The 141959-nt window shown below is 46.5% G+C and overlaps 1 protein-coding gene and 1 long non-coding RNA gene across 5 annotated transcripts; both read left to right on the top strand.

Moving 5' to 3' along the window:
• Positions 1-27977: 27977 nt before the first annotated feature.
• Positions 27978-129947, top strand: TP63 (tumor protein p63). 4 transcript variants are annotated; one of them, XM_066193356.1, is made up of 14 exons: positions 27978-28044; positions 47057-47185; positions 47930-48062; positions 80082-80336; positions 107617-107803; positions 109520-109635; positions 109976-110085; positions 110339-110475; positions 111474-111556; positions 112515-112651; positions 123574-123731; positions 124628-124772; positions 125591-125684; positions 126930-129947. In XM_066193356.1, exons 1-14 carry the CDS (start codon positions 27983-27985, stop codon positions 127224-127226), a joined length of 2043 nt encoding a protein of 680 aa, XP_066049453.1. In that variant the 5' UTR covers positions 27978-27982; the 3' UTR covers positions 127227-129947. The 4 variants fall into 4 exon arrangements, with proteins under 4 accessions (XP_066049453.1, XP_066049454.1, XP_066049455.1 ...); XM_066193357.1 differs by lacking the exon at positions 27978-28044 and adding an exon at positions 42423-42480; XM_066193358.1 differs by lacking the exon at positions 27978-28044 and adding an exon at positions 43417-43465.
• A 5146-nt stretch (positions 129948-135093) lies between these two features.
• LOC136295349 (uncharacterized) lies at positions 135094-137410 on the top strand. Its single transcript, XR_010722646.1, has 3 exons — positions 135094-135338; positions 135438-135520; positions 135620-137410. It is a non-coding gene; the product is annotated as an uncharacterized lncRNA (long non-coding RNA).
• Positions 137411-141959: the final 4549 nt, after the last annotated feature.

The raw sequence follows: 141959 nt of genomic DNA, 5'->3' as shown, positions 1-141959 counted from the left end.
GCTGGTTGAGTGCCATCCACACAGGAGTGAGGGCACTGCCTTCACTGAGTGCCACCAGCACAGGAGTGAGGGCACTGCCTTCACTGAGTGCCACCAGCACAGGAGTGAGTGCACTGCCTTCACTGAGTGCCACCAGCACAGGAGTGAGGGCACTGCCTTCACTGAGTGCCATCAGCACAGGAGTGAGTGCACTGCCTTCACTGAGTGCCATCAGCACAGGAGTGAGTGCACTGCCTTCACTGAGTGCCATCAGCACAGGAGTGAGGGCACTGCCTTCACTGAGTGCCACCAGCACAGGAGTGAGGGCACTGCCTTCACTGAGTGCCACCAGCACAGGAGTGAGGGCACTGCCTTCACTAAATGCCACCAGCACAGGAGTGAGTGCACTGCCTTCACTGAGTGCCATCAGCACAGGAGTGAATGCACTGCCTTCACTGAGTGCCACCAGCACAGGAGTGAGTGCACTGCCTTCACTAAATGCCACCAGCACAGGAGTGAGGGCACTGCCTTCACTGAGTGCCATCAGCACAGGAGTGAGTGCACTGCCTTCACTGAGTGCCATCAGCACAGGAGTGAGTGCACTGCCTTCACTGAGTGCCATCAGCACAGGAGTGAGTGCACTGCTTTCGCAGGTCATGTCAACCCAAGGCTGGCACATGCAGAGCCTGCTTGGGCATCTCTGCACCTACTGCACTGACACATCTGTGTCTGTTGTGTTTTGGGAGGAGTGACGGCCTCACTGCAGCCTGGATGCCTGTAGGTATCATGGAGAATCAACCAATCTTCTTCCCTTTTTCATTTCTAGCGCTGTCTCAAATGCAATGCCAGAATCTTCTTCTTTTTGTTGCTGGAAGAGCACGTGTCACTGCTGATGTTGAGGTGTTCTCAGCCTGTAGTACAGAATAGGATGAAATGACAAAAGTCTCTTATCAAGGGCACAAAAGGGAAAGAGACAGAGGTCAGTGCTGGTGAGTGTCAAGCACACTGAGGACTAGGAAAACTTCCAAGCCCTTTCCTGCAGTTTGTCAAATCCCTGGTTGACTTTTCCACAACTCATCCTTGTACCTTATAAATAATACTTAAGTTAACGCAGACAATTGTGGCTACTGGTGAAAACCACAGAGAGCAGCTAAACACAATGGAAATTACTTATTCCACCATTTGGTTTTACTTTGGAGCAAGCAAAAAACTTATGAAAAGAAATGAGTCATTTCTTTTTTTCATCCATCTTGGCTTTTGTCTGCTCAACATGTCCTTTTTGTGTGTCGTTGTGGTCTTAATGGGTTTTTTTGTTTGTTTTTTATTTATTTACTTTTTCCTGCTTTGCTTTCTTGGTTTATGATTGTCTTCCAGTGACAACTGCTAGCAGCACAGGGCTAGAACCTGGTGAAAGACAAAGCAAAACCACCATGCCTTTGGGGAAATGACTCTGCTACCTTGCCAAGAAACATGTTTGGCAGGTTTATAAGCCAAGGTGGAGTTGGAGTTCTCTGAGCCCTTCTGCCCTCCTTCAAAGATGTCAGGTGGGAACCTCAGCAAAGCTAGTATCTTGAGTAGCATCTCCAGGGTTGGGCAAACTGGTTCAGGTAGAAGAAATTGCAGCTCAGACTGAACCTTTGCCCATTTCTTGATGGGCTGAGCCTAAATTTTTTCTTCTTCCATCTCAGACTAAACCTGGATAATGTCTGTCCTCAGAGCTGAACCTTCATAGACATTGAGAAATATATAGCTGGTATCTTAAAATCTTTCTACTGCATGTCTGCCCCTCTTCCCTACCTTAAGGTTGATTACTTGAACAGCAGCCAGCATTTACTGCATGCACACCTATCCCAGAGTGGTGTGGGCTTCAGGCCTCCGGTAGAGATTTACTCCCCACAGGACCACAAACAGATGTGTCCCTTTGGCTTTGCCAAGAGGGTGTTAGAAAGTAGGGGATGTGGGGATGCATGTGGTTAGCCCAAGCAGCCACTTGTCATTGTTGGAGAGTCTGTGTGGTTTTTATGAGGAAAGGGATTGAATAGTCTTCCCCTGAGCTGACTCGAGAAAAATAGAGCAAGGGGCTACAGGAAGAGGTTTCTTATTGCCCTTAGGGCAATCCTGGTGATTACACCTCCATAAAGAATTGGTCTTTGCATAATAAAGTTGTTTTTCAGTTGTATTAGCCCAAATATATTCCTGAGAGGGTTACAGACTGCTCACCTAGCCTTTGTCCCAGCTGCTCTAAGAGGAAGAATAATTAGCCAGATTTTGTAAAAGAATACTTGGCCGTTTAGGGAAAGATCTTCTGCCAGTTACTTCCACAGAAGTACCTGTTAAAACATTGGTCCCTCCCAGGTCATGTAGAATGGGAAATACAGAATGGCCCAGGGATAAAGAGGTGCCCAGGGAAAGGAGCCTGCAGGGATGTGGCTGCAAGAGGACATCTAGTATACAGATGGAAAGGAGGGCTACAGGACACAGAGCAGTGGGAGAAGGCACAGAAAAGGGAACAGCTTCAGACAGGGGAATCAGAAGCATTTGCTGGCTCAACATCTTCTGACATTTACCAGCCATGGGAGAAAATGGTGAGTGATGAAGAGCAGGGCTATGTACTGTATCCCTGAAATCTGGGATGGGCTCTGGACTGAGGATGTCTGTGTACATTTTGTCAGTAAGCCATAATGAGTAGGACAACACCAAGATTTGTTTGAAATTGAATTAAGAATTTTGGTTTAAAATGGCTCAAAATCCAGACTGGTCCAGTTCTGTTGTGTTATTTTGCAACTGCAGCTGAATCTGTAAACTCCTGATGCCTCTGCCAAAGGGATGGAGGCACTTCTTTCTAGCTGATGAAGTCTATATCAGCAACTCTTCTGAGCAGAAACCAAAGTCCTTGAGTTAGTAAAATAATGCTGCTCTGGCCCGAAACTCAGAATATGCGTCCTGGGCTCCTTATGCAGCTGCTGTCCTACTGCAAATCTTCATAGAGCAGAGATCCTTCTGTTTATATTTTTGCTTGCAGTTGGCAGGGGTTGACAGGTTATCTGAATACTCTATCTCTGCCTATATTTGCCTACTTCTGATCTGTTGACAGTATAAGAGTGTCAATATTTTTTTCCTTGTAAGGTGATATAAGCAACTGCCTAACTGTTGACTCAACTGAGGATTACTAATTCCAATAGCTAGTTAACAAATCAGCCTACACTCCAGGGAGAAGGTAAGTGCCTGCCATTTCTGAAAGAGCCCTGGGAAGCTAGTAGTGATCAGTTGCTTGGAGCCCAGGGCTAAGCCAGGGTGGAGCACAATGATGCTCCCTTTGGGAGGTGGCTCACCTGGCCAAGAGATAACCTGGGTGGGGCAGCAGCAGGAATGGTGCTCCATGGGAAACTTATTTCTTCTTCCAGTTCTTTGGATGGTAGTTTCCAGTTACTTTGCAATTAAATTGTGGCAGGTAACTGTTGGATTTCCTTTCCTTCCCTTCTCTTAGCAAGCTTTTATAAAACTTATCCATCTTGCTTGAATCTCCTCAGAGAGAGAATAGAAGGGCAGGCCGAGGTGAAGGTTTGTAAAAATGTTTGCAGGGAGATTGCCAGCCCAAATCCCACCTGGCTGAGTCATAGTGAGGGTTTTTTTGCCATGTGGCAGCTGTGGAGTGCTTTTAAGAAATAGGCTGGTTCCATGTTGTGCTGAGCTATGTCTTCCTCCAAGCATACAGACATTGAATGTGCATAGTGTGTGCAACACCTGTGCCTGCTTAGTAGTGCTTCTACTGTAATTTTTATTTTTACTAATCTTTGGGATACCAGAAAAAGTCTCTGTAGAAATCTCCTGTTCCGTTTGTCTTTGTTTTAAAATGCTGTTGAGACAGCCATGAGAACGTGGCACAGGCTGGTTGTGTTTATCTGGCTCTGCTTTCTATTTGTTCTGCAATTATCTTGTGAAACACTGTGTATGCTTTTAGGCATGTTTTGTTGGGGTTTCTTTCCCAGCTCTGCTCATCCCTTTCTTTTGCACATATGCACTTACAGTTAATGTTTTCTAATGGAAATAAATCCTGCAAAGGTCTTGGGTTGAGGGAGAGGGAGGAGCTGTGTGTGAGCTCTTTTCATTACACTGAAAATGAGTGTTGATCAAGTTCCACTGGAGTATTTTCATGTAACAATAGCCTGGAGATGAGTTTTTTGTCTTTTTTTTTTACAGTTCTGCCATGAGTATATGCAGAATGAGCTCAAAATCTGGGTAAAAGATGTGGCGGTGGTGGTGGAAGATGTTCATCCTGGCAGTTTGGACACATATCCATATTGCTCTGTTAATATTCAATCTGGTGTCCCTAGTTTTGATAAATGTTTTTGTCAGCTTCTGTAAAAAACACCCCCATATTATCAAACCTATTTTTATTTTCCGTCCATGCTGAGGGACATCCATTCTGCCTACCAAGCTTTCACTTGATCATCCAATTACCCACCCGAATGCCCAGTGACACATGAAAAGCAGCTGGCAGCTCTGGGGGACCAAAGCCATAGTTTAGTTACAGGTACTTGTTCATTGCCACAAATTCTGGCTGCCTTGCTGCTTCCCACCACCTTTTACATGTAAAAGGACTTATCACATAGATTGACAAGACAAAGAGTGGGAGAAAGGAAATATTGTCACTGTTTCTCTGGGCGGGAACTATTGCCCAGACAATTCCATCAATGCCTCTGAGGTTGTATGAGGAGTCTGTAGCAAGCTCTGAACTGCAGTGGAGTGAGTGTGGGAACATCACCCCTCTCCTCTCCCCACAGCTGGGACAGTCATGGTGCTGATGTGACAGAGAGAGTTGTGCTCAGCCCTTGAACAGAGAAGTTTCTCAAGGCCCTCTGGGTCTGTCCAGAGACACAAACCTGCACCTTCTGGTGCCTCACTCTGTGGCAATTCCGAGCACTGAAACCTTCAATTTACAGACTAAACTGCAAAATAATCCAAGAACTGGATTTTGAACCACTTCAAGTCAAATCCCTAATTTGGATTAAAAAAAAACTTGATAGTTTGGATCTATTATTTCTGTTTCAGTGATTAAAAGGTTCTTATCCAAGCTGGTTGGGAAAACTATTTATTCCTTACCTTCTTGATGAGAACAAGTATTTCCCTGCTTATCTCACTCAAAATCATCTATTTCACATTCATCATCTGAATTCAATTAAAAATAACCTGCAGCTGTAAGTGTTAAGGGCTGTTTTTAACTGAACTCCCTTCATCCCAGAGCATGTGGGATTTCCCCCTACAGTTTTAAGAGCAGGTGGTCAGTGGGAAATTCCTATAAGCTCCTCAGTGTAGGGTTGCTCTTGGGGGCTGTTCTCAGAGTATCAGATGTGATTTAGCATTCATCCCTCCAAAGCAGAAGACTGATGACTTCCCCCCTCCCCTCTCTATCAACACTTGACACAAGCTGTGTGGAAAGGGGAGCTAATGGGATGCAAACCCATCCTTGAGTTTTCCAGAGCACGTGTGGGCCATTTGCAATAGCCAGCCAGAGCATCCTCCTGCAAATAAGTTTGTGCAGCCTGCAATACAGAGTAGGGGCAAGATGTGCCACAGAACCACTTTGGTTCATTTTGAACATACAGGATAGAAGTTCCCTGAAAACCTTGTGTGACTTGCATGGTTTATATCATGAAACAAAAGTGAATGGGTTTGGAGAGTATGTGAGCATTCATTCGTCATCCATCTCTTATTGTTAATGGGAAGCTTCCTGTTAAGAACTGGGTGAGGCACTGCCTTGCAGAAATGTGCACAAGCAGCGTGAGAGATTCTTGCTTTTGTTTCTACTTTGCGGGAACTGTGCAGAGTCTGCAGCTCTGACTGAACTTCTGCAACATCCACAGTGGAGACAGAACCTACTGTAGATGAGAAGACCATGATTTGGCTTGAGTTGTCTTAGCTTTTCTATCCCCTGTCACTTTTTCAGGAATCTTGGTAAAATGTCCTATGCAATTTTTTTTCTGTTTAATTAGAGTGATTTTTAAACTTTTTTTTTTTTTTTTTTTTTTTTTTTTTTTTTTTTTTTTTGTGGAAACTCAAGGCTCAGTGGTTTAACTCTCCTCTCTGACTAATAGCAGAGAAAAATGTTAAAACTTGTTACTCTTTCTTTTTATTCAACTTGGCATGTGAGGAGAAATAGTTTACTCAGAGGAAGTTTGGCAAGGGAGTTATCTTGATTTCATTCAAGGTCTTTGAGTGTTGCAGTGAAAATGGGTTTTGATTAGACAAAGTCAAAAGCCCTTGAAATTCTAGTATGTACAATGTAAGAAGGGGAATCCTTCTCTTGCAACTTGTCATCACTGTGTAAATTTGAGCTCTTGGTACCTCTTTCGCTGGCTTTGAATCCAAGAGCTGCTCTTAGAGAAAAAGGCTGTCTGCTGGTTTGCTTGGCAACATGGTCCTTCACCTGTGGTCCTGTGGACACTGTGCATGTCCCAGCCCACTCAAATAGGAGCATTCAGTGTGGAGCAATGCACCCCCCAACCTACTCTGAATTTGGGATCTGCGTGCACATTCTGTCATTTTTCATATAGCTTGAGAAACTCTATTTCTGCTCTAGCTAGGGAACTTGGTCTTCCCCTCCCCTGCTTCCTCTTCCCTTAATGCAACACGAAAAATGATACTAACTTAGAAAGGTACTTGGCATCCAAAATAACACATCCATATTGGAGCTTCTCCAAATTTACATCTCCAAAGCACCTAATCCTGTGCCCACTGATGACTGTGTTCAGCGACAGGGTGGGTGTTCCTGAGGTCCAGGGATGCACCTTTGCAGCCATTTCCTGGAGCACAGTGCAATGTTTGGCTCCCATTCCCATGTGTCCCTCCCAAAGCCCGGCTCAGGTAGGTTGTTTCATTGCAGTGATGCACAAGTGGTCACAATCAGAGTTACAATCACAAAACCCACCTTGTGTCATTTGTATTTTGCAGGGCTTTCCTTGCATGTGCACAACTGCTTCATGCGTCCCCAGGCCAGCTCTATCCCTGCAGCATAGGCTCTAGGACAGGAGCCCAGAGCTGCTTCCTTCTGCAGCAAAACCACCACCAGTTCCCTCTCACCCCAGTGGGAAAGCAAAACTTGTAAAATGAGTGCTTTTCCAGGCTCTCTTTCTTCCATGCTGAGACAGACTGTGACATTTTCAATTTTAACAACAGGCAACTGGGTTTGGTGATTGGCAGACAATGAAGTCAGATTTGCTACGGCTTTGTCTGGTGGATAATGAAAGGATGGTTTGTTGGGTTGGTTTGGTCTTGTTTGGGTTTTTTTCCATAACTTTCCCCTACTGCATTATCTTGAGGCTGCAATGTAATAATAAGCATTATATATGCAGAGCAGAGAGATCCCCTGATGGACAAAGGGATCCTCTGGTGTTTAATAAAATAGTCTCCCCTGTGGCCACTTCTCCTACATCCTAGTTTTATAGACGTTCTCATTAAGATTAATTTAAATCTGATGAAGTCTGAACCATTTCTTTCATCCTTCCCTTTAAAGAAAACAGAGCACTTGTGTTTTCTACCTACCTGATCACCAGGCAGCATAAAATTTGTAAGAACGGGGAATTTTCCTGAGCATCTATCAGCAGCAGTGGGAACTAGCCAGTTCCAAAAGGGAAGTAGGGAAGTTGTAAAGGCGGAGGGAGGAAAAGTGTGTTATTACAATGTTCTTTAAAGCTTTCTTGCAAAGACAGTACCACCTTCTGCTGTAACCTTTGTAAGAAGAAATGGAAACAAAGCACTCACACTGTCACACTGCACCAGACCCCGAAGAAAGACACCTTAACTGTTCTCTGGAGGTTTCTGCATGTGTGCTGTAGGGATGCAAACTGGAACTCATACTCCTTTTTAACTATGCTTGAGAAAATGGCTCAGTTCTTGCAAGTCTGTCCCTCTCTAGAGGCTTACATTTCCTGTCCTGTTCTCCAGCACCATAACATATCTCTCCTGTACAGAATGGTTTTATCCACTGATTCCTAGAAGGTCTTATCAGGTAAGAAGAACCGCAGCATCTGGATGTGGTTGGCACACAGATCTTGTCTGAGCCAAGGCCCCACTACAGCTATTCTTTGTCCCTTTCCATCTCTGCCTGATACCTCTTAAGGGATGTGTGTGCATCTCCTAGTGCTGTTTGAATCCCAAGCTCCAAGGCTTTACAGAACCATCCAAAGCAGTCCAGTAATGTCCCTTTAGTCTGTGCTGATCACATGGCAATTTCAAATGACTGGAGCACTTCACATTTTTGTGTAATCTCCTTAATGTGGGGGCACTTTGGGAGCTCTTGGATTGCAGGGAGTTCAGGGTAACTTGAACTTGTTGGAACACTGCAAGTTTCCACAGATCTGAACATGGATGTTTGGTGGGGTAAGGAGCAGCAATACTTGCCTGGGAAATGAGGAGGGGAATCAGTAGGTCCATTTGCCTTTCTTCTGGAGCAGGCATTTACTGAATGAGTAAGGACACTGGCTGTCCTAATAGCCACCTCATAGCTACCTTGGAGTGATGAAGGCACAGTGAGGTCTGCATGTGGTCTTTTTCAGAGGTGATATTTCAGATTGGAGTGGATAATGATGCTGCCTGAGAAAGTTAATGTAGGTGTTTGCTGAAGAATTGGACTTCATTTTACAAGGTTACTATTCAGTCAGGTTTTATTGACAGCCCATTGACACAGATTATTATGCAAATCCTCAGAAATGCTTATCTGTGGTTTGTCACTGTTGATCTATTCACCGTTATAATCTCCTTGCCTCTATAAATTTTCCTGCTTTTGGGAGATGTAAAATGTTACAGGAGTAAAAGTTATTTAGGTGTGGCAGTTACCCTTAGTTTCTTGCTCATTATATTTCCCAGTGATTTTTTTGAAAACATTTGGGTTTCTGGTAATTTAGTTAAGATTCAAAAGAATCAATTGATGACTAAAAACATGAAGCAGTTCTGATAAAAGAGATAGCTAAGGAGGTGATAATTCCAGCCTCAAAAAAGTGAGGGAAAGGGAAAGAGGAGTCCACTAACTAGTGAGTGACATGGAGAAAGTTATCCAGATGCTTCCTGCTCACTTTCTCTCAGGAGCATAAAAGTAAATTGCTGGCTGTGAAGTGCAGAACAATCCAAAGGAGAGAGCCTGCAATTTGCAGCTGTGCATTTCTTTCCTCTTATCAGAGTTGCTCTTGTCACACTGAGCCATAACATGGTGTAACTTGTTACTAGAGGAAGCTGTGAGTACAAAAACTCCTTCCAGTTTAAAATTAGGTAAATAATGAACGATATATGACTGGGTTATTAAATGCAACATTAACATCTCTGACTGGACTCTGACTATTCCAGTTTCCCAAAGCTAGAAAATATTAAAGAATGATAAAGTGCTGCAGGTAGGGTCCTGGTGAGTCTGGTGTGCTGTAACCCACCCCCTTCACTCAAGGATGAGCCTGGTCCCACTCCCTTAAGTTTTTCTCCAGGGTCCAACAGAATGCCAGAAAATGTGGGAGGTGAATTGCCCTGTATCAGCTGCAGGATGATGAGACTTGCAAGGCACCAGCTCAGCAGGAAAGGTATTGCTGTGGTTGAGATGCCACCATTCTCAAGTGGTGCAGAAGGAAGCCTGCACAGAAAGCTGGGTTCAGCCCTCACAGGGCAGATTTTCTGTGTCAGCATCAGTGGGGATAGGGTGATGTAATAAACTTCAGCCTCCCTCTTTTTTTTTGGAGAAACTGTATCTCCTCCTTGTCCTTCATCCTCTAGCTGAAGCCCAGAGCATGAGTCTTTGCCTTGTGTTTGTCCTTGGGAAATCACGAAGAGAATAAATGCTTAGCCCAGGCTGCAGGAGTCAGAGAAAGAGAGTTTGCAGGGTTATGTGGAACATCTGACCTGAAGTCCAAGAGGTTTCCTGTGTGCCAGCTACTCCCCAGGCCCGTGGGCATGCTGCTCCTGCTCCATGCTTGGTGGCAGGGTAGGGGCTGCAGATGAAGCCAGCGTCCCTGCCTCTGCTGACTCCTGGGAGAGATGTGAGGAAAAGGAGCTTGCTACCTTCAATAGCTAGACTGCAGCTGATTGTCAAAGGCAGACTAATTTAATTAGAGTTGAACTGGATCTTTATTTAATGAGATCTGAGACTAATTAATTTTTGGAGTCACAGTACGAAAGACGCTTTGTTCCTTTTGAATAGGTAATTAAGTGAGGCATATGCAGACAGTCAATGCTCTGCTGCATTTGCAAAGGGTTTGTTCTCCTTCTTATCTTCATCTTCTTTGTATAAGCACTTTGGAATTAGGAATTAATTGTTTTGTTGCTAATGATGCTGGGTATAATTATCTTGCTTTAGAATGATGGACTTTGTCCAAGTCATGGGTCATGGGTACAGGGCAGAAGACAAACTGCCCAGGATGATAAGTTGTCTTTGAACTTCCCAGTGCTAAAGCTACTTTTGCTCAGGAACAGAGTGGCCAGCTGGGATCCACTGCAGAGGGCAGGTGACAGCATTTTACAACACCAACTCCAGCTGGCTTTCCAGTGTGGACAGGTTGTCTTTCATGTGGTTTATCCTCACCTGGTTCTACCAGAGTAACATGGTCACACCACAATATTTAGCTGCCTGGTTCTCGGAGAAGGAGATTTTTTTGTCCTTTTTCTTTTCATTTGTAGTGGTGCTGTGTGTACCACTGCACTGGATCAGAACAGTTTGGCTGTTTTGATCCTCATGCCCATAAAAGCCTCAGGGGCTCCAATGTTTGCAAACACAAGGCAGCATCTCCTTAATTGAAGTGGCATTCATTTGCAAGCCAAGAATTAATATTTTGAGTTCTGATGTTTATGAATTAGTCTTGTGTGACTTGTTCCCCAATGGCACCAGCAAATAACCCACAATATTCAATATCTAGCAGGTCATTTCCATTAGAAAGCAAACTTGGTGTTTGAGCCCAGTATTTCTTAGCATGACCTTGATTAATCTTTTTCATTTGTGATGCTCAAGACAGAGGTTCATGGTCACTGGCAGCTGAATTAGCACATAGATGAGAACAACTTTGATTTTTCTGAGGACCATCCTTGTCCTGATTATTTTGTGGGCTCTCTTTTCTACCTCACTGCACATTTATGTAGATCATCTATACCTGGGGTATACATCTGTATGAGTCTGCAAGGAAACCAGGTGACATTCAAAAGACTTTTCATCCATGTGCACATGCTCTCTGTTGTAAAAGTTCACTCTTTGAAGGCTGTGGGTTGGTACAAGATCATGACTCTATGATCAGTTCAAGCCATTGACATAGTGTATGTACTAAAACTCCTGACCTCAGCTCGACCCATTAATCAAAAAAAAAAAAAAAAAAAAGAAAGAAAGAGAAAACTGTAACTTCTTGGTGACCCAACCTTATTGGAAAGAAAAGGAGTAGTTCATACTGACAATAGAGAGAAGCTAGGGCAATGAGAGTGTGTCCCTGTCAAGATACCATGCTGCCACATCCCTAGATTGATTTCTTACTTTTTCCTCTCATCCATATCTTTGGAGATCCATTCTCATGTTCCAATGTCTTTCCAGGATCACAGCAAAACCTCTTCCAGAAGGCTGCTCCAGAATGGCACATATTTCAGACTTGTAGCACAAACAGGGAATGCACTGCTAAAGCATTTCTGCCAACCCTTGTTTCTACACCTACATTTTCACCTTTGGACGAGACCTGTGCTCAAACACATCTTCAAAGAATCCCTACAGCCTTAACTTTGGGACTGCAGCCTATCCTCTCTGCTGGGATCTGTCTGTGCTGAATGCAATCTGCTATAATCACGCTTTTTAAACTTTCATTGCTTAAGGGCTGCTTTCCTATTCCCTGACAGAGTCATTAATTTTTTCCTACTCTTATGAACTTCTTTCTACACTTTCAGATAGTCCAAACCTCTTGGATTTTCTTCAGAAATTCCCCACAAGAGGCATCTGGTGCTCTTGCCTGTAGGGCACTCTCTAACTGCAGGCAGTCGCCTGTGTTAGCTGGCTGCCAAAATGGCAAGACAGTCCTGGCAAAGTTGCTCTCCATTTCATTGAGACTGGAGCCCAAGAAAGCCATGCTGGTGGCCACACCAGCTGTGTGCCTGCTGCAGGCAACCTTGGCCCACATGGCTCTTGCAAGGCACGGGATGTTTGGAGAAAGGAGCTGCTGTTCCTTTGATTCTTTCCATGTGGCAAACAATCAGTGACCACAGGGCTCTTTGCCCTTTCTCTTACCCTTTCCAGCTCCCTATCCCAGCTCTGCCCCTCTCCCTGCTCCTGTTCCTGCACTTCTGGGAATTCTTGAGCTGCCTTGGGCACGGAGGGGTGCATCAGATTTGCATTGATGTGGCAGTGTGGGAAGGCAAGGTGAGGGTGCCGAGAGCTGGAGCAGGAGAGCCTGAGAGCAGGTGCACTGTGGTTAGGGCATATGACTCTATCCATTTAACCACCTCTGAGCAGGTCTCCACCTATTCCTCCCTCTCCTTTTCTGGAAAGTTACTGTAACTTGCATATTTGTGATGCTTTCTGCTGCTGCAAGCAGGATGACTTGTTTGCTGCTGTCCAGTCACCTGCAAATAACTTTCTTTTGGTCAGCTGCACCATCTGCTGAATGGCTTCCCTAGCCTGCTTTGCACAGTTCTTGACCACTGTGAAGTGCAGGAGTTTCTCCTACAGTTTATTGTAAATCTGACCTGAGATGACGGGGAGTGCATCGTGAGGCAATCTCTGAGCACAGAGCTGTGCAGGATCAGACCTGGCTGGATGGAGAGGATGGCAATGCAGTGTTTGCAGACAGATGTGAGTCCCTGTCTGGCCTGGACTAAAGCCAGCACTAGACTGAGCCATGGCCATGCTGGTGCTGGGTATTTTGGTCTGGGGTCTCAGCCAGACCCAAATAACTGCACAGTTTTGGGTCCTGAGCTGAATCTTACTTGGCTGAGGCTGAGCTTGCCATGGGTCTGCTCAGAGACCAGCAAGAGAGCTCAACATAAAAATCCCACAGACATGGCAAATTTGTCTACAGAATCTAGTAGTTGATCCATCCAGAATCCTCACCATTAATCTTCATCTGCCATCACACATCTTGAGGTCAACAGTGTTGAGATCAGCCAAAATCAATATAATTCTACATTCTGAGTGTATCCTCAGTGCAGTGCAGCTGTCCTTGCTATGCAGGGAGCATAACTTAATCTCCCAGAGCGACGTGTTGAATTTATTGCTTGGGATGTACAGTGAACATAGAGGGGTGGGTGGGGAAAATCCAGGGGTTTAACTCAGAGTTTGTGCTATATCTGTGAGTAAGGACATGCATCTGACTCAAAGCAGACAGCTCCTGTTTGGGCTCCTGTCTTCCACTGTGCTGCTTTCTCCTTTCTTGGGCTTTGCAGTACAGAACTGGCTGGCTCAGGGGTGTCGTAAAGGAAGATCAGGAACATAAATCATATTGAATAAATTGATCATGTGTGGGAAGAAAAGCAAGTTTTTATCCTTTTATGCAAGGGGAGGGGGGGTTCACTCAAATGAAGAGATTGTTTCCCTTTAAACTTAGTTCTTGAAAAATTCTGCAGTGAATTATTTAATGTCCTTCAGCAGATCCCCTCATCTGGCTTCTTAGCAGGCACTTGCTCAGAGTGTCCATGTCAGCCTCAGCACAGGGAAAGTTGCTCACAGTTCTGGCTCCTGTGCTAAGAGGGATTTCTGCATACCTGTTCCCCGGGCTGCTCGCTTCCTGAGCACTCCCCAGGGCATGAAAAGTGGGAAAATACAAAAAAGGGAAAGATACAGCTGGAGCCTGTTAATTGAAGTGAAAACAATGTCCTGGTGGCAAAAACCTTACTTAAGTCAGTGAGAGTGCTTTTGTGACTAGAATAAGGACAGTTTCAGCCCAGACCTGGATCCATGTGTCCTGTTTATATTGCTTTTGGGCCATTTAAACCTCTGCTGTTTATATTTAGGTTTTGAACCTCATGTTGCACCCTCATTCTTGGCTCTGGTCACTTCTCAAATGGTTCCTGAATGCAACATCAAAGTCCAAACCAAACAGACCTCTGTGGCAGAAAGGGAAGACACCAGTTTTCAGGACCTTTGCAGAGAAAAGTAAGACTGTGCTTTGCCCAAGGGCATAACTCCACATACGGCTCTGGAAAGCTTCAGGAGGTCTTTGGAGAAAGCTAGACTTTGTTCTGCTTCTTCCTTGAGGCTGAAGCAACTGATATTATTCTGCTGTTGCTTTCCTTATGGCCTAAAGTTGAACTAGAATGACAGAGCAGGATTTTCTGGCTCTGGTACCAACTTCAAGGAAGTCATCATGGAGAGTGGCTTCTTTTCATGCATGGTGTCTCCTGCAGGGTTATTCTCAGTGTGCATGTTATCACCTTGTGTGATATATAATCACCCAGAGGCTAGGACATGCAAGCACATGGTTATGAATACCCACAGAAACACTGAGATCCCTTGCTCTGATGCCAGAGATATATACTTTGACTCTGGACTCTATTATATTCTCAGAACCAAACCACTCAGCAAACCTGCCTCGTGATTCCTCTCAGCCCTGTCATAATGATTTTAGAAGAAAACCACAAGAAACGTGGTGGTTTTGGGTTTTTGTCAAAGCACAGCAGAAGAGTGTTGGTTGATTACTTTTTTAAAATTCATTTTAACATTACATTCAGAGTGAGAGTCTGGGCGTATACCTAAATGTTAAAAATGTAAAGAGGGTCTTACATATAATTGTGGTGAGAAACCACTGGATATCATTTGAAAACTTACTGTGGATGCGGGATACGAGATAATTTAAATATAACCATGTGAAATCCCACCATGGAAACTGTAGTGCTTCTGGGTTACTCTACCCTTTCTTCGCTTTCTCTTTTGTCTAAAAAGCTCTATTTTTCTGGTACACTAACAAATACAAACATTCACATTTCAGTTCTGTGAATTTAACCTTTTCTTCTCCTATCCTCTGTGTCTGTGCTTTCCCCAGACAAGCACACAAACACAAAATAGCCCACGGCCTGTACCTGGAGAGGATGTGCCCTCCTCTCCACAACTGGGCATGGACACAGTTGCAGGCAGCTGCTGTGAAACCAAATCTTTTTGTGATGAATAACAGCTCTGGAGCTCAGCAGGCATCTGACTATGACTGGTGAAGGGATTGCTGAGGTCAGTGGCGGCGTGTGCAATTACAAAACACTGGGCAGTTGTCCAGGTGGTTGGTGGAGGCACAAGCACAACCCTACAGCTATGAGTGTGCTTCAGGCTCTGGACAGGGCAGGGTTCAGGACAGGGGAGTGTGGTGGTGGCAGCTCAGGCAACTGCAGCTGTGTCTTGTGACAGTGAGCAGAGCTGTGGGGAAGGTGACTGAGAGACTCCAGTGTCTGTAGCAAGCTTCTCCTCCTGGGCTATCCAACAGCCTATGGGCAAAGACAGCCAGCCCCAACTGTGCAGGGAGAGTTTACCATGCTCCCAGCTAGGCCAGATGTGCTGCTCTGGATGGTTGGGGCATTATCATGCCTTCATCCAACCCTTTCCTCTGCTGAGATAATTAGTGTTGCAGCAGGTATGGAACACAATGGGGACTTTGCCTTCAGATGCTGCTGACCACAGTATGATGAAAGTATGAAGAAAGGTCCTACCTTTCTTCATGTGTATCAGGAGCTGGCCCATGAAGTGATAAAGCTGAAACACTCACAAGGACTTACCCTAGTAGGATGTGTGTGGTGTGAGAACACCCAGAGCAAGAGGAGCCAGGTGGGCAGCTGGAGTTGAAGCACCTTTAGCATCCACACCAAAAAAGCCCAGAATTATGTCAGAGTCCTTTCCCAATGCTGTAACTGCTGATTCATCAGGTGTTCTGAATCGCTCATCTTTCTTTTAAGTCCTTGTGGGACAGGAACATCTGGGTTAGAAGCCACCAGCAGGTAGCACTGCTGTGGCCCTCTGTGCCCTGGCACAGTTAGAAGCCACCAGCAGGTAGCACTGCTGTGGCCCTCTGTGCCCTGGCACAGGGAAGTTTACAGTCCTTCCAAGAGGTGTGACACAGCAAAGGCCTCCTGAAGTTAATAACAGGATCTGTTTCATGTGCAGAGGATCCTGTCCTCTTCCCCAGTGCTTTAAAAAGGAGTGCAAAGGGCCCCGGTGAAGCCAACCTTGCACACCATAGATGGAGCTTTCTTAGATCTCTTTAACGGTTGGAATTGTGAAATATTTGTTGCATCTGTAATTAGGGAGTAGAACAGATGGCTAAAGCTTAGTTATAATTAAAGTCTAATGCACAGGAAAATAACCCAATGCAGCCGGTGATTCAGCAGCAACCAAAGAATTTTAATTCTTTCTTCGCTGGGCTTAAGCTTCAATTGTAGGAATTGGGACTTCAGGGAAAGTCTGTTGCATCACTTATTACATAGGGACATGGCTTTATATTAAAGGATGGTGTGGAAATATTTGATTGCTATGTATTAAGTTATATTGTGTGGTCTTGCCTACCTTAGTGACTGGAAATCATGTGTGAAAAAGGCATGTGAATTGTTTTAATAATACAGAATCTGCCTGCTGCAATCCATATTAGAAGAGACTTTCTTAAAACCTGTCTGCCTAGTCATTGATTGCCAATGCTTCAGGTTAAGGTATTTGGAAAGAGGCAATAATTAGGTGCCCTTAGACAGGAATATATTTTATTTATGAATCAGTTTTGAAAGGAGCTTTCAGAAATATCATTTAAATCACATTTAGCACCACTTTTAAGTAGAGACCTCATGGCATGAGAACTGGAAGCAATTGACCAAGCTTCTCATTTCCTGATACTCAGGGGACCAGATTAGGAGTTAGCATCAGGCAAAGAAACATGGAGTGGTGTTACTGTGAGCTTTGCAGACTCTGGAAATGGTTTATATGTTTGGGGTTGGTTTTTTGCACCCTACTCTTATTAGAGCAGAGGGAGGTCTAGAATACATCCTGCCAGAGGTATGTGAAGCCAGCTCTCCCAGAAGGAGAACATGAGCAGCTCTGGATCATTCCTGGAGACTGGAGAAAACATCAGAGAAAAGTCCTTTTGAGCATTCCCCTTCCTCATCTTCTGAGTAGACTTGCTGGAAAGATTCACCTGTATCTACTTGGGAAATGGGGACATCCATTGGTACATTAATGATGCACTTGCTGGGGCTACAGCTGCCTGAGAGGTTTGAGAGGCATCCCCTCTTCCCTTTGCAGCAGGCTGGAAAGAGCAGTATTAAGTGACAGGTTTTTCTCAAAGCTGTCATCAGCCTTGCTCTTTCAGAACCTGTCCCAGGAGGACCTGGGTGGCATCTCTTTCATAGTGAGCATGAAAGGAACAAGGAATGCCAGTTACTTGATATTTACTATGGATTATAGGCATGCAGACAGCCCATAACTGCTCAGTGGCTAATCAGCATCCCTTGCATTTTGATTGTCCCTCAGTGCTGTCTTAAGCTACTGCAGATTTTGGTGCAGGAGTTGTGTGTATTCTCTCTGGGCTCCACAGGACTTTAAAAGACGCCACATTTAGCAGAGTTAATGCTGGGACTCCCTTAGCAGGAGGCAGGTAGTGTTAAGGTTTTTGAACTGATACTGTTAGAGCAACTTGTGCCAAGCTTTGGAGCCCTACCCTTAAGGGTGACTTTGAAAAAAAAAAAAAATCAAAGAAAACCAACACCAACAAAAAAAGCAGGAATATTTCCCATCTCTGTACTTGTCTCAAATGTGGACGTAGGGGATAAAATACTCTTGCTCTTCAGAGCTAGAGCACTCCTGTAAGACAGAGCTCATCTCTGCTTTCACACCCACAGAGACCATGGTCTCTAAGTGAATCTGGAGCAATCCCCTGGAAAAAGGTATGGAAACTTAATGACCACCACAAAAAGCAGGATTTGGCTTATGCAGCCTTTTGATGGATGGCATTAGAATGGGGAATAGAGGGACCTAGCTCAGTTTCACTAAAACTCATGCCTGCAGGACTTTTCAGGTAAGCTAACATGCAGGGAGAAGAAAAAGCACCCTTATTCACCCTTATCCCTGCTCTGGAGTGTTTGTGACCTGTTACCCCCTAAGACAACAGCAGTGAGACTTGGCAGCAAGAGGGTCTGTGGAGCACCTTGGAGCCAGTCCCACGGGTACCAGGAGTTTGGGGTGCCACTGCCCAGCTGCCAATAAAGCCATGGCAGGGATCACTGGATAGTAGGGATCCTTGGTGGCAAGGATCACCAGAGGGCAGGGATCTCCAGAGGGCAGGGATCCCCATTGACAAGGATCACCAGAGGGCAGGGATCACCAGAGGGCAGGGATCCCCGGTGACAGGGATCACCAGAGGGCAGGGATCCCCGGTGACAAGGATCACCATATGGTAGGGATCCCCTGGTGACAGGGATCGCCGGTGACAAGGATCACCAGACTGCAGGGATCCCCCGGTGACAGGGATCGCCGGTGACAAGGATCACCATATGGCAGGGATCCCCCGGTGACAGGGATCGCCGGTGACAAGGATCACCATATGGCAGGGATCCCCCGGTGACAGGGATCGCCGGTGACAAGGATCACCAGATGGCAGGGATCCCCCGGTGACAGGGATCGCCGGTGACAAGGATCACCAGATGGCAGGGATCCCCCGGTGACAGGGATCGCCGGTGACAAGGATCACCAGATGGCAGGGATCCCCCGGTGACAGGGATCGCCGGTGACAAGGATCACCAGATGGCAGGGATCCCCCGGTGACAGGGATCGCCGGTGACAAGGATCACCATATGGCAGGGATCCCCTGGTGACAGGGATCGCCGGTGACAAGGATCACCAGATGGCAGGGATCCCCCGGTGACAGGGATCGCCGGTGACAAGGATCACCAGATGGCACTGTTACGCGCACTCGCAGTAACTCACTTTCCCGCACGGCGCTGCCTCGGAACAAGCAGCACTGCCGAGGTTTGAAAGAGGCTGATTGTTGGAAACTAGCTATTGGTTCTCAGTCTGCCCACAGTGTTGCTGCCTGGGGGAGATTTGATCCCCTCAGAAGGAGGGACTGGGCTCCTAAAAATGTAGCATTACCTGTGTGTTGGGTACCTCTTGTTTTAGCCGTGTTTCTGATGGTGTCACTTCTGGCAGCCTCACCTCCCTAGGATGAGCAATGCTGGCTTCTGCCATCCCGCGGCCGTGGGAAAATTACCCTGGTTTGAAAAGCTGAAGGCTGAGTTGGGAGTTTGGGACAGAGAGTTATCTTTTGCCTGCTTCAAGGGTACAATGTATGACGTGCTTAGGCTGAGTCACAGCAGAAATTGTTTCACTTTGGAAAAAGTGAGGTGCGAAGATTTGATCATATCACATGCGAGGCTTTGGTTTTTTTCAGGGATGCATGTATGGTTATTAACATCAAAGCACAAGGATGGGGGTAATGCAAGAGACTCTCTTTTAGTTGTTATCTTCTCCACAAAGACATGAAACACTGGCTCTTCAGCTTTCCTCAGCTTTGCTCTGAGACAAGAAAGAAGGTTTTATTAACTTAAGTGACACCAAACTCTCATTCTGTGCCCATGTACTGTACTGACGCTGATGAAGTGGATTTTGTGCTCCATCCTGAGGAGGATGGACCAGCTAGCAGAGTTGATCCCCATTCCTAGTGCTTTTTCAAACTGTAAGCCTGGAAAAGTACCTGTGCCCCCAACTGCAGGCATTCTTGGGCTCTATCTCCAGCACAGACAGGAGGGAAATTACTACCTATGTGAACACACCCACCTTAATGGCGAGCTGGGTACTGCTGGCTGGGGAGGTGTGGAAGTGCAGGCTTTAGCAGAGGATGTGCAGGTTTGCAACCAGGGCTTCCATCGCTAGTGGTTAATGCTTTAGGGATTTTTGTTTTAATTGCTACTGTTCTTGAACTGGCTTTAATCCCATTAGTTCAGGTATGCCTGCAGGAGCTGTGCTTGCACCTTGGATTGCAGGAGAGACATAGCCTTAATGCTGGGAACTAGAGCTCTGCCAGCCAAGCAGTGAGTTTTTGTTGTATCCTGTTTGAAAATGAGAAATTTTTTTGAGACAAATGCTTTTGCTTTGAGGATTTATTTTCTGAAGCTGCCAATAGGGCAGAGAGGTTTCTACTTTTGCAGAGCAGGCAGGAGATGGGAAAGTGCAGGAACAGCAGGGTTGATGGCAGCAACATGACATTGCTACAATTCAGCTCATCTCTGACTCACAAGGAAGAGTCAGAGGCTGTGAAAGATGAGTGATGCAGCAATAAACTCAGTTTACTACATTTCTGTGTCTTCCATCGAGGCTGACAGTAAATGCTCTCTCGTTAGGAGCTTTCTCTCGGAATCAATCTCTCCACACAGACAACTTGATTCAGCAAATCTTTTGCTTTGCTTCACGTAGAGGAAGCCTCTTCTTTCATTTGCTGCTGGGCTGGTGCTGCTGCCTGTCACCAGCACTTCAGTAGCTGATATCCCGGAATTCTGTGAACCAGCCTCTGCGGCTTCTGATGTGAACACCTGGGTGATATGAGCAGAGCGTGAGAAAACTCTGGGATGGGTCTGTGGTGAGAGGATGAGTGTGAGCCTGTGCTAGAAAACTAATGGGAAATTGCAGGGAGCTCTGGGTCCTGCCCTCCTTCACCACCCCCTCCACTGCACAGCAGGGCTGGGGCAGACCTTCACCCACAAGGGATGTGGTCACCGAGGTTCCTATCCCCAACCTGGGCTTGACCCTACAGGGTGTGACGACATTCTGTGTATTTGTGGCACGGTTCTTGCCAGAATGCCAGACGTGTCATGTGGCAGCTGAATGGGGAGACCAAGCCTTCCACCTACACAGCTCCTGCCACCCCTTTGATATGCAATCCTGACCCCATGGCAGGGGGTTGCCACCTGTCCTGGGGCGCTCTGGCCTCCAGACCCACTTTGGGCCGGGCTTGGCCCCGCTATGTCTCGGGAACGCCTGGAGACGTGGTGCAGCTGCGCTGATGTCAGGGAGGGAAATTCCCTCCTCCCCACCCCGGGTGGCAGGAGTTTCCCTGTGGGAGTTCCACAGTGGCCTGCCAGCTCTCGAGGACAGGGCAGGCTCTCCTGGGGCCAGAGCTGGGAGAGAGCCTCCTTTTGGCCTTGTTTCTGACTTATCACTATAGTCACTGCTCTGTGTCTTACCTTCTTCACATGTGCCTGAATAACCGTAAGGCTTGGCAAGGGAGATGCAGCAATATTGCAGATCTGGTCTCTCAGACCTGTTTCTTTTTGCTCCCTCTTCATAGAGAGAATTGCCCTGTTTTCCAGTAACAGTGGGAAGAAACCTCCTCAGTGCCCATATCTGCTCTTCACTGATGGCATTACCCTTACAGTTAGTTTTGTTTGGTGATTCCTCAAAGGGGAGAATGGAGACTGCATCTTCCAAAACACGTTCAGCTTCAAGTCTGCTCCTATGCCATCTCCTTCCAGCTACTCGAAAACAAGAGGCAAAAGTTCCTGCTGCCCCCACTTTTGGAGAAAGAAGACACAGTGTGGCCCTCAGTGGTGGCAATGTCTTCAGGAGAGGGGACATCCATAGCTGAACTGAGGCTTAACCAACAGACTGTGACATAGGAAACTACACCTCTGAGGATCTTGATGGGGCCATCAATGAGACAAAGAGGCTGATGGATTAGAAGTGAGGCCAGCCTCAGGCGAGCTTTTTGACTTGGCCTGATCCCATGCAAACACAAGGAGCTGGTGCTCAGGGGAAGCCCAGAGCACAGCTCAATTAACCTGCTGAGATGGATGGTCTGGTCTTCCTCCTAGAACCAGTCTCTGCCCTGGGACTTGGAAGGTGGGAAAGGCTGAAGTAAAGGATGCCACTACATGTCCCGTGGGAGCTGGAAGTCTCCATAAGCATGTGGAAGAACAGGAAAAGTGCAGAAAGCGCTTTGCTGCAAGCTGTGGGGTTGGAGTAGAAAGGGAAGCAGTGGGAAACTCCTGTTGTAGCTGTTCTGAGTTACTTGAAAGTATTAATAGTTTCAGGGTTGCTCAAGCAGAGAACTATGGCATGCCCTGAAAAAACTACCAAATAAGTGATGGTGAGAGATGAGAACATGGAAGACTCCAGCTTTTCCCCTCTGAAGCAGTCAGTCTTCCAGTCCCTGTCATCTGAGTCCCTGCTGAGACAAGATCCTGGGGACAAACACTCAAGAAGTGGTTTGTGACTCAGTGAAAACATCTGTTATCCCTGAAAAGGAAAACACCAAACTATACTGACCTTTGCTGTGAGTGGATGATGCTCTGACACTACAGATGTGACACAGGAGACACCGAAGGCAACCAGACAGCTCTGAAAGAAGCTCCCGCTGTCTTGTTGAGCAGGGCTGGAATAGCGTCCTGTCCTTTGTTTCCTCCTAACTCTGTGTAAGCTGTTGATGGCCAGCCTGAGGATTGTGGAGGGCTCCAGCTGTGTCATATTCACATGGAGATGGCAGCTTGAAGCTGGTGTGCATTTTAGAGTTCACAGTTGTTGGCACTGAGATGTTCAGGTTTAGCTGGAGCAGGATGTGGAGAGTGGTACATTAGGACACCTTTGCCATGTTCCCTCCAGATGTGCCTATAAGGTTGTGCTGGACTGCTTGCTCACTGGATTGTCATGAGTCCTGGGCCCACACTTGGCCATCAGTGACCAAGCATGACCTGCACAGATGTTGCACAGATGTGGGGAGATGCTACCTCGGGCCCCACCAGCAGGTCTGTGCTAACACAGGCAGGGCAGTGCCAGCATGGGGGGCCTGGGGTATGAGTGCCCTTCTCAACTGCTTTGTGTTTGCCCTAGGGACAAGAAGTACTGGGGGGAAGGGGCAGGATAATGTGTAGAATTGTGGTGGTTTTATTTATTAGTTTATTTTTAAACTTTGCTCTCCTCCCTGTCCCTTGTCTCTCAATATGGAAGGTGCAGGGGGGGAGGCTAGGATGAATCAAAAGCCAGAAATCTGACACTTCTGGAGCAGTGGGATCAGAAATTAGCTGGAGGCAAAATCTGAATTCTTAAGGAAGCTTTTCCCACCATCACAGCATTCAGGTGGATCTTCCAAATCCCGTGAGGGTCATAGTCCTATTTCCTCTTTCCATTCACAGGAGTTACTTAAGAGTTGTCTTTACTTACTCCTGTTCATACAGAAACTAAAACCTTAATTCCTTTGAAACCTTTAAACATCCCTAATATTTAGTTAAAATTGAAAAATGTGCTCAAAAGGCATGCTGATGTGACTTTCTGTTGCCTTGGATTGCCAAGCTAAAAACATTTTATTGCTGGTAGGAGGGAATTATTTCCTTCTTGTTAACTTTTCCTAACAAAAAAATCCCCAAATATCCCACAGACTCCTTGCTCTTAAAAGAAATTAATTTTAACTTAAAAAAACCCCAACAAACCAACAAACGACCACAACCACTCCCCTGGAAACCCCGAGCTGCGAATGAAACGTTTCATCCCCTGGCGCAAAGGGTGGGTCTGATTTCGGGCAGATCCTGAAGCCAGCAGTTGCAAAGGTGGCTCAGAGCAAAGCCGGCATCTTCCTGTCTTCTCCAGCTCCAAGTGGTTCAGAGGTGCCCGGAGCCATGGAACAGGACTGGAGGCGCAGAGATGTCACTGCCTCTCCCTTGTGCCCTTTTCAGGACTGGGGCTGCTCACAGGCATCCTGGCCCTGACCTCGGGTGCCGGAGCGGAGACCATCATAAATCCCCAGCAGTCTCCTCCCGGGGATATAAATGTTTGCCTCTGCTAAAAGATAATCTCCTGGTCGTTTCAGTGTCAGCTTAAGTCGAGAGAGGGTGCACGGAGGGGTAACGGGAGAGTTTCCCACAGCTGTTTCCTGGCTGTTTGTCTCCTGCAGACGTGGAAGCGGCGGAGCGCAGCGCAGCGCCGCATTCCTGCCCACCTACACACATGCTTCTTCCTGCGCTGCCTGCCTGCCGCCAGCACCGCGGGCTCGGCTGTAAATCCGCTGTCCAGACACGGCCCCGACACCCCGGTTTCCTGCGGGACACGTGCCTGCAGCCGCCAGATCAGCCTCACACTCTCCACCAGCAGGAAAACCTCCTGCCAAGGGCAGTGAGCACTGGGGGTTGTAACTAGCTGCTTTTCCTCTTGAGATCTGCCACTGAAAGTTTCTCCCAGGATCACAGAATCATGGGCTGGTTTGTGTTGGAAGGGACATTAAAGATCATCCAGTTCCAAGCCCCTTGCTGTGGGGAGGAGACCTTCCACTAGAACAGGTTGCTCAAAGCTCCATCCTGCCTGGCCTTGGACACTTGCAGGGATGGGCTGTCCACAACTTTTCTGGGCAACCTGTTCCACTGCCTCACCACCCTCACAGCAAAGAATTTCTTCTTAGAGTAAAGAATTTCTCCCCAAATAAAGAATTTCTTCTTAACTGAAATTTACTTGTCCTCGTGTACTCACTCAGACCCTCCTCTGAAATCCCCAACTCTTAAAAGTCTTGGCCTCCATCTCCCAGTAGGTTTCATTTAAGGCAGTGCAAGTGAACTTGGCCAAATACCACTGAGCCCCGAGACCCTCCCAGCTATGCACGGGGCACTGGCAATTCACACAGGCACACACCCTGTGCTTGTGTTTCCACTGCCCACTGTGCTATGCAACGTGCCTTGCAGCTGAGACGAGCTGGATGCAACCTCGCTGCACTGGTGAATATCTCTGCCCAATTCCTGGTCGATCAACCCATAGCTAAGTGTTGGCTGTGAACAGGAAGGAGGAAGTTTGGGTTGCAGGAGAGAAATCAGGACACTTGATGGCTTTTGCAGGGGGCTTTTGGACACTACTGCCAGTGGGTTTCCATGGCTCAGCTTTCCAGCTGGGAAAAGTAAAAGATAGATATTCTGAGCTATGTCAGAACATCTCCAGATTTTTGTGGGGGGCTGAAAATGTCCAGTTCTCTGGGAAAAGCAGGCAGCTGCTGTGTGCACTGCCAAAGCAAACCAAACCATGAGCAATTTGCATTTACCCAACCCCTGGCATGAGGGATGGTACAGGTCTTAGGCAGTCAGTGGCCCCTTTTGAAGTTTTTGTGGAAACGTCCTTGCTAGAAACATCTCTCATCAGTGCCTTGTGGGTGAGAAGAGAGCCCTGCAACAAGCCACTATTTCTCATCAGAATTACATGGTGCTTTTTGGTTTTTTGTTTTGTTTTGTTTTGTTTTGTTTTTTTTCTCAGGAGAACTTATTCTTTTGGTGTGAATTGCTAGCAGGAGACTACCACTTCTTATCTGCAGCACTACAAACAGAAACCACAGGACGGGGGGTTTGGGCTGTAACAGACTTGTATTTACTGTGCCTGGGGTACCAAGGCTGTGCAGAGCTCAGGCAGTGGCCAGGTTCACTCTCAGTCCAGCAGCAGCAACATCAGGAACTGCCAGTTTTACTTCACAAAGCCCTTGGGATGTGTAATCTGGGCATGTGCCAGGTGAGGAGGCTGGCCAAAACCAGGAGAGGGTCTGTATCCAGGTGGGAGTTATTCCCTGCTGCCAGTGCATTGGTCATTGCACCCAGGCCATTCTGGGAAAGACTCTTCTCCAGCTCCCATGACGAAGTAGGTAGAGCAGGGTTTCACAGGAATAGCACTTTTCTCATGACATTTCTTTTGCCTTTTAGGTTGAAATCTATGAGGAGAGACAAACTTTTCCAGGCTGTTTGGAGAGCACACAATGTGTGACCACTCTTCCATGAAGTCAAGCTCGAGGAGGTAACAGGGTTAGGGTTAGGGTTAGGGCATGGTAGACCAAATCCAACCAGCTTCTGGTGTTTCTCCAGGAGCAAGCATGAGGTCTCAGCAATGTGCCCAGAGCCCAGCCTGGTGCCTTTGTGTGTGGTTGGTTATCCATACCCACATCCATGGGCGCAGATTGAAACCATGTCCTGGAGCAAGAGAGCACGAACCCAAGCCCTTGCAAATGGTCTGGGCAGGGAGAGTACTTCCTTGCTGGGTCTTTGGTTAAGAGTGGATGCTCATAGCCTAGACCAGAGCCAGGCCGGCAGTGTGGACCATGAGCTGGTGTGGCCCTCCTTGCCCACTCCCTGGAGGTATTTGCCCACAGCAAATACCTTTGATTTCAGCAGCCAAAGAGGATGCAGCCGCTCTGAAGCTCTCTCTGTGCTGCTTTGTGTGTGTGCAAACCCTGCTGTGAATCTTCCCCTCTGCTCCCTAGCAGATTTGGAGATTCCCATACCTCTTCCCTAATAACACAAGCTACAAGGTTTGATGTTTACTCCAGGGTTCAGCCTAAGAGAGAAAAGGTGTTTGATGTTACTGTTCTTCCATGGGCCAGGCAGGGGAAGAAGCGTCCAGCAGTGGAGAGCCCTTAACTCCACTTAGTAAACACATCCTTCACTTCCAGCCTCTCTTCCTTGGTGAGTGCCACTTAGTGAAAGCTGCTTGGACTTGGCTGGGGATCAGCCCTGCGAGTTTACAGGATTCACAATTCACAGATGTTAGGAACTATCAGGCTGAGTGTGGGTGGAGAATGTCAAGTCTGAAATAGCTCTCCTGCCACCCTGGCACAGGCAGCAAAGAAAATGTTTCCACGTGACATTCTTCGAACCAACATTTTGTACAAGGAAAATACAGAGGGGAAAAATAAGAGGCAATTGCTGCCATCTCAGAGGGCTGCTGACTTTTGCTCAGGGGTGGCTGGAATTAGTGCTGACATTGGCACAAAATACGCACTATAGGTGAGCTATAGGGCAGTCCCTTACAGTTCTCATCCACATAAACATATAGGTCTGCCTGAAGATGCAATCCTTCTGGTGCACAGATATGTGGGTGCTATTTTTTTCCTGCTGGAATCCATTTTAATTTAGCTCCTGATTCATATTTCATTCATTCTCCAAACCCACAAAACCAGGATAGGTTTACAGCCTGTACTATTTGGATAAATCATGGAGGGGGGATAAAACAGGAGGACAAAACAGGTTGCTTTCCTGAATGATTTTTTGTGTGACTCAAAAGAGAGAAGAAAAAAAGAAAAAAGAGGTGGCAGGGAGAGAATTAAAGCCATCCTTTCTTGCTTTCACGTTACTTCAGGAAAATCAGATCTGCTTTTCATCTTTGGTAGTTTGTTTTGGTGGACTTCTCTCTTGTTTCTCTAGGTTTTAGTGTATGAAAAAGATGTGATTTCTATTTTCTTACTTTTACTTTCTTCTCAAGATAATTGAAAATACTGTGTTTTATTTAATGAAGAAAATGTATATGTTATTTTCAGAACACCAGAACAATGCAAGATTTCTGTACAAACTCAATTGTTTTGGAAAAAAATGGTGAAAAGCTATAAAGGGAAACATTAAATATATCTGATAGATTTCTTGCAGGGAGGAGGGCAGGAAGGGGAGGCAGAGGAGCAAAAGTTCAGAGTTAATTTTAATTGAGGAATTTCCCCACATTTTGTCATTCAGGTTTTGAAACTGTGACCACAACAGACTGTTTGAGCTGTGGTGTGAGAGAGACTGAAAAATTCCCCAGGCAACTATAAGCAGGTACTAACCCCAGAGTTGACAAGGAAAGATTTTAAAATACGATGAAATTCAGCACGGGCGCTGCACCCAGCAGAGGAAACTCCAGCCATCTGGAGACGAGGATGACCAGCAGTCACAGAGCTCTGTAAAATTGCAAGAGCTGCCAAAATTAAACTGTGAAGTCAGGCGGGAAGGCAACCAATGACCGGCGAGATCAGAAGTTCAGAGAAGCCCCAGATGAGCTCCCAACAACAAGTGTGGCCAGCGTACACCAAAGTTTATTAAGGATGTTGAGAGGAGGGGAAAATATCTGTGCAGAAGATGCCCAGCTGGCGAGGAGGGAGTGGTGGTGATGCTCGGGTAACTGGAGGAATCCCATTGGCCAAGTCCCCGGCAGATCCCACCCATCCGCAAGTGTAAAATAAATCTCTAAAGTTGTACCTCGTGTACCACTTGACCTTATTGCTTTTAGCCTGCTGGCTTAATATCTATTTATTTATTTTATTTCGGTTTGTCCCCGAGGAGGGGCTGGAAGGAAATGAATTTTGAAGCAGCACCTTTCACCACCTTGCCGTACTACCCTGATCCCTGCATCCAGCGGTGAGTGTGAGTGTGACGTAACCCTCCTATCTCAGGTCTGATCAGAGCCTTCTGTGTAATTGTTAACTTCCCTGCCATCGGCCGCTGGCAGCTGGGCTGCACGCGGAAAAAATGTGCCGCTCTCTTCATGCTCAGTGGAGCTTATTATTATTTTTGGCTTTCCAACAGGTTACTGTTTAATTATAGGCATCCGTTTAAGATATCCCCTTTTTCCTCTTTGGCATTAGAGGGGAAAAAAATATATGATAAATAAGACGAAAGCTGATAGTATCTTTCTCCTGGTGTTTTGGAGCAGAAGGTTACACTGTGCTTTGGGTAGCAGAGGAATGGCTTTAGCTTTCTGTTGTGTGTGTGTTCGTTTGTTTAAGTGAAGAAACTCCTGGGAATAATATGAGCTGAACTATTAAGCCCTGAGATTTTGGAATTTAAAGGACAGATAATTAATATAAAAGATTCAGAGAAGAAAAAACTGCCTTCTAAGAGAGAGCAATTTTCCAGGAATATTTTTTCCTTCTGTCTAACAGCCAGCGTCAGAGCCTGACAACCACTCTTATTTTAGCTTTGTTGTTACCCCGAGTTTTATAACTTTCCAGCAGATAAAAGAGCATGCCCACACGAGGTGTCACAGTATCACATTGTCGGTTTGTTTGTTTCTCCCAATAGAAGATACTATATTTAAGCATGCAAATGACATGTAGATGGTATTTTTCCAGTCGTAAAGTTCGGAGAGGTAAAATCCTCTGGGCACAGTCACTTGTTGAGCTCCTTTATGAGACTGGTTTCTGTCTGTGTTTTGTAAAAGCCCTGGCTGGTGTCACAGGGAGGCATTAATCCCTGGAAGAGTTAACTATTAACTCTGCATCCTCTGCAGGGTGCTGGGGAAGGCTACCCTGCTGCATAGCTCTGTGTTGGAGAAAGGGCTTGCCCACCATCACCCAGCCTGTGGCATTGCAGGCAGCTTTGTGATCTCTGGGGGTTTTTTTTTCCCCACTGTCGTGCTTTGTTACAAGGTTTGTGGGGGCTTTTAGCCCCCCTTAATTTGGGTGTTTGGTGCCCCTGCTGTGTGAAGGTCCTGGGGAGGAGAGTGGAGACCTGGCAGCGAGGAGGGGCCACGTTTGGGGCCAGCAGAGGGAAAGGAGAGAGGCTGGGAAATAGCGCACGGTCCTTGGCCGCGCTGCCGTGGCACAGGAAGGTGGAATGAAGCCCGGGGTATTGGATTCCCCAAGGAGACCTTCCACAACACGAGCCCAGGGCTGGCCAGGCACATGCAGCCACGCTCTGATCTCCTGCAAAGCCACCCAGCGCCACTGACCCTGAGTACAAGAACACTGCCTGCCCAGCAAGGTGGATTTGGGCTGGCAGCAGTGGAGTCTTTAGCACATTAGTGTTTCCACGGCTGGAAGCCCCAGCCAGGCAAATTCCAAAACTGGAAATGAAGAAAAAGGAAAAAAGAGAAAAAAACTGACATTGGAAAGCGTGAAGATGCACTGGGAAGTGTATCCTGAGCTCTGGGACAGTTTCCCAGCCAGTGAACTCCTGCCAGTTTGTATCCTATCTCATGTCAAATAACAGGTTCCATAAATTGATGCTGTGGCTTAGGCAAAAAATACAGCTGGAGCATGAATTAAAGAGAACAAGAAACCATTAGCTGTATTTGGTAGAACTTTTTAAATAAGCCTTTCACCCTTACAAATCTGCCTCATCCAGCAAGTCAGGCCTTACAATAGAAGTGCTGCTCCTCACCACATGCCTTAGCAGCATGGTGAGTTTTTAAGTGACCATTGCAGTGTGGGAAGCCTCAGGACAGATAGAATTTGTGACACCCCTCAGTCATAAAACCTGTTTGAGATGTAGCTTAGAGTAACAACATGTCTCAGCTGTTATGCATGTCTGTTTACATGAGCCAAGAGTGGCATTTGTTCAGTTATTAGTGACTGTGCTCTGCCACAGGTCAAAATCAGCTCAAAGCTGGTCCCAAAGATATTTTTCTCAGTCTGAGACATAGATGGTCTTCATCTTTAAGCTCTAATTTTTCAATATTCATGATGTGTTATGTGGCATTTCTCTGACTGCTTTAAAAAAATTCAATAGTTTCAGAATTGCATTTATTTTACACAGTTTGAAACGCTTCTGCTTTGATGTGGTCAAAATACTTTATTTAGCTAATACCAGCGTGCTTCTTTGCAACCTGAAAATTACATCTAGTAATTATCTAACCAGCAAACTGATAATGTTAAGCTGAGGTATGCTGTCAAAAACCAATAGTGGAAAGTGTTTTAAACCCTGTTAAACTGGTGGGAGGGTATGCATGCCACACGGATTTCCCTGTAGTTTAGCATGGAGGGGGAGGCAGTTATAAATCCCAGTTAACTCTAAGATTTGTGCCTTTGATTTACCCTCTGCTGTTGCTTCATCTACTCATCTCTTCAGTTTGGAGGTGTCCATCAGGCAGGACATGTGGGAGGCAGCTAAAGCATTTCCTCTGTCAAGAGGTGAACACAGAGCACATGGAGGAGCTTTAGCTAATGTGCCTTTATGATGCTCATATGCTTTATGCCCGTCATTTCACAGGCCACTGCGAAATGATATATCCAAACAACACAGTAATTCAGTGCCACAGATGAGGAAAAATAGCTGAGTGCCCAGAGTCTGTGCCATGTGTGATTGTTTAGGCCACTCCAGCCACCGTATGAACAGCCTAGCTCCCCCATTTAGGCTACTAAATTCTTTGTAAATGTGGGTATCACAAAAAATCATAGGGAGCTCAGCTGGGTCACAGGGCAGCAGCCTCCTCCCTCACAAGCCAACTCATTGCTGTGTGCTGGAGCTGCAGCCCAGCTGACAGAGGGGCAGGGGAACAGTGGGTGCTGATGGGGATGTACATCCTTTTGCAGAAGTGAAGGATGCAAATGTAACTTGACTGAAGTGACATTGTCTGGACAAGGGTCTCCTGAGTCTGCCCATTTTTCTTCTCCTTAAACAGAAAGAGCTGAGAGATGCTAAAATTCAGCAGACCTCAAAGTCTTTCTCTTACTTTCCTTATAAAGGGAAACCCTTGAAAACCAGGGATATGCACACTCAGTGCTCTGGCTCCTGGGACTTGGGAAATGCTGCCGTAATGACAGAAGCACCTGCCCTGAAGTGCCAGGCCACTGACCCCCATGAATTACTGGCTTGGATGGTACCGTGGGAGCTCATCCTGCACTGCAGAAAACCCAGGTCAGCTCTGAGTCATAAAAAGAGCTGATTATCTGAAACAGGCGGGATTTCCACCTTCCAAGAAGTGCCCACCTAGCTGCAGCTGAAAGCCACTAATGTAAGATGAAGAAGGCACTGTAATTATGATCAAAGTCCAGCTGTTGAGAGCTATGTCATTAGTATCTCTCCCCAAAGCTGCTTTTTTTCAGCTAATGCCTAGTTGAGGGAGTGATGTTTACAGATAAGTTACTTGTGTTCTTGGAAATAATGGTCATTAGGCTGTGTTTTACCCAGGATCCCTCTTCTTTGGGGGCTGTTGGGAATGCACCTGCTGGTGCACTGGACTGTAGTCCTGCTTGCTCTGCTCCTCCCTCTCCCCATGCCCAGGCTAATTGGTGGCCTCAGGATTTCACATCGTCGCTGTGTTGAAGGTCTTCACCGTGGTTCACTCCTCCCTTTTGAATGAAAGGGCTCTCACACAAGCTGCTCTTTCTCCTTTCATTTCTCACTTTGTATTCTCAGCACAATGTGATACAGTCCAGCCTCCCAATTCTCAGTAATAACAGAGGAACAACCCTGAAATCCTCTGGTCTCTGCAGCATCTGTGCTGGGAACCTGATTTCTCAGACATGGTCCTAAGTTTTGAGGAGGTTGCTAAAACCAAAAAATCAAACAAAACTCCCCAGCCAGGTATGTAGAAAAAAAAAAAATCTATTTTTAGAAAACAATGAGGAAAACTAAAGGATGGTATTAGAAATTATTTGGAAAGGAGGGGAGTGTTTGGGCCATGGAAACATCATCTATTGGGTGCTGTATCTGGATGGATTTTGGTGAGCAGGGCCTAGTTCCAGCCAGCCAGAGCTCCCGGGTTCAAAGAGATCTTTCATCAGAAGCATTGCATGTGTCACTTCACCTTCCCTCATGGGTTCCCACACGTATCAAACAGGGCTGGTGAACGGACTGCAATTATCAGATAGGAGTCTGGCCAAGGTCAGTGCTGCAATACAGCACAAAGGTGAGGACTCACTGTACCCCGTGCTCCTCGCTGCCAACAGCACTAATGAGACTGACTGCAGGCTTCTCTCCCGTGGGCTGGGAGGGGACACAACCAGACAAAACATGCTGGCTGCAGGCAGCAGAGTGCTGTGTCCCTCGTGGTTGTGAATCAGTGCTGCAGTAATCAGCTCTCCTTTCACTCGGGGATCAGCAGGGTGACATTGTGACAGAGATTTGCTTAAGCTGTCATAGGGTCGTGTTGCACAGGAGCATCTCATCCCATGTGCAGGCTCTGCAGAATCCTTGCATTTGGGCAACTGCACATATTTTCTCTTTCCTCTTGTTTTGCTGAGGAATAACTGGACTCCTGCTATGACAGAGTGGACAAATTTCGGTTGCCTTCACCTGTGCAATGGGAGACCAAATTTGCTGTGTTGGCAGAAAGACCTGAAGTCAAGTAAAGACACATGACTTGCTACAGATCTATTTGCAGAAACAGCCAGTGATAGTGCAGGTACTTTCCAGAGACTCAGAGAGGGCCCAGAAATTGTTCTGAGCAGCTGGTGATTCCTGAAGGAGCAGAATTGCCTCCATGCAGGATGGAGAGGTGGGAAGGCACTTTTGTTTCTGGCCTTTGTGAGCTCTCCTGTGGGGTGCTTGTCTCATTCACAGCTATGCTGCCTCCCCTGGTAAAAATTCCATGGGGGAAGGACCACAGCTGGAGCCAGATGCATGTGAGAGGACAGCATTCCATGTCCCAAAACAACTTTTGCAGAGCGGCCTCCTTGGCAGGAGGGCTTTGCAGAGCAGCTCTGCAGTGGACATGCTGCCAGCATGGGACCTCTCAGCTGCCTCCAGCACCTCATCAAGGATGTGTGCTGCTGGTGGTGAGGAGGGGAGGGAGGTGTGTTGTTTGGTCATTGTCCTGTTCTTGTACTGCAATCTCATCAGAAGAGATCAGGCTTTAAAAGGTAGAATCTTTGCAAAACAGTGCTCAAGAGTTGCACATTCATCCCTCTTCAGTTCTCTCTTCCTGGCAGAGCCCCTGAAGTCTGCTTGTCCCTGCTGCCCTCCTCCATTCTGTCCCTGCTGGACCTCTTTACTCCACAGTCACTGACAAGGACAGGACTTTTTCCTCTTCAAAACAGTATAGGCTTCTCAAGAAAATATTTGTCTGCTTGGAGGTCCTTTTAGTGCTGCTTAGAAGGTTAAAGTGGAAACAAACCAACCATTTCTCTACTCAGATCCCAGAGGACTGCAAGGAGAATATGTGAAATCTTTCATGGGGTCCTTTGTACTGTAAGGAGAGGATACCTGATTCACAGTGCCTTGCCCAACTTCCAAAAATCCTGAAGGAATTAAAGAAGCAAGTTCTTAAATAGTTCGTCTGTTCAGAGGTATTTAGGGTGTTCATGGTACATGTTACAAGTTATGATTCTGTGCTGATTTACTTTTTACCTTCTGCTACAAGCTAATTTGCAAAAGCTCCTCCCAACACCAGGATTTCTGGCCTGATACAAAGCAAAAGGGCTCAGCTTCGATTTGGGGGGGAAAAAAAAAAAAACAAAAACAAAAAAAAAAACAAACAAAAACAAACAAAAAACCACAACCCCCCCCCAAAAAAACTCTGCACTTCAACACATGTCCAAAACAGTATTGAAGCCTTCCTTATTAAAAAAAAAAAAAATCTATAGGAGTAATAAGTTATGGGGGAGGAAGAAGGTTCTTGGATGAGGAAGATCAAGGAAACTTGGCTTTCAGTTTGGTGCCTGGCTCTAAGCTAGTTTTGCACTTACGTGAAAACCTTCCTGGGAACATGGACATGGTGATGGGAGCCAGTGGTTATACTGCCATACAAATTTTGACTTCTTTTTACCTCAAAATTTTGTAGCCTATGATCAACACTGAAATAATCAGAAGGAAAATCCTTTGCTCTAATAGATTTCTGAGGTTTGACTAGCTCTGCTTATGATAGATAACATCTGCTCAGATAGCTTCATGAAAACATCTGTATCTGTTCTTAGCCCTTACTTGGGAGTTTTTGGTGCCTGTTTACAATCACTCCTGTGCAGATCACCTCCCCACAGGATTTTGCTGCTGAGTCATTTCCAATCAGGTGTTTAAATGCCACAGGTGGTCTGATGTGATAAATACCAGTACACACAAGCTAGGGGAATTCAGTTAGTGCATGGAGCTATAAAGAGAACAGCCACCTCCCCAAGTGAGAAGGGGGAAACCCTGCAGTAAGTGATCAGGGCTTCAGTAGGTTCTTTGCAAAATAAAAATAAGCCTGCTTACAAAACCTTGCCCTGGGAGATTCAGTGCCTGTGTGGTTTAGTAATGTTGATAGGCACAAAAGTCACTGCAGGCTGAACAAATGCATGGAAAGAAGCTTGAACTGTGCAGGTGACCTGGATGCTGCAAGCAGCAGTGGCTCAGCTGTGTATTTCCAGCAGTGTCTGGGGAGAAGGAGCTGGAGGAGAACAACAATGGGATGACTGGAATTGCTGTCAGTGGGGTTTATGAGGTGGCTGTGACAGGTGTGAAACTGTAGTTCAGCTGGCCCTGAGAGTTAACATGGGCATTAGGTGGTCAAATATTACAGGGTTAAAACTTTCCATGTAAAACAACAAAATTTCTTTACACAGTTTTCCAAGTTTGGTTGCTCATATTTATGAATTTTCATCTGTGATGAAAAGAGTGATGCTATATGTATTCGTAGCACTACAGCAGCTACAGCTTTAAGATTATCACAAGCAAAAATCATAAATCACATTAGATGTGGCAATGTATTGATAAAATTATAGGGAGCCAACCCTGTAATTTCTTAGCACCCGGCATAGTTACAAAAGCAAAGATCCTGTGAGCGCTCCAGGTTGCATTCCCTTACACACCAGCAGTGTTCCTGACAAACACTTCATTTGTTCCTGTCTTCCAGGACTATAATCTGCTCTTAATTCTTTGTCCTTCATCTACCCTGTCTTGGAGCTATTTTGTGACACACAGAAAGGTTTTTGCAAGTGCTCTTATTTTTGAGAGAAGGATTCTCTGCCCTTGGGCTTAGGAATAGCTGCCCTGCCACAGAGTTGCTACACGCTGAAAAACGCAGCCCACATGGTATTTAGCAGGAGAGCTCTTTTTCCTGTAGGAGTAACACTCGTGGCAAGGGTGAGGAGTGGGAGTTGATGTTTAGTATCCAAAACACACCAGATTTCACAGGTTGGCTGGGGGGGTAACAAGTTTGGGGAGCTTCAACTGAATTCATATTACAGGAATCTGCACCTAACATCTGCTTTGCTGGTGTTTCTGTTTTGCATTTTAATTATTTACTGAAACTCAGGATGTTGCTGTTTACAGTTTCCTGCTTCTAAAGAGTTCTGGGGACTTTCTGAATTATCATGATGATTTCTTTGATATTTTTTAAAAATTCAACCTTTGAGAGAAAGCTTGTGAGAAGGACTTTATAAGTGCCCTGAGCAGTTCATAAGGAGTATTTGTAAATAAAGACAGAAGCAGCTTTTGTAAGAGTAGGTATCTTAGGGAGCCAAGTGTCTTACCTGACTCAACACAAAATGTCACAAGCCTTTTGCAGTTGGCAGTCCGAGAACACTCCTGTTCCAGAAAAGCAGCACGTTTCATGCTCCCTGTCTCTCCCTCTCTTCTCTCACTATATTTATATGACTAACTGCCCTGCAATGCATAGTTTCCCAGGGCTGAAAATCACCGTGGGCTGCATGATTTCTCTTGCTTTTCTTCCTCTTGGTGGGGGGGACCATGCTGAGTCCATGGGGAGCCCATGTCCTCTCCCTGCTGCCTCCTCACAGTGGCCAAATTTGGGAAATGCCTGTCCTGTATGCACTGGGACAACAGCAGCTCAGCACCTGCTGCTCAGCATGCAGGGGCGTCCAGTGCCTTCCTGCAGGTTGCAGCTGCAGCACACCAAGCACCTGGGCAAAAAAAACCCAGGAGCTGTTGGGGCAACCCTGGCAGAGGCACAATCTGACTCTCAAAAAAGTTCAAATATCAGCAAGTTTAAAAGAAGCCCCAGTCTTGGCAGAATGTGTTGCTGCCCTGGGGACCATATGCCCTTAACACTACAGATAGTGATATGGTACAAGCAGGGAAAAGGTTGCAGGCAACATGCCAGGCTTTGAACAGAGCTCAAGCCATGTTGCAGGGCTAAAACCCCATCATGAGCCGTGGGGGCCACAGGCTATTGCTCTTTGCACCACATAATCTCCACTTGTGCTACCAAGCAGGGCAGCCAGGAACTCAGAGATCTCCCTTGCAGTTACCCAGCACAGAGCAGGTCCCTGGTTTGGGGACCCAGCCACACATGTAATCAACCCTTGATCAGGGAGTTTCTCTCAGGTTCTCGTGGTCAGGTACTGCCTGCAGCTGGCACTTGCCCTGAGCGTGCACAGTCCTTAGGAAGAGATGAGCTCAGGACATTCGGGGGTGGACTGTGGGAAGTTGAGCTGAGACTGTGCCTAACTTGTCTATGCTACATAAAATGAGAGGTTTGGGTTAACTGTGTTCATGGGCATTTCCTCTCCAGACAGCCCAGAGCTCAGGCCAGGGCCTTGTCTCAAAAACCTGCTTGTATGTAGGCAAGGAATAGTACACAAACCAGACCCTGAACTCTGACCAGAGCAGCAGTGTAGCTGAGGTCTTTCCTTGCCACTCTACTCCTACTGCAAGTGGAACTTTTCTATTAGGTTTGGACAACTTTTTTCCCTTGGCTCTGGCCTCTTTCAGAGCCTTGTAGAACCAGAACCAGTTTCGGACACTCTGACTGCCTTTCTGAAGCTCCGATCTGCTTGGCTGGATTATTTTACTATCTGTAATAAATAAAGTAACTTTTCATTCTGTGTTGTGGTCACTGTACTGGTGTGTTGGAGGTAGACCAATGAAAACTTAGAGATGCTGGTTGCACTCAACACTGCAAAAGTTAAGACAGTCCCATTTCCTGGGGGAAATACTGAAATCTCCTTGTGAAAAACAGCAATGAAATGAGGTAGGTATTTTTATTGGGTAAATGATGTGATAGCAGGAAAAATACTGATGACCAAATCTCCAAAGAGGGGAATTTTATTTTGTGAGCCTCAGGAAGATGAGACTTCTGGCCATTGCCTCTCCACAACTTTGCAATTTTCCTTATTAAATATCTAAAATCACTACAGAAGAGTGGTGATGAAGACCTGTAATAGCTGTATTTTTCTCATGGCTGACACCTCTTGAAAATGACCTTGCCTGCTTTTATTTCTGGGGCTATTACTTTATTTCTTTTAATATTCCCTGATGCTGCAGAGATCTGAGTATGTGAAAGGATTTGGTTAACTGGTTTAGGCTGCTTTGGGCATTTAACACTGGTCCTCCAGGAAAGATGAGGGGTTTCCCCATACTGTGCCACAGAATGCAATAGCAGAGGTGTCTGAGCTCCTACTTCCTTCTCCACGTGCCCCCAGGCACCTGCTGCAGATTATTGATGGTGGATGAGTGGGCCATGCAGCGATTTTGGGTTAGGCGCTGACCCCAGAGAGACAAAAAAATGGTCTCTGTTGTCTTCAGTCGTAGCTGCAGCTGGACAGCAGAGGTTGGCATGTGGCAGCAGGGCTGGAGGCAGCACTGACCCAACAGGAGATGCCTCAGCAGAGAGCTGTGCTTGTGCTCTCCTTTCCTGAGGGGAGGACACATCACTCCATTCATCCTGCTGTGAAACACCCAGGGCTGTCTGGCTACAAAAACTCCTGTATAAACTTCAAAAGTTAGACCCAAATTCATGTCCTCAGCTGGGTATTTGAAATAGAGCAAGTTATATCTACTACTTTGACTAAAGAGATTTATTGTTTTTTAAAGGGGCTTGCAAATGCTTTGTGGATTTTTCTTCTTACAGTTCGCCTGTAAAGTTTTTCTTACAACACTTATTTTTGGACTTGGACCAAAAATACCTCAGAATTTTGAGGGTTGGGTCTGGATTTTCCATTTGTGCTGCTTTTGAGAAGACTTTCTCACTTACTGCAGTAAAAGATCTCATCTCTGTCCATCAGCTCTGATTCTTCCTTCTCCAGATGGGCACTGCTTCTCACCACCACTACAATAGGTTTGGGAAAGGGATTGACTGGAAAAGTGAGTTACAAAATAATGCAAATGCTTTTAATTGGTTTTGGGTTCAAGGCTTTCTTAAAATTGATTGTTTCCATTTTCTTTTATTATCTAAATTTGGAAAGTATTGGCACCATGTTTCCCTGGAGATGCACTGATTGTTAACAGGTCTTTATGTGCTTTACCAATTTGGGGATACTGTTACACCTTAGGAATGGAAGAACAAAGCTGGACAGGTCACCCAGGGGCTGGGGGTTGAGCCTGGGTATCTTGAGCTCCAGGTTTGCATTCTAACTCTGGGCTTCTCCACACAGGTTGGGTGTTCTGCAGATTGTGAGTTTGTAATCCAGACTAGAAAGCACCAATTGCAGTGGGCAAGTGGAGGAATTGCTGTGGCAGTGCTTCACCTTGACCAGGGCTGAGAAAGGGAGTGGGCGTCAGGGCTGAGCAGAAAGGAGGGGATGTCCGTGGCTGAGCTTCTGAGGATGGGTAAGAAGGGGGTGTCAAAAGTTGAGTGGGAGATAAGAGACGTCTGGGAAAGTTCACAAGACGCTGAAGAAAACCTTAAAGGAAAAAAAAAAATTAGGGGTTACAATTAGGGGAGAGTGTCCCAAGTGCTGGTGGAGTGCTGAGCTGCCTCAAACCCTGAGGATGAAATCTCTGTTATGCAAAATGGTCACTGTTGCCAGGCTGACAATGTAGATAACTGATTAGATGAGCTGTTGATAGGAGATGCAGTAGGTTCCCGGGCTGTTGAGGTACTGAAATTGTTCAGCTTCAAGAGGCCATTCCCAGCAGTTTGCAGGGAGCAGGCCATGCAGTGCTTATTCTGGGTGCCCTAGTGGGAATGTGGAGGGAATCTTTTCCTCCCAGAGGAGCTGTGCAGCCAGCACTGAAACAGGGAACTGATGAAGGGCACAGGGCTGCAGTGATATAATGTGCTTTGAGGGGCTGCCACAAAGCTGCAAATGTTGCGTTCACTGCAGGCAGTCTTACTCAAGATGACTCTAACTGAAAGGACATGATGAAAGGAGAAAAATCCCCCTTGTGTTTTGCAGCATGGTGAATTAGGAGGATTGCTCTGTACAGCCAGTTTCACTTTCTTTGATATAGGTCAGTGTTGCCTGTTCACTGCAGACTTGAGTAAAGAGCAACCAGGAAGCTGAACCATCCCTTCCTATCCCTTTCTATTCATCTCACACACATATGCTTCCAAAAGACGAATCTAAGTCATAGGGAGATCAGGATGCACAGTTAGAGTAGAACCTAGCAGAACACACCATACACACACAGTTGAAACAGGGTGTGTGCAGGAGAAGCACGCTTTGCCTAGAGAACAGGAGAAGCTAACAGTCCTTCCTGGTCTGTCCTTGGCAGATGCTGTAGGACACCAGCAGTGTCACAGAGCCCTTTGCTGCTGCCACTCCCTGTTCCTTTATGTGTTCCCCACATCTCCTTGGCTGTTGGCTACTTCTGAAATCAGGGTTCACCCTTCTGGCAGTCAGCTTCTTTCATTTTCTAATGCATATCCCTGTGCGACTTGACCACTTTTCTCACTGCTGCCCCTCTCCGTAACCCATGCTGCTGTCCACTTTTTTTGTGAGAGATCAGATCTGTGAAACGTCTGACAAATGTGGGAACTAGGGAAAAAACTGAACCATAGGTGGAAGTTATATTCTGTCTCAAAAGAATCCTGTGTTGGTGTTTGTTATTCCTTACATTTGTCCTTTCTAACCCATGCATGTGTCAGTATTCTTTCGGAGTTGTTTTCTAGGATTGACACATAGGAGCAGCATTATGTGCAAAGACATTCTGAAGGGTTTAAAGACCTTGCTGGAAGTCTAAATTTTGAAATGCTAAACCTGAAAGCTTGGCTTAAAATCGAAAGGAGAGTAAACACTTGTAAGCTCAATTCAGTACAGCCTGCCTCTGCCAGGATGGCAGTCAATCTCTTTTAGGCTCATGGGAGCTAAGACCTTGGAATATGGCATCAGGCAAAGAAAGAAGCAGGAAAATTACATTCTACAGTGTAATTCATGCTGGAAAGAGAGGCTGCTTGTTGAAGTAGACACAGAAAGAGGTGTAATAGAGGTTGATGAAATTCAACTGCAATCTTCTCCGAGGGGGTGGAGAAAACCTGCCTGTCTCCCATATGGCTTTCATTTTGCCTCCCTGTTTAGGGGGTAGCAACGAACCTGTTTGATTTCCAAAGGTCTCTGACCTTTGGAAAAGGGTTACAAGGGGGTGCTCCCAGGGTGTGCTCTTCTGGCTGAGGGTGGCTGCTCCAGGCACGGGAGGACAAGAGCGCTCCGCAAGTCGGGGAATTCCAGATGACATCGCCTGCCAGGCGCACGCTTGTCCCGTGCTGCCAGACCCCGCATCCTTCTCCTCTTGCACAGCTGTGAGCTTCATTAGGTACCGATGTCTGCAAATCACTGCAGTGTTACAATGCAGAGCAGGGGGAATTCCAGCAGGACGACGGCTGCCAAGTTCCTCCAGTTTTAACGGTGCGATCTGAAAAGGAGCCCCCTCCCCACGCAAAAACTAAAAATACAACTGACAGCAAGATCCAGGCATTTAGGCGTAATGCTCGTGAACTTTAAGTCGTTTGTTTACCATGGCTTTTGATGCGCTTCAAGGTGTAACTGGAGAAGGCAGGGACGAGCATGTGGATTGGGATCGATGGAGCTGAAGCTGCCGACCCCTCTGTGATTTAAATCTCTATCCAGCTCACACCCTGTGGTGGCTGAGGACTAATTTATTAATATGGACATGAATTAAGGGATTTTAAGGGGTTAAATGCTGTATATATTCAGGAAGAAAGATTAGGTTTTAGTCTGGGTCGGAATTCTCCTTCCACCCTGAACTCTGTGTGTGTCTTAAAGCTGGCCACAGCATTTCCGCAGCCCCTTGATTTTCATTCGTGGGTATCAGCCTTTTAGTGTCTGAAGATAAAAGAAGTTTGGGAGTTTCTTCGTGTAGGGGGTACAGTGTATACTCTACCTGAAGAAATTAAGGCCTTTCTGAATTTCTCTATCTAAACACCCAAAATCATGAGTTCCTTTTAGAGCAAGCACCAGGCTGGGACTCGGGTGACCAAGGTTGTATTTATGGCTTGCTGACTAATGGTAAGTAATTCTATGACCTCCTGGTGTCTTAGTTTTCTCACAGGTAATATGGGAGTAATCACACTATCTTCCTTTGTAGAGCACTTTGAGAACTATGAATAAAATGAGGCATATTAGATGTCATTATTTAGACATTATTAATCCTTTGTTGGGTACATTCGTACAATGTGGAAGTGCTTTCTTCCTAAGAACAGATGTTCTTCTCTCTGCATCATGATTTCCTGTGTACTCCACTAGCATATTCTTTAAGGGATTATAACTTGTGAAAAAAGAGTGAAACTTGTAGTTTACAGAGAAAGACTCCTCTGGCCCCATCTGCATGTCCACTGACTGAGAACTACAGGCTCAGTGATAAGAAACTGTACACCATTGATAGACATCTCATGGGGAGTAGCAAAAAGCTATACCCCGTAGTTTTGGTAACAAGCAGAAAGAAAGCTCAGAAGCATTTTGCTCCTCCCTGCTGTGAAAGATTTTATGTTACAAAATTCTACAGTGTGGCTTTACACCAACATCAAGCCACAAAGTTCTGCACCTATAAACCATACTGAGAATTTCTGAGAACTTGCACACTGCAGGAGAAACAAACCAAACCAGAGCTCCAGTTTTTGAGGGAAGTTACGCAGAAATGGAGGAGCTTGGACCTCTTGAAACCCAACATAGCAGCTTAATTGAAATACCTTATTCATTTCTGGTTTCCTCATGAACCATGCTATTAACCCGGGAGTTGTTCATAGTGTGGAAGCACCCTAGCCCGTTTTGGATGAAAAAAACAAAGGAAACCTCCTGGCTGTGGCAGTCTTTATTTTCGGAGGGAGGCTGCTGGACTGGCACATGCGCCAGTGGCACTGGGCTGCGCCCCGTGTCAGATTTGACCCTCTCTCTATCAGGGCAAGCAGGTGGCATCTGCCTTTAAGGTTCAAAGCTACAGAGGAGGGGCTGGGCTGTGCATGCTCAGTACCAAGCCTGGCTCTTGCTTTCCTCGGGAGCTCGTGGCTTGTCCCCAGTGGTAAGTCAAACCTCGCTGTTTTGGTTTAAGCCCTTTCTAAGAAAGAGTGTTTGCAGTGAAAAGGTGGTATTTTGGGTGAGAAGTGTTGCCGTGTTGCAGTAGTTGAGTTTAATAGCTTTCCGTCATTGTTTCCTGGGGTGGAGAGTGGTTTGTTTGCTTTATCTTTAATCTCTCTGATATGCAGGTAGGAAAGGGGCTAATCAGGTGGAGAATGGAAGGATGTGCTCAGAGTGAGCAGCGGGAGCAGAAATGGCCTTGTTTTCTCTCTCTGCCACTTTTACGTCTCGCTGGGCCAAGCAGTCAGGGCTTCATCTCCTCCTGTGATGGGACCCTCAGCTCCAGGGAAGGGCAATAGCAGTGTGGCCACAGCTTATGGGAAGCAAATGCTGTGCTTTGCTCGTTGGTTTTTGGAAGGGTGGGTTGCTTTTTGGTTTGGTTGGTAGGTTGTTTTTTTGTTCGTTTTGGTTTGGGTTTTTTTTTTTGTGTGTTTTTTTTTGTTTTGTTTTGTTTTGTTTTTTGTTTTTTTTTTTTTTTTTTTTTTTGGTGGTTTTGGTTTTGGTTTTGGTTTTGTTTAGTTTAACATTCCCAGCTTTTTTTTTAGTTTAACATTCCCAGCCTTCCGTAAGACTGTGAAATGGTGTGCTGTGTGGGCACAGCTACTGGGGCACGTTGCTGTGTGTCATTGCTGTGTCCTGCAGGGATGTCACTCATCAGTGGGGTGGCAGAGGGGATCTGCTGGGACACATCCCCAGTCTCTGGCTGTAACACAGCTCTTCTGGGGAAGTGCTCGGGAGGCAGCCCAACAATCGCGGGGCCTGAGACTCCAGCCCACCTGGTGAATATGGAGAATTGCCTTCACCTGGGCTCGGGGCTGCTCTTGTTTCAGCAGGATAAATAGGACCTCAGTGGGAGGGCATGGCTGCCTGAAACCTGTCCTGGGATTTGGCGGCTCAGGAGCAGTGTTCCAGCACGGCACAAGCTCTTGGTGAGGTGCTGCTTCTGTGAGAAGACTTAACTTGCTATTAATAATCCCCGGTGGTTTTTAAAGGAGGGGCTTGTGCATGCAATGGCCTATTCAGCTTGCAGTTTGATGGGGGCTGTAAATCCCCCTGTAGTTCCTGGTGCAGTTAGTGCTCTCTGTGAAAAGCATCCTGCCAGATAGGTCAGCAGTTGGTGCAGGGACTTACCTTGTAGACTTTCAGTAGAGACAACGTGGACAAGACTTACTGCCATGCCATGTTCTGAAGTCAGTATTTTGGTATAAGAGGCTGTGTTCAGTAGTGCCATTTCCTGCAATAGCTGTTGGGATGAGCAGATGTGGGTAAAAGGGATGTTGTTTAAATGTCTGTTAATAAAAAAAGCATCTGGTTCATAGAAGCAATTTAAGCAATGCAATCTTGAGATTAATTTTAGGCACTCAGCAATTATTTAACTGAAAGTAGAGCATTTGCTGATGTGTGAAGAGACAGTTAACTAATGTAGTGAAATTCATGCACAGATTTTACTGTGGCTTTAGCTGTTATTTTCCAGTCGAAATTCAGACACTTAAGTATGCGTTTGGTAGACAGAGGCTTCTCCTCTATGTTGAAGGCTGTTACAGAAGATAGCACTAGGTTTAGATTCTACTGAGACCACAGGGGAGGAGACAGTTTATTTTGTATGCAGCTTTGGGCTGACCTGAAGTTGGTTTTCTTGCCTTTTGGCAGCTCTTTCCCACCTGGGAACAGGGTGCACTAAACTGAGTAAAAAGCAATGTTTATTGTAATGTTGGGGCCACCTCTGTAATGCTGTGGCCTTGTCACAGCTGTCCTGCCAAGGCTGACTGCCTAATCTTGCTGCCTCCTTTGAAAATAGAGCTGTACAGGTTGTAAAGGTGTTGCAGAGAGTGTTGAAGGAGTATCTGTGAAAACCTTAACCAGGAGACTCTTTGTGCTTGGTATAGGGAAATGTGCCTTTTTGGCCATCAAGTAAGATCTGGTAGTGCTTTTCCTAGAAATAGTAAGCTAGGAACTTGTCTGGCTACAGAGATAAAGATGATGCAGCTGGAAAATGTCCCTCTCTGGAGAAATTTAGAGTTGTGTTTGGTAGAGGGATGCACCAGCTGTGTCCTTAACTGGTGCAATGCTTTCCAACAGCTCTGTTAGCTGCAAAGGTGAAGAGTAACCAGCCTGGCTTTATCAGTCTGTGCAGCTGATAGCTCCTGCACCGCCTGGTTGGGGCAGGTTTGTGGAATTGCAGCTGAACAGGACCACCAGGACCAGAGCAGGCAGGGTGAACTGGGACACTTGGCCCTTTTTTGAGATTGAGAACTTTGTCCAGCAGTGAACCAAAACTGGGGCATGCCATGGCATGCAGGAACCTTGATGCACTGAGCCTTTCTGAAGGAAAGGTCTCTGAGAAGGGTCTAGTTTGTTATAACTCTTTTTTCATTGAAGTTAGTTCCTGTCTGTGTAGTAATGAAAAGCTATATTTAGTGTACAAATCAAGAGCAGTTGTGGCAAGTGGCAAATAATTGTTAAAAAAGAGCACTTTGATGTCTTGAGAGAACCCATTGTGGGGTTTCTCTGCCCGTTCCTGGTGGTCAGGACTGGGTGCAGGGTATTGAGTAATGCTTGTGGTCTGTCTGGGTTTAGCAGCAGAGGAGGTTGCAGAGCTTCCCACTGTGCTCCTCCAAGGCTCGTGGTGGCACTGACCTGCAGTTTATGTGACAGGCTTTAGGCCAGTTCTGTTCTTCTGGGTTTCAGTATGGCATTCTTGAAAATGTCTTACCTGACTGAAAGCCTGAAAGGAGTAATTTCGGGTACTTTGTGGGATAACTGCTGTTCTCAGAGGATTTGTGATTATTTCTTTCACATGTAGTGTGGGCATGTGCTCCCATCTGTGAGGCAGAGCTATTACCCATGCACTTCTGCATTTCATTTTTGTTTCTGGCTGTTCATGAACTTTTAAATTATACTGGAGGGTTTTTTTCCTAATCACAAAAAGGATGAGGAACTGAAGTGATGCTTTTTCCTTTTTCAAGGCACTGGCTCCAGGGAGCATTTAAGCCACTTTGATTTCCTTTAGCATAGAATAGCAGTCTGCTGTTTTCTAAAAGCATGCAGTTCTGTGGACAGCAGAGGTGAGGAAAGCCCAGCTTTTTGCAGACCAGAGTCATCCTCAAAATGAAAGAGGCTATTAAAAAAAATCAGTAAAGAGAGCTAGATACCTCTCTGACAGCAGCCAGAGGTAAACACTTCAGGAAAAGTGGAGTAAAAGCACTATAGTATGATCCTCCCTTTGAAGCACTTTCTTAATTTTGGCAGCTTAATAAATTAGGGTCTTCCATGCAATTTGTTTAGACCATTGTGTTAATCAGGACCAATATGTTCCAAACCAAATATTAGTTCAATTCTCTTTGGAATCCAGTTATAACTTTGGTTCCTGCCATGGTCATTCACTTGCATTGTGCTGAAATGCCTCCCATGTGGAAGTTTTGCAAGACGCCCCCAACCCTGTAGCAGGAAAGGTGGTCACCTGCCTCATGCTCTGAAGTTGAACTGAGAACTTTTGTCAACTGCAGCTATACTGGAGAAATTTCTCCCACCCTCTTTACATCCCTACAGCCGTCAAGTATTTTGACATGGGTGTAAAAGCTGCTGTGTTTGAATTTAGAAATTGGCCAGTGGGATGAGAATGTGCAGCTGTGGAAGGCACGAGTGCTCCAGCTCTGTCACTGCTCCTCTTGGGCCCACCTATTTCTGTGAGGCTTGTGGGAGCTTAAGGGGATAAAAATGGCCAAGGTAATTAGCAGATCTGGTGGAAATCAGTTGGTCTGGCTCAGAAATTGGTGGAGGTTAGAAGGCAGTAGACAAGTAGATAAAATCTGATGTGATTGAACTTATTTCCATAGAAAAGAAAACAAAAATATTGTATTATTATTATTCAAATTTTAAAAAGAAAAATCCACCCAAAACCCCCAAAACAAACAAACGAAAAAACAACCCAATACTTAGTTCAAGACCTGAGCTGCAGCGTTTGGGTGTAGAAGTCACCTAAATCATTCAAAGGTGTGCCATTTAGACAGGCAAACAGCCTGGGACAGTGGAATCCCACATTGCTTAGCTGCTTCACCCACTGCAAAGACTACCTGCTTCATATGGGAAATTGATTATTTGGGGGGAAATAGAAAGTGATTTGGGTATTTTTCCCCCCACTCTGGGATTCTTACAACACAGCATCCCAGTGGACTCTGAGAGGTATTTCATTTACTGGGAAGGGTGGCCAAATTCTCTCCCATCTAAATACAGCATCTGCAGCAGTGTGGAATGTGTGTTGTACAGCTGTGAATGTCTCAGGCATTCAGCGTGTCTCCTTTTTCACACAATAGCTTCTATTTATGGGTTTTCATCAAGCTGGACTCATGCACTCAACATGTCTTTGTGTGTGTTTTTGTTTTTTGTTTGTTTGTTTTTGTGGGGTTTTGTTTGTTTTATTTCTGTTGTTTTTGTTTTGGTTTTTTGTTGGTTTTTTTTGGTGGTGGTTTTTGTTTTTTGTTTTTGGTTTTTTTTTTTTTTTTTTGCTTTTGTTTTTTAAGGTTTGTAGAAACTCCGAGCCCCTTCTCCTGGAAGGAGAGTTACTACCGATCAGCCATGTCCCAGAGCTCTCAGCCCAGGGAATTCCTCAGCCCAGAGGTAATCCAGCATATCTGGGACTTCCTGGAACAGTAAGTAGCTCTTCTGTGGAACCTATGGAAGGTGTTTTGGGACAGGATGTCTCTATAACAAGCTGCTCAGGGGATTGGTGCTGGGGAGTTTGGAATCTTCTGTACTTGTTGATTAGATAAGGATGTGATGATTGGATGTGTCAGTCTGTGGTGACTGACGGCTCTTGAGGTCTCCAGAGGTCCTACACCAGGCTGTGGGGACCAAGTGCAGTGGTCAGCAGTGACACTGATTCTCTGCCAGGCCTCTGGTGGCTGAGCTGGCTGCTCCTAAGGCTCATGGCTGGCACTTCCCCTCAGGAAATGGGTAAAGGGCTCAACACTGTGTCCAGGCTGCATGCTTTCCCCTTGCTGATGCCAGGGAGGGAGAGGAGGTGGAGATGGCACAGAGTTCACCCTGTCAAGTCCACAGACTGAAAGAAAACTGACTCTGTTCCCATTCTTGACTTGCCATGACTGATGCTGAAACAATCACTGCTATAAATCCTTCATGAGTTCTGTCTTCCAGTGCTTTGACTCATCTGCTCCTGCCTCAGAGCAATTGAAATGTCCCTCTGGGCCCTGTCCTGTTCAGGGGCTGCTGTAGTACAGTGGTGAGGAGATAGTTGTTCCTCAGTAATTCCTTCCTCTGTCATGAGACTGGCTTGTGGTAATGCTGAGGTCCTGGGCACAGGGGAAGGGAGGGAAGGTGGGGTGGTGGAAGACAGAATTTGGCTGGTTTTAACTTTATTACTGTGTTCTTTCCAGGCCAATATGCTCGGTTCAGCCAATTGATTTAAACTTCATTGATGGCCCATCTGAAGATGGCTCCACAAACAAAATTGAGATCAGCATGGATTGTGTCCGGGTGCAGGACACTGAGCTGAATGACCCAATGTGGGTGAGTAATGACAAACTTCCTTAACCATTGGGGGGCAGAAGGGGAGTTCTTGCAGGAGCTATTCCAGCTGCATTACCCCAGAGCCGTGTTCCCACCTTGGCTAGCTTCTCACCTCTTCTTCTCCTGCAGCAGCAATGACGGGAGAGAGGGATGAGGCAGCTAAACTGACAGGAGAGCTGAGGAGCCTCTTGCACAGGCTCCTCAACCATCCCTGCACTCTCCCTGCTTAAGAGCTAATTTGACCTCAAGGTTAAAATAATCTGGATTCTGGGCACGGTTGCAATTTTGCTGCCCAAATCCAGAGGTTATTCACTGGATTGTCTTTTCTTGAGGGTCATATATGGATGAAAATTTGTTTTCAGACCGTGGTTAGGTTCTTTTCCCCTCCTGTTTCTTCAGACTAGACAGTGTTTGTAGTGAGTCTTGGCCATGGGTGTCTCAGGGATATGGCTCAAGACTGGAAGGCAGATGAGGTGCTGGTGGTTGCTGGTTCATTGCCTTTGGCACTAACAGACTGGCTCTTTCTTAGCAATAACTCTTCCAAAGAAGCCAGATGCTTTTCTTGCAGGCTGGAGCAGGAGGTATTTCAGGAGTTTGAGTTGCTCATGTCCTGTTTCTGTTCTTCCTGGATTTTGTATACTTTGGGGCAAAAATAAAGTGTAGTTTGAAATTTGTGTTGGTATCTGTAAATTTTCTTGGTGTACTATTTCCATCCTGAGAACCTGTAAAATCTCAGATTTTACATCCTGAGAACCTGTTATCATTTAATTCCCCAGCTAATCAACCACAATTTTTGATGTGCCCAGTGATGGTGTGTTGGCAGTCTGTATCCTGGGAGTGTTGGTGACCTGGAGGATTGTGTTTGCATGGAAGGAGCACCTGGGTCCTTCTGGTTGCAGTCCCTGGTGACAGGAGGTTTGGCCTGTCAGTGCTGCACTGGTGTGACTGCTGGTGAGGCTGCAGTGTTCTTCCCTTTCCCTGAAGGTTTCAAAGGGTTAAAAAGCCAGTTTGAGGTTGGGTATGTGCCTGGCTAATGTGGTGAATAATCCAAGTGCACAAGGAGAGGTGACCTACATCATGTCTGGTTATTTTTTGATTTGGCATTTTGTGGGGCATGATGTGTGGGATGCAAGCTTTCCATCAGCATCTAGATCTTGGCTTTTTTCACCATCATAGCACAGCTCCAGTGAAATGGTGTCTCTCCGATAGTCCAAAAGATTCTCCATGTTTACAGGGGATTCTGATTTTCCGTGTTGACCGTAATGGTCTGTTTGAGCTATGTCCTCCTAAAAAACAATCCCCAGCAGTTTAAAGGTCATTAGCAGTAACTTTTCTCCTTCCATGCTCAAATCTGGATTTGTGGCATTGAGCACAAGCTCACCTCCCCATCTCCTGTTGCTCCAAGCTGTCTGCAGAGCACAGTGGTGGTTGTTTGGCCCACTGAGGGCCCACTGTTGGGCTCTGAACAGTGAGTTCAGAGTCTCCCTCTCCCGTCAGTGGTACAGTGAAACATGAATGGAAAGTCCCTTCCCCTTGTTCTCTCTGAGCACTACTGAGGTGAGTGCTGCTGCCTGGGAAGGGGACAAGAGGCTTTCTCTATTTTTTTTTTTATTTTTTTTTTTTAACTTCTTGCTGATGATGGTTTGAGCCCAGCCTTGCAGGAGGCATTTCTGGAGAGGCCAGGCTGCAGGGTGACTTTTTTTTAAAGAAGTGTTTTTCACTGACGTGACAAGCTGAAGGGGGAGCGGGGAAATTCCATCCCATCCTCACCCATACCGTAAAGGCAGCAGCTTGGAGTACATTAATGTAGGTACATTAATAAATGTTCCAGTTTGTCTTCAGTGGAAGACAGCACCTTCTCTCAGTTGAATGCTGGACAAAAGCCTTCACAAAGCAAAATATGCATTGCAAACCTGTGCAAACAGCCCGTCTTTTAATATGAGGAAAGCTCTTTTTACTCCCCTTACCACCACCACCACCTCCCTATAAATTTGCAAACATCCCTGACAGGTGACAACTCCCCTTGCAGAGAAGTCTGTGTTTGCTTTGCTGTTTCTGGGGCTCGCAGCGGCTGCAGCTTTCATTGGCAGAGAATGTGTAGCCTGGGGCAAGGTGTTTGCTTTAATCTGAAATACCTTACAACTCTCTTCCCCTCCAGCTTCTCTTTTCCTTTGGATGGCTTCGGGGCACGAGCTTCCCTTGCACCTGTCTCTCCTGTAACCTCAGCCATGTCACTTCTAGACACGAGGTGCTGCACGCAGCTGATTGCAGCAAAGGGTTGAAGAGGGCAGATAAACACAAAGGAATGCAGCAGAAACAGAGGGGCCCTGGGAGAAGAGCACTGAGATCAAGGCAGAGTGCTTTATAGTATTACATTTGTCTTAGGAGAAGAGCAAGGCCAGTTTTTCTCCAAAATGCATCACCATGTGAAATTTAAATGGGTGCAGAGCAATTAAGAGTGGTTTATTTAAAGCAATTGTCCTTCTGTGGACTGAAAAGCAGTTTCAATCAGCTTTTAAAATAAGCTTTGCACCTTCTTGCAATTTATGGCTGAAAAATGAAACTTGCATTTAAAAGATGTCTTAAAAGTTGTCCATCCTTGAGCCTAAGAGTTGTGTTGGTGAAATCTGTGGGTTTTATTTTTTTAATTATTATTATTTGACTTTTGGGGGTACAAGTGTTTGTTCACAACAGAACTAGTAGTGGGAAAGGAGCTGCAGTGCCTGAAGAAACTGTCACACAAGAGGGCTGGAAAATGAGCACAAGTCCTGCCCTGCTGAACACCCGTCAGTTGTGTTCATTGCCTTGAAAATGCAACTCTTTGGGGAGAAATCTGGGGAAGAAGATTGGGTGACACAGAAACCCCTCTTGTCTGGGCTATAGGCCTGTCTCTTGCTGAGACCTTGCAGTTCTCATGCACTTGTTTTAAGGAAGAAATAATCTTCCTGTGCCTGTGTAAGAAAGGGGTGAGAGAAATGGTATCTGCACTGCCTTAGCTTGAAAAGATCGAGAGATGGTCAGGAAGAGGTTTCTGGGTCTGGTATAACATTAGACAGTCTGCAGCCTTCCCCAACCTTGTGACTGGCTCTTTCACAATGTCCTGGGTGGCCCGTCCTGGCTGGCTGCTGTGGCCCTTCCTTTCCCCTGGTGTGAACCACAGACTGGGAAACCCCGGCAAAGATCTGCCTTTTTTGCATAACCGGAGAGAAGGGCTGGTGGTCCCTGTGGGTGTGGAGAACGCTTACTGTGTGCCATGGCCCTGGTATGGGAAGGAGCTGTGGATGGCCAGGAAGGTAAGCTGCATATGTGTCCTTGTGGGCCTCCTGCCATTCATTAAGTGTGCCAAAGAAGGTGGTCCCCAGCCTCCAGTGTGGTCAAGGATGTAGCCAGCAGCTGTGGGGTGTGGTGGGGTGATGTCTAGTTCCCTGTATTCAGGATGAACAGTGATTGCAAAGCCTGTGTCCTGCAGTGCTAGAAACCAGGTAATGTTACAGCAGCTTTATATTTGTGTCTGACTGGTTAAGTGCCCTGGGGCATCAGGGAGGAGGGGTCTGGAGATCTCTCTCTAGGAGTGGGTGTGTGGCAGTGCAGTAAAACCCCTGCATTGTCCTGGAGCCCTCTTAGCACTGTCAGCCTGCTCTACCAGGTGCAAAATTGCTTTCTTTTACTGTCTCTCAAAAGTCCTGTAAACTGCTCACTGACGCTAAGAGATGCTGGTCTGGACCCAAACAAAGCTGCTTTGGGCTAAGGATCTCAGCAAGAGCATCCTGGTAAATGTGTTATTTGAGGGGGTTTGCAGAGCCTCTAAGTTTTCTGCCACCACCATCCCTCCCAGCAGTTTGGCCAGGGCCCCGGGGACCTTGTTGGCAGGAGCTGGAGTACTGTCCCCAGGGATGGAGCAGCTTCCATCCCCCTCCCCCTGTACATACCTTCCTGTCATGCCCCTGAGGGAGCCGTCCTCCCGCAGCCCCTTGCCTAACCAGTTCAGCGGAATGCCTGCTCCCCAGACACTGCCGTGGTCAGAGTTTTCTTAACCTGGATCCATCCCTCCCTATAAAAGGCAGAGAAAATGCCTTGCCTGTTTGTTTGTTTTGCTGTTTTGGTTTGGTTTTTTTAAAATTTATTTATTCTCCCTCATCTTCTGCAAATAATCATGGGGATTTGCTCTGAGTGTGCCTTGATTAGGCAGTGCTGAGCAGCCTGTGGGGTGGGTTTCTGCCCTGGGGATGGGGGAGTGTGTAGGGCTGTGTTTGGGTATACAGCTTTATGGGTTGTGGGTGTCCCAAGCCTGGTAGCTACAAAACTTTTGGAAGTGCAACATGTGTTTCATAGTTTTAAAACTGCCAGCTTCAGCTCTGTGGCTCTGCTGTTCTCCTTTATGCATAGAGGTGGAGGTAAGTAGGTTGTGGGAGAGATAGACTGGATGCATCTTGTGTAAGAAATGGAGCTGTGGAGCCTCTCAGCCTCAGTCCTTTTACCAGTGACACATCTCAGAGTTGGTATTTGATGCTTCCCAATGGAAACAAGAAACCTTTCCCATATTTAATCTGCTGCAGGCCCACGAAGGAGCCACCAAACTACCTTGTACAGGATACGCTCCCAGGCTGCAGCCCAGCAGGCTGTAGAGGAGCTGCTCTGGCCCAAGGTGGCTGCTGGCTGTCTTGTGCATGCTCTCAGCCTTAGCACCATGGAAATCAGTAATTCATATTTGATGGCCATGCACTGAACTCCTGGTCCACATCACGTGGTCAGGATCAGCTGTGCATCTGATGGACAGACACAAAAAGCTCCCTCTCTCCAGTCCTGCCCGACTGTTGCATCCTATCCAACGCTTCAATTTTAAAGCACAGGCTCTGAACTCTGTTAATTTTAATTGCTCCTTAAAAGTGTTTTTCTGGGTCAGGAGAAGAGAACTCTGCTTGTTGCCAGGAAAGGGCTGAAGAAGCAGATGAAAGCTGGTTATGGGGTGGTGGAGCTGTGGGATGGGAAGGCTGTTCCTGTGTACCCACAGCAGGGTGGGGAGCTGATGTGGTGAGCAGTGCAGGAATAGTGCCTCGGTGCAGGGACTGACTAACACGTGATGCGTGCTGCCACGGGCTCAGGCAGCTGCCACAGCCCTGCGTTTTGTTGGGAAATGGTTTTGCACCTGGAGGATGAGGCCGATTTACAAGGAGATGCAGCAAAGTGGCTTGTGTGGCCATCCGTTTCCATGCCGAAGTATTCCAGGTCTGACCATAGAAAAGAAGGAAGGAAGGACTTTGTACAGCACAGGGATGTGATCAAAGCTTTTATTACTGTCTGGTTTTTGTTTGAGAGAGTTTGAGGCTTGCCAAGTTTCTCTTCTTTGCGGTTATTTATTCGTTCCATAGCTGTGCAAAGAAAGTTGAGATTATGCAAAAACATTTCCATAATGAGCAAAGGCATTATTCTATTGGAAGCTTCCCTCCAGCACCTCTCCTGTTTGCAGTTGAACTCAGAAGCTCTCCTAATTTAGGCTTGTCTTTGTAAGCCTGCTGGGTGTTTAATCTTCTGCTGTGTAGGTCCCACCAAAAGATCTAATGATCACACTTAGGGCTGCAGATCCAGATCTAGAAATGGTCAGTTCTTTCAGATAAGAATGAATGTAAAGACTGTTTCTGTATGTTCAAATCAAAGTCTGAAGACTTGTCTTGTGTGTAGCGGGGCTCTAAAGACATATTTATGTTTCTTTAAAATAATTTTTCCTTAGCTCCCTTTCCTGTGCTCTTTGGCTCTAGTTCCAGCTGCAGATCAGGGATGGCTGCGTTCCTTGTAGGAATGCAGCCAGTTGATGAGTAGTAGTATTCTTACACCGAGTGTTTTGTTTTTAATGTCACTTCCCAGTATTCTCAATGTTGTTGAAGAAAACCAATGGGTAATCTGTCCACTGCGTGATCATTTTGGAAGCATATTTAAAATTCCTGTAAGTATTTCTTCCCTTTCAGCATCTTGCTGTACGTTCATCTTGGGAAGGAATAAACTAATTTTAAGCTGAAAAGCATAAACCTGCAGGGAGGGCAGTGAAATGGGGTGTTTCAGGAGGCGTGAATTTAACTCCATAACTCTATTGCTATGAGCACTGCTATGGAAGAGCGTGGTAATTGGAGTCCTGTCCTCTGCCTTCATGCAAATGCCTCCAAACAAAACAAACTTCAGAAAACATCTTCCTCAAGCAACTAGGCCTGCCTCCAAAGGTTTCCATGGTGCTACGCGTGCTCCTTAAGCAAGTATGGAGCAATAATGCATTAGTGCTTATTTTACATCTTTAAAAGGTCTGTACAAACACTTAATTAAAAAGCATCTTGATCTTGAAACAATAGATTGTAGACACTTTTGCCTCTGGAGCAAGCTTAAGGCTTATGCTGTCTTGATGGGAACTTCACTCATTGTTTCTATCTAGTTGATAGGATCCTCTTTTTTTCCCCAAAAATCACCTTCTTCTGGATGTTTTGTGTGGTTATTTTTTTTGTTGAGTTGTTTTTTTAATTCTAAACTAAATTGTTTGAAGAAGGAAAATAAGGTCCTTTTCTCTTGTTAGCTGGAAGGGTGTTGAATTGAGCTGTCTATATCCAGTCAAATGAAAACTTTGTGGAGCTTTATGGTACCCCTGTTTGTGGGGTGGGGTGAGTAGAAGATGGGAAGCACCTCAGAGTGCTGTTTCAAGCTGCAGAGCTGACCGTGCCAGGGAGGGGCTTCTCCTTCCAGGCTAAGACAAACCTGGAGTGCAGCCCTGGGAGTATCCTGCTCCCCTTCCTTGTCCAGCATAGCCAAAGTGTCTGTGCTGCAGCCAGCTGTGGGGTGTAGCTTTTGTTTTAAAAGTTCTCTCTTGAATTAATTTGGATTCTTGCTTTGAAGAGAGTTTTAGGCATCCAGAGTCTCACTATATATGTTGCTTTGTGGTTCTGCAGATCATGCCCACAGTTCTCTTAATGGCTATTATTTTTTTTCCTCCAATATTTCACGAGGAGACTTCTGGACTAGGTAATGTTTTCTACTGAATGTCTCTACCATCTGCTTTCCACCTCACTGTCACTGATTTGATAGCACGGAAATTAATGAGGGAGTGAATTGTCAGGCAGTCACAAAAAATTAAATCTGTCTCTGTGAAGCGTAGATTTAAGGAGTGGTTTGTGGCCTGGGTTCGTTTGCTCACTGCTGACTGAACTCTCTCTAATCAGCAGCTGAATTTGCAGAGATTAATGAAAGATCAAAGGAGTTTTCAGTAACAAATATAACTGTTGCTCTAAAAGCATGGACTTCTATCTCCAGCCTGTTTAAACAGAAGGAAAAGGTATCCTGAAGCACTTCTGTTTCTCCTTGAGAGCATGGATGGGTATGGTGGACCTCATGGTGATGTCCAGACTGGATTAAAATTACACAAGTCTGAAACAAAAGTGATCAATCTTCTGGGGAAGATCAGCACTGCAAAGTGCAGCATTTATTCGTAGGAAAAAGGGCATAAACAGACTTCCAGGCTTCCTGCCTGGGAAATATTGGATAACAGTGATGTGTTAATAGGAGAAGTGTGAATGGCCACAAGTTGCAGGGTCAGGGTGTAACCAGGCATTTGGAAGGCTCTTCTCCAATTATTGCAAGCTGGTAACTTTCTTTTAAATACTGGACTATTGTAAAAGGGCTTGGGTGGGAGGGAGTTGGCAGCAGAGCAGAGGCTGGTTGGAAAGAGGTGCTGTGATTGTGCCTTTATAAACAGTTGTGCATTTCATGAGACCAGTCTGTAGTTTATATAAGATAAGGGAAGAACAACACTTTCGCCTCAGCTGCTTGTGCAAGAACAGCCCTGGTCTGTCAACAGTTACTCCTTTCTCTAAGTGAAAACAAAAGCCCTGTAATCTGTTGCTATCTCCTTCTCCCTTTCCCTGGCTAGAGTGCTTGGTCTTGGGGGTGCAGGTTTGTGCCATGACCCTGTCCTGTCTCTAGCTGGAGGGATGGGACTGTTTATGCCAGTTAGGAGCAATTTTCCTGAATTTTATTATGTAACTTCCTCTCTCTTAACTTTCAAAAAATGATTTCCAAGTATGGGGGTTTGGGAGTGGGCAATCATGCTGTGCTGAGCATCCAAAGATCCTCATGAGGCAAAAATGGAGTTTGAATGTTGAGGGTTGTTACTCCAACCAAAGAGCTGCCCTGGTTTGAACTCCCAGAGTCCCCTGGATGTATCTACATGCCTGAGTGTCTACTGATCTGTGGGTTTGCATTCATCAGTGCGAAAGTGTCTGCTGGCTGGTCGTTTTGCAGGCTTATGTGCTTCCTTGCCAGATACCTTTGTCCAGATGGTTTTACCTCTAAGCTTTCATAGGAAAAACGATTTTCTTTAAAAAGGATCTCTAGGGTACAGTAAAAAAGGGAAAAATTAGATAAAAGGAGCACCAGGAATAAGCAGAAACACTTTTTGATAAATGATCTGTATGCTTTGTCTGCCTCCCATGTCATACGCCAACTGTGGGAGGTGAGTCACTGCTGGCACTTCGGTGGGAATGACCCTTGATGGGATTGCAGGGTTTTTGGTTGTGCAGACAGTGGGGAAGGTGTGGGGACCTTGCATCACCTTGGCTGGAGAGCTGAATCTCTCCGGAGGAGTGGAGGAGTGTCTTGCTCGCTCTCTCATTAAATGGAGCTGGCAGCCGGAGGGCAGAGGCCCCAGGGGCTGCGTGCGCCCTTCCTAAACCAATATTGCACAGCGGTTGTGAAGGGAACTGGTTTTGTTTCACAATTCCTTTCCACCTTCCCTCTCCCTGCTCCCCCACCATGTAGCGTTATCTCTTGACATGATGCCATTACCTCTCTAATTAGCCCTGGGGGTGTTCTGGGGGAGATAAGGAGACTGTAGGAGCTCAAATAAGCAGCGTGCGCAGATGTTTACCCAGGGTCGGAGGGCAGGGCTGTTGTGACAAGCGATTGCCTTGGGAAGGAGAAGTCGACCTGCACCATGGGCAGAGCTGGGAGCTGAGCTCTCCTCCTGCCTTTGGCAAGTCCAGCTATTTACCCATCACTTTCAAAATGTGGGGGAAAAACGCAGTTAGGAGTCCTTGGAAGAAGGGATTGATCCTTGGTACTAAACGCTTTTAGATGGGGCATGTTTCTAATGTGAAGGTTCATACATTTGAGTGCATTTCAAAGGAATTTCTGGGCTTCAAACCTGTCCCTGGGTCAGTGGTGAGGAAACCAGGAGGTTCAAATTTGTGCTCCCAGGTGCAGCAGAGAGGTTACTCTGAGAGCTGGGGGTGCCTGGTCCCTCTCTTGTGTCTGGATCAGCTGCAGTTCTGTGCAGTGCTGGGATGCACGCAAGGCTGTAGCCAGTCAGCAGCAAGTAGGATGCTGCCTTTTATACCTTACCTCTTTATTTGTTCTGTCTTGCCATATATGGTTGGATTAAAAACAAAAAAAAGGAAAGTCCCTGTTTCAGGGACCACAGTTCTTTTTCCCTCTCTTCCTTGTGGTTTGAGCAATGAAGATCAGCTCTGCATGAGTTTTCAAGAAGGCAGGTTGATTTTTGCTTTTTTTAAAGAAAGTATTTTCTTTTTGCTCTTTAACCTGGCTTCCTGCTATCACAGAGTACACATCTGTCCCTGTAAGATCTGCACTGGGAAGACTGTCAAAGCCAATTGGCAGAGACTTGCTTTCTGAGCATTCAGCAGTTATTCAGAGGTAACAGAAAAAAAAAAATCCACCACAAACTATGTTCTATTTTTTCCCTCCTCGTCGTGTTATCTCAGTCCTAATTTGTAAACATTTCTGAGTTGAGTGAATGTCACAGTCTGTGGTGACGCAGTCAATCCAGATGCTATTTTTATATGAGTGGAGAGGTCTGAGCAGTTTTTTCTTTAATTTGATCTGCAGGAAATTCTGCATGAACTGCCTAATGTGCAGGCAGGTGTGCATGCACACGCCCCCCTTTACAAGAAATTACGCAATCTCCAATTAACACTGCAGTTGTGGTAATGACATTTTTAATCGTCACAATTTTGTGCACTTGCCTTGTGACCAGGGAGGGTTATTGAGAACTTGCCCGTGGTACTGGTGAGAGGAGCAGGCGTGAACCACGTTAGAACATGGGGAAAGAGCATTCAAACAAAGACTCTGAATCAGCAGTTTGACTTGGCTGACAGCTCATTTTGGAAACTTAGGGGTCTTGTTTGCTTTTTATTTTGTTCTTTGGCATACCAGCAGGAGCCACAAAGCATTGCCAGAAGCTTTCTAGACTATCTGAGTCAGACCTGGGAGGGTTGCAGCTGAAACTTTCAAATCTAACTAGCAATTATTCTTTTTAGTTTCCTACAGTATTGGAGGTAAATTACTTTAAGGAGACTTCCTTTCCTGAGGCAGAGCTACATTTTTAATTTCGATCCAACTAAGCATCCAGAGCATAAATGCCAGGCTTTTCTCTTGATCCCTTGTTTTCTACTTCATTATTTTTCTATTTGGGGTGGGGGAGAGCTTGTTGGACTCCAAAAATAGTTTTAAACTTTGTTTATCTGGCCTCAGCATGAAGTAATTCTTATTAATGTGTGAAAGGAGGGCCTTTGCCTGAATCTGTTTGCTTTTTCTGATTAGGCTAATTGGTATGATAAGGCACAATCTCTGTTTACAAAGATTGTCTTGCTATGACTTTAGACCATTTCAGTTGTTGATTCCCTTGGAGACCTGTCCAGAAGGCTCAGACAAATTATAACTATCACTGTCCCACAGTGAAAAGTGAGTGTGCTGTGTGAGGAGGGTGGGGGTGTCCTTCTGCTTTTACGACTCAGCCATTTAAGCATATGATACTTCAGGAAATCAGAGAACCCCAAAGAGATGCCGCCTGGCTGGCATTAAGTTGCTGGAGGCTCGTCTATATGAAAGTTTTGGAGAGAATCAAATGAGGGTCTGGGAACTTCTCTTCTTCATGATAAGGTAGAAAAGTTCAGTCTTTACTTTTCACTTGTGCCACTGATGGCAATGTGAATGTCCAAGGCATGGCACCAGCCTGTGAGACAGGAGAGAATCTTACAAGGAGATTGCATTTAGATCTGAAGCCAGTGAAACAAAGTTTGGATCCCTGGGGTGATGAGAGGGACACACTTGTGCCTGGGCTGCAGCAGCGTTGGTGGGTGCAGTGTCTGGTGCCTGCACTGTTACCTCCTGCCACCCCTGCTGGCCTGGTGGTGTCCTCCATTGTGTCCCTTGTGGATGATGGATTTGCAAAAAGCCACTTGTCCAGCATCTGCTTCAAGGGGACTGCACAGAGTAATGCATCTGAAACTCTGAGCCAGGTCAGGTCTGTGTGTACAGAGGGCAGGGATTTGTGCTGACATGTCAATTTATTCATGCTATATACACCTCTCCTTGTGTTTGACATGCAGATCTCTTTGGATAAACTTCCACGTATCTCTCTGTATCTGGGTGTTGCTTCACCCACAGCCACCTCCAGCCACCTGTGGGGCAGAAGATGGCAGATACCTCACATAACAATGCTGCATTAATGACCTGGAAAAGAAGGATCTTCTGAGTTTCATAGCATAGCTATGAGAGAGGTTTTTGCAATGACCTGCTGAGGTTGGGAGATTAATGTATGTACCTTCTCCTGCTCTCTCCTTCCCCTCTATAGTTTTTGAACTCATGGGCCATTATCAAAAACTTGATAGTATTTAGGGATCAAAATGGTCATCTGAGCACAGCATAGCTTTTTCTCACTGTTAGACGACAGAAGATCCATGGGTGACATGAACTCTTGCTCCATGTCCAGCTCTGTGTAAGCTTTGCAGTGGTGCTGCAAAGTGCCCCGTTTGGCTAACGGTGCTGTGGCTGCTCCCTGCAAACCTTACCTGCATCTCCAGATTAGCCCTGGTGTGGCTTCTTGGCTTGTGCCCATCGCGGGTGAGATCAGATAAGTACATTGGGCACAGGCCCTGGTCTAAGGTGGTGCTGGGGAAGATGGAGAGGAGGGCCAGGGGCTGTGGCAGTGGTGTGTTGAGTTGTTCCTGTGATGTGGCAAACTGGCTGTGTGCTCGGCTGCTCTTGCTGGTAGCTCAGGAGCACTGAAGGTGTGTGTGGCCCCGACCTGAGCTGGGATATTGCTGGTGGTAGATGGGGAGGGCTCCGTGCTCCTCTCTGCAGCCTGCTCTTGGAAGTGCCTCCTTGCACTGTGTTCGGTGAGGAGGACTCGGGAAGGTGCTCTGGAAATACTTCCAGCCTGTTGCTCGCACCCCGCAGCTCTGGTGAGCTGTGCTACAGCAGACCCCTGCTTCTTGTGGCAAGAGGCTGCTGCAGGGGAAGGGGGACACTGCACTCCTCTGCTCTGTGTTTGTTCTCGTTTCGTTTCCTGCCTGAAGATGGTTTTGCCGCGTCTTATTAGTGGCAGCCTTAGGAATGTGCTGCCTGCTCCAGCCTGGAATAGGCTGGTGAGCTCGCAGTGTCCTTTAATTTGCAGAGCTGCCGTGTGCCGGGAAGGCAGCCCGGGAGCCGCCGGCCCCCTGAGCAGCACGGCCTGCCCGCTTCCATCTCCCCGTGATCCCGAGTCCCTCCCTGCGTGCCCGGAGCAGCTGGGGTTAAATGATGCCCGCGGCGAGGCGTGGCAGGGGCAGCAGCAGCTGCGGGGCAGCAGCGGGAGGTGCTGAGGCCGTGTGTGGGTGGCAGCCCTGCCCGGGACCCTGGTCCCTCCCTGCAGCGCCGCTGTGGTCGGTGGCTCGCCCCCCGCAGCGGGAGGCTCGGTGTTCCCTGGCAGCGCTGGCAGTCCGTGCGCTGCATTTCGGCAGAGCCCTCCTTGACGAGAGGTCTTCAAATAGAGTCCGGAGCGCTGTCAGTAGGCTGGGCCGCGCTCTGATATGGATGTTTGGTTTCCTCTCCCCCCCTCCCCAGCCCTTTGGAAAGGTGTTCTGTTTCTCCTGGCTCGGTGGCGCTCCGGGAGCAGCTGCCTTTTGTTCTGCCGCGCATCCCGCTGGCCCGGCGGATCCCCGCGGGGGGCTCGGGGTGCCGCCGGCGCTGCGCTGACCTCGCTCCCCCGGCACGCTCCGGCGGCTCCCTGGGGGACACCAGGACAGGACAGGGGCTTTGTCTGCCTATCCGCAGTGAAATCACAGTGGGGATCTCTCCTGCAGATCTCGGCTAAGTGCTCTTCCTATCTTTTGAAAAGTCTGCCGTGGGCATCCTGTCCAGGTGGTTTTTACTGAGCGGCACCCAAAAACTTCTCCCATATATTAGTTCAACACCGTGAGTTCCTTTGGACGAGTTGGGGTTTTTTACTTGTTTTTTAATCGTGATGAGAGTTTGAAGCAACTGCAAAGGCGGGGAAAAAAATGTAGCTGGAGTGATGCCCTGCAAACACAGGACCTGTTGCTGTGAATGTGGATGGGAGCACACAGGTGACAGAGAATGTAGCTGGATTATGGTGCATGGAACCAGTGACTGATTCTCAGAAAGCTCCTTAGGGGTTTTGTCCCAAATCTACCCGAAGCAACAGCCAAACACTTGGCTGCATTACTGCACCACTGGTGTCGAGCATTGCATCTTGATCCCTTGGTAGCAGCAAAGCCCGTGCATGAAAAAAAACCAGCCCTGAAATCTTTTTAGAAAATAAATAGAAATTTCCTGGAGCAGCTCCTTTAGACCAATTCCGTAACTCCCTTTTGAGTTCCCAAACTTGTAGAAAAGTTGACAGGGGAAAGTTATTGTTTCCTTTCTTCTCCCTGCCTGTCTCTTTTTTTTTTTTTCTTTTCTCTTTTTTTGGCCATTTCTCCCCCCCCTTCCCTTCCCTTCCCTTTGCTTTTTAGAGATTGGTGATAAGGAATTCTAACTACTTAATGAGCTGGGAGAGGCCTCTCTCCATTGGAGTGGAGGACTCCAGGTGGCACTTTGACAGATTGGACAGGTAAGGCAGGAGAGCCCCACCTCCTCCTCCTTGCCTATAGTTAGGTATATAAGGAAAACTTCAATTATGCAGAGAGGCACACTCCGAGTCCTGTTATCTCCACAGTAGCATCACATATTTTTAGGGTCTTCTAGGGGGTGGGAGGTGTTTGTCAAAATCCTGGAGCCAGAAGAAAGAACAGCAGCGTTGATCAATTTGACTGCTAACATGTTGTACCTGGAAAACAATGCCCAGTCCCAGTATAGTGAGGTAAGGACTCTAGGTTTGAGCTGTGATATCGCTAATGTGTTTTTATTTTTAGTGAGTATGTGTGATTTCTTCAGCCCTGAAGTTAGGTGTGGAGTATACACTTGTTTTTGTGAGGCTTTTGCATTTTGCAATGGGAAGCAGAGTTTGTTGGGCTAAACATCTGAATGAGAGTGAACTTCAAATCTTCATGTTTGGAACAGCGAATTTGTTTTGGGAACCCTGATCAGCCAGTGTAATTTTCTTTCATTGGAGAAGCAAGGCAAGGCAGTTGTTTATGGTGGGCAATGCACACAGATAGCTTTCCTGTAGCAGTCTGAATACTACCTGTGTTGTCTGCATTATAACTCTTTTATGAGTCTTTTATTGCCAAAATTGCTGCTTGTGGTTTAAAGTGGATGGTATCTAGGAAATAACTAAAAATGTGTTATAAATCCCATCTTAGGTTACTTTTTAAAGTAAAATAATTTGCAAACAAAGGTTCTCCGCTGCAAATGCTGCGTTAGCGTCCACACCAATACCTCTTTTACTCAGTGCTGTTAATGCCTTGCCTCATAACTTGCAGCAGCAAGGTATTTTACACAGGGTGTTTGTATAAGCATATTATATGAGGATAAATGTGTGTACAATGGATGCATTTTGCTTTCCACAGCCCTTTACACTTCATGGGCGTGAGTGGGACGCAAACTTCAGGTGCAGCTTTGATTTCATTTTTTAAAATTATTTATTTAATTGCTTTTAACCAGCTGGGTCAATGCTTTTTGTAAGGTGGCAGTGGAGAGGATTGCCACACGCTGTGCAAATCTTGGAGGAAGTTACCAGGGGTTGAGGGAGATCTAACGACAATATTGGTTTACATTCCAGCGGAGACAGCAGCTGTGTTGACACTTGCCAGAGTGGCAAAGCAGCCAAAGCTCTGTGTGTGCGAGTGTGTGTATTCCTGAAGAAAAGGCTTCAAGTGGAGGGCACGGGGTACGAGCCCCAAAGCAGACAGGAGCTCAGCCGCTTGGAAGAGAAAACAAAATAGAAATTGAAAGGCCGAGAGCATAGCTAGGAGATGAGACAGGTGGCGAGGAGAAGTCTGTTGAAGGTTTACTGGAGGCTTACACGTCTGGGATGGCGGGTCTGTGACTCGGGGAGAGCGAGAAGTGTCCTGAAACCAGTGTGCTCTCCCCGTTCCTGTCTGCAGGGAGCCCAAACCCCCGTGTGCGCGTGGCTCCTCTGCTGCCTCCACACAGGAGACAAAAATGGGCAACTTTTTTTTTTTTTTTTTCTCTAGGTTAATTATAAACTCTTAAACGTGGAGAGAGCACTTCTTGGAGTGTTTGCTTGGTGTTATTTGTATGCTGCTATCTGATCAACTTTCGCTGAATAGCAGCAGTGGGGCTGTGGAGTCCCTATGGTTGACTGGCTGGGCTCATCTGACAGAAGCGATGCGCTCAGGAGCGTTCTTGCTCCGCTTAAATGCCACTCGTCACTGTTGCTGTCAGGGGAGGTTTTTAAAAGGCTTTAGATCTGATTTCTTCCCCCCCCCTTACCTCCTTGGATTTGAACATGGTGCACTGGCTTTGTTCATCCAGCGAAGCATTGTACTCTGGGGAAGGAAAACCCGATTAGCATTGACTTGGCTTCGTTTCTGAGGAAGAGCAGCCTCGCTAATGACTTGTCTCAAAAGAGAGGGAGACTTGTTAATGCTCAATTAAAATATATTGGTGATGATGAACCTCACCCATCTTAAGTTTGCAAACAAGAAGTAGACTTTGGCATGATTTCCTTACAAAAGAAGAAAAAATAAAAAGCTCTCAGTGTGCAAATAGAAGCAGCGCTTTGTTGTCACTGGTAATTGCAGTTCAGATTTTAGAGCTGTTGCTGGGTTGGTCACAAGGCAGGCATACTGACTTGTGAAAAAGTTAGTACAGACTAGCTTCTGGGTTTAGAAATGGACCTTATTTAAGGGGGGGGAAGTCATTTAGGTAATTCAATTAAAATCAAGTTTTAGAATGAAGAGCGAGCAGGGAGTCCTCTCTTGTGGCTGCCAGCCTGGTCAGGGAGGACAACCTCTCTCATCCCATGCCCATTTCTTGGGGTGCTTTGCCCTGCCACCTGAGGATGTTGGCTGCGTGCTGGCAGATGCCGATCTCTGCCGTCCTCACAGGCTGGCTGAGTGGTGCATTCCGCCCTGGGAATGCATTCCCAGCCGGGGAATGGGCCATCGCACAAGCCCCGTGCAGGCTGTGTGGTCAGGGCGGCGAGCTCGCACCATCGCCCACAGCCCTGGGCCGCCTTGTGCCTGCCAGCTTGTTGCCGAACACCACGGCCAGATGGGCTCCTCCCAAATGGGTCAGATCTGCTTGGGAAAAGCTGAGAGAGGGGAGAAGGGTGTTAAGGTGAATCACAGCCCTGAGAAGCTGGAGGTGGAACCTGTTTCAACCACTTTTTCAGCTTAATCTATCCCAGCATTTGATCTGGGTCAGCTGTAAGAACAGTTCAGCTCTTTGTTGGTAGAGCGCTGGACTTGATGACCCTGGAGATCTGTTCTTGTGTGTTTATTAGTAGGAGATGTGAAAGGAGAGAGACTTTGGCTGGTTATTTATAGGATGATGAGATGCTGATGAACAGGAACCCTTTGAATGTCATTGTGTCTTCCTGCCTCATCTCCACATGTGGAATTTTGTGTTGTGTACAAATGTTTGTGAGGAAGCATGCACAAAATTGGGTGTGAAAGAGAGTACCTGCAAGTTTGTCTGGTCTTGTCCAAGTTTCCTGCATTTCTCCGCTCCTGTGGGGGGGAGATGAGAGCAATAGAGATTCCCTTTAGGGGCTCTGGGTTCCTCTGCAGTTTGGCTGAGTGATGATGCAAAGTTTGGACTGCTTGCTAAAATCAAATTAAGTCTTTGCCAAAAGAATAAACACATCTTGTTCAAACACTCATAAGAAATATGTGCCATGACTTTTGATTATATCCGTCATCCTAAAGATCTTCCTGCTCTTTGTGGGAGACAAATTAAAGAATCTCTTTCCGTTAAGATTTTTATCGTAGTTTTGCGAGGGGTGGGGGGGGAAACTAGTTTTATACTAAAAGAACTAGTGCACAGCTTTGTGGGTTTTTGGCAGCGTTCCTTTGTGCTGAAAATTAAGAAAAGCTGTATACATATGTCTGCAAATATCTTTGAGGGTTAGGGTAGCCCCTTCAGTAGGATGCATTTTTGGTTTTGTTTTTCTTTTTCCTCTTAGCTTTTAAATAATAATTCAGATGTGTGCGTCTGAGCTGTAGTGTGTTGGGTGTGCCTTCTTTCTTTGTAGGAGCAGGCATGTGGGGCTCTGGGGTGGCTTGGAAGGATGTCCTGAGGGAGCTGGATCTCCTCAGTGAGAGAAACATTTCCTGTACCTATCTGGTACCCACCTACTTCCTTCCTGGAGGTACCAAGAAGAAAGGATTATCTGTGCAGTATCCTCTGAACCCCATATCTTCTCCTACCCCAAGATGAAAACACTTGGATAGGTGCTATATAAAGCCCATTTTTTTTCTCAATGAAGAAGGTTTTGGCTAAACCTGACCTTTTCTCCTGCTTTCCTATTTTTGATGCTATCTTGCAGTTCTGCTGGCTCTGAGCAGGCAAACAATTCCCAATCCCCGGGGAAGGAAACCTCTCCCTGAGCTGTGCAGGATTTAGATGTGAGTTCCATGCCTTCCAGTGGCCTCTCTTTATTTAAATGGTATCAACACTGCACATGTTTGAGCACAGTCTGTCATTAGGAGCAAGAAATAGGGAGATCCATTGGAGGTTGTGTTCCTTGATGGTATCCCTGCAATTCCAGCTACGCTTCTTGTGCATTCTTCCTTCGATTTTGCTGTAATTGCACTTCTGGGACTGAAGTTTTTGTCATGTGGTGACATCTGTGCAAGCTTGAAAGGCACGTGTCTTATCCTTGGGCTGCAAAGGACTTCTCCAGAAGGCTGCAAGATTGTAGAGGCCCTAAATAACCAGGTTCTTTTTTTCCAAGAGGTTTTCAAACTGCCTTCCAGTTGCAAAGGTTTAATCTGAGGTAGGAAAGCCTAAGGTTGGAAATGCGTTGGTCTTTTGCTTGGAGAGACTAAGTGGATGCTACTACCCTGTTTGTGTTGGTCAGTGAAGAGGGTTAAGTAGACCAGAGAGATGGGTAGTGGGAAGCCGCCTCTTGCCGTGTGCCCATCTCCCTCCCGGCTGAAACAAGGGGATCATGAGGCAGGAGAAACATAGGGAAGGGCAAGAGTTGAGTAGACTTCCAGTAAAGATCCAACCCCTCACTGCAGCAGGTTTGTCATGCCATGGATGGCCTTGTGCTCTTTCGTAGGGTATCAAAATTTTTTTTATGGTTAGTACAGGTGATGTGACCCTCCCCATGTTGAGCAGTGAATTGGGGATTTTGCCTGGAGAAATCCTCTCCTTGTTTAGGTGGAGGGCCAGGACCTCAGCACTCTAAGGCTATGGGTGTAGCCCAGAAATAAGTGATTGTAACCTGCATGTGGGTGGAAAGAATGAAATGTGTGCTTTATCACACAAAAATGAAACCTGATGACGTTGGACCATCTGCCCGGCTTTAACTGTGCAGTACTTGTGCAGAAATCAGGACAGTCTGGCTCTGTGTGAAGTAGCTCTGGGTGTGAAGTACATGCTCTGGGGTTTGTGCAGTCATGTAACTACACTTGACATCAGATTGGAAATTGCAGCTCCATTTTGCAATTTTCCATGGTCAAAAGGAAGGGTAGTAAGCAGTATGAAATCAGGGACAGATGATCTTCTCAATTTCTTGTTCCATTTGGCAAAAAAACCAAAAGAAACCCACACAAAATATTTTGTAGTATGAAAATACCATTTTTGAGTGTAAGAGATGAAAAAGAGCTGCCATGCAGTGTGGTCAGGATGTTTTACATCTTGAAATAGTTGCAACTGATGATCCATTTTGTTTTCTGTAAGTTGACCTTGATTGAGACAGGATGAAATTATCTATATATATGTGTGTGTATATATATATACACATAGTCTGGAAATATTTTTCCTTTGGACACTAGAACTGCTGTTTTGACCAGTTAGTTTTATTGGTCTGATGATTTGAATCTTCAACAGTTTTACCAACATCTGATTTCTTCCAACATGAGCCGAGTGATGCTATTACCTAGCTCCCTTAGAAGCTATTTTTCTTTCTTTTTTACCTGGGTTGTTTTAAATAACAAACTAATGGCTTTAAGTTGAGTGAAATTGCTTTCTTTTTTTCTCCCTGGGCATAGAGAAACACCAGAAAGGAGCTTCTTCTGCCTTGTGTTTCAGCCCATCTGGTGGCAACCTTTTGGTTTGCGTTTGTCAAGTTGTGCCTTGTGGAAGGGTTTATTTCTGTTTAGTGTGAGACAGAGGCTTCAGTAGTTCTATGAAGAAGACATGGCATCTGCAACAGGAAAGCTGTGGATGTGAGAGGGTGTAAACCATTTGCTTTGCACTTTTTCCTCTGGAAGGCATTAGTTATAACTAGTGGAGAAACTACTTATTTCATTATCGTGAAGGGCTGAATAAAAGCGGGTGTTGCCTGGCTCAAGGCAAATTTTAAATTCTATTTACAAAATGTTCCCACTGGAAAAAAAAATCTGGAAACGCTTCAGAAAGGAGCTCTTGCACCGATGGATTTGTTCTAGACATTGTTAAACCCTGTTATTTTTCTGGCACTGCCTCCAACGCCTCTTGAGAATGTGCAGAGTAGGCAATAAAATGAATGCAACTCTTTTAAAGGAAGGTTGCATAAATCATCAGAAAGGAGAGGAGCTTCTTGTAGTCTAACAGCAGCACTCCATCCTCTCCAGCAGAGAGGTGAGCTCAAAGCTCTTTGTGCCACTTGGCCTGGATTAGTGTTAAGTCATTTTTGGTATCAAGTAGAATTAAGAGGAAAATAATTTCTCTCCAAGGGTGTTAAGGTTCAATTTTTTTTCCCCTTGCACACGTTTTCTGGATTCTCTGCTGTCTCAGTGCCATAATCCTTGCAGTCCCTTGTCAACTCTCCAAGGCCATGATCTTTAGAGTGACACATGAGCTCAGCCGTGGTCAGGCATGCGGGTGGGTCTCTCCAATGAATGAACTTGCTGTTCTTAAAAATCTCCCTGTTCTGTTTTGGCTTTGTCAGTTACAGTAGTAAATGATTTCTGAGAAATCTTCCAGTCTTCAGTCTCCCAGAGCTTCCCATCAGAACTTTTCTGTGCTGGGAGAAGAGGTAATTGTCAGATGAATTAGAAAGCTGCTTTTCAGTTGGAGCAGACCGTGGCATAAAGCTTTTTGCATAGCAGCCCAGAACATACAAGGCTTTGCCAGTGATGATTTGGCTGTGAGCTACTGACAAGAAAGGTTCACCCCTGTGTTTCTCTGCAGTATTTCTTATAAACACACTGGGTCCTGGGCAAGAATCTCAGCTCTCTTCTAAAGGAGAACCTGTGAGAGGCTTTCCAGGGTTAGCCTAGCTGCCTGAGCAAGGAACAAAGAGCAGGATGGCATTTAAGGTGATTGGGGTTTTTATTTCTGTAAGACTACTAATATAAGGAGCAAACCCAGTAAGGAACAACTGTTCAGGAAGTCTCAGATAAGACACAGGAAAGGTTTAGGTCCTTGGCACTGGCAAAGTAAACTTGGATCCTCTTCAAGAACTTGAATCTAAATTTGGTGATTTTAGTTGAAATTACTGACCATTGTTATCAGCTCCATGCACAAGCAAGCAACAAAAACATGGGAGATGTGCGGGGGAGCTTTTTGGTGGTTGCTTTTTTTTTTTCTTGGATGCCTGTTGGGTTTTGTTTTTTAATTTGTACCAGGATGAGTCAATTGGGAGTTGATCCAAGAACGTTCAATGATATCTTGTATTTTTGCAAATCCCCTGCCACTGCTGTTTCACCTGGGGTCTTAGTGGAACAACTAAAGGAGCAATGTTTAAACCAGGATGTGTGTGTTTGTTTCTTGAGTGGATGGCTTGAGGTGTGTTGTATTTCTGGGCTTGTGCTCAGTCGTCCACTCACTTTGGAAATGGACCCAAGTGGCAAGGCTGAGCATGCTTGAAAATTAATGCATTGATTGGAGCCCAGCAGCCTCTTGGGATTGATTCCAGAGTTTGGATCCGGATTAAACTTCCCCCCAAGGACTTTGGGAAGTGGTATACAAGGGGACCTGGTGAAATTTGAGACGAGTCCAACTTCCTCAAGGTGGCGAGAAGATAAATGTTTTTACCAAGGGCAAGAAAGTGGGAGGAAACGCCCAGTTTAGGGAGGGAAGGGGAAATATTTTATGGTGGGGTAGTGTCTGGGAATGAAAGGGATGGATTGTGTCTCGGCAGATATGAATCTTTCAGTTTTAATCCACATCTAGGAAGTAAATACAAAGAATCTTGCCAACTTCGGGGAGAGGGGAGGAGGTGCTGGGTTTTTGGGCTATGCTGCTGGAGCAGAAATCACTGTGCTGCAGAGCCGTGGTCCAGCTGTGTCAGGGGATGATGCACAGGGCTGGAGCGTGGTGCCTCGGGAGCCAAGGGGAACAGAACAATAGGAATAGGTGTATGCCAACAGAAGTGTTGAGTCAGCAGCTGGATTTCTCTGCTGTATGGGAAGTGACTGAAAAGTATATTTAATCATTTTTCTTGTTTGTTTTGGCTTTTTTCGGTAATGTCATGGTGTCTTTCGGAATCACAGAAGTGTTTTTTGGAGAGTGATGGCTCAGAAAATTTAATAAAGTTCTGACTGAGTGCTCTGTAAAATTTGGATTCCGCACATTTAAGTTACGCTCTGAGATTCTCAGTAGCCTCTGCAAACCTCTACTGTGATTTCTCATTGCTGCAGTTTTACTCTGCATTTCTTCCATAGTTGAAGATTTGGCTCCCTCAGGAGTGCTGGTGGTGACTGCCTAGAACTGAATAGATGAGTAAATCTCCCTCCACCTTCTTTCAGCAGCAGGAAAGTGTGCAAGAAGTTCTTGAAAAGGAAACCAGAATGTGCACTAGCTAGGTGTCACCAGTACTTTGGAAACAGGAAAGTACTGCTTGATACTAAGGTGGGAAAGTTGTTGAGATGAGCCTTGGTCAGTCCTGTGTTTTGTGTCTGAAAGGAATTGTGAATATTCAGGTTGGAGGGGTAGAGAGTTTAATGTGGTATCCAGTGGAAATTAGTAGGTATATTGTTGCTCAAAAATGTGGAAGAACACCTTTCTGTCTGCACAGGGAAAGGTCTGTGCAGCTGAATACCTCAAATGTAAATCTCTGAAGCTGTGCCTTGCATAGATGGCCATGGCACCAAGTGTCCTGGTGTTTGCTGAAGTTAGAAGTTTTGGACATGGAGGGAAGTACTGAAAACTGGGTTTAGTTTTGCTGTTAGACATTGGAGCCCCTATGCCAGAGGGCCTGTTGGAAATCCTGCATGTGCAGATTATGTGGTGAAGTGGTTTAAATAGTTGGGGAGAATATTCTTGATGTTTGTGAAGCTGATGGAGTGAAGTCACTGTGGAAGAAGCAGTGGCTTTGCTTCTGTGTCTGTGTACTCATGCCCCTGTCTCTCAAAGACCAGCTTTGGGTTTCATGTATGCACAGCCTGGCATATTTGGAAAACACCATATAAAGTTCCTGCTCACCTCTGAGTAGGCTGCAGTAGTGATGTGAACTACAGAGGCAATGGGGGTAGGGAGTCTCCTGGCTGTGTGTATCCTGCTGTACTGAATCCCAGCAGATCCTTGGGCTCAGGCAGTGCCAGCTTGGTGCAGCCCAGGAGCTGCTTTCATACAAAAAATAGTGTTGGAAGGCAAAGCCCTGCCTCCTTTTGTTCTCTGCAGTTGGGATCTAATCAGGATTTGGCATCCAGTCCACTTGACTCCCCCGTCTTGAAAGCTTTTCAGTCTGCTCTTTGGTGTCCAGGCTTTTGGGAGCACCATGCAGGAGTTTTCTTGCTTGATTTGGACAGAAGAAATGGCCAAATACATTAGAAAATCCAGATCTTCCTTTTAATCTATAAGGGCTCTGATGCTGCCATGGAACCCTTTTCCTCTGCTTGCTCTAACTTGTTTTAATCTGCCCTTTGCCCTCCTATAACTCTTCTTATGAATTCTTATATTCCATAGTTGCACCATGCTTCAAAGAGTGGGCGTGGGGGGTTTGTGTGTGGCTTTTTTTTTCTTTTCTTTTTTTTTCCTGTGTGTTTAACTGCTTGACTTGCAGATCATCTGAATTTCTTGTTCTGACTAAAATGCTACCTACCTGGAGTGTTTTACTTTTGTGTCTGAAAGATGATGCCTTCGGATTTTATTGAGCATAATGATGAATTTGGGAGCTAACTTCAATTCCTGGTTCTGTTCGACACATGTTATTCACTGTCCTTGTGCCCTTTGGCCATACTTTGGTGGTTACTGTGCCTGCAGCCTTTCACTGTGGATGACACACAGATATCCTGTCCAGCCTAAGCTGCCCTTTCAACACAATAAAATGCTGCATGTCTGAAATGACTGATAACATCAATGGTTACCGTCCAGTAAAGAGTTTAAGAAGAAACAGGACAGCTTTAATCAACTACTGGAGTTTTCCTCTCCAGCCCCTGCTTCTCCTCCCCACCTCCCCATTTGTATTTTAATTGGTTCCTCTTAACCTTTAAGGTTCTATTTTTATTTTTTTTTTCCAACTTTTCAGCATTGTTGTACAAACTCAGTGCACAGGATTTTTGGGCAGCTGACTGAGCTGGGATCATACAGTTGTTCTCAGCCACTGAAATCGGGCAAAAAAAGCCTCGCCGAGACCTTGCAGTCTTTTTCTGGTTTTTCTGATGCAGGTCTTTGTCTTCAGTTATGTTTACATCTCCTGGGAGCATGAGGGGGTGTTTTTCTTATTTATCTGTACTTTATGGCTCTTCAGATCTTTGTTGACATTGTGTTGTCCAGCTGGTAATAGGAGAATGTAGAAAACTCCTGGCCTCTCATTCAGTTTTAGGAAGCTGAGTGTTTGGGTTATTAATCAATTCCTTTTAAGATCATGGGGTTCTAATGTCTTGTGATTTCGTGCATTTCATAGAGGTGATATTGTATGATTTCCTTTTTTTTTTCTGCCTTCCTCTCTTTTTTGTTTATATGTTTTCAAATTACATGTCAAATAAATTGCTGAGCACAAGCTCAGGGTCAAGAAATGACTGTATAAAGTGGGGGTGGATCTTGGACTTTCCTGTTTTAACTGTCGGAATTTTCAAAATAACTGAGCATAGCTGAGATACTCTAATGAAAGTGGTTTGTTTATGAAAGGGATTTTTTTTTTGTTTTATGACAGCTTCATAGTCTAAAAACCCTAAAATGGTCTGACTTTCAGAAACCCGTTGCTTTCCCTGCAAGTAGAACTTTTTTCAAGAGCCCAGTTTAGAATTTTTTTCTTTTTCAAGGGCCCAAAATGCTGCTCTGGGGAAGTCAGGGATATTATTTTTATATGCACTGGAAAATATTTAGAAGTACTTACGCAGTGTAGAGTGTTCAGCCTTAATATTTCTGTGAAGTGGGATGCACTGTCATTCTGATAATCCTCGAATTAGACAAGGTCTTTTACATGAACCTGTGGCAGGTGGTAGGAGTGAGGAATTACAGGCATTCCTGCTTTGGGCTGTGCTTGTTTTAAGACACCCTGCTCCTGGCTGAAAAACGCTTCTTCCTGAGTTAAATGAATGAACCAAGGGGCAAAACTCAAAGTTTTTGGTGAAACAGAAAACTATTACATCTGGGGGGAACAAGACAACTCCAAAGCTTAGAGGCCTTGTGGGTGGGCAGAAACTCACCCTCACATTGCTTTTCATTAATTTGTCTCATTCCCTGAGCCCACAAATACTTGCATGTGGAAACTTTAACTTGAACATGAAGTTCTGCTGTGTTCAATGGTACTGTGGCTCAGTGAAATGTGACCTGCAGCTTCACAGGGTATGGCTCTTAAAATTGTGCTGCTTCTGTGAACCCAAAGGGCCTGCTGGAATAGCTCATCCCAGTGAAAATGGCACAGACTCTTCTGCCTCCCCCAGTATACAAGCCAGATTGTTTTTTATGTGTGATTCTGTGTGTGTTTGCAAATGACTGCTGTGCACTGATTTCTTCTGTTCAGCTTCTGTGGTATGTTGCTCACCAAATGGGCCATAAGGCTGTTTGGGATGGCTGGGACAGAAGGGATGCTCTGGTAAAGTGGGCAGAGCAGTCAAATGTTTAAGCTTGAAACACAGTGGTGTGATTTGAGTTGGTCATTTAATGGTGTGTTTTTTGAAGGGAAGCGAGTAGTTTTGGGGGTTGGGTTGGGTTTGGTTTGGTTTTTTTTCTCCTCCCTAGCTGATTGAAATGGAGTGTCTTCCTTAGGCTTTCCTTATGTATTTAGGTGGTGTTGGAAGCTGTCCAGGCAACTCCTGGGGTTATCTAACTACTTAACATGAAACACCTGTGCAGGAGGATTGTGTGTGCCACTCATGGGGTTTTGGTTTTCGTTCTTGGAAAAATTATTTTTTTCTTCCTTACTCTTGCATTTAGTTTCTTAAAATTACAGTGGTTGTACATATTGCACAGCCCTGTAGAGCTCAAATAGATTCCCTTCTCAATAGTACAGGCGAAAATGTGCAGAAATATTTGTGCTCCCTGCTTACAGGTGGGATTGAGCTGAGGAGAGGCTGTTTGATTGTGCTGCAGCTGGTCTAATATCCAGGATGGGAGTGATTGACTCCAGGGCTTCTTTTAATGCAATGCCCTCCATTGCACTGGGAACCTGTTATACCACTGGGGTGGGAAACAGCCTCCTCTCTTCCTGGAAAAAGCAATGACCCAACAGTAGGATTACTCAAATCAGATAGGTTTCCAGGCACTATACTAGAACAAATCAATCTTGGTAACTGTTGATATCTTTGGTTCAACTAAGTTATTTCTTCCCTTGCGTTTCACATTGAGTATCTGGTGCACATTATCATTTTATCTGAGGGCTTCCAAGTCCTTGGTGTTTTCAGCTGCACAGTTGCTCTGTGGAAAAGCCTCTGCAAAATAGACCCACAGGATTTGTTTCCATTTTAGAACTGGAGCTGGAGTGAGTGTGGCCGAGCTGGTGTAGAAATGAGTTGTGCACGTCTTCCCCTCATTGCTTGGAGGGGACCAGAGCAGTGTCCAAACTGTGTTCCTCATAAACAAATTTTCCAGTCTTTCTCTCCTTTTTTTTTTTTTTTTTTTTTTTGTTCAATTTATTTTGAGAGGTTTTTTTTCTTCTGTTTGTTTGAGGTTTTTTATATGAGGAAACAGACTAGAGAGGCAAACCAAATCACAGCTTTCATTGCGATGAGTGAGCTGGGCTCTGCCTCAGCCCTGATCTTAGCTGAGGGCCATGGGTGGAGCCTTTTATTTCTTGGCACTGCTCTGTCACGGTACAGGCAGAACGCTGACATGGGGTATTGTATCAGCTGCCATCTGAGCAACTGGCAGTCAGCAATATCTTGGTTAATAATTGTGATAGAAGCCTTTCTGTTGAGCTTAAGGGGCTTATTCCCACCTACTGAAACCCTTTGCTAGGAAGGTTTGAAAACTTGGGTGGATTTAAATATTTCTGGATGTATTTGAGATCTCTGTCATCTGATTTGGATAGAAAATATTTATCCTGCTGTGTCTAAGATAGCAACAGCAATCTGGCTTCCCTGGGCCAGCACTGAAATATTGCTGTGAGTTACTTACTAGTCCTACAAGACTTAGCCCTAGTGCATTGTTGTGGTGCAGTTAAGGACAAAACACAGAATTTCCAAAGTGATGTGCAAATCTTGTTGCTAATAACCATGGTAGTTGATTAGTTTCATCATCTCATATCTTTGGAGAATAAGCACCAGGTGTTTTGCAAGGCTTTTCAGTAGTTGGACACTGCTCTTGAGCCTGCACAGAGCCAGTGGTGGAAATTAAAATGCAGTCAGTAGGTGTGTATGGTCATGCTTGTTCTTTTGGTATTTGGGAGAAGGATTTTGATAGGGGTGGAGGCATCTAGATGTTCTACACCTGAAGATGGTAACTTTTTGTCTATTTTCTCAAGTGGAGAAACTCCCAAAACTCTCTGAAATGCTGCTAACTGGGTAGTTAATAGCTGGAGCTGTGTATTTTAGGGGATTTTTGGTGTGGAAGTCCCCTTCAGAGCTTTTCATGACTTGCATTAGTTACTTCCTTTCCAGCGGAGGGTCTTTTTGCAGCGCTTTCTCATAACCTTATTAATTAACACAAGGGGCTTTAAGGCGGAGATCCCGGGATGGGTTCTTGCTGCGAGGCAGGTGAGAAGGGCCGCGGTTTGGGTGGGCTGGGGCGTCTTCCCCGGCCCCGCCGAGCTGCAGCCTTTGCATTGCCCTCTGGTGGCAAGTGCCCCGGAGCCGCTGGCTGCAGGCTCCGCTGCTCCCTGTCCCCCGTGTGCCCGGGGCAGAGCCACCCTCCCGGCTGCACAACCCTGCCTGAACCAGCTTCAGTTTTCAGTCTGGTTTTAATTCAGCAACCCCTCCAGCAGAACTGTGCTTCTCCTAATCCACAAGCATGAGTTAGCATGAGAACCTGAAAGTGAAGCTGATGGGATATAGGAAGCGAAACTGATAGTTCAAGATGCATTATTGAAATGATGCTCTGAAATACATAGTCTAAGATCTGGTTGTAGCTCTCTAATTATTTGCAGTTAGACTTGCCTGAAGGTTTTTGTAATGGTTCAGTGATACTAATAGTTTCAGACTCTTGGAGGGAACAAAATAGCAAACAAAGGCACTGAAAATTAGATAATCTGTTCTTTAGGCTTTATATGCAATTCATTTCTTTCCATCAAATAGCTTTCTCTTTATATCAGGAATCAGTGGTCGGGCTACATTTCAGTCATTTAAAACGACCCCACAGCAAAATATGAGCACGTGTTAAAGTCTGGGCTCCCAGCCTGCCAAGAATTAATTTCTGGATTAAATGCTGTTGTGTTCCTTTCTGTGAATGGTGAAAGGAGGCGGTGTGTGTGCAAACACACGCCCTGCAGCCCCCTCCTGAGGGGCAATACCTTGCAGACAGTCTGCAGCCTCTCTTTGTTCTCCCCATCCCCAGCGCTGCTGGAGCCAGGGGGGTGAATTCCTGCGTGTGCCTTCCCCGGGCCGGCTGCCCCTCTAATTGTCCTGTTGTCAGAAGGCGTGTGCCTCCCGAAGCCTTATCAGATTCCTCCAAAACCTTGCAAGCAGTTCAGGTGTTGACCCCCTGAGCGCAAACAACTCCGCGCCTGCCTTGGGGCATGGCAGCGAGACCGGGCTTGGTGCTGGTGTGTGCAAACCTGGTGGCTTTGTCACCGGGATGGAGCACCTGCCTGGGGAGGGGACCCGGGGGCCGGGGAAGCTGGAAGGCTGGCGGGACTCGAAGGGGAGTCCAACAGCTGCTTGTGTCAGCATGAGGATAAGTGCAAGGAGATTAATAGTTATTTAAAGAGCAAATGGGGACACGGCATTCAGCTGTGGCATGTGAGTATATAAATGCAGTGGAATGGCTGCTCTGCTGATAACATTTAGACAGATGGTCCCTGGACTGAAAGGAATGAAAAGGATCTTGGAATATCTTAAGGGTATCTTGCATTTTAATGGGGCACTTATTTTATTATTTTGGTTTAATTGGATCCCAGGCAGCACCTTCAGCATTTCCAGGCTGTGCTGTCTTGTTAACGCTGACCACTCATTTGGCCATCTTTCCACATTAGCTTAAGTGGCCTGGGATTAGAGAAATAGCTTTTAAGTGAAAGCTGAAACACTATTGTTCTGCTGTCTGTATGTCTGAGCTGGTGTAGGAGACTGTTTTCATCACAGCTGTCTTCTCATCATTTGCTGGTTAGGGAGTGTGTCTGATTATAATCTCCATGAGGAATGAAACAATTGAGTGATGCTTCTACATTTTTGAGAAGTCTTCAGGTCTCACTAGAGTATTCTGGGGCAGGAGGGTTGTTTTTTGATGAAATGCAAAATTATTGAGCAGGTAAAAGACTCTTTGTGGTACAGTATGTTAGCATTCTGGCTCTTTCCATACGGAATTAGCTTCAAGGGAAGACATGTACCAAAAATCCGTTAAATAGGTCCTGGCTGAGTGAATAGCCTGCAGGAGATGAGACATAACTGTCATCTGTGTTGCCAAAGTTGCAATCTCCTTTTGGAGAAGAAGAACCAGTCTGGATCACTCTTTCCCCCATCAACAATTTAGCTTTGAGTCCAATTAAATACAAGCTCTCCCATCTAACAGAGGTGCTGGGCACTAATAACATCCACGCTGCTCCAGAGGGGGAAACTGAGGCAAGGAGGGCAAATGACTAACCTGAGTCACTGGTTCACCCAGGATTAGGACTCAATATGTAATTGCTTTTATTACTCTGCTGCCTGCAGGCCTGAGACAAAGGAGGCCCATTAAGTGCAGGGCTTTTTACATGGTGAGGAGCAATCCCTGCCCTGCAGACCTTGCTGCCTGCAGTAGGGTGAGGGTGGAGGGGGAGGAGAGGTGCCTTGCCCAAGGACACAGCAAGTCACTGATAGAGCAAGGGAGGGAACCAACTCTCCCTTCTCTCTGCAGCCTATCCCAGCTATCAAAGGGAAGTTTTCTGTGCTGCTTCCTCCTGCTCAGACCTTCACAGCACAGCTCCTAGTAGAAGGCTGATCCATCTCTGGAAGGTCCCATGTGCCTCACTGAAGATCCCAGAGCACCAGCCTCACCTTGTGTTTAATAAAACCCCCAGAAAATATTTGCTTCTTCTGGTGAATCAGAAATGTAAGGAAGAGCTGCAGTGGGTGGTTTAAATTTCTCTACTTCCATTCTGGAAGCACAACTGAGAGTATGAAATCTTTGGGCACATGGAAGACACTTCTTCCTCACAAAGGAACCATCCTGTTTTCCTCTGTGGCTGAAATGACTGGTAAAGCTGGGTTTTAAATGGCTTTTCCAAAGTTCTCAGGAGAGCTCAGCAGAGAGGTTGTGCCCTTCCCTTTCAGGTCTTGGGAGGAGTGATGTGCTACTCGAAGCTTCAGTAGGGCCACTGGGTTTCCCAGTATTGAGAAAGCTTTTTGTTATTGATCTTTGTGGTTGGTGCTGTGACTCAGGGAGCCTTTGCTTTGTGGCTGATAAGAAGAGGAATAACTGTTGGAAGGATGAGGGAAATTGTGAGCAGACTACCTGAAATACTGACAGATAGGTGAGCTTTATCACTCTGGGTAGGACTGGAGCTATAGGGTGTTGATGGACATGAGCTGCTTGGAGCCTTGGATGAGAGAAAGAGCTGAGTCCCTTCTGCTGTATCAGCAGCCGACAGCAGAACCAGGTGCCTTTGTTGCTGCATGTTCTTGGCTGAGCCCTGAGCTCTGGGAATGGGCACCACAAACCTTTGGAATGCTGCTTGCCCTGAGATGGGCACAGTTAGTGCCCTCTGGACACACACAGGGATGAGGCTGTGGATCCAGCGTACCTGACTGAATCCCACTTGCCTGCTGCCCTGTCACTGTGGCTGGTGCCATGTCCTTTGGAGGATGAAAAACATGCGGCAGTTGTGTAACTTTCTCCAGAATACTTGCCCAGCTTCTGAGTGTTGGTAGTTCAGAATTCTAAAATCAGATACACTTGTCTTGATGGATTTTTCTCAAGCAGAACTTGTCTCCAGTCTTTCTGAACTTAGGCTTTTAGTATTGTGACGTTTTGCAGCAAAAAAAGAATCCATGCTTATTTGTGGGTTTTGTGAAGAATAACTGTGTTTAAGCTAAAATTCTGCTCAAGATGTTTGCTTATTCCCCAACTTCTCTTTAAACAGAATATGAAAACTAATTTTGTATTTGCTCTTTTTCCATGTAGTCTAGGAATTTATCCCCTTCTGTCATACTGAGTTCCACCTTTCTCCTCGTCTTTTTTTCTAGGCTGAAAAGTTGTCATCTATTGCTGCATTACAGGATGGCATTAAAAGGATTTGCTTAGTCTTGTCACCTTCCTCTAAACTGTGTTCCCCTCTCATCTCTTTGAGGTGGGGGACCACAGCTAAACATCGAATTTAGGGTATTAGATTTTTTTTTTCTGTTAACCTCTCCTTAATCTAACCTTTGCCTTCTCTGTACTCTGTTCCTATAGGGTTTTGGTTTTGATGTCTTCCAGTCATTTCATATATTGTTTGTACTTGAAGGCTACTTAAGTGTTATGTAGCGCTTTACTACTACTGGGTAACTACACTTAACTGTACAACTGATCATTCCTAAGCATGAGAGGAAGCCTTCCATGTTGTCTGTTTCCATTCTATTTGATCAGAACTTCAGTTCTCTACCACCATCCGTATTGATCACTGGGAGTTGAATACATGGTGCAGATAGGCTGGTGGCACATAACCATTTTTCCAGTGAGTCACATTTCAGCACAATTACTACCTGAGTTAGAGGTCCTAATGCCAGCCTGTGTAGTGGGATCAGATCCACAGCCTTTGTGCAGAGCATCAGACTGTTGAAGATGGTGTAGCCTTGTACAAGTTAGAGCCAATTGCACTGTAGTGAACCTGCTGATTTTTATCAGGTTACAGCAGTGCCTCTGAAAAGGTCTGACTGCGTGTTGCTAGACATAGCGAGCCTGTCTCCCTGTGATGGCTTTCTGCCCTGCACATCACCTCCTGGTTATGCACAGACTGTTTTCCCAGCTCTGCTGTTGATCCAGTGTGTGTGACTGTGAGAAGCTGTACTCCTTTCAGTTTCAGTCACCAATATGAAGAGGGGGATATTTTTTGAAAATCTCCCTCCTGGTGTGACAGGAACGGTGATGCTGAGATGATGCTGTGCATCCTGCATGGTGGAGGCTGTGCCGTGTCTGGCCAGCCTGTGCTGATGCAGCTCCTCTTAATGCTCCTGTGCATCTTCTCTTTGCCTGCAGCCACAGTACACGAACCTGGGGCTCCTGAACAGCATGGACCAGCAGATCCAGAATGGCTCTTCCTCCACCAGCCCTTATAACACGGAGCACGCGCAGAACAGCGTCACGGCCCCCTCGCCCTACGCCCAGCCCAGCTCCACTTTTGACGCCCTCTCTCCCTCCCCAGCCATCCCTTCCAACACAGACTACCCAGGACCTCACAGCTTCGATGTATCATTTCAACAGTCCAGCACAGCAAAGTCAGCAACATGGACGGTAAGGACACGGTATCCCTTCACTTCTTCACTGGCTTTGATCCCCTTGCCCACAGTGACTTTATTCATGTAATACATACCCAGGCTTGTGCAAGAACAAAGTGACCCGAGTCCTCTGCAGAGCGTGATGTGTCACACAGAAGGGAGACATTTATCTTGGTTGCTCTGAGAGGGTGTGGTGGGAATTTAACCCTCAGCAATATCACTAAATCCCAGAAGACTAAAATGCCTTGCAAAAAGCCAGTCACGTAGAGACCATGTGTGATGAACGAGTGGTGCTCATTTTGGGCCTAGCAAGAGCACTGGTGTAAAACCTGAGGTGGGCATTAGCATTGCCTCAGTGCTTCCCTTGCTTTCTTCATCCCTGTGTTTGTGTGAGGTTTGGCATGCAGGGCCATGCCAGCAGGATGGAGGCGGTGCTCCTTGCTCAGACCCACGGAGAGTGGGGCTGTCATTTTCTGTGTCCTTCTCCTCTTGCAGCTGGTATGGGAACCCCAGTGTGTCACCAGCTTGGGTCAGCCCTGTGTGTTGTTTGAGGTTTTGTTGAAGGGGGTGGGGTTGTTTTATTGTGGAGTTTTGTTGTTGGTTTGGTGTTTTGGGTTTTTTATTTACACTTTGCTGTCAGAATACTACTTTTCTTACCAAAAAAAATGCAGAAGCTTGAAACGTCAGAAGCCCTGCTGTTGATCTTTGGTGGCGCTGGCTTGATTGTTCAAGCTCTAGAGACTTCATGGCTCAGGACACAGCACTGCTGGAGCTGGAAGTCCAGCTGTTGTGATTTAGGGCTCTGGAGTAGAGATGTTTACAATGGAGATTATTGCTATCTTAAAGATGTTCAATATTTGCCTTCCTCTCCTGCAGGCACTTGGAGTAGGTGTAGTGAACAATGTCCTGCCCCACGCTACGCAAATAAAAGCAACAACTTTTTTTTTTTTTTGAGCAAAAAAAAGATAGCTTTTACAAAAAAACTAAGAGCATTAAAATAGTGTGGGCTTTTTTTTTTTTCTTTTTAATCTGAGGAACTGCTTTGATCTCAGATACAATCTAGCTGCAAATGCAACTAAAAAACAAGCTCCCAGGTACTGCTGCCAGCAAAGCAGCAAAGCCCTTGTGCTCTAGTCTGGAAAAAGATGCCATATAACCACAGATCACTCACTATAAGGTTACATCCCTTATATTTTAAAAGCCTTTTCTGGTAAAATTTTCTAGAACTGACATTAAAACTTTGTTCATAAAATCATGTTAAATGAGGTTAAAATGTCAGTCCAGTCACAACCAAATTTTCATTTGTTTATGCATAAAAGAGTGATGTATTTTTCAATGAAATTGAAATTACATTTTTTACTCATCAGTCTGGGGAGTGATGCTCTGCTGTAGTTTGCGCTTGTTTTCATGTCCTTGTTTCTCCTATTACACTTCGCACAATATTTATTTTCAATTCCCTTTAGATGAGGAAACTGTTGGTCAGTTCTACTTTCCATTTCTCAGGGCAAGAAAATGCTGGCTGGGATTTCTGCTGGCTGTTCTGGAGAGGGTTCTTTGAAGGAGATATGAAAAGACGTTCTCTTTTGATACGTATGGTACAAAGAATTCTCAACGCAGCTGCAAGGAGCCAGAGTGTTTGATGCTGTCCTTTCAACTACAAAAGCAGTCTTTTGAAATGAGATTTGAACGTATGTAGGTTGTCCCAGCAGAGATGAGGGCTACTAGCAAGCTTAAATGAGATGTTGTGCCTCAATGATAGTGGCTTTTTGGGGTAGAAGTGAGGGCTGAATTTTAATGTGGATCTAGGTAGTGGTCAAAGCTCAGATTACATGCTGACTGTGAAAAAGAAATAAAATCATTATTTAGTGACTACAGTCATCAGATGTTTGCAGCCTGGGGAGAGGCTCATTTAGCCTTTCCTCCTTTTTCATTGCCCTTATGTGGACCAGCAGATGAAGGTGTATTCCCCATGCATGTTGCAGTATGTTCAGGTCTAAGTCCATATGCTTTACTAAAGGAATGGGCTCTTAAAGAGCTGTCTGATTAGGGAGGAGGGAGTCTGGTCCAGGTGTCCCTGCACTGAGCCAAGTGACCCAGATTTAGCTGCTGGTGCAGGGGCTGGCAGTGTGTGCTGTGCGTTCACAGTGGATTATGTGGTGCTGGCTGGGGACCTTCAATCAATATGCCTTGCAAAGTAGAGCATCTATCCATCTTCGGAGCTCTGCCCTTTGCTAATTAATCCACCAACTCGTTTCACATGAGCTCTTGAGCAGTTGGTAATCTGTGTTCGACAGCTTTATCAGTGGGGTGGGTGGGGAAGGACGTGAAGGCTCTCCTTCCCACTGTCGTCCTGAGAAGTGTGGAAACACGCATGAAATGTTGATGAAAGGAGGAGTGATTGCCCCATCCTCTCAGCAAGAGCAAGTTCTTGGAGTTGCTCCCCCCCACATGTGACTTCATACACTTTGATTAATGCCTGTCGTCTTTTTTAATGATGGATTAGAAACTTACCCAACTGGAAGAGTTTCTTCCACTGCAGTGACCTATTAAAAGTTTAATTACTTGATGGCCCCACCCTTATTAAGAGTCCAAAACTTGAAAGCCTTGTTTCTTAGTTTGGTTTAGTTTTCTCTTTCTTTTTCCCTGTTTTCCCTCTTGCAGTTTCTCGGATAACAATATTAAGTAAGGAAATCCACTGTGTTGCACTTTCCCCCTTTATGGGGGGGATGAGCCAGTATGACCCACCTTGTCCTTCTGGGAAGGGGGTGGTTGTGCCTGGCAGAGAGTGCCCTGTCCTGGCTGACAGTGTGCTTCACCAGAGCTCCTCCGAGCTTCTGGGCTGAGTCATGTCAGATTAGGTCATGGGAGCAAAGGCAGTGAGCTGGGTAAGAGGAATGGATTATTTCTCCAAAAAGTAAGAGCTGCTTTCATGGAGTGATTGGAGACCTGTGAAGGTGCTTCAGGTTTCTAAGTCACTTTGTGCCTTTAGATCACAAGGATTCTGTTGGAGGTGGGGGAAAGTAGAGAGTGTACTTGCTGGTTACTTAAAGGGTATGTTTCTGAAAACAGACCTGGAACCATTTTTTTTTCTTTAAACTTTTTGGTATTTTTTTTTCTCCTCAAAATTCTGCGAGGAGGAGGTTTATTGTCCTAGGACAATGGACACCCTTTGCAAAATAAGCAGTATTTGTGTAATATAGGCTGGGAGGGAGATGAGTGTGACAGCTTCTCTGCTCGGAGTTGTGGTGGGCTCCTAATTAAAGGGAGGGGGGAAATAAAAAAAAAAAGGTCAAAATTACAAAGAGAAACACTAACTGATGCTAGGTGACAGGGTGATTCCATATGTATGAGCAGTTCACTTTGAAAATATTGCAAATTTTCTCTCTGAAGTCTTTCATGACCTTAAGTAGGAATTCCAGTAAAACATGCTGTCTAATCAGGTTAGGTCTCATTTGTATGCAGTGTTGATCTAATTAATGATGACAAATTGAGATTGGATTGCAGAGGACTTTATAAGCATCCTTGATTATTTTTTTTAATTAATGACTTCAGTGTACGAGTAAGAATATAAGCAGATTAATCGGCCTTTTCAGAAGGAAAGGCTTTAGCAATTGAAACTCTATTGAAGTGTTTGAAAACAAAAGCCTTTATGGTCTAAATTGAGCAAAGTTTCTCGGATGCACCCTCATCCAATAACACCTTCTTGAAAACCGTGCTGCAAAGGAACAAACAGTTATTGTTTGTGATGATGGGACAGAGAGTAGGTGGTTGAGGGAGAAGCCCTCTGAATTGGGTGAAGGAAGAACTTAAGCAGAGTAGTGTCTCATTTATTGTGGGAGAATTCCCATATGCCCATACATTGCAGTATCTCCTCTTGTTTCTGCAGCAGAAGGAAACAAGGCATTTCAGAAGTGTGCCACCTTCGATTTTTTTTTTTTTTTTTTTTTTTGGAAGTTGCATGCCGACCTTCCCCACCCACTTGGAGCTCAGATAAATAAATAAACAACTGCACTCCCTTTTCCCCCTAAAAAATATTTGGCAATCACCTGCCACTAGCAGAACCTGTTAAATGGGGGAAAGCATGATTGCAGTAGGAAAGTAAAAATATAAATTGTCTGTCAAGGTAAGTAGAAGTTAACGTTACTGCCAAATGCAAGCTATCAAAAAATGAATCTGGTCCGCCCATCCCCAAAAGCAAGATACCACCTTATAAGTCATGAGACTCTTTTTAAAAAGACAAACAGGTTCTTCTTATTCTCTCCCAGGTTTTTGAGCCTTTAGGGTGCATCTACTAAATATTTTAAAACTTTTCTTGATAGTCAGAAGAAGGCAGAAATTGCTTTAAGTTTTTTTAATGAAGACTGAAATTTATTTGCAAGTTTTTGATTCTGCTGAGGAAAGACACCAAGCCCTGGGAGACTTGCATAATTCAGGTGTTGGCAATACCTGAGTTTAGCAGTTTATTCTCATGCCCTGCAGTAGGTTGGAGCTGAGCTGGGTTGGTCCTTGCAGGGTTTGTTATGGAACATGGAGCTCTCCAAAACTGCAGTCCGTGTTCCAGGCAGGCTCACTGGTTTTCCTGTTCTCAGTAAACTCATCTGTACCTACAGCCATCAGAAAATGCTCAGATTTCAGACTCTTTGCTCTCAAAGATGGATAATAGTGTGTGCAATGTGCATGAAAGCAACTAAGTGGATTGTGCTGGCTGGGGTTAGTGAATTTGAAAAAGCTGCATTTTAAGGAAGCTGAAAAGAATGCACTTAAATTAGTCCACACAAGCAATAACAGGTTTTTGTGGTTGAGAGAACAGATTCCTTGGCTGGGCTATCTCAGTATTTCTATTTCAGATTGATTCATTCCATTATTATTTTAAATACATTCTGTATTCTGATCCACATAGTAAATTTGGGACTTTTTTGCCAGCCTCTATAAAATGAATTAGAGGACTATGCATAAGCATAGTGAAGCAGTCAGAGGGCAATTAGATGTGTACATTGCCTTGACTCAACTGTCCCTAATTACGTGTTCAGTGTTCTCTTAAATAATCTGTTCAAATAGTGCATCATTTCAGTAACTCCGTTCATGTTCAGTATGTCCTGAGTGCTGATTATCTCTCAGTATCATCAGTGAAAGCTTTTTTTAAAGGCTGGTGACTCTCTCAGTGAATATACGTGTGTGGCTGTGCTGAGTGTTCCTATGAAATCTTAGCTTTGTGATTCCGTGGTGGTGTGTTGGTCAGTGTAATCTGAGCTTTGCGGTTTCACCCTTTAACACTGTCTTTAAAGCTGTCAGGAGAAGGGGATTGAACGTGGCCTTGTTACAGGATTTTGGGTTTTCTTATCTTCAGAGGCTCCTTGTCAGCAGTGGTGTGGGCTTTGCCTGTTTGCACAGGGCAGCTGGGAAGGGCCCTTGTAAGGGACTCGTTTGTGCACGGGGTTTGCAGCTCCACGAGCAGACAGATCGGTCACCTGCGGGCCACTGATAGTAAATGTCTTCAGCCCAGCAGGTTCCCCAGCAGAGTTTATTTCACTGGTGATAGCCCCCACTTGTTAAGGCAGAGAGAAATGGAAAAGGTGCTGTACTCCCAAGGGGGAGAAGCAACCTGGAAGGAGAAGGCAATGGAGGAGGGGATGGGGTTGCGGCTGGCTGATGCAGTGCTGTGAGCCTTCGTGGCAGATCAGCAGTGCTGCTGTACTTGGCCATTTGTCTCAGGTGAAAAGTGGCTCAGATTTGGCTTCCTTAAGCCCTCAGCAGCTGTGCCTGCCTCAAGAGGCTGCTTCCAGCATGCCTGGGCTCTTGGCACAGGGCAGGTGGGGAGGCAAGGGCGGGTGTCAATTGCCACCTTCGCTCTCGCTCTCGTGCAGGGAGAGGTGGCAATTGTGTTTTCTTGCTTGAGGAGCTTCTGAGGTGTTTCCTTCTGTGTGACATTACAGGGCCTAACACCAAGGCTGTTCAGGCATAAGTAGCTTGTCCTAGGTCATCTACCTGGAAAGAGAGGAGCCAGGCTTATTGTCTTTGAAGGAGGTGCCTTTCTCACGGCAGGGAGGTGTTTTCAAGCTCACAAAGCTGGGAAGAGCCAGTTCACCTGTGAGAACGAGTCAGGAGGGGCCTGCTGGCTTCTGTTTGGGTTTTTATGCTTGAGTAAAATGAGATCTCAGTGCATTAGGTTCCCATTAGAATATAATTGTGTTTTTTCCCTGTAATATCTTTGTCATATATATTTTGTTTTTATTACCAGCTATCATCTTCTGTTACTCCTTACTAGCAGCTATACAGACCTGTGGAGCAGTTTCTAGAAAATGCCTTGTGATGTCAGCTGTCTTGCATTTTGTTTCCCCTTATGTCCCAGATTGTTTTGTAAGTCCTGCTAAAGCAGTGTAGCCTCTCTGTGGGAGCAGGAGGTTTGCTCTGTGCTCTGTTAAACCAGTGCCCTCCATGGTGACAGAGCTGAACTGTGGTGCAGAACCACACTGTAAGGGACAGTCTGTACCCCGTGAAACTTACTGGTGCCCAGGAGGGGTGAGAAGGGAAGTTATTTACTTACTGTGGGAACTAGTATTTGTCAGCACTGGGAACTGAAAATGTGGGTCTCCTGCTTTGAGTGTGTGCCCTGATCTTCAAAGAGCACGGTCAGTGTGGGGCACCCAGCATGCCTGCCCTGCTAGGAGACAGCAGGCATCAGGTGGTGTGAGTGACCTCCTGTCCCCACTAGGATTTAGCTTCTTGGTTGCAATGCTTGTGGCCAATTCCCTCTCACTGTAACTGGAGGTGGGTTAGAGCTCACTACAGGGATCCTACTCTACTCCTGGGGCCTGCAAGTGAAAAACCCTGAGGCATTAAAACATAGGATGGGGAGGGCTTATGTCCCCCGCTGGGGCAGAAGATCCCTCTGCTGTTTCGTACAAGCAATTTCTAGTTTTGCTGGCATCATATTTTTTTTTTCTTCTTCAGAAAATTTGTTTTAAGGTTTTAGCTATTTTTGAAGGAAAACTCAGAGGGGAAAAATTAGGTGCAAGAAACTTTTTCTGGTTTTAAGGAGACTTTTTTGTCTATGTGGAGAGGAAAAAGCATAATTAAACATAATTTTCATCAATGCAACTTGCACAAAAAAAGCCCCACCTACTTTCATGAGAAAGGAATAAAGAGAATCATAATCCTGGATTAGGTATCTTTCACTACACATATATAAAAACAACACCGTGTGAAAAGGGGGAAAATATATATGTGTACATACACACACCAAACATACCAATGTGCCTCCAGCAGTATTACCAAAGGAATTAACTTTACAAGAAACAGCCAGAGCCTGGAAAGAAGCCATTTTTCAAATAAAAGCTGAATGAGACTTGTGGTTTCTGAGAACTGTGAGAAGGAAGGGTTAAAAAAACATTTAGAGATAAGAATAGCTGATGTTGGGAGATGAGTGAACATCTTGAAGTAGGGGAGGGTCACTATTTAAATCAGCTTTTCTTTCTTTTTTTCTCCTCTTAGTTAAAAATTGGCTTCTCCTAAGAACAACGTACAGGATTAATGTAGTACTTTAAATCTTCAAAGTGCTGCACAAACATTACTTCCCTAATCAGCAAACACCTTTGCTTGGTAGGCAAATCAGGAGTGGAGTCGCCATTTTAGAGAAGGGAAACCGAGGCGCCAGAAGTGCCAAAGTTTCCGAACCAGCAGATTTTTGGAGTGAATTTTTTTCCTTTTTTTTTCTTTTTTTTGGGGGGGAGGGGGATTTTTTTTTGTTTGGGTTTGGTTTTTGGGGTTTTTTCGGTGTTTTTTATTTGTTTGGTTGGTTTTTTGTTTGGTTTGGGTTTTTTTGTTTGTTTTTTTTTTTTGTTTTTTTTTTTTTGGTAGCATCCAACAGTGGGACTGCCTCTGGGCTGGGGTGTAAAAGCTGCTGAGTTCTCCTGGATTTCACAAGTGCTGTGCATGCAAAGCAGCCTGGCAGAGCTGAGAGAGGCATCGGCACAGTTGTCTCCTTACCTTTCCAAAGGTCACGGCTGCTGGCCCAGAAGGGAGGCAGCAGCTCCAGGGCAAGGAGGGTTTCCTAATAAGTTGCCAGTTTCCCCCATACCATTCTGCAACTTAAACAGCATCTACTGAGCACTGTTAGAAGATATTTCAACCCTACAGAGAAGAAAAGAAAAAAAAAAAAAAAAAAGTTGTGCAAAGACTATTTGAGTGGCTGTTGAATAAGTCGCTTTTGGGTAAATTTTTTCAGGAAGGCTGGTGCAAGAGGTATTGCTCACCCTGCAGACAAAGACTGCCCCTGGAGATGATCATTCCTTTCTTTAGGTCAGCTGAAATACCGCATTTGTCAAAGATATTATGTCCCTGCCAACTCTATACAGAGCACACAGCAGTTTGGAGGTGTGCTTAAGCAAGAATAATTCTGTTGTGTTGCATTGGTGGTGCTCTGTGTGCTGAGGGTTTAGCTGCAGTGCTTGGCAGGCCATATACTGTGAAGAAATTCTTACTGTGTTTTAAAAAGAAGTGTCCTGAGTAGGGATGGCTTCTGTGTAGAAAGAGCGTGAACTTTATTATGCAATGGAAATCTTTTCATGAGGTTTTGCTATGTGCAGGTGTGTCAGATTTGTTATTGTAAACACAGCAGGATAACTACCCCAGTAAGAGCTTAGATCCTCTTGCAAATAGACCTGAGTATTGATACAAACGTTACCGTTTCCAGTTGTTCAAGGTAACACTTAAACATTGGAACAAACCTTGGTGGAGCCGCAGGAGGAGAGTGCTACTTCTCCCTCATTTGTTTTATTTCTTTTTAAATGTATTCTGTGAGAGTTTTCTTAACAGAGCAAAATATTACATGTCTGATAAAAAGCAGTGTTTTATGGTCTGCTGATACGTGTTAGCTGCTGAAGTCCATCTAAATTCAGCTTTGTGGAAAGGTGAAAAAAGTGTTAGAGGAAACAGGAAAACAGCACCTGAAGGCTGACCTGGCTTTCCTAAACAAATGATACAAGACTTGGGTCTATGTTTTGTGGCCTGTTGTTTTCCCCATTAGCCATGATGGCCACACTGCCTTGGGGCTCTCCTCCCTGCACGCTTTGTGCCCTGAGGTGCACCACGCTCTCCTCCTGGGGAGAGGAGATGCCCTGCTCAGGTGCAGCACTGCCTGCGTTTGGCTCCCAGCCCAGCCTCAGAGCTGCTCCTGCCCTGTGATTTAGATGTGATCTGGGTAACACTGCGCAAGGCATTCCCTCTGCCCCCGCTCCCCCTCTTCCCCTCTTCCGCATACCCACCCTCAAATACAGGACTTCGATCCCATGCTGTAAAACACTTAGACCCCTGATGTGAGATGCCCAAGGGCGGCAGATGGACACTGCTGCTAGCTGTGTGTGCCCTATCACTGGCTTTAGATTTCAGGCCTCTTATTTTGCTTTGTTTACAGGACATCAGAGTCTTTCTACAAACTAACTTTTGAGGCAACTGAAACTGTGTCTTCAGGCTAAAACTTGAAGCCTGAGTGGTGCTTGGGTTATTGCTTCCCCTGCTTGAGATATTGAGCTTTACCAGCACTGGGCCTGACAGGTGTGAAAATTCCTGACACACAGGCCATTTGGGGGCTATGACTAGAGGAAAGCCTGTTCCTTCTCTGTAGGCAGAGCACAGTGCTGTCCCAGTGCTGTGTTAACTGTGGTGCTGAGCCTTAACAAACTCATCCTGGCACTTGTCGGGGCTCATTAGCTCAACTGTGTGAGCTGTGCTTGGGAGCTGCCTCCCTCCTGACCTTACAGTGGGAGAAAAGTGAGCCCAGGTTTGTTATCAGACCTTCACCCAGAGCTCCTCGGACCCTCCCCTTAAAAGGCAGGGCTGGAAGGGATTCCCATGGGGAAGGGATGGGAGTGGTGCCACTGGGCTTGGTGCCCAGCCTGAAGGGTGTTTGCAGAGCCGGCAGCGGGGCAGGCAGTGCATCCGCTCTGTCTGCATTTGAGCATCAGCACTGCCATGGGTGGGAGAGAGAGTCTTCCCATGAGATGTTTGTCCAGTGTCTGAGCACTGAATGATCCCTCTTCGTTAATCAGCAGGGTGGTGGCTGGTTTTGCAATGAGTTCCTTGTCTCCCATCTCTTCTCCTGCAAACCTCTCATACAGCTCATTCTTAGTCATTTTTTTAGACCCATCCTTGATGAGTTCTTATGGGCATATGAGCAAACAGGACTTTAACAGAAAGGAGTCTGTGCACTTCTAGATATCCTACTAAAACCTCTTATGGTATTGGCACTCAAAAAGAAGGTGTTCATGCCCTAGGAAAATCTTCAGAAGTGTTCTTCAGAATCATTAGTTCTCTAAGGCTTGACAAAGACAAAGCATGTGGAGCGATTGCATTGCAGTCGGTTTCTATAAGGAATTCATAAATTTGACCTTTATTTGGCATTCCCTTTGTGTGCTGACTTCTCTGATGAGTCATTTTTGCCCATTTCCTTTGCCATGCCTCTTGAGGTTGGAGTCTGTCTTTCAGGGATTGTTTATCAGCAGACTGATCTGTGCAAGATAAAGATGGGGAGAGCTGGGTTGTGCTGATGCTGCTGGCGTTCAGAGGGAGCGCTGCAGCACAGGAAGAGCAGCTGCATGGGCGAGACGAGTTCCAGGATGAATTTACAGGGACACGTGCTGGAAGAAAACCATTTCCATGCTGCATGTCTGGTGTCAGGAGAACAAAAATGCTCTGATGCTGTTAGTCACCCTGCTGAATGGCACTATTTTGTTTCAGTGCTCTGATATTCTGATGCATGCTCTGCAGCTTCTTTCAGAGAAACTTTCAAAACACAGAATTCGTGGGGCCTTTCTCTTAAGTAAGATGGCTTGGTAGCATCTCAAATGTTGATAAATCACCTGGCCAAGATTGATTCTGTTAGTGATTGGGAATGACTGGCTTGTGACTTCTTCCCTCTCCACCACACAGGTCAGAGCTGTTGGCAGCCCTTGCCTCTGAATTGGGTGCTCCTGGAGTGCCCCTTACACTGGACACCTGAGATGGCACTGTGACCACAGTGTGACCCCAGTGTGACCTGCTTGCTGGGGAAGTCAGCATTTCTCCGCTCCCTGGAGGAGCGGAACTGAGCACACAGGCTGCCAGGGAGTAGTGCAGGATGGCCAGGTATTCCTGCATGCTGGGGTCTCTGGGTAGCTTGCTGCCTTCAGCCTGCCCAGCATGGCTCAGCAAGGGTGTAGCAGTTCACTCAGCTTTTTTAAATGTTTTTTTTTTTTTTTTTTTTTCCCCTTTTTCCACTGGTCATACCAATCTGATTACACCTTCGAGGGATCATCTGCCCCTAAAGCTTAATTAAGGAGCTAGTCTGACTCGTCACTGACTCACCTGCCTCTCTATGAGCTCATGTCTGACTTGTCCTAGGAAGATAGTGAAATACGTCGGGCTTCTCTGAAATATAGCAGGGTTTTGCTTTATTGCACCGCTGACATTGCTGTTGGCTCCTGCAGAGGTGAGGAGAAAGATGGTTAGAAAGACCCCAACTTGGTTACTTTTGTCTAAACTTAGTCGCTCACCTCTCTGTGCCTTGAAAAACAAGATGGAGTTTTGCTTGCACAGCTGTAGGTACGTTAGAGTTAAAAAAAAAATAAATTAAAAATTAAATAAGCTTTGAGTTTTGGCTTCAGGCAAACTAGGTGAAATGATGTGTTTTGGAGATGAATGCTCCTGCAGGAGGCAAGATGTAGCTTGCAGGAGAACATCTGCAACCAATCCATTCTGTATGAGATGGGGCCAAGACTTGTTTGTATCTCAGTACCTGTTCAAACATGTTATACCATAGCAAAAAGAGGTTTTGAATGCATTGAGGAAGGGTGGGTAAGAAGGAAAAGAGACATCAAGCTGAATGTTTGCTTAATAGCCTTGATTTCTTCATTAAACTTTTAAGCACTTTAATAATCTGATTAGCTACTTTCAGAGCACAGTACAATTTTTCTTTTTTTTTTTTCTTTTATTTTTTCCTCTTTCTTAAAAGAGAAAAAATTTACCCAGCTTGGTGCTGTGAGATGAGCTTGCTTTGTGACCTGGAGCAAATCTGCTAACTGTTTGCTACTTTTCTGTACTCACCTTGAGGACTGCTGTTTTCTGCTTTTCCGTAGTTAGCCTGAGGACTGCTGGTGGAAGGATGTTCTGTAATACGTTTGATCAAAGACAGTGCAGAGATTTGGTTACCAGGCTGGATGCCTGGACCCCAGAGTGCAGCTTTCCACTCCAAAGCTCCTTGCCAGCTGCTCCCATCCTCTTTGTCCTGTCGGAACTGAATGTAGCATGAATATCTTGCAATGCAGCTTGCAGAACTCATTTGCCTGCCTTTAATTGGGCACTTGAAATGCCTTGTTCTGGAGGCCTGTGGCAGTGGAGAACAGTTACATGACTCAGGAGTGGTGAGGTTGGTAACAGGCTCTCATGCTGAGGTTCTCCTATCATTATGCTGATAGTTCTCCTCATCATATTGAGCTCTGCATTGTTTTGTTTTTTGGTTTTTTTTTTGTAAGAGAACCCCAGAGATGTACATGCAGCTGTATTTCTGGTTTGCACGTGTAGCTAATGTGGGTGTTGAAGGTGCAGACTGTGTGACCAGGATTTGTTGTCAGTGGAATGTAGCAACTGTTACTCAGATCTTTTTGCTTGTATATTAGGCTGAATTCCTTGCTGAGGAGACAAGAGAATTGATTTGGGCTGAGTAAGGTGGACAGTGTGAACACAGTGCCTCTAAAATCATTTCAGAGGAAAGGGGCATGCATTCCAAGTGCTTTGTTCTAGGTAAAGATGGGGTTGTAATACTGCCTGGGGAGTATTTTGCCAGTGCTTAAAACCAGCAGACTGTTGGGGTTTTTTTCTCCCCTTTTCTCAAACCAAATCTTACTATGACTTCACCAAAAGTGCTTGTGTAAGCAGGGTAGCCCTGGTCACATGCTGATCTTTGTCAAGACCTCAACACAGAAGCAAATTAAAGAACTGCAAGATGCACTGATGCCTGTCCTCTGCCTTTGGTGTTGACAGGGCTCTTCCACTGTGCACTGGCTCTTCAGGGGGAGGTTATTCTTACGCCCAAGTCTTCATGCCATTGTCAAATCCCTAATAACTCTTGGTGCTGCTGTTCACATGTACTCCCTGGCCAGCTACCAGGAAGGCCTTCTAGAGCTTGTCCACACTTGGCAGATAAACACACATGGGAGGCATGGCCTTGGGCTCCATGCAGCGTTGCATGGACATGCAGGCTGTGCCTAGAAAGAGATGTGCTGTGCCTGTGTAGTGCTGCAGCAGTGGGCAGTGTCATTGGCTCTGGCACATTGCAGCTGGAATGGGATGGTTAGGGGCTGTGCAGAGACAGCTTGCTGTGCCTGAACTTCTTTTCCTGCGTGTCACACGGGGTCAGCATGTGGCCAGCCAGCAGTCCCTGTAGGTGCTCCATGACCATGCCTTGAGCAGGGGCACTGTTTGCGTTAGCCTTGCCCTGCAAGACTCACCTGACCCAGAGAGATGGTCAGGGTTGTGTTCAGATGCAGATTATACCTCACTCTAATGTTTTTAGGGCTTCAAACATGAAGAATTTAGGTAGCCCTATTGTCTTTCCTTGAGTTTGCTCTTGCTGGGATTGCATGAAGCACCTGATATGTATTTCAGGCTGCCTAAATGGGTCTCTGTCCTGATACTCTGGTGGCTTGTGCAGTCTTCCATTTCTTCCTTCAGAGCTGGGTTGCTGTGACACTTTTGAGAAGTAGCAGGGCTTCTCTCTGGAGAAATCCTCTTTGGGAGAGAGTTTCTAAAGTGATTGACCGACTGGGGTTCTGTTTGCGTGCTTAGGAGCTCCCATCCCTAAATCACTGAGAAAGATGGCTGAAGCCACTAATGACACTCTCTTAGCCAAGCATTGGCTTAACACTCATTTTATCTCTGTCCTGTGCAAACATTGCCTTGTTCCCAGAAACCTCTGTTGGCTCTTTATCTGAATTGGGTGATGTAATTATGCCTCCCAGCCCACTACTGCAATGGGAAAATGGGTCCCTCCTGTTTCTGCAAGGAATTTTCAAGGAGCTTGCTCCTTGGAGAAGCACACATCAGCTTCTGTGGGAGTGGGGTGTTGGGGGTGTGTGTTTTGTTTTGTATTTTTCCCCTTGGCTACACGAGCAGCTAAAGCCTGTAACCTACAGGAGTTGGAAGCTTCATGCAGAAAATTAGCTTAGGTTGGTGGAAGAGTTGAGATTGCATTTTTCTTGGCTAATTAAAGGATTAAAGGTGCAGAGATTTAGAGCAAACTGTCAGTGTGCTACAGAAGAGAGCCTTTGATGGTTGAATCCAACTTGAGATTAAACAAATTGCATTTAAATAAGAAATACATGGCAACAGTTACAGTCTAGCTGGGCCTCTATTCCTCGGTGTCCTTCAGGGTCCGGTAGATGGTATGCTGTGTCTGGGGCTTCTTCTCCTTCACCAGGTTCCTTCTTCCCAAGTGCCTCCCTTTGGAGTGTTTCAGTCTGTTGCCTTCACACTTCGTAAAATTTGGGTTCTTTTCTTCTAACCCAGTCCTTTGTGCAAAGGAGCCCTGCACTCTCCCTTCCAAAATAATGAGCTGCTGTTTGTCATTGCAGTAGCATGGTCACATCCTTGTATGTTTTGTAGTATCTCTGATCCTATTTAGGGTTTTTCTGCATCCTGGTGCTTTGATGTCTGCAACTGGAGAGCTAAATATTTACTCCCCTGTTGAACTTAGTGAACTTTTGCCTGTTGTTCAGTTGAGAAGCTGGTGGATGGAAAGAGTTGATTGTTTAATGGTGTCTTCCTCTACATAGTGGCTGGTAAAATTCTAGAGAGGCAGTGAACTTGAGCAGGTTCCAAGTCCTTGACTTCTTTGATTCCAGTTGATTGTCTTCAATGGGCTACACTTGCAAATGGCTTGCTGGTGCTAGTCCCAGCTCTGCTCCTGCGTTTTCATTTGGATAGCATTACATTCAGAGCGGCTAAGGGGATGCTTTTAAGTGCTACCCTTGATAGCACTTGCAGTGGTGCAGGCTTTTGAGATTCAGGGTATCTATCTCAGAACAAAGCTTGCTTTTTGCTAGGTCAGGAATTCATCTGCACAGCATCGTGCAGGGCAACCATCTGTTCTGCCCATGGAGACTTTGCACCTTTCTCTGATGCACCACATTTGAGCTGTAAGGAAAATGGGAGTGCCAGACAGCGTGAGTGAATAACTTCTGATGTTGCAACTCTGTCTTGTTTTGTTCCGTTTTGTTTTACTCCTTTTTAGTAAGGAAGAGGCTTGCCTTTTGTTACCTGCCACCTATATAAGATCATGAAGGGGTTTTGTTTCCTTTTTTTGTTGTTGTTGTGACAATAGAGAAAATCACAAAATTGAAACTGGTAAAAAATCTGCTGGGATTCCATAATCACTCTAAAAACATGGCATTACTTACTAATTGGGTGTGGTTAGTTGGGAAATCTGACTTTAAAATTATGTTTCCCAGGGAACTATCCCTGTTCTCATTGTTATCCAGTAACAAAGACTGCTCTTTGGTTGGGAAAGCAGTCTTGCTTTGAATGGGCTAGGTCTTCTCACAAAGCATCTGTTGCTTGGGGTCTTCAGAGCTTGCAGTTTGCAAATGAAGCAGTGCAGAATAGTGAGGTCTGCAGGGACAAAGGGCTGTTTGTTGTTTTCCTTGGAAAGTCATCTTCAGGCTGTGGTTGCAAGGATTTGCATCTAAGTCCACATTAAATCCTGTTACATTTCCACTTAGATCATGCAGATGACATTATTATCTTTGCTACCAAATGAAATAAATCAACTGCTAGGTATTGAGAGACTTGATGTAATCTGTTGCCAATAATTTATGGATCTGTTACTGTGTCATGGAATATTTGGGTAGTCGTTCCTTTTGAGTTTACCTAGCAGGCTTCTGTAGATCTGCCTGTGAAATGCATCCAGGTCCATGCAAGCTCGCTTTATACAGTTGTGCTTTCTTGCTGAAATTTCAAAGCAGCCTAAAAATGACACATCTGGACTATGCTGTGTTCAAGCCTTCCATTCCTTCTGTGGCATGTTGCTGCACAATTCCCTTTGGCTTGCATGTCCACTGGGATGTGGTTTTACACTCTACTCTTAGGGGGTAGGAGGTATAAAACTGAAGATTTGTTATTCCTCTGAGGGACAGGAAGGACTGCTTCTAACATTTTCTGAACTCATCATTGCAAGCCCTCCTCCCTTTCTAAATGCTGCTGCTCTGTGGAACAGCTTTCTTCCCTTTGCTGCAGTTGTACAGCTCCAGGGAGCCTGAGACAAAACAAAGGAGTACCCCAAACCTGGTAAGGGCTTGTTGATATTCCTAGCAGAGGAGATGCCACAGCATTGACCTCACTGGTTGGCTGGGGGCAGGGTGCTGTGTTTTTGAGCAGGGAATGTCCTGATGGCTGCAGCAGCAGCTCTGCTGTGTTCCTCAGCATGGAACTTGATGAATTGTTTCCCACGGTCCGTAGGAAAATCAAGGTCTCAGTTCAGTAAGGCACTTGAGTGAGTGCATAACCTCTAGCACGTGAATATTCCCAGTGAAATCTCTTGGGTTCTGTTGGAGTCAGCAAGGCTGCTCCCAACCTTAAAGGTAGGCATCTGCTTAAACACCTTGCTGAATCATGTCTTGACTTTGAAAGTAGGCTCAGGTGAAACCACATGAGTTGACTCAAGGACTTTGCTTAGCTAGGTCATTGAGGATGGAAGGAGAAGGCTGAGAACGAGGGTCTGGGTAAAATGCAGATCCCAGAACCTTGCAAATGCTGGTAATAGCTGGTTGGCTGTGTTCTTGTCTGACTTTCTCGCTGTTCATCCCCAAAGCTTAATTGTATCAATAAAAGGTTTAAAGTTTTGACTTAGCCACCATTCATCCTAAGTATTCTGGAGCTGCTGTCATGCTTTATTGATCTAACTTAGATCTGAGTTACTGTATCTTTGTGTTCTCAGTAAAACTTTGACTTACTCAGTTAGGTGTAATTTTTGTCTTTCCTAATCCTTATGTTTTCACTGTGACTCAGAACTAGAGTATGGCCTCGTTGGGTCAGTAATTCCAGAAAACAGAGGGATATTTCCAGGAGCGGTTTGGTTCAGTTTGGATTCTCTATTGTCTAGGAGAAGGAGTGAGCCCTTTTCTGGTGCTCTTCATAGAGAGGCAGAACATTTGTCCCTGGTTGGTGTCTCTGTGTGAGTTTGTCGCCTCGCTCACCATCCTGGTCAGAAAAGCTTTGCTGGCTTTTCACTTTAATTGTCAATGAAGTGCTCAGCAAGCAGGAGAACAATATTTGCATAGATGTAATTCTGGAAGTTGAGCGTAATGTGATCAGGAAATGGGACAGGCCCTGGCTGTTATCATGGAAAAGACTTGCTGGTACTTGCACTTAGTTTAAAATGTAATAAGGTCTGACTCAGGATAGTTTCCTGGACATTAACAGAGAAGACTCAATGCTACTTTGGCAAGGTTCTGGCACTATCCTTTCTGCACAGGAACAAAAGAAATTTCTGGCAAAGTCATAAATTTGTTCTGAAAGGGCTTCTAACAATACACTGAAGATTTAGAGGGAAATGGTCTGCCTTGAAGCAGAAAAGCAGGGGTGTGTGTGTGTGTTTTCAGGACTTTCTTTTTCTGAGATAGAAGCCAAGGAACAAGGCGCTTGCGTGCTGTGCCGGTGAAATCTCCCTGGGAAGACATGATGCTACTTGCAAGGTATGCACAAGACAAGACCAGAGGCGCCGCAGTGCTTGATTACTGTCAAGGACTCAGTTGGAACTTGCCTTTGCTCTTTGGCCTGCAGCATTTATGTAGAAATTGGGGACGCTGCTGCTTGCTTCCAAAGCTTTGCCTTGATGGGTCCTGCCCACATCTAGGCAGGGAGGAAGGAGCGGGGGGGGGGGGGGGGGGGGGGGGCTCAGAGCCTATGAAGTAAACAGGAAAATTACTCACCTTAATGATGCATTTCGCTGGCACTGCCACTTTAAGAGCCTGTCAGATGTAATGCTTTGTCTTCCCTTCCATTGCCTCCTGTTGGTGTGATTAATAGTCTGTTGGATGAAGTGGAGAGGTATCTGCACTTTCCCTCAGGTGAAATGCACAGGAGGGGAAGCAAAGTGAGTAGGAGAAAGGGGGACCACCTTTGTCCATCTGAGCCATTCTGTCTTTGTTGAGAATTCACATCCAGAAGAGCACTCATTTACTGACTTAGTTGGTGGGCCCTTGATTTATTTCAGATCACAGCTGAACCCCTTGGCCTGCCAGTTAGCTACCAGCCCTGCTCCATGGGGTGCATTGGCCCTGTGTTTCTTTCCCCACTCCAGGAACAGTCAGGGAGCAGTCCTGCACTTGGTCACAGTGCAACAGCAGTACTGCTGTAGGAAGGCAAGGAAAAGAATACAGATGATTTATATGTGAAGTTCTTCAGGGATTATTTGCCCCTTTTGTAGAGTCCATTGAATCTGAAACCTAAGTCAAGAAAGAACAAACAGGATAGAAAATGTATCAGGGCAAAGGTGTTTAGTATGAGAGATCACAAGACATTAAACCTGGTTTTAGCTTTGAATAGCTTGAACTTTATTTCCTGTATCAGAATGAATGTGCAAAAACTAGTTTGCATCTCCTGTGAGCCTCTCCATGCCTCATGTAGGCAGATGGGCCGGTATTTGACGTAAGTACTCTTACCCTTGCAACGGGCTGACCCTGTGGTATTTTACAAGTAGGCCAGTGGTTTGGCATGAGCCAGAATTTGGGTGGAAATCTGTCACCATCTAGTAAAGTGTTCTGCTTTCCAGGGTGTTGAATGGCTGGTGCAGTCTGTGGCAGAGTGCCTGATAGTTCTGGGACTGACTCTGCCACTAATGTGCAGGCTTAGGATATTGCTGATTGAAAAGACTTATATTGCCAGACCAACTTTGTTATGTTATTTTGTTTTTTTTTAATGTGTTCTCTTGTCCAGCTTGGCTTGTCTGGTGTAACAGATACTGTACGAGTGACTCATTCACTTTCCTCTGAGTTATTAATGAAATCCCCTTATTTGCAGATGAAGGAATTAAAAGGACTTTTGTCCTGATGTCTTACATTGGTCATTTCCTTGTACCCTGCTTCTTCTCCTGATCTTTGGCTGGTGTGGAGCAACCTGAACCTGTGGCTGTATCACAAATTGCAAAGGACCCAAAGCCTCTATGGGGCTGCAGGATTTGACCTACTTGTCTGGGACTTTTACTGTTGACTCATGTTTTTGAAACCAGGTTAGAATTGGTGGGAGCAGATTAATTTTGGAGGGCTTTGGGACTTTTGCTTTGCTGTTTATTCTGTCTTAACTGAGCATCCTTTATGTATGCCTGTGCTTCTTCCCTCGTGGTTGAGTTCATCACCCTTTGACTTTCAGCAGGGGACAAAAGTAGCAGGGCAATGCACTAAAAATTGGTGTCTGGTTACTCCAAACGATGTTTGAGTCTGAACTCAAACATCTCTCTGAGTAGAGATTTTGGAGTTTGGCTGGAGCATGCTGCAGCATGTGAACTTGAAACAAATGAGCTCTGGGAGGCTAGTAGGAGACACACAGCAGCTTTCCTCTTTGGCTGAGCCTGGGACAGATGACTGTAAGAAAGTTGAATCCCCCACACCAAGCTAGGAGGAGGTTTGAAATGGCCATCCTGGACTTTACTTAAAGTTGTCCATGAGCAGAACAGGTTCTAGTGCTCAGTATCAGAGGCCAAAGCACGTGAGTCAGGAGCAGTATGTGGTGGGGTGGGTTTGCTGTTGGGAGCCTGAATATGTTCTTTTCAGTTCATTTCTGGAGTCCTTTGTAACAGAAATCAGGTTTCCATTAAAATGCAGGTTGGATCAGATGTTGAATTCAGGTTTGAGTTCACAAATTCCCTTACACAGGGGCACACTGACTTGAGCAGGTGGTGGTTGACAGTGCTGCCAAACGTTAAGCATATGCTGAAGATTCTTTTGCTAAATCAAGTCCTGGAGGTTTTTGCCTGCAGCATTGGAGTATACCAGTTCTACATTCTGGTGTAATGAGTAGAAAGAACTGCTTGGAAGGACTATTGCTGGTTATGTCACTGTTGTGGTGTTCATCTGCTCTGACCCTTGAGGTCATACAATCAACTTAGTTTCATGTAAGCAAACGTTTGGTCATATGTGTACTGTCCACTCACTTGCGTTACCTGCAAGCAGGTGTGTGTATTTTACAGAGATGCAAATATTTGTAACTCCAGTGTAGTGTTTCATTAGCAGTGGGTTAACGCTCTTGCTTAGGAGGTTGTGAAATAGCCACGTGTCTTTAAGAGTAACAGGGCTCTGTAAGGAGGGAAGAAATGCAATGGAGTTATTCACAAAGCTGCTTTGGCAGTCACTGTAATGAGTAAAAATTTTGCTGTTGAATTTTGTTGACTTACTAATTAATGCTTAATAATTAAAGTGTATGTTTTCCAGATCCAACTTCAACTAATTATTTAGACTAAGGTTGATCAGCCCTCACCATTCTGCTGAAATTTAACACATCATAGCCTGTAGGTGAGTTTGGGTAGAATGAGAGTGAACCTTCTATAGTGTATGTTTCTTAATGTTATATTTTCTGTGGTAGGCGAATAGGCTGCTTATTTGTTGTGCCTTCATAGTGGAGGAGTCACTGGCAGATGTAGATATCAAGGAAGATGCTCAGTATCAGATCAGCTTGCCTTTCAGCAGATTTGCTCTCATTTCATACTTCTACCTTACGAAATTTCTGCTGCAAAGCAATCTATTGGAAATGTAAATTACTAGACATTGTTAGCATCAGAAACTTGTCTGCTACTGCTAAAGTTTCGGTTTAGAAACTGTCAGAAACTGGATACAATACACAGGCAGTGTGTGAGCTGGCTGCACAAGCTAAGGCCGTTTGACTGCAGGAGTCTTATGATTTTGGTTTTTAAAGAAATTAATTTCAAAAATATTTAAATAATAGACTAGCAAGGGCAGAGAACTTAACTCAAAAAACAAGAGAGTTAAGCCTTCCTTTATACTCATCGCTTTGTATCAAAAAATGTGTAGAGCTTGCCTCCAAAATTTTCCATTTGAGGTTTTTTTCCCTCTTGATACAGGATACTCTTCAGTTGATTTTTGTTGTTGTTGTTTTTAAAATGGTTTTCAAGCTGCACCTCAAGAGGTCTTAAGTTGTTGATGAAGTCAGTCTGTGATACGAAACTGAGATGTGAAAGCCCACATATGTAAGGTTTTCACAGTTAAAATAGTTTCATAGTGCAAAAACAGTATGGGAAATTATCGGTGTTATTTCTGTTATTATCGTGGCTTTGCTGACAGTGTCAAGTAGAGATGATCCATCCTGATGGAGGTGGCTTTGAATTAAAGCTACCCCCCCTGGGGAGCCTCAAGTGAGATGCTGAATATTGTCATAGGAAGGAATTATCTTTATTATCCTAGAGATGTGAGAATCTAGCTGATGCTCTCACTTCGGTATTTTTGGGAATTTCAGGAGGTCTCCTATACCATGGCCACCTGTGCATGTCCCATGTCCCCTTTCCATCGCGCCCTCCGAGTCGGGATGTGTTTGCAGGTGATGGGGCCGGGGAGGGAGCGCTGCTCACAGGGACGCGCAGGAGCTCCTGCGGGGCGCCGGAACGCGGAGCTGTCAGTCTGCCAAGCCGGGAGGGTGGCTGTGCCTGTGCCAGCGGGGCAGAGCTGCTGTTCCCTCTCGTTCCCCTGCGGTGGCACGGCGCAGGAGCCCGGGGGCTGCGCCCCGCGGTGCCCGCGGCCGGGGAGCGGCTCCGCGGCGGGACCCGGCGCGCCGGGCAGCGGCCCCTGAATCCCTGTCCGCAGGCTACGTTTCTCCGCTCTCCTCCCTGCCACCCCTCCCCTTCCCCGTTTACCTAAGCAGGTCAACACACACACACGCACCCATATATTTATTTTTTTTTCGCTAAGGTTTGCAAGGCGCAGCAGCTGCCGGCGCTGGGAGCGCCGCCCTCCCCGGGGCAGCCCCGCCGCTGCTCGCCTCCCCGTGTCCCGTTGTGTCCCGCCGTGTCGCTCTCCCCACGCCCCCGTGGGTCGCGTCCCCCCTCGGCGCGGGCGGCCGGGGGACGCGGGGCCCACCTGCCTGATGTCAACATCCCGGCGGGCGAGGCCGGCAGGAATGTGCCGCTCCCCGCTCGGCGCAGGTAATTAATCCCCGCGACTGACAGGTGGCAACAGGCGGCCTTTGGCTGCGGCTCCCGGGGAAAAGCGCTCGGAGGAAGGATTTTAATAACTCGTGAGCGCCTGGCGAGGCGCTGGGGACGGAGAGGGGGCAGAAGAGCCCCAGGGGAAAATGAAGTTAAAGTCTTTGTGAAGGCGGACGTCCTCGGGTGATTCACTGCCCTTCCTCAAGAAGGAAAACAGTGTGACATGGTTTTTCCTTTGCCCCGGGGTGGAGAAATTTGGTAAATGCCTGCAAAGCACTGGTGGGGCTGCATCGGCATCCCCTCCCACTCTGATGTTCCCGGGCATCGCACGATGGCTTCCCTTGCAGATGGGGGATGCTCACGGGCGTGTCTGTCTCTCCTGTGCCCCGGGCTCTGAGGCTGGGGCTTGTTGCCACAACTGGTGGATCTGTATCGCTGGACTTGTTGTCTGTGCCCGTGGTTTGAATGCCAGCTATGCCCACTAGCAGCAAGCTGTCCAATTTGCTCTGGAGCCTGGTGAGACAGAGGACTTCAAACCGAAGCGGCAACAAGTCAGCTCATGAGCCATGGGGCTAAAGTTATGCTGAGCTGAAGGTTAAATCTGGAAGGGGATACCTGTGTGTGCAGCACTCCTGGTACAGCTCCTCTTCACTGAGTGTCCTCTGGGTACAAGTTGGTTCCTAAAGGTGTGTGTGCATGTGCACACGTGTGTTTTTGCTGTGCCCCCACACACTCCCAGCAGGTTTTTGTAAATGAAAAGTTAAATGGTCTAGCATAGCAAAAAACGTTTAAGGTGCTTGTGTAAATTTCACTTTTTTGTTCTTAGTTGGTAGCTTCCTTTCTTCCCACTGCCTTTTGTTCTCCTAAATAATTAAAACATATTCAAATTATTTTCTATTTCTTTGTGATTTTCCTTATTTTCACGTGTGAATACTTTGGTGCAGGTAGCTATTGCATTTCCAGTCTTCTAACCTGGTTTTTTTCCCCTTCTTAGGGAGTTAGTTTGGTAGGGGAGAAAGCATAGCTGATTGACAGCTTTGAAAGCATCAAGTAAAATGAATCTAGTTAACTGAGTTGAACTAAAACATGACTATTTGAAAGAAGCTTGCAAAAGATTTAAAAGACCTGTTGATCTGAGCAGGAGGGGCTCAGGGAGCTGTAATGCCTTAAGCCAACCTCTGGGATCACCTTCAAGCTGACATCCGTCAGCATTTGTAGAGCTGACTGAACCCCACTCCTTTTAAAGATTTAGGAGCCTTAATCCCTCTGCTGGATCAGATGGTAAAACAGATATTAGAGTAGATTTTGAAAGTAGTGTTTGGGGGATTTTACTGCATCAGAGTTTTGCAGAGGAATTGAATACTCGGTGAAAAGCCATTGTGGCTTGTATTGCATTGAGCACTTACTTTCAGGAGCCTACAGTCCTTTCTGGCAAAAATTCTCCATTTGAGAGTCAAGAAGTGTTTTGTTTTTGCCTTTCAACCCTTTGTTGACACACCTTCAGTAGAAGGGGCTTACTGAGAAATCAGACAGGTGTTGCCTGATGGTAGCTGGTGTGTGTATTGTGATACTGAATTACCAGCCAGGGTGCCAAGAGTGGGTAATACAGTGTGTCTGCACAGGCAGGTGGGGAGAGCAGAGCTGCAGGCACTGGAATGTTTTCATATTTCTTTTTAAAATGTATTATTAGGCAAAAAGCTAAATTCATGACAGGCAGCAGTCGAACTCCAAAGAAAAGTCCGAGCCAAAGCTCTTTCTTTTTCCACTTGAGCAGATAACATCTTTCCGGGCTCAACTCTTCTGTTTTAAATGGCTTTCAGGTCTGTACTCTGGTGGAAGTGGTGTTGCACTCCCCAGGCTGTTGGCACAACCTTTGTTCCTGCTGCTAGATAATGGTTGTTGTCATCTTGTTAGCTGATAAACTTGTTTGTTTGGTCAAACTAATTTTTTTATATTTGTACTCCTAATTAATTCAGTTTTCCTCCTGAAGTGTGTTAATTAATAGTCATGCTTTGTGTATCTGGGAATTGGTCCCCATCTTACCCCTCATAAAGCGAGTGTCAGTTCACAGCAAAATGGTGAGCAGGGGGACTGTCACCTCCTGCAGGGTGGGGTGGTTTGGGACCACTGAGGTGCAGCACCTGTGCCAAGAGGATGATCCTTGCTTGCAGCCACTATCTGAGTGCACAAACAGCTCCTGCCTCGGGTTTTCTTTCTGAAGCGCCTTGCTTTGAAATCTATATACAATATCCTGTCTTGCTCTGTGGATACGGCGATTATCGCTGGTCCAGGACGAAGTCACCATGACCTAGTTGTTGGCATCTATTTATGCCAGTAAATGGCTGTGCATCAGGTTACTCCTGGTTGCAGCAAAGTTGGTGGGGTGGGAAACTCGAGCCCCTCTCTGTCTGACAGCAGGTACCCCGTGGACAGATTTACACTGGTGTTAAATGACTGTCTCTTCAGTGATTACACGCTCGCAGGCGGCTGTGCCTGGGGTGGGTGTGAAATCATGGCTCTAAGCCATGTCCCTGAGCCCTGTGCAGTGCCTGTGAGGCTTGAACTCCTCTTGCAATCAGGTGACAAAAAGGCAGCTCAGCCCCCTGTTGCCTCTTTTGACTCTGCTGGGCACTGCCACTAAATCTTCCCATGTCCTGACTGTGCTCTGAGGCAGAGGTGGGCTCGTGGTTACCCTGCTTCTCTGACGTGCCATGTTCGAGCTGTTGGCCAGAATCTGCAGCTCTTGAGTCTGCCCTGTGTTTCTTTGCTGGATAGGCTTGTTCACCATAATCCATTAGCTCTTGGCTGTTTGCTTTCTGTGAATGTAGGGGGTAGGTCCAATGCCTTCCTTGCTGGTTGTAGCCGAAAGGGTCCAACAGTTGGGGTGCCAAAGGGTGAATGAAGAGCACATCCTTTCTCTGCTCACAGAGGGACCCCATGCTGTTTGATCATGAGCCTCAGTATTCGTGCTGGTTTGGAGTACATCTCAGTCCTTCTAAAAGCAGAGATTTTTGTTCTTCCCCTTTCTTGTAACCCCAGATTTCTGTCATTGAAGATATTATACATAAAATTGCAGTCAGCACCATGAGTCCTGATCAGTGACTGAAGGTGTGTATCTCCTTCCATTTGTTCACCTCCCCGGATGTCTGCAGACACTGGACATGTTGCCTCCTGGCATGTGCCATGCCCTCTGTGCCCCACTGCTCTTCAATATTTATGCTTACATTTCAGCCCATCACCTTTGGGTGCCCAATTTCTTTATGCTTCAGTGATGTTAAGGCATCCAAGTGATTAGCTGGCTCTTTGAGATTTTTGAGGCTTTCTGTCCTTGAAACCTTCACAGTGCTATGAGCAAACTGATGTGTTGAAGTAAACAATGCTTTACAGGTTTTCTTCCTTTTTAAATAGAAGTGATTCTTTTTCTACCTCTTGAGATGAAAAGACAACGTGGTGAGCTCACTCTTACCTTCAGTAAGGAATTGCTTTTTTCTTAAAAAACAATAAGGAATTTCAGCTTTAAAAGATGTGCAATATAAATCACCATCTAGATCTGTTTCGCAACTTTTTTTTTTTTTTTTTGTAATTATTTGGCATGTTCCCCGTTTCCGCAGGCTGGGTAAATCCTTTGTGGGTTTAATCTCTAGCCTGCAGGCACATAAAATACATTGCACAATTTGGCCTTTGCATTTTAAAGGAATCTTTTTTTCGTATCTTAAATACCTGTAGCATCTTCCCTGCCACATGGCAGGTTGGTGTTGAGTGAGGAGGGAAGGGACTGGCTTGACTTTTGTTTAATCCCTCTCTTTTACCCAGTGTCTCTTGAAAGTTTGGTTTTTCCTATGTTAGCAGTGTGTGCACTCTGAAATGCAAATAATCCCTGACTATCACTAGCTAATCCTTTTGCTGCTGCATCATTTGCCACCCACCCATGCATGTGCTGGCTCTCCCCATCCCAGTGGGGTCCGTGGCCACAGGGTGCTCTTGACCAGAATGAACCTGTCACTGCTGTGTTTGAACAGCTGCCAATGGGGCTCTATTGGCCTGTGGCTACTAGAGACCTTTTCTTGTGAGGAAACAACCACCTTGGGGCTTTCACTTTTCTTTGTCTGCAAGAACTGGGGACACAGAGATGGGGAAATGCCAGCAATTCCTGTGGGTTAGAGTTACGGGGAGAACTCTGTACTCATGAATGTCTGAATACCAGGAGAAAACCGAATACCTCTGGACTGGGGTACTGAAAAAAACCTGACATATTTTGGAACAGCCTAGTACATCGGGGGGGGGGACTGGAGAGTCTCCTTCATGTGAGATATCCAGGAAAATGGGCTTAGGTTGTACAGTACTGAACCACTTGGGACTTCCCTTGCCATCCTTCCTGCTAAGCCTTTATTTTGGTGAGGGGTTTTGAAAAGAAACCACCAACTTCAGCCATGATGTTTTGCTGAGTAAAGGTTTCCAGATGTGAACACACTCCATGAAAATGCTGCCTTTGAAAAAAAAAAAAAAAATCCTGTGGGTTTTTGTTGTTGTTGTTGTTTTTGTTTTTTTTTTTAAACCCTCATTTTTGGGTATAATGCAAAGATAACTGAAATGTCAGATTTGGTATAACTTCCCAATTTATCAGGGTCTTGTTTTCAAGTTCTGTTCAGTTCCAAGGTTCATGTTTTCATTTAATCCCTCTGCAAGAGTAGGAGGGCTTCTTAGAAAACAGGATGAAACACTTTTATGTCTGTGGTTTTGAGTGCTTCCAGGATTACAGGATGCTGTGAAAAGAATACCATCTGTTTTGTTAGGTGGGTAATGAGTGTCCCTTGCAAGAGGGAGTGTGTGCCCAAGAGAAATAAAGGCTTTATTTGTTCGAGTAAATGAAGTGCTCTTTATCTGAAGATTTTTGCCTTTGGGAAAGCTAGGATGTAGATTTATGCTCTGCTATTTTACAGCAGGTAAAGGTCTAGGAGTTTTGTCACTTTTCTGGAAGCGTGGCTGTTGTGCAAACAGATGCAGTGCCCGTGCAGTGGCTGGTGCTTTCAGTTACATGTGCAAGGCCCTCTCCATGATCCTGGTGTGCCTTTATCCCTAACTGAACTTCTGACTCTCTTCTGGTCTGTTCCCTATTCAGTATTCCACCGAGCTGAAAAAGCTGTACTGCCAGATCGCCAAGACGTGTCCCATCCAGATCAAAGTGATGACCCCACCACCCCAGGGTGCTGTCATCAGGGCTATGCCAGTCTACAAGAAAGCTGAACACGTCACCGAAGTGGTCAAACGCTGCCCAAACCACGAGCTGAGCCGGGAGTTCAACGAGGGTAAGGAGGGCAGTACTGTGCTGGCAGTCCCTCTCCAGAGCTGCTTGGCTGATGAGTGACCACAAGGGATGTGACAGCAGCTTCAGAGCAAACCTTCTGGAAGCAGACTTTGTGCAGCTTTTTATTTCCTGTGCTTGGCAGGAAGGATCATGCAGTGCTTTAGCTGTCCCTGTGCAAGCTCGTCCTTGGGAGGAAAGCACTGAAATAAACCTCGTGCCTGCCCGGGTTGGATGGATGTCTGTCCCTATGGCAGGCGCTGCCCCTCTGGCAGCCTTTCTCTGCTCTGCTTTTGCTCCTGCAATGAGAAGCAGCTGTTCTTGTGCTCAGGAATGAGCTTCCACGTCGCTGGGACAGGGATCTAGTAACAGGATGCAATATCATCTCCAGTCCTTAATCCACGCCTCAAAGACAGAGGGGCTGTTTATCTCTGCCAGGGTAATGCTAAGTGCCAGCATCAACTGCAGGCAATGTTCTTCTACATGTAACACTCTCACTTCAGTATTAATGTTTTAATCTTTTACTTGCTTCTCATGTTAGTGAAGTAGCAGCTGTTTTTAAAACTCCTTTGGTTTTCTGCAAGCTCACGGGCTGGGTTCCATTTTGCCTTCGCCACTTAAGTTCACATGAGTTCAGATGAGCATCTGTTTTATTCTGTGTACATTATTTATCTCCTACTGTAAAAAAACCTGGTAGGTGTCAGTTAGCAGGATGTCTTAGGAGCCTGGATCCCATTGCTGGTTACAGTGCAGCCAGCTAGACAAATCCCAGAAATAAGAAAGGACATGGGAGTATAAAATCAGAGTGGAGTGACACTCCACTTCAAGTTCTTCAAAACAGTTTTTTATATTAAAAAGTGCTTTTCTGACCGGACTCGATTTATTGAAGTTTGGCACCATTCAACAATGGAGTTTTAAGAAAGGAAAACTTTCTTATTTATAGGGGAAAAAACCCTATAAATTCTTATTCTGAAATAATTATTTCTGTAGAAATAGGCTGTATTTTGAGTAAGAAATGAACAGTTAATACACAAAACAAATTATTGAGATGAACCCATAGCAGGCTTCTCTCCTCAGAATTTAGTTGTATGTTGTAGAAACACTGAAGAAAATTTGTAGGAAGGAAGCTTTTAGTTATTGGAAAGTGGCCTAGGAACCAAGAAGATCATGTTCCCTTCTGCTGCTGCTGTAAGCAAGCATGATTTTTCAAGCTGACCATTCATTAAACGTGTAATTCTCTTGCTCCTTGCATCTTTCTTTTAAGGATCAAGGCTGATGGAAGGGAACAGAAGAGGGCTAGCAATTGATAGGAGAAAGAGTAGGAATGAGACTTGATGGAATTTGCTTTGTATATGCATTAGAGGGGGAAAACAAAGGCTTTCAGCTGGTGTGAAAATCCAGCAGGAGTTATCTGCTGGAAGAGCTGCTGTGAGCTGCCATTCAGTTCACATTTCAGCTCACTGAGTCTAGGATCTTGGGAAGTCCTTGTTCAGGTTTAGCCACAAGCATCCAGAGTGAGCTTGAGAAAGCCTGTGTTGCCTTTGGTGTCTGGCAGCAGGGATCTTGAGAAGGGAGGCTTCAGGGGCAGGGAGGCACCTGTGTGTGCTCTGATGGACCTCTGGGGCCACGTGCATCTCCCTTGATGGCAGATCTTGCCACCCTGTGCATGAACTTACTTCACTGAACAGTCTCCTGTTTTTTCCCCTCTTTGCCCTTGCAGGGCAGATTGCACCTCCCAGCCACCTGATCAGAGTGGAAGGGAACAGCCATGCCCAGTATGTAGAAGACCCCATCACCGGGAGGCAGAGTGTGCTGGTCCCCTACGAGCCACCCCAGGTATGTTGTGAGCTCCAGCTGGTGGCATCCTGGCATGCAAGGAGTGGGGGTTGTAACTCTGGTCAAAGGAGTTGGGGTCTTGGGCTTTCCCTGTCCTCATCACAATGAATCCTTTTTTTTTTTTTTTTTTTTTTTTTCCCTGTCGGAAATGAGGTGTGAAACGCCCTCCTTATCCCTTGAGAGCAGGGTTTCTTCATTTCTTTTGACAAGGCTTTGTAGAGGGGGCCTATTTCATGCTGGTCCAATTGCAGTCCAGCTCGGGAAATACAAGAGGAGAGCTTTGGAAAAGCAGAGCTTTCCATCCACCATCTCTTCTGCTCATCACCTTTGTCTCACCCAGGTTGGTACTGAGTTCACTACAGTCCTGTACAACTTCATGTGCAACAGCAGCTGCGTTGGAGGGATGAACCGCCGCCCCATCCTCATCATTGTGACCCTGGAAACCAGAGAGTAAGTTGTGCATCATGAGTGTAACCCTCCTGGCTCCTCTTCCACTTAGGACAGCATTCCATATCCTTAGGAGCGGCTTAGCTCAAGGGGCTATAGGATATTTTTTAGATCTTTGCAGGTGGGAGTTGCTCAGCACCCGAGAAATCCAGACTGGGAAGTGGAAGGTGCACACACAGTGGGGTGTGAAGTCGAGGGGAGCTGCTGGCCTGTATCCAAGATGCCAGCTGATGTTTCTCCTCCCCTCTCTTCCCAGCGGGCAGGTCTTGGGCCGCCGATGTTTCGAAGCCCGTATCTGTGCCTGCCCAGGCAGGGACCGCAAGGCAGACGAGGACAGCATCCGCAAGCAGCAAGTGTCCGACAGCACAAAGAATGGTGATGGTACGAAGCGCCGTAAGTAGCTGGTGGAGCTGGGCAGATGGCACGTGGGGCTGTCTCTGGCTGCTTGTGCCACAGGGACAGAGTGGTGCTTGGAGGCAGGAGGGCATTGTCTGTTCTCCCAGGGTGAATCAGCCTAAGAACTGAGCTGGTGTTCACAAAGCAGTGTTTGACAGTCTGGGTTTGTGGGCTCCTTTGCAGCATCGCTGGTGTTAGATTAGCCCTGCCAGCGGTGGGTGGAGGGGGTGTTTATTTGCCACCTTCCAGCTGTATGCCTGGAACTCTAACCTTTTGAAACTTTACTGCTTGTTTGGGGTCGTGCTGTTATTCTTCGCTTCATCTAGCCAGTGTTCTGTGCTGTGGCAGGTGTCTTCCAGCCACTGAGGCTGCACACAAACCCTGCTGTGCATCAGAGACGCCCTGGCATGCAGCCTCTCTGTGCTCTGAAAAGAACCAAGTCCTCATTGGATGGACGTGCAGAATGGAAATCCACCTTTGGTTTCCCCTGTACTCAGTGAAGGCAGCAGGCTGAACAGCAGGGCTTATGATGGGAGGCAGACTGGAGTGGGGCTTCATTTTCTCAGTGAGCTCTGCTCCCTGCCAGTGGTTTCACCTTCATGGATCACTGGTTCACCAGCAGCTTGTGAGCCCTGTAATACCAAAACTTTCTGTCACTTTCCTGTAGAGAGCCAGTGCTTGTTCTAAGTGTGCCTTGCCAGGGTTTTGTCATACATCCAGCACTCCTTGGCTGATGTGTTTCCCCAAGTGACATGGCCAGCCAGCATCTGCTGTGGTGTCTGTCTTATGGAGCCAGGAGCTGCAAGGACATTTCTGGAATGGCTGGGGCAGAGATCCCTTCAGAGCACTACAGATTTGAGCTGGTCATGCACTTCATATCTCTTTTGTGTATCTCTTCTTGCCTTTTTCTTCTTTGTATGCTCCTCCCCTCCCTCTCCCCTCCTTTTTTTTTTTTTTTTTTTTTTAATGGGATGTCTTTGGGATTTCTCTTGCAGCTTTTCGACAAGGAACTCACGGCATACAGATGACATCTATCAAAAAAAGACGTTCCCCAGATGATGAGCTCTTGTACTTGCCGGTGAGTTCTCTCTATCTTTTTACTTACCCTATGTTTAGTATCTTTGATGGTGAAGATGACTCGAGGCTCACCTAGACTTCAGAGAGAACTCAGGATGGGGCTGGAGTGTGAAAGAATAATTTTTATTTTCTTTAATCCCATGAGTTACTAATTTTAAATACATACTCCAAATAAAAAATTAAAAATCCCACTAGGTGCTAAGAATGGTTTATGCAAGGCATATGAGAATATCCCAAGGGATCTCTCTGTCCTGGTGGAAACACTGTCTTTGTGATCTAACTAGGTTTCCTCCTCTGTCATTTCTGGGTCTGTGGCACTTGACCTTTCTCTAAAAAACTGTGTGTTGTCTTACTGATAGGTGGATGCTTCTGTGGCTTTTATGTGTATTGCAATTGTAATGCAGTGATAGAAGTGAAATAGGCTTTATTAACTGCAGACTTGGAAAGGGCAAGAAATATCTCTAATTGGCTATTTAGCTCCTTCCCATGAGCCATGTTTAGTTGGATAAATGACAAATCATGGTGTGCTTGGAGGAGAAGCGAGAGCCAAACCCAGCTCCTAAATTCATGTGCTGTCTTTTCTGAGGGCATGTAAGATTCAGCACCAGATCTGCTTACATCTGAGGCAAGTAAACACATTTTCTGTCTAAATAGGTTGGATCAGAATGTTGCTTTTGGCTAGCATAGATTCATGCTGAGCCATATGACAACCCCAAGATGTTCATCAGTCTGCAGTGTGAGATTATCACTCTTCAACATTATTTGCTGCAGTTCTAGAGCAAGGCTTAGCAGTTCCATTGTGTGAGCACAGTGTATAAACAGCACATTTGCATCCTGCTCTGGTTGTTTACTTGACATTACCTAAAACTTTCTAAGGTGACTATCAATGAGGTCAAAAAATGCAGTCCTTTAAAGCTTTTCTTTCTCCCCCAACCCCCTTACCTTTTCCTGTGATTCAGGTGAGGGGCCGGGAAACGTACGAAATGCTCCTGAAGATCAAAGAGTCCCTGGAGCTGATGCAGTACCTTCCCCAGCACACGATTGAGACCTACCGGCAGCAGCAGCAGCAGCAGCACCAGCACTTGCTCCAGAAGCAGTGAGTACCAGTGTGCCTGCAGTGTCAGAGCAGTGGGGAGAGAGGAGAGAGACACAGAAAGCTTCTGCACAGTTGTTCACAGGGCTGAGCAATGGGACAAAGCAGTCCTCCTTCCCCAGGTGCACATCCTGACTGCTTGCAAGGTCCCTCTCTAGTCTTTCATTCAAGTATTTCAACTTTTGGCCTCAGAGGGTGGATGAGGATGGGCTCAGTGCCTCGTTTCTGACTTCCAGCCAGAGCCCACAGCACAGTAAGGCAGAGCCATTGACAGCCTGTGGTCAGAAACCTGCTGCATGTGCCCATCCCAGCTGTGGGGAGCACAGGCTGGGTGCACTCCTCTCCCATTGCTCCATGGGAATGGCAGCAAACGTGGAACCATCTCCAGTGCCTTCTCCAGAGTATCCATCTGACCATCTTGCTAACAGTATGTAGAACTGGGACTCAGCCAAGTGCTTGGGCCCCCCTGCAGTGCATCTCTCACGCACTGGAGGGTTGGTGTCTCAGTGGTACAACAATAGTACAGGTTGTTCAGCGATAAAACAGGCAGCTGAAAGTCGAGAGCAAAGTTGAAGCACAAAAAATTTCCTTTGCGGCTGATGGGCACTTCAGAGAAAGATTCTGTACATGCTTTTAAAGTATTGTCAAAAGCTGCACTTTGCCAGATGACTCTTTGCATTACTCATGAGAAATTTTCCGTCCCGTCTGAACTCAGGGCTGCGCTGGGATTGATCTGAGTGTTGTAAGTGTGAGGAGGATGGGGAGAAGGAAGGCTGAATTAGGTGTCTGGGTTTGCAAAGCTTTGCAGTCAGAGGCTTTGGGCAGAGAATGACTTCACAGACGGCCGTGAGCAGTGTCATTCATGGGCATTGCTTCACCTGCTGTCTCGGGTGACAGAAAACAGCCCCGGGCTGTCGGTGGCTGCCAGCGGTAGTGCTTCGGATCTCCCGCGTTCCTGCTGGGGAGCTCTCGCGTCAGGAGGCTGTGGGTATAACTCATTCCTCTGCAGAGGTTAGCATGGGGCCAAGGCACCACATAAGTCCCACTTGAGCCTGTAGGGATTTATTTCAGTGCCTTGGCCTTGTCTCAGGACTTCTGCAATACCACAGCTTTCTGCCAGATCTCTGCATGTGTTCACATTTCGACCTGTGTGTTTTTAGTGTCAGCTGGAGTCTTGTGGAGGTGTGAAAAAAAGCATTCTGCCAAAAAGTCTGGAGCATCCAGGGGCTCTGGACTCCTTTGGGGCACTTAAAATTCTCACTGTTATTATTTACTTTTATCAGTCATCTGCACTGTTTGTATATACTATAGCTTGTATTTACTACCTCCCAGGCATTGTGGCCTTTGTGTGCTCTGCTGCTTGTCTTCAAAGCTTCATGTGAACCACAGTCATTTCAGCTGAGAAATGGTTCTAGAAGCAGAAATGGACAGCAGCAGATGACAGCTTTCCCTTGGTGCTGACAGTTGGCTTTGCCATAATTACTTTTTTCATTCTTTCTATATCAGTAGGATGGGTTCCTAGCAAGTGAGGTTGGTATTTGTGTTACCTTTAAGACCAGCATGTAGGAGTCCAGCCATTTAATTTAATGAAATGTCTTTTGGCATGTCTCCTGGCACTTGTCCAGGTATATACTCATTTTTCTCAGTTGCTGAGTGTGCTCAGATGCAGAAGAGAAAGATTAAGTGCTTTTTAGGGTGTCAGGAGTGTGCAGAAAAATAACTTAAGGTGTTTGTCCAGAGCTGCTGCAGTTGTCTCTGCCAACGGCCTGCCATCAAGCAGGTCCTCTGTGCTGAAATGCATACTCAGGCAACAGTTTCTTAGGTGCACTTTGGATTTTGGTGCATTTTCCTCAACAATCCATGGTATGACTTAGTATCTGAAGGAATTGTGTTCAGGGCAAAGGGATGCTTAGGCAGAAAAGACTCTAAGATGCAATTGCACCCCAAAGGAGGAGCTTCAGGTCTCAGTGTGAGGATGGGGAGTTCAGCTGCTTTGTACAGGATGGTTTATATAAGAGCAGCCTTGCACGTGAGCAGGTTGCTGAGAAGTGTCTTGGCATTGCTTCCTTGTCAGACTGGCCAAACTCAGGAGCACAGGGACTCCTTTTTGAATCTGTTCTGGCCTTTCACTTTGTATGCAGGGACGTACTTTAAAATGTTGGTCCCGGTTGACCTTTAGTTCAACACACGTGTGAAAAGTAGGAGCTGGGAAAGTGTGTGTACTTGTGACCAAGGTGGAATCTGTAGGAAGCTGTAGGTCCCAGCAGGGCTCTGTGGGAATGGAATGTTTGAAAGTTGCCTTTTGCTCCTCCTTCTCCAAATGGAGCAGCGCCCACGTGTGCTCCAGAGTCTCACCTTGGTGGAAGAACTGCTGGATTCTTCAGTTTACTTTTTGGGGCAGTGGTTAACATAGAAAAGCTGTCTAGGTGTGTGGAAAGAGGTTTCTCTGTCACTCCTACAACGTGGAAAGCTAAAGCTGGAAAGCTTAATCTTTTTTGAAGAGTAGGAAAAGCAAGGTTGAGATGATCATGGTGAAAGGTAGTTTTACAATTATAAATGTCATCTTGGAAAACAACTATATAATGGCTCTTGTGCACATACAGACCAGCGGTGCATTTGATAGGCCAGCAGATGCAGCTCTCTCACTGTTATAGAATAGAAAGGACAAATCTGGTGACAATTAGAATTCTTTTGTGTCCCTTTTGATGACCAAAATACTGCGATGCTCCACATTGTGCTAGACCACAACATTTCTCTGTCTCATCTCCTCTCTCTGCTTGCTCCTTTGTGCGTGGTTTTCTCCTATTTACTGTTATGCCAAATACCTTCATGATCATAGGTGGGAAGGTGGGGGTTTTTTGTTGTTTTTTTTTTTAAATTTGGTTTCTATTCTTCCTTTTTCCTGGGGCCCATACTTGAGCTGCAGCACACACATTTTTTTAAAAGAGTTCACAGTCTGGTACCTTTTGTGTAAAACATAGATTTGCCAGATGATTACTGCTGTGAGAGATATCAGAGGTGGTTCATGCTTTGGGGAGGGAATGTTTCCTCATTACCCTACTGTGAAATGTGTTTACCATCAATATTCTCAGGGAGCTACCAGCACAACCTTTAAGGATTTCACTAGAAAACACTGTTTCATGCGGTGGATTTCACCTTGCTGAGCACTGTTTTCAGAACTATCTGTATTTCAGTTTCCTGCAGCAGAGAATCACAGAATATTTCAAGTTGTAAGGGACCCAGAAAGTTCATAAGGATCACCAAGCCCAACTCCTGGGATCGAAGGGTTTTCACAAAGTCTTCCAAAGGTTGCCAAGAAGAGGGCTCTTACATCCAAGTGGAATCTTGTACCCCAGCAAACATTTCTTTCCTATCAGCAGGGCTGCAGCTACGAGCCCACTGGCTGTCTTTCAGTCTAGTGAGCAGCACAACTCATAATTCAAATGAGAAGGGATTGCCCTCATTAGTGAGCTGTGACAGAACTGAACTATCCAATGCCTGGAGTGCCCCAGCTGAGCTGTGAGCTGCAAGGATCCCAGTGCTTGCTGTTGTGGGAAGGAGGCTGCTGGGGAAGGTGTTCTTTGTACCTTTACTTCATTAATCTCGCTTTTGGTGTGAAAACTAATAGTGGATTTTTGCATGATTTGGTTTGGTTTTGTATTGCTGTGTTTGCATGTGAACTCCAGGCACCTGGATAGTGTTCTCACTATGGAATGGCCAAGATGAAAGGAACCAAGTAGAAGTGCGGTGTGGGCTCTGAGGATACGGTGCCCTCTGCATCAGCTGGTGGCCCCAGGGACCCCTCAGCTTTTCAAAGGGGAGTAGTTGAGCTGTGATCAGTATGGCAAATAGGCATGGTTCTCCCTCTCTAGCATCAGCTTCTGGTTTTGAAGTGATTGTAGTTAGAAGTGGACTCAGTGGAAGCTGCTACTCCTTTTTCCCTTTGGTTGAATGCTTTTGTTCCTCCTGTATTTGTCACAGGAAACATTATCGGGGCCTTATTTGTACCCATGAGACTAGGACAGAATCAGATTTCCCTATCAACTGGTTGTTTTCCCTTCCTTGCCAAGCACTCAATCATGCCTGGGGCTTTCCAGCTTCCTAAATCTCCCTATTACATACCCTCACTGTAGGTGCTAAGACATCTGCTTTTTCCCTCTTTGAAAGCCCATACTGTGATCATGAAGGTGGAAAGTGACTGTTTCTCTCTTGGTGGCTGGCAAAGGGTCCTGTACATTCATCTTTTTCTTTTCTCTGGTTCCTTCTTTACAGTCTCCTTTCGGCCTGCTTCAGGAGTGAACTCACGGACTCAAGGAGAGACCCTCCCAAACAGACTGATGCTATCCTAAAACATTCCAGCCCCCCAAACCCATCAGTATATCCATAAACCGAGCTGGCAGGGTCACTTTGCCCAGCTGGCAGGACTAGGAACAGTGGGGCAAATACACAGCCTGATAGCAGCAGAGTGAATAGTGAGAGTAAACTTCTGAAGGGACTCAAAGTTTGCAAAAACAACAGACACTTCTACAGACCTCTTAGCTGTAGCCCATAGCATTGCGAGGTTGGGAACCACGATGTTGTCTGTCTTGGTGTAACTTTTTTTTCCCTGTTTTTGTAATGTGTTGACACTCTTTTCTTCTTATTTCTGTATTTGTGAAATTGGGCAGGGTTTCTCTGAGCAGGTCTCAATTTTAAAATGCCTTTTGTCTTGTTTAAGTTAAGAAAATGTGTCCATGGACTGGGGGGATGGAAGCAGAGGATGTGTGTTTAAATGGTCTGTGATAGTCAATTTTGGCCTGTTTCAGTGCTGGTCATGCACTAATAGTAAGTAGCTGATGTATTCATACTGCTGGACAGGGAGAGGTAATAATTATATGAACTGGCACTGCTAAGAAATCAATTTTTTTTTCTGTAGAAGTGCCCTTGACTTTGGTATCATGAATTGTTTCCACTTCCAACCTTAAGGGGTCTGATGTAAGGTATATCAAAATTGCATGGAAGGCCGTATGACTTTGACTTTGCAGCAGCACTGCTGACACTGATCCAGCTTTACTGAACTTAGCGAGTTCCTTCCGACTCTGTGGGCTTGATCCAAGTGGTGGGCTGAACTGCACAAGTTGAACATGTGGTAGAGTTGTAACAATATCCATGTGCCCAGTGTCCCCCTCCCTTTGCAGCTCAGGGTGTAGAGGGTAGAGTGTCCAAAAATCCCTGGTGCTCCTACCTGTGAAAAAGGGTTGGAGCTTGCCCCTTTCCTTACAGATGTTCAGAAGTTACTAGATGTTGCCTTAGCATTTTCATCAACTCTCCTGTCTTTTGCCCCTTCTCTCCAAGCCTCATAGTTCAGAGGCAAGCAGTGCCGTCACATGTTGCAGTTTACTCTCAGCCAAGTGGCCTCAGGCTGTGTCCACCTTGCCCATTAATCCTACAACCAGAGGGTCTTTGTGTCCATGAAGCACATCTGGGTTTAGCAAGTCCTGCACAGAAGACTCTTTCTCAGCAAGGACTTGTAAATTCTCACGCTGCTTTTATCAAACTCTGTTTCTGAAAGCTATTAATAAATAGCCAAGGCTAGGAGGGGTTTGTGTCAAGCCCAGACTGTCACAAAAGAGGAACAATCGACAGGCAAATGATGTGCCATGGAGTTAAGCTGGCCACGTTGAGCATGGCACTGGATGTGGATACTTCCAGTGAGGGAGGAGGGACTTGAGAGTGGACATTTTGCCCACTGAGAGGTGCTCAAACATCTTTATGTGAAGAACAGCCCCTGATGCTGGGAGAGAAGGGTTCTTCAACCCACACTCTCAGGCATTGCTTCTGAGGAGCCCTCCAATGTTCACAGCAGCAAGACATAGGAATGTGTGGAATGTACTGAAGGTGTACACCAGGAACAGTGGCTGGGGAGCAGAGATTGGTTGCAAATGCCAGTGATCAGCAGCTCCTGAGAAGCTCAGGGAGGCTGTATAAATCCTGCTGGGGGCCTGTGTGCCCTGCAGTGCAGTCTGCTGGATTTATTTAGGGCAGATGGATACACAGCTCTGACAAACTTGAGGTTAGGCAATGTGAAGAGAAGGTGCCTCCCAAAGGAGCAGGCCTCCTGGCCACCCACTGAGGAAAAAAAGCCTGATGCAGTCAGGGAAGATGCTTATCTCTGACCAGCACATCATCTGCTTCCAGGCAGCAGAGCAGGGATCTGAGCAGGTGATGACTTGTACTGATATCTCCTTTGGGAGCCATATCCCATCTCTGGCTATCTCCAATGTCTTAGCAGGATTTGCTCTACCATAGTAGTGTGGAGGAGGGCTGATGGAAAAGAGCCCCCCAAACTGGGGTTAAGTATATAAATAACAGCTAATTAAACACTAGCAGTGCCTGTTTCATACAGTTGCAGCTCTACTGTTGTTCCTTGTGTAAAGCTAATCAAAATCAAGCGCCTTGTTACCTTGCCTGGAAATTCCAGGAAGTTCTTTGAGCTCACAAAGCAGGTCACTATTGTTCTGTGCCTTTTTATTTGGGAAAAGAAAGGCAGTGTGATTCCTTTCCCTGTGAGAGGTGGGAACCTGAACTATAAATGCAGCCCAGACATAATATTACGTTTGGCACTGTTTTCTGTTCTTCCAGTGAAGGTTTACTCCTGGATTTTTGTATTGTCTGCTTCTGGATGGCAATATGGAAGTTGTGTGGCAGGGAAATACTGATCTGTATCGAGAGCACTGCTCCTGGGCCTGTCCACCAGCAAGTTTGAGAAGGCAGCCCACCAGAAGATAGAAGGCATCCACAGCCTGCACTGGAAGATTCCAGTTAATCATTTGGTGTGGCCTCTAGGAAATGCCTTGTACTGTAATGAGCAATACAACATCTCAGGCTTCCACTAAACAAGAATGTAAATTATTTGGATCCTACTGTTTTCTGGAAAGCCTTTCTGATTTGTCCCACTTGGCTACAAGAGGATGACGATTGTGACGCTGATCTTAGTGGTGACTTGATTTGCTTTCCAACTACCAGGTGGTTATATTAGAAGGTGCTACTCTGTTTTTCTTTTATCAAATACCTGGAGCTGAAAGCAATTTGAGTTGCTTTGTAGTCTGTCCTCTGCAGATAAAATGAAAACTTTTTCCCAGCTCTCTTTTCAATGTTTCTTTGCCATCTCTGTGTCTTCAGGAATGTAAACCTTTTCCTTTCAAGGAATAACCAAGTGGACTAATTGGGCCTTATCAGGTAGTCAGGTTATATCAGTCTGTGTCAACTACTTGAGATATATCCACTCCCTTTATTACAGCTCCATTCCCTGGAGAGCAGATTGCATCCACGGCCTGCCTTGAGAAATTCTCATACCTGAAATCTAAGAGGAGTCATTATTGCCACCCCTGTCTCTGTGCTGTAGTTCCTGTCTGCCCAGTAACTACTGGAGCTCCTCCTTTCCATGCTCCCAGTGAGGTACCAAGCCTTCAAACCACTGGAGTGATTGAAAAGATGCACTGTTGCTTGCTTTAGAGCAGCAGCAGTTTGGGATGTGGGGAGCAAGGGCATCCCTCTGCTTTTTAGTGTCCTGCTGCTTCATGGGCTTTCAAAGCAGACGAATGAAACCAAGCATCATCTGTGTCACTTGTGTGCTGTCTTAGACTACATCAGCGACACCCCAGTGTTCTGCAGCCCTGTGGGAAAGCTTGGTTTAAAAACCATTGTCCATGAGCACAATGGCCGTGTGTGAACCTGGAATGTGATCTTTGGTGTTGCTTCTGAAAGGGAGGGCAGACACAGAACTGGACAGCTCTGATTCTACTTGACTGGCACAGGGTCTGCAGGGACAGCAAACTGTAGGCACAGGGGCTTGGATGAAATCTTTTAACTCTGAGCCTGAACTGCCCAGTTGCATTTAATGACCCTTTGAAGTCATTTAAGGTTGCTTACATGGCTGTGTGCTCCTCTAGTTCTCGAGGACTCTGATCTGCTCAAGCAGGTAGTTGGTCTGTCCCAGCAGTTTGCTGCCTCTGGTGAAGGGCTGGTATCCAGTGAGCTGGGAAAATGCAGAGTTATACGAGGTAGCCTGTGAGCTGAACTTTGTTCATATATGGGACAAGGAAGTTCCTTCTTGACCTCTTGAGATGATCAGTATATGCCTTGAAGCATGAGAGACTGATTGCCCTCATATGAGCTTGCATAACTACAAATGTTATTTGCTAAATAATTACATAGCCTCTTGAAGAGAGAAAACTCAGTTGCAGAATGTGACTCAGTCAGTGCCTTTTGTATCAGACTGTTCCAAGAAGTATAATAGTCTCTTAATTGAAGTCTTTATACCTTGATATTAAAATGCATTTCATTGGCGTTGATATCAAAGAAATGTTAATGCTCTGACTTCTAATCTTTCTTGAGACTTCGTAAGTACAATTTGAATTAAAATCACTGTGCATGACATTCTTATATCTGTTTTAAAAAATCGAGGAAAAAAAGCAATATATTTTAAATGGCTCAAACACCATGTAGTCCTTGTGCTTAATACCAAAAACATTTTCTTGTGTTTCTAAGGCTCTTGCAATATTGATGTGTGACATTAATTTTCAATAAAATTTTGCATCTTGGTTTATCTTGTGACTTCTCTTTGGCTAGATGGCTTTCTGTAGGCCTTTTAAACATCTGCTCACGTGGTGGAATAGCTTAGTTGAAACTAGTGTGGGTACAAAGAAAAATGCTTTTGTTTTCTGTTTTATTCCCTTGAACTCAATTGTGTTAGTCTTGGCTCTTATGAGTATGAATGAGATAAGAGTGGAGTCCCTAAGCTATGTGTTAAAGTATACATTTGTTTTCTAAAGTATTTTCTAAAGTTTTGGGTTGGCTTGTGTTTGATTGTTTTTTGTTTTTCTTTTACCCTCAAAGTATTTTGTAGTCTCCTAATTAGCTCTGCTGAGATCACTATTGATGGTGGAGAGGGCAAAGATGGATCCACTCTTGACCTCAAGCAATGCAACTCAGTGTCTTTTGGGAAGCCTTTGTTGATTTGATTTGGAATTTTGCTGTGTTCATTGACCTCCTCACTTGCAGATCATGCAGATTTTGCCATAAGAGACCCTTCAGGTGTGTATTAATTTCACCTGAAGCTCAGTTAAGATAAGTGCCTGAACCCATAAAGCAGAAATACTCATTGGTCCTAAACAGAGAACCCTTTTAGGCTAAGGGCCATGTTGACTTGAATTTCATAGCTGGCCTCAGCTTTCATAATTGGGGAATTGAAATCTCAGATCCGAATCATTCCCTTCACTCTGAAAAGTTGGGTCTGAACTTCGTGGCTTGGTTTCACTTCCCCTTGGGAGTTGCTGCCATCGTTAATATTAATTTGTGAAGCTTCTTGTGCTTTCCACTTCCTTGAGTCTGTGAAGTTTGCTGGATCTTGTCCTGCATCTTCACTGCCAAAGGACAGTTCACACCCTTCTGTACCTCCTGTAATTGTGTAATTAGGTAACGTTTCTTCAGGGCCTTAGATACTGTAGCCTGTTAGCATAGATGTTTTCTCCACCCAGCACTGCAAGTCTTGAAAGTGCAGGAAGCTGAAGACAATGTAATTGTATGGAACTTGACCTTGAGTGCTGAAGGTTTTAATAAATTGTCTAGGAATAAGCCTTTTCTTTCCTTTTACACTTTGCTTATTTGGAGTAATAATTATTCTATTTGCATAGAAGAAAAGCTAGTTCCCAGGAATTGGTGTAACCAGTTATACCCAGATGGGAACAAGTTTCCCAGTGGGAAATAAGATGGGAATATGCCCTTGGACACTCACCATGGGGTCAGTGTGATATGAGTGCCAGGCTCTGTGGCAAGCTGAGTGACCTGTGCTCTGCAGGGTGATCATGGCTTGAGGGTACTTGTGCCTGGGAAAGCAGGCACATCTCCCAAACCTTTGCTCCGTCCTACAAATGCCCCTGGTGTCAGAGAGAGAAAAACCTGCTCCCTTGTGGCATGGTGGGGCTGTGCCAATTGTGCTGTTTGGGACGGGCTTTAATGATAATTTTCTGCATATCCCACATAAGACCCCACTCCAGATGGGATGCCACAGCCGTAACTCGATCTGGGAGCTGGGCTGCCATTCAGAAGCAGTCTGAATTCACAGGCAGTCTGGATCACTTACATGGCAGGATTGCAGCTGGGACCCTCGGGGCTGGGCAGCAGGGGAGCTCTGGCAAGCCTCTCTGGCCCACTTCACGAATATGCTGGATGGACTTGAGGGAGGCTAGTGCTGTTGTCAGGTGGTAGCAGGAACCTGATCCCCTTTGCAAGCAGCCTGCAGAGTTTGGATACCAGGTTTGCCTTAACACCAGCAAAAGCTGCCTGTCGGCATCCCAGGCAGCTCTGACCATCTCAGTAGTGGTCCCTGGAATGGTGCATGGAATCTCTCTTGAGCAAGGAGCCTCTGGCTATTACACGTGCACCTGAGAATGGCCTGATTATATGAATCACTAGGAATTTTGAAAAAAAAGCCAAGGTGATAAGCATGACCCAATCTGAAAACTGTTTCTGCAGGCAGGTTTCAGGGGCATTTAGGATGGTTTGAAATGGTTTCCTCAGTTCTCGTTCCTATAAAAAAGTCTTTGACCACAAGGAGAGTTTAACTTAAAAATACTCTTCAAGTCTTGGCAGATGTTTGCTGGCTTTCCATATATTCTTTTCAACTGAAAAACTTGCATAGCCATTTCTCCTTAAATAAAAAGTTTCAACCAAAAGTTAAGCTTTCCTTTTTTTGGTACTTCACTTTTTTTAAGTGCTGAGAATATCTGGGAAACCTATTATTTCCTGCTGACTCATTCTCCAGTGATCTTTAGCTGTGATGCTCCTATGGTGTCAGTAATTTCACTGGCCATGTAGCCCCTTGGGTGCACACTCTCAACAGCCAGCTGCTGTGATCCCTGTCCTAACATCTCCTTGGTTTGCAGGACCTCCATGCAGTCACAGTCCTCCTATGGCTCCAACTCTCCACCACTCAGCAAAATGAACAGCATGAACAAGCTGCCCTCGGTCAGCCAGCTCATCAACCCCCAGCAGCGCAATGCCCTGACCCCAACCACCATCCCCGACAGCATGGGAACCAACAGTAAGAAACTCTTATTCCTTCTTCTCCTGTTCCCTGCCTGCTTCCTGCTAGTCTGGACAAGGAGACTTGGCATCTCCACGTGGCTGGTGTTAAGCGGGAGAGCCTGGAGTCATTCGCTGTAAACCTACGGAGCCAAATGAATATTGCTCACTGGTGTGCCACGGGGCAAGGCTTCAGCATCCTGCTCAGAGCCTCACAGAGTGAACAGAGCTGCTTCTTGCTGCAGATCTAGTTGGCTGCACTGTCCTCTGGCTTTCAAGACTTGTGTCTTCTTCCTTTCCCAGCAGAGGAGATGCAAACGTTGGCAACATTTTTTTCCCTCAGTTCAATTAAGACAGTTCTTAATTTCAAAGGAAACATCTCACAGTTCTGTTCCTCCTGGCTGCTGCTGTGCACTCAGCAGTCCTGTAAATCCAGGATGACAGACATGGTTGCGGGGGCTGAGTTTTGTTGGGGCTTTTTTGGTTTGTGTTTTGTTTTTTAATTTATTTCAAAACAGCTGGACTCTTGCCCACACCTGTTGCTGAGCCCCTTCTGGTGCTCTTGCTGTCTCTGAAAACAAAGCTGTTTGGTTGCTGTATTAGGTTACTCTGCTGGTTCTGTCCTGCTCCTCTCCTGTGGCAGGGTAAGCCAGGATTTCTATCCAGGCTGTCTGGGAGGGAAGGTGACGTTGAGGGTGGCACTTTCTCCTGGGAGGGGAGAGCTCCAGAAGGACTGTCTATCATCTGGTCCTGGGCCCTGCCTGAAACTGCTCGTGAGCTCACCCTGTGCAGAGTTTTACAGGGCATTTCAGGCTGCTTCAGCTGTGGGTGCTGTCCTTGGGTGCCGTGCTGGGGGCAAAGCCAGGGTCTGGGCGTGCCTGCTAACAATGTGCTCCTCCTTCTTCTCTCCTGCAGTTCCTATGATGGGCACCCACATGGCCATGACCGGTGACATGAATGGCCTCAGCCCCACGCAGGCGCTGCCTCCTCCCCTCTCCATGCCTTCAACGTCCCACTGCACCCCCCCTCCTCCATACCCCTCAGACTGCAGCATCGTCAGGTGAGCGGAGCAGGCTGCCCGGCATGCTGCCCACACCGAGGGAGCAGAGCCCTGGCTCAGGAGCCTGAATGGTCCTGGAGCACCGGATCCTACGGGACCCTTGGCACTCCCGAGGCTGGCACCCTCTGGGCACCGAGCCTCAAATCCCCACCTCTGAGCGGCTGAGAGAAACAGGGATGTTAGGACTGCAAGAAAGCTGAGGGACGCAGCATCTGTTGGACTAGTGGAGTTTGAGGGTGCCAGGCTGTCTTGCAAACATTTCTTGGTTTTTTTCTTTTTCCCCCTCTGGCCACTTGACAAGCCATGGCTGGGGTCAGAAGCCCCTCTGCCCTTTGTGAGGTCAAACCAGTTGAAAGATGCTGCCCATAAATGAGGAATCCTTTATATTTAGGGAAGAATGTGCTGATCGGCAGTGCATGACATGTCTGAGCCCTAGACCCCATGCTTTGCTGAAGCCCTCTGTGCATGCACCAGGCTGCCATGGGCTCAGCCACCTTCTGGGTGACACGACCTGGCAGGAGGGTCTGCGTGAGCCCTCCTGCCTCAAGACCCAGGCTGTGCAGCACCAGCTCTTGACTACGGCAAGATGCTGCCATTAGGGCTGTCTGCTGGTGCTGAGCTGAAGGACTCCCTCATTGATTTGATGTGGCAGTGATATGGCTTGCTGGCCTGGGATGTCTTGGATGAGGTCAGGCCAAGGGTGAAAGCTCTGTTTCTGTTGCTGCAGATTGGCTGAGTGTTTGGTTTTTCTGTGGTTTGGGCTGTTGCAGCCAGGGTGATCCTATTTTCTCTCTCCTTCCTTCCTTCCTCCTCTGCAGCTTCTTAGCGAGGTTGGGCTGCTCATCCTGTGTGGATTATTTCACGACCCAGGGGCTGACCACCATCTATCAGATTGAGCATTACTCCATGGATGTAAGTAACTCCTCACCATTTCCTTTGTTTGCACTCTCGGCCCTGCTTTAGGAACAGGTCAGAAATCAGACTCAGTGTACTTTTATTTTTACCTGGTTAGTTTGATTTAAGGCTGTTGCACATAGAGAAGAGATGTTGTGAGGTGAAGAGAGGCTGGACTTGGGGTCAGCACTGTAACTGCCTTGGCTGGCACGGAGAAGGAGTGTCTCCCCTTCCCCACCTCTGTCTGTCTGAGCCCCCGAAGTGGCCCCAGCCCACGCGCCTGTTAATTCTGCAAGGCTCGGTTTCAGTTTACACCTCACTCGCCTGCAGACAAGTAGGCTCTCCAGAAGTGGTCTGCATTTTCCCCTCCCTGCTTCTGTTTTCTGGCCTTAGCTTAATCATCTTCCCTTGCCACTGGCATCTCATCCCTGTTTGTTGTTTTCCCTTTTTTACTCTTGCATGGCTTTAGCTGCAGGGTTGCTGCTTCCACTCTGGGGCCATTGCTCTCTTCTGAGCTGGCTGTCCTGTATTTTTTCCCCGAGACTCTGGGAGACTGTGGTGCTTTTGCTCCCTAGCATGGGCTGCCTTCCTTCTGCTGCTGCTCTAATTAGAAAAGCTGACCCAAATTAACTGAAGTTGATTGCTAATTTTTTCAGAAGCTGATAATGTGTATCCCAGAGTTTAGGTAATGCAACCCTCAGGTTTTGCACCAGAAGTGATGGGGCCTCAAAGTACAAGTTTTCTAAGGCTATGTGTCTGTTACTAAATTTGGTTATATTAAAGTAATTAATACGGTTCCTACAGAGTCACACCCAGAGCTCCGAATACTGGAGCTCAGGCTTGGATTCTAAAACCCTTTTGCAGGCTTTGAAATGAACATGGAAATTTTCAAAGCCATTCATCTTCAGCAGCCCAGCATCCCCCACCACAGCCAGCCAGCAGATCTCCCTGCGGTTGCCGTGGAGGTCTTGTGGTCCAGTTAAGCTTCTAGCTTTAGGTGACGTCTTATGCATGAACAAGTGTTTTGTGCAACTTAAAGATAGACTTTGTGCCTTTGATAGACTGAGATAGACTCCTGGCCACACCTGCCTGTTCCAGAGTGAACCACCATTCCCAGGAGTAGTGGTTTGTCTCCTGCTGCGCATTGTGGCCACCTGGATTTTAGCAGCTTTGGTGGCTCTTGGTGGCCCAGAGGCTGTGTTCACTCCCGGAGCCCAGCTCGCCCTGGCATTCCCTTGCTAACCCCCGCCCCTTGCCTTGCAGGATCTGGTGAGCCTCAAGATCCCGGAGCAGTTCCGCCATGCCATCTGGAAGGGCATCCTGGACCACCGGCAGCTCCATGACTTCTCCTCCCCTCCCCACCTGCTGCGCACCCCCAGCGGCGCCTCCACGGTGAGCGTGGGCTCCAGCGAGACGCGCGGGGAGCGGGTGATCGACGCCGTGCGCTTCACGCTGCGCCAGACCATCTCCTTCCCACCGCGCGACGAGTGGAACGACTTCAACTTCGACATGGACGCCCGGCGCAACAAACAGCAACGCATCAAGGAGGAGGGGGAGTGAGACCCGTGGGCCCTACCCTCCACCCCGCCCCGGCCACGAACTGCTCAGCCCTTCGTTTGTCTTCCTTCTGCTTGGTACCGCAGCCCCGGGCGGAGGGCGGAGGGAACCTTCTTGTGTGCTCCCGCTAGGTCATGCCCTGGGTGCTCTCTAGGTCGTGCTCCTGGACTGCAGCCTCCACCACAGCTCTTGCAAGGGAGAGCTGAGCTAAGGGGGGAAGGTGGGTGGTATTTCCTTGGCAACCGTTGACCTTCTTAAGAAGGCCAACTTGTTTTGAGTTTTCCTTTGGGGAGAGGGCTTCTTTTCTTGACTTTCGTATCTTCACACACCTTTGTGGCTGCCCTGACCTGCAAACATGTTTCTCTCACCCGGCGATCCCACTTTGAAAAGCAGGAAGGTTAAAAGAAAATTCTAAAAAACAAAAAAAACCCCAAAACCCTGGAAAAAAAAAAAAAACCCAAGCAACCAAATGTACCCCAACAACAAAACCAAATGCAAAATACCCAAAGCAACCCAACCCTGAACTGACAGTTTATCTGAAAAATAAATGGGAATCAGTCTGCTGAACTTGCACTTAAACAGCCTCTTCCCATGGAGCTGAGTGCTCTGTTCATGTGTAATATTCTCCAGCGGAGACAGCACATGCACTTTGCTGGGCAGGCCAGCGCTCACAGCACCTGCATCCTACTTTTTCCTTTTCCCTCGCCTTCTCTGGAAAAACCAAGCCTGCTGTCTTCTTGTTTTGGATATACATTCATATGTATGTCCTGGTTTGCTCGTTTCAGGCTTGGAAGTGTAAATAAAGCTACTGGTCACTCTTGAATTCTGCCCCCACCCAACCTTTAACCGTGCTGTAATACTACTGACATTTAAGCTGTAGAATTAGGCTTTGCCACACATGCAGCCTGGCTAGTTTAGCATAAGGATTTGCCCTCCAGTTAAATGGAGGAGTGAGAGCGGTTTGTAGGGCTTCAGCTATCCTGAACTCAGACAACCTTTTGTTTAGACCATGCTAGATTACTTTACTTGGGAGGAAACCAGACTTGTCTTTAGATATATCTGTAATGGGTTGGAACCTCTTGTGTTTGTTGCTATAGGTTAAGTGACAAGCAACTAGAAGTGGATACTAAAAAAATAACCACAAGCTGCCTTAAATCAAGGATCATTTCCTGGTATTATGGGTGTTGTTACTTCAATAAGCCATGTTTACATGAGAAATTGATTTTTCTCCTTTTTTTGTTACTGGTTCTACCACAGTTGTGCTCTGAGGCATTTCCTCTGACTGCCAGTGGTCTTGTGGACAAATAACTGAACAATGTGTGTTTTCACATTTTTGTTAGCCAAGGTACCAAGACTCTAAGGCCTTAAGCTGAGGAGCAAGGCTCAGCACAGCTGCTTTCAAGTTGGCTTGCTCTTTTCAACAGTAAGCCTGACTTTTTTTTTTTTTTTTATGACTGGGGAAAGATGAAAACAGCAGCTTAAATTACTTGTTATCCTACCTTGCTACAGCTGAATATTCCTGTCTCAATGCAGTGGCTGCTTATGGGCCCTGCTCTGTGTCACGTATTTCATTTAAGTCCAATATGGTTAGCATCCTCCATCTGTCTGTTGTGCCAGATGTCTGATCTGTGCCTGATGCCAGGACTGTGTTGCATTCAAAGACTGCCTTTTGGTAGCTGTGCAAGCCTGTTTTGGTTAGCTGTAAATGGTAATGCCAGATGGCTACACTGTCAATTCTGTACATAAATATGTTTTTGTATGTGTAATTTTTTGTTTTCCTACCGCGTAACATGACCATTTTTATTTCCTCTTGGGCTACAAGGTCTTACAGAACAAGAATAAAATGTTGTTGTTTGTTTTTCTGTTTTTTAATTATTATTTTTATGCCGGAGACAACGAATCACTGGATGAATATATTTGTATTTTTCATACTGAGATTACTGTGTTACTTTGCAGTTGAGGGGGGAGCGAGCACGTTACTGAGCGCCTGTGGATTCATTTTATTTTGTAACACTTCAAAGAGCAGTGTCCTAGATTTCAAAGTATTTAACATGCTCAGTGTGAGAACTTGCTATGTATCTCTTTATTTTTTTTTTCTATATTGTACAGAAGAAGCAAGTCATTCTGCTCTTGACTTGATGCAATGATTAATTCAGCAGGGCAATGTTAGTGTGGGGAAAATGTTAGTGCAGATACTTTACAAATCCCTGGAGGTGAATTAGGCTGTGCCCTTCTCACCTCCGAGGTTTTGCATCTCCATTGTTTAGTCCTTCTGAGCTGCTTCAGTATTGTGTACATACATTGATGCAAAAGACACTGTCATTTTTAGGATCTAGGGAGCTTCTGACTGTAAAGGTTAATGCAGTTAATGCTGTGCCCAGAGTTGGTACAGGAACTTCAGTATCTGCTTTTCAACTCAGAAGCAAGATGGAGCTTTTCTGCTGCATCACTAATGATTAAAATATATGCTGTGAAAACCTTTCTACTGTATGCCACTATGGAGCATAACTGGGATCTGCAAGAGAGTCTGAACTGCTGTAGCTTTTGCCCTCCCCTGTAGAGCTGTGATTTTGTTTTGATGCATCAAAGTGTTATGGCTTTACTGAGCTGAGAATCTGCCAGTGCTTGTAGCAATGACAGTGTTGCCTACACCAAGACCTCGATGTGTTTTGGAACACCTTGTTGTTGAAGTGAATGAAAATAAAAGCCAAAACTGAAAATGACTCTGAATTCTGAAACAACTTCTTTTCCTCCCCGTGCGCCTTCTTGGAACTGTCGTCCTCTGAGCAGCTGGGGCAGTGTCACCTTTGCCCATGGGTGCAGTTTTCTGTCCCCACAGAATCTGTCTGGAGGGTGTGGTCCAAGGTGCCATCACACATCCATCTACTGCCTTTCTGACAGATGCAGCAGGTCAGCTGTGTACACCTCTTGCTGAACTGTGAAGTCTTCAGCCTTTGGCAAGGCTGTTTTTTGCCCTTTCATCAGATTTCCTTACTTTGTTTCTGAGCTGGGCACCAGTTAGTGCCCCACATTCCATGTTCTGCTGGAGGGGAGGGTGTGCTTGGAGCAGGCAGGGTCAGTGCTGCCCTTTGACATCCACACTTGGGAAACAGCCTTACACCAAAGGCTTTGTGCATCACCTTATGCATCCTAGCAAAGCCATTTCCTTCTCCTTTGCATCTCAATTTTTCTTCCAAGGATTTGAAGTAAGAAACAGCGCAGAGCCAGTGGGGGTGGCTGTCCTGAAGGGGATGGGAGCAGCCTCCATCAGCTGGGGACTTAATGTTGTCCATGGGCCACCACATTAACAGCCCAGCTTATTCAGTGGTTTCTGACAGGGGGCCCATGGCTTTTTGTCATACAGTTTTTATGGGTTATGGCTGGGGGGAGGATGCTTAGGAAGGGGGAGAGTGAAAAGAAAACCCCGCCAAGGTCTTAAAAGAAGAGGCTGTCCCAACCTCCCTTAGGAGCTGGTTTAATTGGGGTAGGGAATGCCTGCCTGATTTCTTTGGTTCTGATTGTTGCTGCTTTTCCCTTTTCCCAAATGATTAGAGAAGTAGTTGACTCCAGATATCAATATTCAGAGGGTAACAGCACCTTGGTTGCACTCTGGCCATTGGGGGTTGCCTGAATGTGATATTAAAAAATAGTATATTGTTCTCAAAAGAGAGAAGTGCTTCTAGAACAGCTGTGAGAATTTGCTGTTTCAGCTGAAGGATCCTGCCCCTCTAGATGAGCGAATTGGATCACATAAAATAAAATTTCAGTTTCCATTGAACAGGTAGGCTTCAAATGTGGTGGTAATTTCTGGCTGCTGTGATCCACTGCTGAAGTGAGGAACCTCTACTTTGCTTAAGTTACAGCAAGGGTTTCAGTGCTGAGGAATCCCAAGCTGCTGCTGTTCCTTTTGCCCTCCACCCATATCTGTTAGAATTTCGTCTTTGGATATTGGGATGCTTTGTATACATGCACAAAGTTTTCAGGGCAGGGATCCATTAGGAGCTTCCAGCTGTGTTTTGCAAGCCTGGGTGGACCTCTGAAGACGTGCATGCCCTTCTCTGCTGTTAGTCCTAAGTGTGCTGAAGCTAGCAGTCCCCTGGAATGAAACTTACCCGGACCCAACAAAGCGTGGCAAGTGTCCCAGTGGAGCCTGTGGAGGCTGTCTTGCTCATCATGCTCTTCCTGTCCTGTGTGCCTTAGCAAACCCCCTTCCTGATGGCAAAGCAGCTGCCTGTGCCATGGGGGAAGGATTGCAGGACCTGGCGTCCCATTCTACCTCTTCCCAAGTTGTTTCTCCATAGGAAAAACCATGTGGGCAGCCCAGCCCTGCACCATGCCAGAGCTTGGGCTGTTTGCCCTTCTGATTCACTGAGCTGTGGAATGTGTACCTCTTGTCGTTTGCTGGGTGGGGGTTAGTGGGGAGCCCTGCAGGGCTGCCCTGCCTGGCCCCCTGTGGGCTGAGCCTGTGCCAGAGAGATTTGGCAAACATCTCTCACTGCCTGCCAGGCTCCAGCTGGTGGTTTCTGGGTCCTGAGTTGTTTTGCCTCTCTGTGACCCATGGCAGAGTTGTCTTCCTGAGCACATAGCAAAAGGCGGTGGCTGGAGTTTTGGAGCCTTATTGTTGATATTTGATACTGGCCATGAAGGTCAAATAAACAGGAAGGAAGCTAATCTTTATGCTCTGTTGGCAAGAGCTGGCTGTGGCTTTCTCCCAGCTTGCTTCCCTAAGATGATGGAGCCAAAATTTTATTCAGAGGTGTATGGTGGTTGTCCTTTCTAAGATTTTCTATCCTTATCTGGGCCCCATCAACTGCTACATGCCCAACCTCTCCAACTGTATATGGTTCCCTTCCCAATGATCTTAACATCAGCACTGTGAAACCAGGTGATTTTAGATTTGCATGTAAGTGCACTGCAACAGCAGTTAGTTAGTAAGTGCCTTTAATTCAGTGAGGAGTCAGAGCTCCTCTGCACCCCATTTGTCTGCCTGTGGATGTTGCAGGGCTGCCCACTGCAGTCCTGCCCTGCTGCTGGGTGAGTGTTGCTCTGGATTTCCTTGGCTCAGACTGGTTAAAGTGGGTTTTTGGGGGGTGTTTGGGGAATTAACTGGTTTTGCTAAAATATTTTGACTTCCTGGCAAACACTCCTAGTGTCATATGTTTTATTCTTAGGAACATCAGGTCTGCCTTCATGAGATAAGCCAGGTGCCTGGGGCCACAGGTGAGTGAAGGAAAGACTTTATGGGACTAGGGGGCAAGAGATGCAGGAATTGGGGCAGGTTATGGGACCTGCAGCTACAAGTCCAGGGCATGGATGAGCACTGAGAGACATTAATGAGGGTGGTATACAGTGGCTGTGTACCTGTAGCATTGAAGCCAGGGCCTGAAGGGTCCCTACTACATCTGAGGACATTGATTGTGCCCAGTGTGTTTCTGCCTTGGTGACCGCAGTCACAGCAGTGCCATGCCCCACCTGCTCCCACAGCAATATCCCTAAATGACCCATGGACAGCTGGATTTCAGTTTGAGTGCTCTAAGGTGGTTTAGTGAGGGTCTCCATGCACCATTCAGCTGATTTTCTCACTCCTGTTGCAGTGCACTGCCCTGTGCCTTTGTGGGCACAGCAGCCAGTGGCTTTTTGGCTGTGCCACTTCCCCGGATGATGGGGATACGTGCTCCAACAGGAGGTGTGTGCCTGCTGGCATGCTCAGCAATTACTCACCAGCAGCTGGGCTGATACCAACCATTACAGCATGCAAGGGAGATGCTTACATTGTGTCTCCCAACAGCCTAGGGTAGGAGATTAGGCTCTCTGCATCATCAGCGGCAAGAAAGTCCCTGGGGACCCATTCAGAGCATATTAGATTCCCACTCTGAATCATCACTGCCCTGGAAGATGCAGTCTCATTATTGCCTGCATCAAGGCCAAGGGAAGACTAAGCTTGTTTGTTAATATTTAGCAGGGTAGCTCTGTCTGTACAATCAACTTCGCTGTGTTCTGAAAGCTTGAGGCTTCACTGCGAGACACGGCCAGGGCACAGCCACGTGCAGCAAAGAAACTGCTCCGGGCTGAAGGGGAACAATGAAACAAATCAGCAGGCCTAGGGAAGAGATGGTGCTTCTCCTCTTCTGTTCAGCGGCCAGCAGTCTCAAAACGAGTGTCTTGGAGCATTCTGAAAAAAAAATAAAAAGAAAAAAAAAAAGGGGGGGGGGGGGGGGGGGGGGGGAGGAGGAGATGGAGGGGAGAGGTCCAAACTTGTATTAAAATAAAAAACCAAAAACAACAAACCAAAAAAACCACAACCAATTGAGACTAGGTGAGATCTGGCTGCACAGAAGCTGAGGACTCTCCCGTGTCCATCGTGTCCCGCCCCGTGGGTTCCCTGTCGAGGGGATTTGCGGAGCAAAAATCACAAAAATCACAAAAGCGAGGGGAGCGCTCAAAGCGCTGCCGGGCAGCCACTGCCCCCTGGCGGTCCCACGTGGCACCGCAGGCTCAGCTCGGTGCAGGGCCCCGCTCCCGCCCCGAGGGACCCGCGTGTCCCCCCGGCCACCGCCGGAGCTCACAGCGCGGGCACGGGGTTATCAACGCGCCTCTGCTCGCCCCCTGCACCCCGCGTGCGAGGGAGGCAGCAGAAACTCCCGTTTGTTTATTTTACATGGGTGGAATAAGCGAGTTACTTGTTGGTGCTCCAAAACAAATCTTCCTGCGGCCACCTCTTGGGAAAGCTGCTGCTCCCCTGCCCTTTGCCGTGCACACAGGGGATCCCGCAGTGTTGTGTCCATCCCAACCCAGACCAGCACAAATGAGAAATTCAGAAGATGAAGATCAAAACCCACCAGCTGCCAAACCAGGAGAGATGACTGCTGTCACCCCAGGGAGGCTTTAGGTGCAAGAAGCCGGTAGCTGTGCCCTCCGTTGGTGAACCTCTGCCCAGAGATGCCTTCAGAGGCAGAGCCTTCCCACCCCAGGAGGCACGCTGGAGGCAGCAGCCCTGCACGGGTGCCCCGTGCTGCAACACCCACAGCCAAAGCCAGCGTGCACCAGCGCCCCGGGCTCCCAGCGCCGTGCGTGCCCTGCCCGAGGGCAGGAGGGGTGCCCCACCTCTCTTCACGCACACACACACAGAGCCCTGGCTGCAGAAGTCTTCCCTGCCAGAGCGATACACATCGCTTCTTCCAGCTGAGAAAATACCACCGGGTGTTTTGCAGAGAGCGCACGCCGCGGCCAGGAACTCCCACGGCAGCAGCAGCGGCCGGCGCAGCTCCCACGGCAGGCGGCTCAGCCAGTCTGGGTGGGGAGCCCGGCACCCCGTGTGCACCTGTGCGGCTCCAGGTGCTGCTCCAGGGGCTCTCCCGGGGGCTGCTGGCACAGCCCGCAGGCTGTGTGTGAGCTGCCTGCGCCTCAGTGTGATGATGCACCTTTCAAAGCTCACCCTGGCACACGCAGGTCCTGCTCTGGGGAGGCCAAACGTGAGAAGAGCCCCCAGCGCTGGGCAGGCAACTGCTGCACCTCGGGGCTGTGCCATGGAGGCGGTGTGCAGCTCCCAGGGAGGAGCTGGGGAGCTGGAGAGGATGGCACCCACCCTGGCTGGCCGGGAGAGAAGGTGCTGTGCAGGCAGTCATGGGCAGTGCTCATGTAAGGCCGCCTCTCAGCTCAGCAGCAAGTCACCAAGTGCTCACCCCTGCCTTGGTCTCCAGGTTCCAGCCCAGCTTTCCTGGCTGGGGTCACCACAATTTTCAGGGAGCCTGGAAAAAAATACTCATTTACACCCAAAGGTGTGTGAGGGCTGCTCAGCTCTCAGGTGTGGACAGGGGTTTTTCAGGTACTCCTGTTCAGGTGTTCAGCATTCAGTGCAACCATCCTTCAGGCTTTACCTGCACTTCCCTTTGTCCCATCAGCAGCACCAACATGAAGCTGGGCAGAAGAAGGTTTGAAGGTGAAAGTGCTGTGGTGGCCCCTTGGAAGGGATTTTCAGCTCTGTCCTAGAACAGTGAACTCTAGCAAGGTGTTTCCCAGTTTTTTAGGAGAACTTCTGGTGTCCTCCAGTTTTTCCTGAGATTCCTAAGTGAAACCCCAGGAAATCTGCTGACTTCTTCCTGTTTTCTTCCTGAGGTTGTTTTCGTTTGTTGGCTGGTTCTTTTTTATTTTTGTTTTGTTTTCCCAAATCTCTTTGTGAGCCTCTGATTAATTCAGCTTCTGATTCCTTGGCAGCCGCTTCTGGAGACAACACTGAAGATTTCCACACATGTGATCCATCTTCTTCTTGGCTGCATAGCCCTCAGTGCTGGAATTGGGTAAGAAATGTTACAACAGACCCTAGTACACCATAGCAGGGATGTTAGGAAATAAAATATTGCACAGTGCTGCATGAAAAATTCTTTGATTAATTAAAGGCGTGGGCGGCTACACAATTGCATCAAATTATCCACGCGCCGTGGCAAAATGCGAGATAAAGGCATCGATTCCTTATTCCAAGGACACCGTCAAGCAGCCCTTGCTGAGCCTGTAGAGAGCTGCTGGCCTGAAGGTGAACAAGAGTATTTCCATGGGGATGTTTTCCACAGTAACAGGAGGTAATGGATCACCTCCCCCACGCTGTGCCTGGGAGATGCCACAGTGCCCGTGTGTAAGAAGCCTAGCCCCAGAGCAGTGCCCAGTGCTCAGTGCCCTCCCCTCAGGGCAGTATTTGGTCTCTCAAGGCTGATGCTGAGCAAATACCCAACCCTGAGCACTGACCTGTGGGCGCCAGTTCTCTCCCTCTGGCCTGAGCCTCAAACCCACAACATCCTTTCAAAATCCTGGGCAGGGCTTCCCTTAGCTGGAGGAGCAGCCTGTGGTTGTTTCTGCCTGCCACTGAGGGTGATTTGCTCTCCTTAGAGTAAAGTTTTATTCCAGCTTTAAGTGACTGGGTAGCAATACAGTTGCTTCTATTATGGTTTATATTCTAGTTTTCCTGCTGCTTAATTAGTGATTGAACAGGAGGGAGTCAGTTGTTTAGGAGCTATTAGCAGGCAGGATTGTACTGTGCATTAGAGGTTTCGGGCTCACAGTAAAAACCCAGGCACCAAAACCCCACACAGACTCAATTTTGCACAACTTTAACAGCTTGCCCCAAAGAAGAGATGACTGAATGTGTTCCACCTGGCCCAGAACCTTATCATTTCACCCAAGGGTAAAATACCGGCCAGTAACCATTAAGCCAAGTACGTTACAGTCAGGCCATGGGCAGCAGCTGTCTCAGAAGATTTCAGCCTTGCCTCGGAGGTGAGGAAATTGGACATGACTGAAAGCCCTGCCAGGGTTGCCAGCAGCCACACGAAGATGGGCAGGTGAAGGCATCCTGGATCCTACACCGGCAGTGACCAGCTGCTGTCTGAAAAAGCCCCAGGAACCAGAGAGCTGAACGAAATTGGATTTTGTTTGTTTGTTTGTTTGTTGTTGTGTTTTTGAAGTAGGGCCCCCACGGCCAGGAAGCAGAACAGAGATGTTAAGGTGTTTCACAGGAGATGAAGCCCATCCAGAGAATCTAGCTGGAAAGAATCTGGGTTTTCCCCAGAAGCTGTAGGTATTTAGAAAGAATTAGCAGAAGCCATGTCATTTCTTGGGAAGGGTGGAAGTGCTGGTAGTGAGATGAAGTTTGAAGGCAGCAGGGGACAACCCAAGGCAGTGCCTGGGGTGTGCAGCACGTGGGGTGTCCCCAGTACTATGCAGTGTTTACAGTGGGGGCAAGTTGGAGTTGCAGCTCTTCCCCACAGCCTGGGCTACCCAGCAGGAATTTCTGACCTGGAAATTTCCTTTAGCTGCTAGGCCCATCACAAGAGCAGCAGAGATGTTTGTTATCTTCTGTCTGGCGGCGCCAGCAGTTGAGCAAGAAGAGTGGGAGGCTGGATGCTGGCTCCTGTATCCGTGCCATTAGGAGCTCCCACCTCATCCCGCTGGGTGGGGGACTCACAGGCTGGGTAGCATTCCTGGTGAAGTGCATCTCCCCTTTTGTTTCAGTGTAATTAGCCAGAAAAGGGAGAGAGGATGTGGCATCTTCCACCTCAAGGGGAAGTAAAGACTCATTAGCAGGGTGCGGGTCGTGGCTGCAGGGGCAGCACCACGGCAAACGGGGAGGGACGTGCACGGCGCCAGCTGAGCAGGGCAGGGTGTGTGCTCATCGGGCACGATTTCTCACTCCCTCCAGCGCCTGGCTTTGGTGCAGGCACGTTTGCTTTCCCCGGGGCCTCTCAGGAGGCTCCAGAAGGGTGGGCAAGCCCAAGCTGCCAGGAAAGGCTGGTGGCAGCACGGTGGGTTTGTGGCTGGCAGGGTGGACCTGGCAGGTTGCTGAGCACAGAGGAGCACGGCACACCGTTTGCTCGTGGCTGAACTTTTGGAAGATGCAGATGAACCTCCATCTCTTCATAGCCATGAGCGAGATGGAAAAACCCTCCTGGGCTGCTCTGCTCGCAGAGATGCTGTGAAGGCTCTGTGAGTCACCTGGGGAAGCATAGGGTACAGCCAGGCTCCAGAGAAAGTCCGGACGCACTGCATCCCATCCCTGAGAGTCATTGTCTGGGGACACATTTTGTTGTGGGGATGGGTATTCTGAGTGTGTTTGCTCAGAGCACCTCAGGGTGTCAACCACACATGGCTCAGGGCTTTCCCTGGGCACTTCAGGGACAAACCCCTTCCCTGCAGCTGTGCAAAATGAGTGTAGCCATTGCCCCACTGCTGCTGAGGTGTTCACAGCCTGCCCCATCCTCTCCCAGTGCCATGGAGTGACTTAATTTTTCCTTTGATCTGCTGGCCAGAGGAAGGAAGGAGGGGCTCACACAACAGTTTTTTCAGTGTGCTTGGTGGGGGGAAAAATGTTGTGGGAGGTGGCTGAGGGCTTTCCCCACCTAGACAGGGAGGCTGTCCACCCACACCCAATTCTTCTGCTTGAAGGAGCCAGGCTGTGCCCTGATGCTTTAGGCAGGTAACTGTCACAGAGTAGACAGATGTGAAACCACTCAGCTTCTTCTGCCTCACCCAGGGCCAGAAGGGTTTTTTGAAAACAAAAATAAAGGGGAAAATACAGTCTCCACCCTTCCATCCATTTTGGTTGGCAAATCAAATAAAACAATCTCAGAGCTGGCACCACAGGAGCAGTGAATGCCAGCTCCCAACCTCTCACATGAGGTGTCGAAATGAAAGGAGATGAACAAACAACCTCCAGGTGCCTGCGGGCTGCAAACTGGTTTTAAGATGCTGGTGGTTTTGTTTGTTTTTGTGTTTTTTTTCCTGTGTGGTGGTGGGAGCAGCCCCTTACAATCACCACATGACTGGGAAACTGCCCCCTGTAGCAACATGATCACCCCTGGGCTATGGGCACACGTTGATTTGGCTCAATGAAAAGGGCTGAGTGAGAAATGCATGTCACCACAGATGGTTTTCATGGACATCTCAGCATGAGGCAATGCAGAGTGACAACAGGCTGGAGGGGACATCAGCCTCAGCCACCAGCTCAGATATGCCCAGTGGTGGCAGGGAGCCCTGCAAGGATAAGCTGGATGCCAAGGTGCCCCACAGCAGCTGGAGCTCCTGCCCTGGATGGATACACTTGGCCCCTGTGTGTTTGGTTGCTGTAACTAATACGAGTCTTTAAAATACAGGTGTGGGGGGTTTCAGTGGTTTTACAGACAAAATTCCCCTGCTTAGGGCTATGCACACTCAGAGGTGGCTCTGGGTTTGCCATGAACAGACCTTGTCGTGGGTGCTATGAAGATCTTTCCAAAATTTTTCAGGGGATCCACATTCTCCTCTCTGTGGGGGTGAATCATAAGTTTCTTCTCCACCTTTGCTACAGTCCAGTTACAGCACCGTGAGCAGCTGGGAGATGCTCTGCAGGACACTCACACTGCTTCACAGCTTCTGCCACAATGCAGTCAAATCAACCACTCATTTCTTGCACTAAGGCTGCCCAAGGCACATTGGTGGCCAAGTGGTGGCCTCATATCTCACCATCAGGTTAAAACCTGATGCTTTCAGCTGACATCAGGTGCAGAAGCACAGCAAGGAGGGGATGTGACACTGGGCTGTGCTGGGATATCAGCACCACTCCTGGCACTGCCAGGATCAGGCCAGTCAGTCCAATGCAACATTTTACCCCTGAGTTTAGGATTGTTGCAAAAAATCCCGGTGTGATGGAAGGGTGATTTTTCCTGGTGGTTTTCCCCCTGTGGCTCAGCTGTTGGGCTCACAGGCAAGGCTGGGCAGGAGGTGCTTATCAGCTCACCCCATCGGGGGTGCCCTGCCATCTCTGCTGCTAATCTCATTACAAATAAAGGAGGAGTAGAGGCTAAACTGAGCTCATGCTAATTCCCCGTGCCCTGCCCTGCTCAGCTTCAGGAAATACCTACTAGAATTGCCATTCTCATTATCCAAACCATCCCTGGAAACAATCATTAGCTGACTTGCCCTTTTGCCAAGAATGTCCACTCACCAGCCTGCTGCTTGCTCCCATGATGCCTGCTCCCACCAGGGCTCCCACCAGGGCACACACTGCAGGCTCCTGCCCTTGTGCTCTGCCACCACAGCCCTGCATGCTGCTGCCTGGCTGCACCACCGCTGGACCCTCTCCCCTGAAGTTCAACCACAAACAAGGTGAGGATGGCCAGACAGCTCTCTGAGTCACCTGTTTTGCTTTCCCTCCTCTAGTGTGCTGCACTTATTTTTGGTGGGTTTGGATGCTGGCCAGGAGGTTGGGATGTGATGACATTTATGATTTTTTTTTTCTGCATAACAAAAGTTTTGCTAGATGAGAAGGAAACAAACCCAGAGCCAGGTTTCACCATGTGTTTAAAACAAGATAAAAGCAATTCTGGGCTGGCTGTGGTAACCTCTGGACCTGCAGAGACAGCAGTTTCCACTGGGGGGATGGTCAGGTGGCCCACACAGGCTGCACTGTGCTCCCAGAGGATCTGGGGAGATCTGCTGCTCACAGTGACATCTATTGGACCTGTCCATGTGCAGCCCCAGGCCCAAAGTGCAGGCAGGGCTGTGCTGGGGGTGAACAGCAGTGCAGGATCTGACTGTGCATGGCTGCACTCCGTTGGTTCTGGTGCTGTTGCTGTCACTGAGACACCTCATCCATCAGGGTGCTGGTGTGGAAATGGAGTGGTGGGAGAAGCACACTTGTGGGGCCATGCACACGTGGGGAAGAGCACAAGAGTGTCTGGGAACCTGGCCAGGGTCATACCCCAATGCACAGACAAATAGGAACACTTCCCCCAGGAAAAGGTGGCTCTTACAGTGGGATGTGGACATAAGGAGCAGTTGTGGAAACGAAAGACAAACATGCTTCTTTCCTCTTTTAATATAGTTCTTCCCCAAAGCAGGACTATCCCATCTCACTGCCACCTGTTTTGTTCTTTTTCTCCCCCAGGCTGGGTAAGGGTGTGGACAGGAGGAAACCACCTTTCTTTTTTAATGACAATGCTTCATGGGAAGATGTTCAGCTGCCTGTGACTGTTCAGGTTGGCTCTGCCCAGGTGTAAGCAGGACGGGTGAGCAGGGCTCAGTGCAAACTCCATCTCCTTGCTTTGCCCACTCTTCTCTGGCCCAGCTGCTGCAGCTTTCAGGCACTCAGCAGCTGACAAACCAGGGCAGGCTCTGCTCCCACCCAGGGCCACAGCTCCTTCGAGGTGGGGACACCCTGGCACAGGGACTGCCAACCTCATGGTGGGGATGGTGCCACCCAAATTCTCCAGAGCCAGCAGTAGGGTGGGGATACAGCAGGAGGGATGCAGCTGGGATGGGATGGAGTGACAGCAGCAGAAGGTTTTCAGCCAGGTTGGCTGCAGGCAGAGCTTGTCAATGGGGCTCACAGGGTAATCAGAGCTGCTGCATTTTGGGGGGTCAGTCTAGAGCCTGGGAAATAGAGGACATACAAAAGGTACAAATACACTATATTTTATAAGTTTATCATGGCCCAGCTTGGAAATAATGGGGATTAGTCGTCATCCAGTGGAGTTGTTGGAGGCTGACTGTCCACATGGCCCTAAGCCTACACAAGAACAATGGCAGGGTTCAGTTGCTTAAAATTAATGCCTCAGAAAGTCTCTCAGGCTAATGCCTATGGAATATCCAGGTTCCTTTAGACTGTAGCCACTGGACATAAAGAGCTTTAGCTATTTCAGCCTTGATTACAGACTCAGGGATTTGTAAGTATCCACAAGTCTTATTTTCAGATGAGGCTTCAGGGGTGAGCTTTTGGCTGGAGAGCAGCTTTCAGCAGCCACCCAGAGTAAGGGCCACTACATCAAATCCAAGAGGTAAAGTTCATTTCTCAGTCCAAGCCACCTTGGTGGTAACCCATCCCACTTGGATACAACAGATACAAAAACCTACACTGTATTTCGGTGCATACCCCAAAGAGTTCTGCAACTTGCTCCTGTGAGACTACAGAGTGCCACTAAACTAGGCACTTACCTCTGCTGTTGCAGCAGAAATATAAATCCACTTCTGAGCTAGATTTTGCCAGAGCAGAGCGCTGGAAAAACAAACAAACAGGAGAAGTGCCCCTGAGTCACTGCATTCCCATTTCCTGGCTTCAGCCTGGCCCAGGCTGCCAGCAGGTCTCACTGGCAGAGCAGCACAGGGAAAGGCATGGCCCAGGCAGCCCAGAGTCTTCTCTCTTCTTGGGGGACGTTTGCAATGAGTCCTGAAATGATGCATCCTCCCGAGGCTGCTCCATGGCCCTGCACCAGA

Source organism: Chamaea fasciata, unplaced genomic scaffold (genome assembly GCF_029207755.1).
Source record: "Chamaea fasciata isolate MVZ Bird 193981 ecotype frontalis unplaced genomic scaffold, bChaFas1.0.hap1 SCAF_11, whole genome shotgun sequence".
Taxonomy (NCBI): Eukaryota; Metazoa; Chordata; class Aves; order Passeriformes; family Sylviidae; genus Chamaea; species Chamaea fasciata.
This window is presented reverse-complemented; position numbering and strand designations above follow the sequence as displayed.

Bases quoted from the DNA above. Each gene is read 5' to 3' on its own strand.
- TP63 (XM_066193356.1), top strand. From the start codon at position 27,983: ATGAATTTTGAAGCAGCACCTTTCACCACCTTGCCGTACTACCCTGAT. The intron at 110,476-111,473 runs GTAAGTAGCTGG...TTTCTCTTGCAG, and splicing joins TGGTGATGGTACGAAGCGCC to CTTTTCGACAAGGAACTCAC. The intron at 112,652-123,573 runs GTGAGTACCAGT...CTTGGTTTGCAG, and splicing joins CAGCACTTGCTCCAGAAGCA to GACCTCCATGCAGTCACAGT.